The sequence below is a fragment of the Aquarana catesbeiana genome, linkage group LG03, assembly GCF_042186555.1.
Source record: "Aquarana catesbeiana isolate 2022-GZ linkage group LG03, ASM4218655v1, whole genome shotgun sequence".
NCBI classification, from domain to species: domain Eukaryota; kingdom Metazoa; phylum Chordata; class Amphibia; order Anura; family Ranidae; genus Aquarana; species Aquarana catesbeiana.
Genome location: NC_133326.1, coordinates 144,679,388 through 144,823,566, shown reverse-complemented (window position 1 = coordinate 144,823,566; position 144,179 = coordinate 144,679,388). Strand labels below are relative to the sequence as shown.

At 43.6% G+C, this 144,179-nt stretch overlaps 1 protein-coding gene across 1 annotated transcript; it reads right to left on the bottom strand.

The window, feature by feature from the left end:
- Nucleotides 1–86,442: 86,442 nt before the first annotated feature.
- On the bottom strand, nt 86,443–134,321 carry LOC141131756 (ankyrin repeat and SOCS box protein 13-like). The gene is made up of 6 exons (XM_073619404.1): nt 134,145–134,321; nt 130,223–130,410; nt 113,223–113,373; nt 104,571–104,705; nt 91,122–91,313; nt 86,443–87,926 (listed from the first exon to the last, which is right to left on the bottom strand). Exons 1-6 carry the CDS (start codon nt 134,209–134,211, stop codon nt 87,799–87,801), a joined length of 861 nt encoding a protein of 286 aa, XP_073475505.1. The 5' UTR covers nt 134,212–134,321; the 3' UTR covers nt 86,443–87,798.
- Between the last annotated feature and the right edge of the window lie 9,858 nt (nt 134,322–144,179).

Below are 144,179 nucleotides of genomic sequence, written 5' to 3'. Positions count from 1 at the left end.
AAAAAAAAAAGGCTAATAGAGCGTGATGCCAGGGCTGGCAGGAGTCAAGGAAACAATGAAAGAGATAAGAAGAGGAAAAGAGAAGAGAAAAGGAAATGGATCTGTCCGGGGATTCTGCATCAACTTACTCATACGATTAGATTTATTCAACCGGGACTTACAAGTAAGCAAGCCAAGGGGACCATTTTGTCAAAAATGGATTGTTTATCTCACAATTTTTTCCTTTAACATGATCCATGTGAGTTTTTGTTTTACTATCGCAATGTCTATGACAGGGCTTTTTCACGCTGTCGCTATAGCGATTTTGGCTGCTAGAAACATTTAAGTAAATTAAGGTCTGAGTATGACGCAGAACATTTTCAACAGTCTTATTTAGTAGGGCAATACTCGCATCTTTTGTGATGTTGACCATCGTGACTGAAAAAATAAATGAGTGAACCCTCATCCAAAAACGCCAAACGTTGGGGCACGACCACCACACATGCAACGTTGAGCCTATCTGGCTACAGCCCCTGAAACAGGTAGCGGAGGTGTCTAGGTACATTTTTGAGGCTCCTGCTGTTCTTAGTGAAGCCTGTGAGAAGACGAAGAGGGTAGAAAAGACCTGCAGCTGGGCACAGCTTTGGATTGATAGAGGATTCAGGTAAGTGTTTAGAAAGATGGGGGGGGGATAGTGGGGTGTTTTTTACCTTAATGCAGAGAATGCAAAGAATAAAGAGTTGCCCAGAGTTGCAACAGGAAGTTAGAGGAAATTTCTACAAAGTGAAGGTTGTTAGCTTCTTAGGCCTCAATCACACGGATGTATTTACTGTAACCATAGACCTATGTGAGGGCTGTGTTTTGACTGCACAGGATGCACAGGTGTCCCATGCATCTGCATGCAGGCAATCTCATTCACGTCAATTAGTCGCTACGACTAAGGCTATTGCCGAAATGCGTCAGCTTTATTGTCACTCTGTTGTACCAATAAACGACACTTCAAGGATTACAGTTTTGCCGGCTCTCCTTATTACAATTGCTCGCAATTTGACATCCCTGTGATTGAGTGCTGGTGCAGCCTTGGGGACTCGCACTCACACAGCTGTGGGAGATAATTGGGAGCACTGGCTGTTTTTTGTGTTGCCACTGCGTCCCAAATGACATGAATGGGACTCCTTGTACTCTGTGGCACTGAACACCTTTGCATCCTGTGCACAGAAAACATGGTACTCACACCGGTGTACACTTAAGTACTCTCATGTGAATGAAACGAGGCCTTAGACAGTTGTCACCAGAGTAAGTGTCCTAACTGGAAAATTACCCTCCGTTTTGGTGAAAATGTTTTTTTGAAAATTTTGGATTTCTTATCACTTTTTTGTCCTAGAGTTAATGGTGAGCAGAGCAAATAGAGAGGGTGAATATACTCAGCTAGGACCCATAGAAAAATACAGGCATGACAGGGGTGCTGATCCTGCATTACATACACATTTGCCATTGGAGTTTTGCAAAATTCTCAGATTGTAAAAAAATGTAATACGAGTGACTTGTGAAATACAGTTTATTGCATTACAAAAGTTTATATATGTGATCCTGACAAACACAAGCACATTAAACCCCCACCATATGTTTCCGGGTCTCTGCTAAGAATAGTGTCTTAAAACAGTCCAACTTCAAAGGAAACACTGATTATCTGAGTGTCCAAAAATAAAAGCATGCTTCAAAGAGTCTCAGAGTAAGGAACTGTTTGACAGGCCCTGCTGTATGTACAGATGACATGCATATATAGGTATGACTAATTCATTTGTACGGTTAGATGAATAAAACCATGTCACAGCATGAAGAAACTGAAATCATAGAAGAAATTTGAAACTTCATGCTTCAGCATAACCCCCTGAATCACCCCTGGTCAAGAATTAGCTGGCCTTGAATTTAGAACACTTGCAGGCACAGCAATGGTTAATATAGATTCAGAAAAACAAAAAACTCTGGCAGCGGTCTTTTGCTTATGTATAGCCATATATTTAAATGAGTTAGCCCCCTTTCAAACGATCGGCCCCCTCGGATCCACCTGTCCATCTTTCAGGTGGATCTGAGCATTGACTTCTATGGGTAGGCAGATGTCAACAGAGATGTGTCCGCTGACACCCGCCTGCCATCCAATCTGACAAAATCCGCTCAAAACAGATGGACGGCAATACATTCGCCATCCGTCCAGCGGATCGGATGAAAACGGATAGGTGGATCCGTTTTCATCCGATCTCCCATAGAGGGCAGCAGGGCTCTGACAGGTCTGTCCCTGCACAGTGAGCAGAGACGGACCTGTCATTGGTCTGCTCAGTGGAGACCAACAGAGCGATCCCCGCTGAGCTGGCCGAGTCCCACCAGCGGATCCGCCCCATGTGAAAGGGGCCTAACAGGCTAAAATCCAGCATTTAGAATATATGGTCTCAAAATAGGTATTCATAAGGCAATGAAGGGCCATTTTTAAGAACCGATGTTATTCACTACAAAAAAAGGAAAAGGGCAAGAAACCATTTTGCAGTAGTGTGAAGCCCATATGCGTCCAGCTCTATAAGCCAGCCCAGGAATGCTAACGTATACAGGTGTTTAGCATTATAATGCAGTTACAAGCTGCGTTCATTATCCCTTTCATGACTAAGCCTATTTTGATATGTGGTGTTTACAAGTTAAAATCCATATTTTTTGCTAGAAAATTACTTAGAACCCCCAAACATTATATATATATATATATATATATTTTTAGCAGAGAATCTAGAGAATAAAATGGTGATTGTTGCAATATTTTTTATCACACAGTATTTGTGCAGCGGTGTTTTAAACGCAACTTTTTGGGAAAAGGGACACTTTCGTGAATTAAAAAAAAAACAAATAGTAAAGTTAGCCCAATTTTTTTGTACAATGTGAAAGATGATGTTACGCCAAGTAAATAGATACCAGACATGTCACGCTTTATAATTGCACGCACTCGTGGAATGGCGACAAATTACGGTACCTAAAAATCTCCAATAATAAATTTTTTTACGGTTACCAGGTTAGAGTTACAGAGAAGGTCTAGTGCTAGAATTATTGCTCTCGCTCTGACGATCGCGGCGATACCTCACATGTGTGATTTGAACACCGTTTACATATGCGGGCGCGACTTCCGTATGCGTTTTCTTTGCTGCGCGAGCTCGTGGGGACGGGGGCGCTTTAAAAAAAAAATATTTTTCTCTTATTTATTTTTATATTTATAAATTGTGTTTAAAAAAAAAAAAATTGTGATCGCTTTTATTGCTGTCACAAGGAACGTAAACATCCCTTGTGACAGTAATAGGTGGTGACAGGTACTCTTTATGCACTTCACAGTATTCAGATCGCCAATTCTGAATTTATGGACAAAACATTTGTTTAGTGGTTTTGGATACAGTGGTGAATTAAGTTTTTTTTTTTGTTGTCTGTGTCTCCGGGGGAGAGTCACCCCCCCCCCCCCCCCCCATTTCTCTTGGTAAACATTGTCATTGGACTAAATGTGAGAGAAAATACAAAATATGGAGTTGCCAGAAGAATAGGATTATTCATGAAATATTATATTAATATAATATAAAATATTTTAATGGGGACACTTGTCCCAGTGAACACGCTCTAAGAGGGAAATTCTCCTCATTTTGTAGAAAGTTACTCTCCCTTCCTGTTGAATCTCTGTAACAGGAAGTAAAGGGAAATCTCCCCAAAAAACGCACACAGCAAAAAAAAAACTGCCAGGGGTTTTAAACGTACATTATCTTATCCAAAGCTAAAAATCAAAATTAACTCTAAGTGCACTTTAAGATGCATTCTTACCTTGTTGGGTACTGAATGTTTTTGGACTATCCTGCTTAAAGACGGGCAGGGAAAAATGATTTTGGAGAAGCCTAAGGCTGGCCATAGACATTTCAAATCTTGGCCGGTGCAGCAGAAACAGTGTATGGGCAGCCTGAAAGTACCAAGTTGATTGACTGATCAACTTGGGTACAACCAGATTGCTGGATTTACTTGCAGTTATTGCTAGCAGTGGCTATAGCCGCTAGCAATAATCACTGTCTTCTCCCAGTGGGGACAGCTTCCCCCACCCCCCCACTGGGAAAATACAATGTCTCGGCAGGAGGGATTCCCGTCAGCACTATCTGTGTTGATGGAGGAGTTGTGCAAATTTCTTTCCTGCAACTTGTGGTTGCAGGAAAAAGAAATTTGCCCCATCTGTGACCTGCCTAAATCTAAATGAGATCACTTTTTCCAGATATATAGTATAGAACAGGATCAGTCAGTGCATTGTGCTGTGTGAGTAACCATTACAGCTAAAAAGGGCCCCTCTACTAGTTCACATAGATTTCCCATTGTGGGCCCTAGGTACAGTACCCACTGGGAAATCTACAAAAGCTGTATTAATGATAATTTTTTCAAGGTGTTCTATTTCGCCAACAGTTCTCCAAAGCAAAACCCTTCTGACCCCTACAGCATTAACAGACCAACTCATGCCATAAAACTTTTGCTTTAATCCCGTAGTCTTCACATAATGGAACATCTGTTTTAGAGTCCAGCTGTTTAGTAAACTAAGGAGTGCAAGTACTGGCATTTAGAAAAACTGAGATTCTTTTTCTTATAATTACAGCAATATCACATGGTCTTATTAGGTCGATAATCAGCAACATCATACCTTACATAAACAGAAACAGAAGGTCGAACCATGACATCAACTTGTGGAACAATGGGTACTGCTATTTTCTTACAAATTATTCTAATAAATGTGTTTGCTGAAGTATCAAAAGCCATGAAATAGAAGTCATGCTTGCCTGGGGCTGAATAAAGAGCATGTTTGTGCAAGAAAAGCTTGGAGACATTGTTTCTGAACACTTCATCTTTACGTAAAGACTGTCCAAATAATCCTCCCAAGGTTTCCTTAGGCCTGGGCACCATGCCCACTGCCAGCCAAGCACAGGGAAATGTCATACAACAGTAATCGGTCCTGTTTTTTCCAGATTTTAGGGGAGGTTTGTTGTGGTGAATATAATGACTTTTAGGTGCTGTTTTTTATGGATACGTTTGATAGGCATTTCGATGCAAATAAGAATGTGACCAAACATTGTTTACATCCAAACCAATAGCTTATATTAACCACAAAGTAATGTTGGAAAAAAAAATTCTGGGAGGAAATGAAATCTGGCATCTCCTAGTTCTAACATTTACAGACAAATGGAAGAATTTTTAAAAAATTATAAACAGTGTGTGACCTCTCCATATCAGTGTGTGGCCAGTGGCCACTAAACTCCACATGTGGCCACTTGCCATCCACATATTGTAATGTAGTGTATACCCCCAAAGGAACTGTTGTTTCTCAGGTGCCCTGTTTGGGTCCCACAAATCTGAAAACAGCACCACACACTGACACAGCTGGCTGGGTGGGGAATATTTATTGCAGATATATACAGTATGTAGTATCCCAATGGCAAAAGAAATATGAGATAGCAACAATAGTAAGGTAAACAATTAAACCATAGCAAAGAATATACTGCAAATAGGCGAACAGTGTAAATAAATATACCATAAATCAAAGAATGATTTGGTGTAGAGAGCAACTCCTCGTAAACCCTTGTAATCCTAACTCTGGAGAACTATACCACTCTAACCATCCAACTGTCTTTAATATGCTCACTTCTGCTGGCCAGCTTGTTGGGGCTCAACTGTTATGTTACAGTACTTCGGATAATGTCCCTTTAAGCACTGATTATGTCACTGGCTCTGTGATACTCGCAGGCAACACTGTTGCTCTTTTGTCAAACTATAGTGTGGATTTGGCCAGTGGCCTCTCTCCAACTCCTGTGTTTGAAGGTGGTGTCCCTCTGTAAACTGGGTGGAACACAGCTGGTCTGTGTGTGCGATTTTTGTTCAACTTGGTCAGGCAGCACACCCTATCAGCATCCATGGCTCTCTCCAATGTCCGATAATGTGCCTCACTCCCTCTCTTGTGCAGCGTGAGTGCTCTGCAAGCAGCCTGATATTCCTTCAGTCCCTCTCTCTCAATAACCTCTACCTTCTTCTCCTCAGTCGGGGGAAAAGTAACAAGAAAAAAAAAATCAGCTGTCTTCTGAGCCCCATTGCCTTGTGGGATTTGTAGTTTCCTCTTTCCAGGCTATCAAACCAGCTCCGTCTGTATGAGGCTATGCCTCCCACAATCCTAGCAGTCCACATTCTGTGTGCATCCCTATTTTGTAGAGGGCAGGCTTGACACTGGCTGTGCCGTTTCACACAAAGAGCAGTCCACTCTTGCAGCTGTGTCTGTGTAAAAGTCATCTGTGAACACAAGCAAGGCCAGCAGCAGACACAGTTAAACTGCCGCTGCTTCTCTCCTTGTCAGCTGCTGCCCAGGACTACAATATCTACCAATAATGTGATCTTAAAGCAGGCCTGGTGCAGACATTTTATGTAATTCTAGTGTTTTGTTTCCATACCAGCAACCTTCCCAGTTCAGAAATTGATAAAATTGCTAAAGAATACCTCTACAAAGGAAAATGTGGACATTGCCACTGCTAACCACCTTCTGAAAATGCTTTTTGCTTGGCTTTTTATATAAATACTTTAAAGGTCAGTGATCATGAACAGACATGCAGCCAACGAGGTCCAAACTCCTGATCTCTAAACATAGGTCAGTTGGTCAAACTTTGAAGCCTACGGATGAACATCAAGGCATCTGGATAATGTTGTGCATTATAAATCCCCCGTTGCACCAGATGCTGAGGATTATACTCTGTTTTTCAGACTATATCAGGATTTTGACATTGCATGTTCTCTTGGTACATTATTCAACAAAATGTTCCATTTGTTATTTTAACAGAGGAAAGCACGCTGACTGAGACACCTATAACCTACTTTCATACTCTTAGAATCATTGCTTATAATTGGTGGTTGCTGACAGGTGTTGGTAACGATTCCCAGAAATTGTATTTGTTAATGAAGATAACATAATAAAGTTGATGTTTACATAACTTGTGGCCAGAAAGAAGCCTATTATTAATTGTAAGGATTGATAATCTTAGTCATCTGCCCTTCATCATAAATAAAGGTAAATGCCCTTAGGACTTGTATCACACATCATTTTTAGATGCTTCTAAAGGAGCATTCATTCTACATACAATGAATAAGCCAAACTTTGAATAACGATACAAACCAATCAGAAAAAAGTATATATCACAGGCCACTCTTATTTAGGTACACCTTGCTGGTACCGGGTTGGACACCCTTTTTCCTTCAGAACTGCCTTAATTCTTTGTGATATAGATTCAACAAGGTGTAGGAAACATTCCTCTGAGTTTTTGGTCCATACTGACATGATGGCATCACACAGTTGCTGCAGATCTGTCAGCTGCACATCCATGATGCAAATGTCCCATTCCACCACATCCCAAAGGTGCTCTATTGGATTGAGATCTGGTGACCATGGAGGCCATTGAAGTAAAGTGACCTCATTGTCATGATCTTTGTGACATGGTGAATTATCGTAGCCATCAGAAGATGGGTACACTGTAATCATAAAGGGATGGACATGGTCAGCAACAATACTCAGGTAGGCCGTGGCATTTAACTAATGCTCAATTGGTACTAAGGGGCCCAAAATGTGCCAAGAAAAAACCCCCCCACGCCATTTTACCACCACCACCAGTCTGAACCGTTGATGCATGGCAGGATGGATCCATGCTTTCATGTTGTTTACGACAAATTCTGACCCTTCCATCTGAATGTCACAGCTGAAATTTAGACTCTTCAGACCAAGCAACGTTTTTCCAATCTTCTATTGTCCAATTTTTGGTGAGCCTGGGCAAATTGTAGCCTCTGTTTCCTGTTCTTAGCTGACCGGAGTGGCACCCGGTGTGGTCTCCTGCTGCTGTAGCCCATCTGCTTCAAGGTCTGATGTATTGTGTGTTCAGAGATGTATTCTGCATACCTTGGTTGTAACAAGCGGTTAATTCAGTTACAAGGCATTTTCCTCCACACATCTTCCCCTCACTGGATATTTTCTCATTTCCAGACACTTTTTTACAGGGCATCAGAGTAGCCTAGGGGGCAATTGCCTCTCTGCCCCACCCACCCCCCTCAAGCCACTCTTATGCCCTGTAAAAAAAAGGCCACACCGCTTCTGCCAGAAGCGATCAGCCAAAAAACTGTCAGCCCAGTCTGCTCCTGCTCCACGCCTGCCCTCAGCTTATTTACACTCACCAAATGCAAGCAGGCGAGTGAAAATTTTGAGGGCTGGCCTATGAAACTCTTTAAAGGATAAGTTCATCTTTTAAGAAAAAATAGTAAAAATGTTTTTCTTTTAAATGTGCATTTATTATTTTTTGCTGCAGGAGCCTGGAAAGCATTGCACCAGTGATCAGCAGATCATCGTAGTTCATTTATTCACAGAACTCTGTGAATGAATGACGTGGCCTTGTGGGCAGAGCCCTACACGGCCATGCTCTTTTCAAAAAGCGACAGCTGGTACAGTGAACTTCCCTGGAACTGTCACACAGAGGCAGCGGATCCCTGAGCGGCTGTAGGAGCAGGAATATGTTACATGTTTCACTCTAAAAATGGGTGGAACGTGTAACATGTTCCCAAAGGTGAACTTATCATTTAAGGGGTTGGTTTACTAAATTTGGAAAGTGCAAAATCTGGTGCAGCTCTGCATAGAAACCAATCAGCTTCCATTTTTTTTTTGTCAAAGCTGAACAAGTTATTTTTGCAGATTTTGCATTCTCCAGTTTTAGTAAATGAACTCCTAAGTGTTTTTATAAGAGCATCTAAGCCCCTGGAAGTGCCCTGTGTGGAGAAGGATCACTGTGGAGTTGATCTTTAAAAAGTGATACCAGACCTTTTTATATTTTAGTGAGGTCCATCATAGGAAATGAGGGCACATCCTAATTGCACATTTGGGTGACGTGTGGAGAAGATATCACAGAACCTGCTGATTGGTTATGACATTTATGTTCACTGCATGGAAGTTCCCTTCAGATTCACTTAGAATGTGGGACTTTGTGGACTGACACATTTTTTTCTCTACTAAGCAATTAATTGTTTTCTTCTGTCAATGGGGATTAATGTTTTTTTACTCTGTATTTGTTTACAATGTAAATCATGTTATTTTTATGATTGGTAGACCACACATGCAAGATACTTATTGGAGCACTGTTTTAATATTTAATTTATAAAAACCAAGACACACATAGAGGAACTAACTACTTGATCAGATTATTTGAACCTCTTATAATTCAATACATTTTTAAAGTAAAATAAGGAAACTAGAACCCTGCAGAAAATACGCACTTAAAAATACATTCTCAAAATGTGAAAATAATCAATAAAACAGTGTATGAATTAAATCTGAACAAGGGCGATTTGCGTATTCACAAGATTTCTTCTGCACACCTGTACAATTTCTCCAAGTATAAGCATGGCCCTTTTCATAGGTTCCACCTATAAGATTCCAGCATCAGGCCATATAAATACAATGAAGTCTACTTGGTAACTTTAGAACTCTTATACCGCGGAATTTCCAACAACAAATGTTCGCTGTGAGCTTGCTGTCATAAATTCTGACCATGTGTAGGATCCATCGGACATTTTTTTGGCAAAATTTCCGACCAACAAATTTGAGAGCTGGTTTTCAAATTTTGCGACAACAAAAGCCATTGTCGTAAATTCAGATCGTGTGTATACAATTCCGACGCACAAAATTCCACGCATGCTCGGAATCAAGCAGAAGAGCCGCACTGGCTATTGAACTTCATTTCTCTCGGCTCGTCATACGTGTTGTACATCACCGCGTTCTTGACGTCATTTCCGACAACATTTGTGCGACCGTGTGTATGCAAGACAAGTTTCAGCCAACATCCGTCGGAAATAAATCCACGGTTTGGTTGTCGGAAATTCCAATCGTCTGTACACGACATAACCATTCACTAAAGTGAGCAGATTATCCATGTACCAAAACATTAAATGTATAATGGAAGCTTTAATTCCCTTGTTTTTTTATCCTGGCAAACAAGATTAGGACTACCCGTTGGGGTTGAAGTGATTCTGTGTTGGCTTCAAACATCCAGCCATGTGCAGAAGTTTATTTTCCTCTCTTTTTTCTATTCCCCTGTGCATGGTTGGACGTTCAAAGCAATAAAAGTTCACTTGATTTTAGTAAATTTACCCCAAAGTCTGTAACCACACTCATTTTGACAGATAAGCGGGTTATTTACTAAAACTGGAGCATGCAAAATCTGGCGCAGCTCTGCACAGAATCTAAAACTAAATTGAACAAGCTGAAGATAGAAGCTGATTGGCTACTAGTATTCACAGCGGCACCAGATTCTTTTCGTAAATCTCCCCCATAGAGTATTGCTACAGGTTGTGATGGAATCTAGATGAACAAGCTGAAATCTTTCAGTAGTAGATCAATGTTTTCTGTCAAGATTTAACCTTTGCAACCTCCAGTATATTCCTCCGTTACATAAGGGCTGTTGAAGACAGGCATCCACCAAAACACACATGAAAAGCAAGTCCTGCCTGTACTCGTCCTATTGATATAACAGATGACATAATTGTTGATTAGTCTTGTAAAGCAAATAAGGTGTTAAAAACCGGACAGGATGAAACTAGTTTTCTATAGACACCATCACAAGATTTCTATCTTCCTTCTCTTGGATTTACAGCTGAGTATACGTCTTTTTAGATAACCACAGATCTTACAACTTTTTGGTTACACCAAAAAGAGCACATAAACCTTTCTGTTCTTTATGTGGTATCTTGAATTATACAGCAGATATGTTAGCTCTGTTTTTGCCAACTAAAATAGCTAATAAAAGGTGCCATGTAACATGTATGCATACAAACATGATGTTTATAAGGTTCAGTTTTGATTTTAGGTTCAAAAAGGTAACCCTTTATTATCATGGTCACTGGACAGAGAACAGTGGAGTGCATAGAACATAAAGTATTTAAAGCAGCCATGTTTGTAGATTTCTTCAGACCAAGCCAACCCTGGTTCCTGTGCACAGATTTTATGTAGCTTAAATACCCAGAGCAAATTTAGCAGCACCAATAATGTGCATCATTTAAAGTAGTAACCCCTTCTGTGTGAGTGAGTGTTCACTCACACAAAGGCAAACAATGACATAAACTATTTTTTGCAGAAAATATCCTAATTGTTTGCCTTTCAGCATGTAAAAGGGCTTCTGATTGGCCAGTTGTTGGCGCCAAAATCTATCAAGCTCCCGCGCCACTTCTTATGGGATAGGACTACAACACACTGCCGGTAGTTCTTAGCCTTCACCATGTTGTGCCCTACCCCTTGCAATAGGCCTTCCCACAACATCCCCGGCCATTAGCCTCTATATTCACAAGAAAGAAATGTCCACAAAAAATTATAGTTTCCGGACTTTACTGGGGTTTTTTCAAAGATGGCAGTGACACATCACATAGACAAGCTGCATAGCTCCCAACTTTTTGAGATGGGAACGAGGGACACCTATTAGCAAAAGTATGTAGGCATAGGACACACCCTCTGCCACGCCCCTTAAAGGAGAATTATACAAAAAAAAAGATTAGTTAAACCCACAAGTTCTTTTTAATACCACTATTATTCCTTTATATTGGCTTTTGAAATTTACAAATGCAGCAATTTAGGAATCGGTTGAAAGGTTTAGCACTGGGAAACACTTTTTGACAGATAAAAAATTCATTTTATATACAACTATATAGATCAGACCAAAATGAGGGACACATGAGGAGGAAAGAGGGACAGAGGGACTTTGTTCCAAATCAGGGACAGTCCCTCGAAACCAGGGACAGTTGGGAGCTATGAAGCTATCCAGTGTTGTTTGGCATACTTCGCCAATCACATATAGTGGATGGTCCTCAGCAGTCAAATGTGAAAGCCGCACATTGCACATCACTGTTAAGCCATCTTCCCTCAGTATCTCTCTACATTCACTGGAAACACCACAATGTTAGGACCCAGCTTCCTGATTTTACCCTCTCACTCCCCAGCGTCATCACTATTCACTCAGAGGGCTCTGACTTGCCTATTAAGCTTTATGCATCCAGCTCATGACTCCCTTTATGTCAGTACAGGACTACTGCAGCTGCAGCTCTAGATTACGTATACTTTGCCCAGGTGTCACTAGAAGTGCCAGGGGGCATTAGTACACACACCAGAGAACAGTGGTCTACCCTAAAAGACCCTTTGCATCCACTCATAATCTAATTAGACTATATTTCAGGAGACAGGATGACTACAGCTGGCTTGGGTATTGGACTATCTCCCCGAGTGCCCAGAGGCCTTCTGCCCCATGCAGGGACTTGGCTGTGCTGACTACATCCACATAGGTGGGAGGTGTTTGCCTAGAACTTCTCCCATCCTGGCTTTTATATGGGCAATTACTCCACCCATGACATCACTACAGGAAGGCTCTGTCTAAAAGAGAACCTAGCACCCAATTACATAATTCCCTATTCTCACACTATTTTGAGATAGAGCCACCTAGTGGCAGAATAGCTAACTGTAAACCCCTCACTGTATAGGGCACATGACCACTCATGTAAGCAGTACACAGCGCATGCACACCTCTAACTCAGGCCGGCCCATGTCAGCTTTACAGCTGGTCCCTTCAACTATTGATTAAACTGCGCATGAGCCCCAGTGCATTATGCAGATGTTCACATGACCCTCGCATGATGGCCTACAATCCCCATCGCAATAACAACCAGATGCATGCGCACCCACCACAGACTGAAGTGTGCATGGGTCTTTAAAGAGCAGCAGAGCCATCCCCAATACAGAACTGGAGAAGAAGGAATAATCGCAGACAAGTGACAGTCTACAGAGAGAAAGCAAATACAGAACATGGTAAAGCCCGAAGTATGCTGCTGTGTATCACATTTCATAATGAAGTTTTAATAATACTTTTACTTAAAGTGGAACTTCACTCTTTCAGTCAACATTGGCTATTTTAAATCCTTATGCTATTAGCATTAGTAAAAAAAAATAAAAATAGGAAAGGATGTTATATTTACTTGTTTTAGACTTTTTTTTTAACATTTCTTTAGCAACTTCTTGGTTCTTTTGCCTAGGCAAATGATGTCATACATCTCAGGAGTCTTCAGGAGGGAAGGAGGAGTTTTCTCAGCTAAGCACACCCTCCTGCCTGCATGGCTAAGCTAAGGACAGATGGATTCCTGGAAGTAAATGCCCTTACTCAAGATCTCCACAGCCAGAAATGCTAAGGGGTGTTTTTCAAAGTGATTTCTCAGCAAAATAAAACATGGAGACATGAATGTATGGATGAGTTTGCTTTAAATATTAAAAATGAATTAAATAGAATTTTTGGTTTGTGGTGCTCAGATGCACTTTAGGTTTGCTTTAACAATAACCATATCTGTCTACCCGAAATCAATTTTTTTTTAACAGTTGTGTTTATTAAATGTGTTCAGCAGCATAAACCTAAATCATTTTTACATATGAAGGATGCAGGGTTTGATATACAAAAGACTAATAGGCAGGCTATACATATTGCAAGGGAATCCTCCCTTAGCTCTACAAGGAATACCCAACCATGTACAAGGGGAAAAAAATAGTTTTGCTTGCACGTGATTGGATATTTGCATTTAATAAATCAACCTAAAAAAGTCTTTATTGGGAAATGTTCTGACAAAATCTCTGCTTGTGGTTTAATTATAAAGCTGAAAATCTACAAAATTGTGTTTTCAGAATTTTACTTATAACAGTTCTGAATGAAATATTTGAACTAAATTACACTGATGGCTGCAGCCTATTTTAGCTGTCACTAAGCCACCCTCTGTGCAAAGCACAGTGACAGTAGCAACTGAATGGAACCATGCTGAATGGATACCAATCATTATTTGAAGTGGCTGTCAGTGACAATATGGTCTTAGTACTAGGAGAGCACATAGGTGCATGTTTCCTGTTCTAAAATGGAATATAAAGAAACGTTCCCCTTTCTACAGATTAGGATTGGGAAGGAGCTTTAAGTACAGAGCTGACACTGCAAGCCACCTTTTAAAAATGCTGTTTGACTGTGTTTGGTTTCAAAACTTCTGTGTCAAACACCTAGAATAAGTTCACAGAAAATTAAGGTTAGGAAAGTGCTAACTTGTTATCTTGTTTCAGATATTGCAAGCACCAGCATTAGAGCCACATAAGAAACATTTCTGTAAGAGAACAGCCCTTATATATCACTCAGGACAGGTTATCTGAGCGATAACCATTTGGCCAAGTCTTCCTTTAAAAACGGCACTGGTCTACAAGGAGAAAGCCTCGGAAATGAAAGTAGCTAAATTTTACCAGAAGTGGATCACTAATAAAGGAAAATTAAGTGTTGAGTATTAATTGGCTCCAGTCTCCAAGATACAGTTTTAGGCCAAAGTTCTGTCTCCCTCAATGAACCTTCATGTAACTTTATTGACAACGGACAGTCTGACAACAGAGAGGTAGCTGGCTTCTACTCAGGGGAGGTGACTTGGGTTGTGCAAAATGCAAAAAAGGTTATCATCTATATATTGGGACTACTTCTAAAACATTTGTTACAATAAACTGCACATTGTTTCTCTGATAGCAGGACAGCACTAAGAAACATACAAAGCTTTATGCATTGTATATTCTATAAAACCTGAAGAAGTGGGTAGATCTCTATCTCTATTATTAATATATATTAAATGTTATGTGAGTATTTTTTTTTTACCTAGGCAAAAGTATTTCTTCTTTTACAATAATTTTTATTGAAAATTGTACATATCAAATTCCAAGGCAAAATATTTTTTACATGAGATAGGTATGTCTGTATACAGAGTGATGTCTTAAGGTACTGGAGGTATGAGCAAAATTATATATTCCAACAAATGTACTGGTTGTATTTCTTATCTCTATATACTACAACATAATGAACTACAAGAGAAAGCCATAACAAATAAAAATAAAAAAAAGATGAGAAGGTTAGCACATTCTTGGATCCCTGTCATTCCTTTAGGCTTTATGAGGATGAAGAGGAGGGATCCATACCATGTAACCATGTGGCCCATGTCCTCTTATTGGTCACTCAAACAGGATGCAGGGGGAAGAAAAGAAAAGCCTGCAAAAAGAAGGAAGTAAGAAAGGGGAGAGAAGAAGGGAGGGGAAGGTAAAAGGGGTGAATGTGCACCCCTGTCATTCCAGGCATAATTGTACGGATATCTCATAAGCCTTCGGACAGATATTTTATACATGGTTCCCAGGCTCTATCAAAGACTGGGTGCTTATTGAGTAATATCGCTGAAAGGCGTTCATTGGTCATGATCCACGACAACTTAGTGCTCATCAAATCGAAGGGGATCATGGGCGCCCTCCAAGATCTAGCTACCGCTATCCTGGATGCAGTAATGATGAATGATATAAGTTTCTTCAGGTGTCCTGGCACTCCCTCCACTGGGCATCCTAGTAGCATCTGCTGCGGTGATTTGATTAACTTCACCTGGGTTAGTGAAAAGATAAAATTGTAGATGCGAATCCAAAATCGCCACTCTTACTGGTACCATGTACCATTGCAGCAAAACTTTGTAGTTCGCCTCGATCAGTGAGGTATTAATGTATGATTTTGAGGTGAATTGTGCCATTTTAAGCCATTTATCAATTTCCAACATTTCCTCTATATCCTGTTTCCACTTGTTCATATAACAATTTTTCCGACTTAGAGGACCAGATGCTATATATTTTAGAGATATTACCGGTATGCTTATCAAAAGACCCACATAGATATTCCATTGGGGTGGAAGTTGTTAAATCATTTGTACTTTGTAGAGTCTTCATATAATGCACTGGGAGTAATGGTACATTTCTGAGTTAGGAAGTTGGTATCTATCTAGTAGGGTTTGTTTCAATAAGATACCTTTATGATCGCACATGTCAGCAATAGGGATGAGCCGAACACCCCCCGGTTCGGTTCGCACCAGAACCCGCGAACGGACCGAAAGTTCGCACGAACGTTAGAACCCCATTGACGTCTATGGGACTCGAACGTTCGAAATCAAAAGTGCTCATTTTAAAGGCTAATTTGCATGGTATTGTCCTAAAAAGGGTTTGGGGACCCGGGTCCTACCCCAGGGGACATGTATCAATGCAAAAAAAACTTTTAAAAACGGCCGTTTTTTCGGGAGCAGTGATTTTAATGATGCTTAAAGTAAAAAAAAAAAAGTGAAATATTCCTTTAAATATCGTACCTGGGGGGTGTCTATAGTATGCCTGTAAAGTGACGCGTGTTTCCCATGTTTAGAACAGTCCCTGCACCAAATGTCATTTTTAAAGGAAAAAATCTCATTTAAAACTGCTTGCGGGTTTAATGTCATGTCGGGTCATGGCAATATGGATGAAAATCAGTGAGACAAACGGCATGGGTACCCCCCAGTCCATTACCAGTCCCTTTGGGTCTTGTATGGATATTAAGGGGAACCCCGCACCCAAATTAAAATAAGGAAAGGTGTGGGGCCACCAGGCCCTATATACTCTGAACAGCAGTATACAGGCGGTGCAAACAAGACAGGGACTGTAGGTTTGTTGTTAAGTAGAATCTGTTTGTAATTTTGAACATTTTTAACGTGTTTAGCTCCAGCCAAAAAATCTTTTCTAAGCTTTTTGGAAAACATAGGGAAGGGTTATCACCCCTGTGACATTTGTTTTGCTGTCTTTCCTCCTCTTCAGAAGATTTCACCTCACTTTTTTGTCCCAATGAAAAATGTTTTTTGAAAATTTGGGTTTTTTTGTGGAACAAGGATTGGAAAGCATCAGTGGAAAGGAGAACTTGTTTTCCCATATTAACTCTTACAGGAGAGAATTTCCCTTCCTAGGGGTAGATTTCATCTCACTTCCTGTTGTCTCCTTCCGTTTGCAAGTAGGAGTCGTTTGTAAGTTAGATGTTTGAAAGTAGGGTCCTGCCCTATATACTCAGCAGAAATTTGGGCCTTAGGTGTTGCTGTGGCCACAACACTGTAAGCCCTCACAGGGCCCTGCTGTGAAATATTAGATCAAGAATTGTAATTACATGCCCCTGTTGAACAGGAGCTGAAAAATTAGGCCTTAGGCACTGGTGCTGGTGCCACAACACTGCAACCCCTCACAGACACTCTAGTTGGAACGCAGGAACGAGCCCTGCTGCAAATTATTGCTTCAAAAATTGTAATTACACGCCCCTGTTAGACAGGGGCAGAAAAATTGGGCCTTAGGCACTGGTGCTGGTGCCACAACACTGCAACCCCTCACAGACACTCTAGTTGGAATGCAGGAACGAGCCCTGCTGCAAAGTATTACATCAAAAATTGTAATTACACGCCCCTGTTAAACAGGGGCTGAAAAATTGTGCCTTAGGCACTGGTGGTGGCGCCCAGAACCAAAAATGTTCTTACAAGCTATCAGCGTGATGATTGAGGAGGAAGAGGATAATTACTCAGGGATAGTCACTCAGCATCAGCATAGGCAGTCTTTGAAGGGATCTGAGATTTCAAAAAAAATTATTCGGTTACATCAGCATCAGGTGCTTGGTAGCTGGTGGTGATCCAAGACTCATTCATTTTTATGAAGGTCAGCCGATCGACCGAGTCGGTGGACAGACGCACCCTGTGATCGGTTACCACGCCTCCAGCAGCACTGAATGTGCGTTCCGAAAGAACGCTGGATGCAGGACAGGCCAGTAGCTCAATTGCATACTGTGCAAGCTCTGGCCAGTGATCCATCCTCAAGACCCAGTAACCCAGAGGATTTTCGGTGGGAAAGGTGTCCAAGTCTGATCTTGCCCCTAGGTATTCCTGCACCATGTAAAACAGACGCTGGCGATGGTTGCTGGAACCGATCATACCTTGGGGCTGCGGACCAAAAAATTGTCTGAACGCATCGGTCAGACGGCCACCTTCTCCACCGCTCCTTCTTTGACTGACCGAAGCCTCAGCAACACGTTGTCCAGAAACAGGAGTTTGTAACCTCCCAGTCTCTGGGAACGCGTTGCACAGACCTTTCTGCAAGGCCTCCCGAAGATGTTTCATCCTCTGCTCCCTCTGCGATGGCAAGATAAGGTCCGCAACCTTACCCTTGTAACGTGGATCAAGGAGGGTTGCCAGCCAGTATTGGTCCTTCTCCTTGATACCACGAATACGAGGATCCTTACGCAGGCTTTGCAGGATCAGGGAGGCCATGCAGCGTAGGTTTGCTGAGGCATTCGGTCCGGAGTCCTCTGGGTCACTAAGAACGACATGGTCCGCAGCCACCTCCTCCCAGCCACGTACAAGTCCATGTGTTTCTTGGGACTGATCCCTTAAAGACTGCTGCTGATGCTGAGTGCCAGGCTCCACCTCCATACTGACACAATCTTCCTCCTCCTCCTCTTCCTCCTCGTCCTCTTCCTGTGTGATCGGCGGGCACGCAGGAACACTGTCTGGATAAAGGGGGCCTTGAGAGCTAAGGAAGTCCTCCTCTTCCTGCCTCTGTTCTGCCTCAAGTGCCCTGTCCATTATTCCACGCAGCGTGTGCTCCAACAGGTGGACAAGGGGGACAGTGTCACTGATGCATGCACTGTCACTGCTCACCATCCTCGTGGCCTCCTCGAATGGTGACAGGACAGTGCATGCATCCCTGATCATGGCCCACTGGCGTGGGGAAAAAAAACCAAGCTCCCCTGACCCTGTCCTGGTGCCATAGTCGCACAGGTACTCATTGATGGCCCTCTGCTGCGTGTGCAGCCGCTGCAGCATGGCCAACGTTGAGTTCCACCTGGTGGGCATGTCACAGATTAGGCGGTTCTTGGGCAGGTTAAACTCCTTTTGGAGGTCCGTCAGCCGAGCACTGGCATTATATGACCGGCGGAAATGCACACAGACTTTCCTGGCCTGCCTCAGGACATCCTGTAAGCCCGGGTACCTGCCCAAGAACCGCTGCACCACCAAGTTAAGGACGTGAGCCAAACAGGGCACATGGGTCATTTGTCCCTGTCGGAGGGCAGAGAGGAGGTTGGTGCCATTGTCGCAAACCACCATTCCTGCCTTAAGTTGGCGTGGCGTCAACCACCTCTGAACCTGCCCCTGCAGAGCTGACAGAACCTCTGCCCCAGTGTGGCTCCTGTCCCCCAAGCACACCAGCTCAAGCACCGCATGGCATCTTTTGGCCTGCGTACTTGCGTAGCCCCTTGAACGCCTACGGAGCACCGCTGGTTCCGAGGAAGAGGCCATGGAGGAAGAAGAAGAGGAGGGGGTGGAGGAGAGAGGTGTGTCACAATCAGCATTTTGGAGGCGTGGTGGCGGAACAACCTCCAACACTACTGCACCTTGTCCTGCATCCTTCCCAGCTGCCAGCAGAGTCACCCAATGCGCCGTGAAACTTAGGTAACGTCCCTGTCCATGCCTGCTGGACCATGAGTCAGCGGTAATATGCACCTTACCGCTGACCGCCCTGTCCAGCGAGGCATGGACATTGCCTTCCACATGCCGGTAGAGAGCCGGAATCGCCTTCCGTGAGAAAAAGTGGCGTTTGGGTACCTGCCACTGAGGAACCGCACATTCCACAAACTCACGGAAGGGGGCAGAGTCTACCAACTGAAAAGGCAGCAGTTGAAGTGCTAGCAATTTTGCCAAGCTAGCATTCAACCGCTGGGCATGTGGATGGCTGGGAGCAAACTTCTTTCGGCGGTGCAGCAGCTGGGGCAGGGAAATTTGCCTGGTACAATCTGACGTCGGTGTACCAAAAGCAGATTGCCCACAAGTACTTGGCTGTGACACACCTAATTCTACACCTTCATTCCTCTCACTGCAGGTCTCAGAGAGGACTGAAGGTCTAGTGGGGTTGGAAATCTCAGCTGATGAGGAGCAAGGAGAGATCCTCTTTGTTCTTTGGTGTGGGTCTTTTAGATACGCTTGCCAACGAACTGCATGGCAGGTCAACATATGTCTGGTCAAGCATGTGGTACCCAAGCGGGAGATATTTTGGCCACGCGAGATACGCTTGAGACATATGTTGCAAATAGCAGCGGTGCGATCTGATGCACTCGTCTCAAAAAAGGCCCACACCAAAGAACTTTTTGAATAACGCGCAGAGACTGCAGCGCCCTGCACATGTGGAGCTTTGGGGTGTGATGCAGTCAATGTGCTGCCCTTAGGCTGGCCCCTGGAGGGCATCCTGCCTCGTTGGTGATGTGCTGCCGCCTCCTCCTCCTCCTCCTCCTCCTCCTCCTCCTCCTCCTCTCTCCTATCAGGCACCCACGTTGAGTCAGTGACCTCATCATCCCCTCCCTCCTCATCACTGGAGCAAACCTGGCAGTATGCTGCAGCAGGGGGAGCATGACTGCCAGATTGCTGTCCTTCTTGGGCACCCCCTCTGTCCGCGCTCATGTTACTGCCTTCATCGAGCTCAGTATCGTCATCAGAGCCTTCCAAACGCTGGGCATCCTCCTGGAGCATGTACCCAACACTGTGGTCAAACAGTTCGAGGGAATCCTCATGAGGACATGGTGGAGCTAGGGAAGGAGTCACTGATGACATTGAGCTGAGGGAAGAGGCCGCTGCTTTGCCAGACAAAGCACCCTGGGCATGGGTGAGAGAGGATGAGGAGGATGAGGACGGCTTGGTCATCCACTCGACCAAGTCTTCCGCATGTTGCGGCTCAACATGGCCAGCTGCCGAAAAAAAGGCCAAGCGTGTCCCATGGCCACGTGCTGATGAGGATGCACCGTCTCCACGACCAGCACTAGACACAGAGCCTGCTTGCCCTCTCTTATTGGCTTGTGACTGTCTGCCTCTCCTTCTTGGCCTTCCAGACATACTAATGGCCTGTAGCTGCACTAAGCTGGGATAGAACACCTGTAATTTTCTTCAAGTAGCTTTATATACTGTAACCAGACAAGCCTGCCTGTCAGTAGGAAGATAACAGGAACGGATCTAGCTGAACACTGTGAGCAGGACGCACTGTACTAAATGTAAATAGTCTAGCTGCCTGACCGTGGTACTAATAGGATCAAATAGAACACCTGTAATTTTCTTCAGGTAGCTTTATATACTGTAACCAGACAAGCCTGCCTGTCAGTAGGAAGATAACAGGAACGGATCTAGCTGAACACTGTGAGCAGGACGCACTGTACTAAATGTAAATAGTCTAGCTGCCTGACCGTGGTACTAATAGGATCAAATAGAACACCTGTAATTTTCTTCAGGTAGCTTTATATACTGTAACCAGACAAGCCTGCCTGTCAGTAGGAAGATAACAGGAACGGATCTAGCTGTACACTGTGAGCAGGACGCACTGTACTAAATGTAAATAGTCTAGCTGCCTGACCGTGGTACTAATAGGATCAAATAGAACACCTGTAATTTTCTTCAGGTAGCTTTATATACTGTAACCAGACAAGCCTGCCTGTCAGTAGGAAGATAACAGGAACGGATCTAGCTGAACACTGTGAGCAGGACACACTGTACTAAATGTAAATAGTCTAGCTGCCTGACCGTGGTACTAATAGGATCAAATAGAACACCTGTAATTTTCTTCAGGTAGCTTTATATACTGTAACCAGACAAGCCTGCCGGTCAGTAGGAATTTAACAGGAACGGATCTAGCTGAACACTGTGAGCAGGACGCACTGCACTAAATGTAAATAGCAGGAACGGATCTAGCTGAACACTGTGAGCAGGACGCACTGCACTAAATGTAAATAGTCTAGAAGATAACAGGAACGGATCTAGCTGAACACTGTGAGCAGGACGCACTGCATTAAATGTAAATAGTCCAGATAGAAGATAACAGGAACGGATCTAGCTAAACTGAATACAGTGTATATATATATATGCAACACCTGGGATGCATATATATACACAATACACTGTAAGTGCAGCTAACTGACTGACTGTTCTGCCTAATCTATCTAACTCAAATCAAATGACACTGTCTCTCTCTCTCTCTATCTCTCAGCACACCGCACACCGGAACACACACTACACAGGGCCGCCGTGCAGGCGGCCTTATATAGTGTGGGGTGTGTACTAAATGCCCTGAGCCGTAATTGGCCAAAGCCACCCTGGCTTTGGCCAATTACAGCTCTCTCTACTGACAGCGCTGTGATTGGCCAAGCATGCGGGTCATAGTGCATGCTTGGCCAATCATCAGCCAGCAATGCACTGCGATGCCGCAGTGAATTATGGGCCGTGACGCGCCACACGAATTTAGCGCGAACGGCCCATAACGTTCGCAATTCGGCGAACGATCGAACAGCCGATGTTCGAGTCGAACATGGGTTCGACTCGAACACGAAGCTCATCCCTAGTCAGCAATATGTATCAAGCCCTTGTTAGTCCACCATGAGAGCCCTTGAGGATTAAGACCCGGGGTAAAATCAGGATTACCAGTCAATGGCGCCAAGGGAGAATGAGAAGATCTAAACGCATGAGGCTTCATCAATCTGTCCCATAGGCTTAGAGAAAAGGATAATGTGGTGCAAATTATGATTGGTCTATCTCTCGTTCGTAGCCACATCATATGACTAATCGGTTTGGTGGGATGGAGAGACGATTCAATTTTCATCCAGGATGGTTGAGCTTGCAAGGAATGGTAATAAATTAGATGAGCTAATTGCACGGCTTTAAAATATTTGGCCAGGTCTGGAGCTCCCAGGCCACCTCTCAGCATAGAAGATGTGCTGTTAGTTTCCTATATAAAGGAGGATAGTTGGCCTAATACAGGGTATGTAGGGAGGGAGTTAAAGAAATTCCCAAATACGGGAGAGCCTCTCTTTGCCACTTAATTTCACCGTGTCTACCTCCAATGTGAGGTAGAAAGCAACCGATTTTGAATGATCAATTGTGAGACCTGAGATAGCTGTAAATCGGCGCACGGTTTCATATAAGTTAGGTAGCAACGTTACTGGGGATGAGAGAAGCATCGATATGTCGTCAGCGAATAGGGCACATTTGTGCTCCCTATCTCCGCAATATATGCCTTTTATATCTGGGTGACCTCTTAGTTTGATGGCCAAGGGTTCCAGGGCCATTATAAATAAGATAGGAGATAAAGGGCAACCTTATCATGTCCCTCTGTGTATATCTATGTTATGCGAACTATACCCTTTTATCAGGAGTCTAGCAGTAGGTGCGCTATACAATGTCTGCAATATAGTTAAAAGATTAGGCTCAAATCCATATCATTTCAATAGAGTATATAATCCCATGATGCAGAGTCGAATGCCTTGCAAAGGTCTAACGACAACAGCATGCCCTTACGCTTGCCATGGTTGTCCCAGTTTGAATGAAGCTCTGCTATTACATTTATTACCCGCCGGGTTTGGTCAGGAGCCTGTTAATTGGGAACAAACCCTACCTGGTCTGGATGGATATAATTGGACAGAAAAGTATTCATTCTAGTCGCTAAAATTTTAGTCATCAATTTAATATCCACGTTAATGAGTGAGATCAGGTGATAGTTGTCACAGTCCCCATGGTCCTTCCCTGGTTTGAGGATGACCTGTATGAAAGCGGCATTTTCATGCATGGCTAAGGGGGAACCTCTTCTCAATTCATTGAAAAAGGAGCATAGATGAGGTGTCTATTTCTCTGTGTACTTTCAAGTTCAAGTTTAAACTTTTAATTGCTGCCTTGATTTCTGCCTCCTTAAAGTCACCCTTCATTAACAATATGTGGTCCAGTGCCACCTGTGGAAGGGTGATATTGTGGAAGAATTTATCCGCTTGAGCTGTGGGGAATGGGTTTGGTGTCGTATAAAGTTTAGAAAAAAAAAAATTGAACATTTTGCATTTTGGCTGAGTCAATGGACGGAAGCAGTGGTGACAGTGTAAATAACTATAGGTCTATTCGTGAATACGTTTTATGGACCTGAGAATAATGGGTATAATCTCTGGTCGTGGGGTGGAGGTCCCTTCAGATATCCATAAGGTCATGGGAGTGCAGTATCCGAGCTAGTTTGCAACCCTGTTTCGGAACGTGTTTCAAAATCAGTTTGTGTGCATTAGTTTTATCCAAGGCTTGGTCCAAAGACACATTACTATCTCCTCCTATTATAACGTGGCCCAGCACATGAGGCATCAGTACTGTAAGCATAAGTGGGGGAAGATGGTAGTTGCGCTGTGATGAAGGGGTTGGGGGGAGGGAAGCTACAAAGATGACTAAAGTGGCAAAGTGAACTAAAAAAGCAGAAACGGGCCAATGCATGAATAGATCCTACAGGCTGAAAGAACATGGTGGGGATGCAGTGCAGTGCAACGTAGCTGATCAACATGACATGTTGCGGGCAGACAAAGCCTAATATATAAAGGTAATCGTGAAACAGTGACTGCTTGAATATAGCAAAACAAAAATGCATATACTAACACAAATAGGATGAATAATGACACAATGAAAAAAAAATAAAAATAAAAAAAAAAAAAAAAAATAATGCAAGAAAAATATATGTGGGCTAGTGCCCCATTAGCAAAAACGTGCCAGATCCTGGTGAACTACAAGTGACAAATCCCTAGGACAAACATGAATATTAGTTCTGTCATCCAGTCCAAAAAACAAAAACACGTGATGAGAAACACAAAACAAGTCCAATCGTGAAGGGAGGGGGGATCTTCAGTGAGGACACCTCCGTGTTTGCAAGCCGCTTACCTTACAGCTGTAAGGTGTACAGCCTGTGTTGCAAATGACCCGCAGGTGTAGACGTTCCGTGTATACAGGCAGTGACAATGATGAACATGCCAAGCGAAATATAAAAAATAAAAAGTATACCGCATGTAAAATAACTCTGCAACGACCACAGTGGAGGGGGGGGGCAAGACACACACAGGGGGAGGTTGCACTCACTTTCATGAAGTGAGTGTGGGCATCAATCCACGAGCGCCGAGCTCGTATGCCTCCAGGAGTGTCACCAATCTGGAATCTGTCCCCGTGCCTGGAAACTGGAATATGTCAGGTAGAGTAGTGATGTACAGTGTGATGGGGAAAGAGACGCACATAGCGTGATCCCATATAAAAAGTATATTTATTTAATAAAACAAGTCCAATCAACTTACATTTAAAACAATGCTGCAGTGTGTAGTAACTACGAGCGCCGAGCTCGTCTCCTGTTGTTTGTCTGTGGCAGCGTCCCGTGTTTTAAATGTAAGTTGATTGGACTTGTTTTATTAAATAAATATACCTTTTATATGGGATCACGCTATGTGCGTCTCTTTCCCCCTCACACTGTACATCACTACTCTACCTGACGAACACTGAGGAGAGAGGCACGGGGACATATTCCAGTTTCCAGGCACGGGGACAGATTCCAGATTGGTGACACTCCTGTAGACATACGAGCTCGGCGCTCGTGGATTGATGCCCACACTCACTTCATGAAAGTGAGTGCAACCTCCCCCTGTGTGTGTCTTGCCCCCCCTCCACTGTGGTCGTTGCAGAGTTATTTTACATGCTGTATACTTTTTATTTTTTATATTTCGCTTGGCATGTTCATCATTGTCACTGCCTGTATACACGGAACGTCTACACCTGCGGGTCATTTGCAACACAGGCTGTACACCTTACAGCTGTAAGGTAAGCGGCTTGCAAACACGGAGGTGTCCTCACTGAAGATCCCCCCTCCCTTCACGATTGGACTTGTTTTGTGTTTCTCATCACGTGTTTTTGTTTTTTGGACTGGATGGCAGAACTAATATTCATGTTTGTCCTAGGGATTTGTCACTTGTAGTTCACCAGGATCTGGCACGTTTTTGCTAATGGGGCACTAGCCCACATAAATGTTTCTTGCATTATTTTTTTTTTTTTCATTGTGTCATTATTCATCCTATTTGTGTTAGTATATGCATTTTTGTTTTGCTATATTCAAGCAGTCACTGTTTCACGATTACCTTTTTATATTAGGCTTTGTCTGCCCGCAACATGTCATGTTGATCAGCTACGTTGCACTGCACTGCATCCCCACCATGTTCTTTTAGCATGTAGGATCTATTCATGCATTGGCCCGTTTCTGCTTTTTTAGTTCACTTTGCCACTTTAGTCGTCTTTGTAGCTTCCCTCCCCCCAACCCCTTCATCACAGCGCAACTACCATCTTCCCCCACTTTTGTCCCATTTGTCCTGCCTTGGATCAGTACTTAGGTGTTGCAGCAGTGTCCTTTTAGCATAGCCCCCCCCCCCCCCCCCCGACAGCGCAGGAGTTTCCACTTTCACAGTACTGTAAGCATGTTCTCAAAAAATTTTACTTGACCCACATTGGGAGCATAGTATGAAATGAGGGTGATTGCGTGTTCATTGATTTTTCCCCACCACCATGATGTATCTCCCCTCTTTATCTTTGATTACCGTAGTAGGAGTGAATGGTACATTTTTCGCTATACAGATCGCTACACCTCCTTCCTTATCTGGGCCATTAGACAGATAGAATGTGGGGTATCCGGCATTTAAGTATTTGGGGGCTGAGGTACGAGAGAAGTGCATTTCTTGAAGGAGCAGTATGTCTATGCCCAATTTGTGATAAGTTTGGAAAGCCATTGTACTTTCCTTAGGGGAATTAAAACCCTGAACATTGTGAGTTAAAATTACAATTTTAGAGGAAAGGGTACTTAACATAAGGGTTCAGTAGACTGTACTCACCTGTTGTCGTTATCCATCATCTATTCCGAGGGTCTGGCGCTTACAATGGAAGCTTATGGCTTTGGAAGCAGGGGTGCACGTAAATATAGAAACATTAGGAAGAAAAAAAAAATAGAGAATTAGTGTTGTGGTACACTGGACCATCGCATACCAGCAAAATCAAAAACAAAGAAACTATGTCATCTGACAGATTAGTGAACAAATCACAGCAGTCCGGGAAATTAAAGTTCCAATCAGGTAGAGTGAGGTTTTCACTTCCCACTAGCTAAGGACAAGCTCACTAACGAGTGACAAGCCTTTCCGCCCTGGTCTCTTTCCGTTCAAAGGATAGTAAGGGAATTGGGGAGAACCAATAGAACCAATTGAACAGATAATATTTGTAAGTATGGGGAATAGCCAAAATTAACCTTACAGGCAAAACCCATAACTATAACATATTGCAGTCTCATATGATGGAGTCCACTCACACAATATAGTAAAGCCCCCCTCCCGCCAGAACTGAGGTAACTGCGTTGAGGGTATGTAAAACCATGAACGTAGAATAAATGATAACATCTGGGTATGTCCCAAAACCTTTGAGAAAGGCCTTTTACAGGCAATTGATGATTGTGATTATCACCGAGCGGACAACCCCCTCATATTACAGTCAACAGGGTCATCCATAGGATCGTGTGAGAGGGGGTAGTTTCTTGGAAGAAGATCGCTGTTGTTGAGCCCACAAAGATGAAACTGGGCGGCCTCCTGCTTGCTGTACTTTGGGGGATAGAGACTCCCTAGAGATCAGGCCCAGGCTTACGAGGACTGCTATCCATCCGGAAAGTTGGCAAAGGAGTGTGACGTGCCCTTATAGGTGAAAGACAAGCGGAATGGAAATGTGTCTCTTCTGTATCGCCAGTTGAGAAATGTCCGCAATAATTTGAATGATGTGGCCCAGGAGGGTAATGTCGCTCCTGGTGCGAGCTGTGGACATTATTTTTTCCTTGATTTTGTAGAAATGTTAACTATAACATCTCTAGGTAGGCCATCCTGTCTAGGAGCCGTCAGGGCGCGATGCACTCTATCTATTTCCAAATGGTGTGGTGAAATGTCTAGAATTAAGTTCTCCATTTCTCCATTTCGGGCATTCATCCAGTGATTCCACATCCACGCGGGAGGGACAGAATTGTGTCATCTAGGGCAAAACATTGGGACATTGGTCCCTAGGCTATTCAGCTTTATAACAGTGCCTTTGATGAACAATCTGGCCTTATCTCACATTGGCTCATAATTGGAGCACTCTTCGTGAGACTATGCGGGTACCACCCACTCAGACAACACACTAATTATTCACAATTCTCACTACCGTTGAGGTGTGCAGTGTCAATATAAACCCACTGGTCCTTCACACGGATCTTTGACACTGAATGACTACACCAGAATGTATTTTGAACACCAAACTTTCTGAACCCTGGGCCCCTGAAGAAGGTATTGGAACACCTGATACCGGAAACGCGTTGGGCATTTGGGCATTCATACTGTATGCGTTTTCACTTAATACATTGGTTTGTTTTACGTAGCACATGATGTGCATTCTATCATATATGCGATCTCTTGTATTTGTATTTTATTATATTTCATTAAAGAATAATTTTATTTAATCTTGGAGTTGGTGGTCCATTCAAAGTCCCAACTAGGGGGCATATATTTCTATTTCTAAGTTCTCCATCAGGACGTGTACGGCATTTTCCAGATCAGTTACCGCTTTGGGCAGGCCATGGATTCCAAAATTATACCGTCTGGACTTATTTTCCTGATCTTCTATTTTAGCGTTAGCCTGGTCCAGTTGATCTTGTAGAGAAGAGATCAAGGTAGAATTTTGATTAACCCTCCTCACTGTGCCATCCATCTTAGACTCAATGGTTTCTAATCATTCACCAATGCTGTGGAAATCATGCTTCATTTCAGAAGTGATAGACATGCATGCTTTTGATAGCTCCTGCTGGAGTAGGGCTAAAAAGCGAGCCAACAGAACAGAGTCCCCAGAGTAAGGAGCTGGAGGGGGGGGGGTGAAACTCCCTGTACCTTTCTGGCTCAAAGCTATCTCAGCCATTTCAGCCATATTTCTGTCCATGGATGAGGCCGGAGAATCTGCGTAGTCCATAGACCTCATATGCTGAAGAGGGAGAGAACTGTGGGGACTCACCCCTCCGTGGCTGGAGCATGTCTTCCTGTGACTGGGAGGAGAAGGGACCTGGAGCACGGTCGGCTGTACTGTGTGGAGAGGTGGCTGCTTGTGTGGGGGAAGCTGAGCCAAGTTGCGACTTGATCGCATGCGGGGCTGCACACGAGTCTGTCCTTCAGCCCGATGCCATCTTAGATGAGGGAGACTGATATGCCGCCGGAGCTGAGTTCCCCGAACGTATAGGTGGGTGGAGGAGGCTTCTTTTTTTTCTCCCCTCTGTTGCAGTCCCTGAGCTGCCAGCAGTGTTCCTGGTGCCCCAAGCGCTGATTATAGCAGGGAAAGTCCGGTGGCGAGCGGAGCAGGTCAGATCATGTTCGTGCCCCTGCGCAAAAGTATTTAAAACATACATTTTCATATTGTAAGGTTCTGGCTGCAGTCATCCTATCATTCTACAGATCTGCAGGCAAGAAAAAACTGGTCCGGGGAAAGGGGGGCAAGTGCCCCAGGGCCAGTACTAATAAGATTTGTTGGGTTTGGAAATACTTCACTATCCAAGCATTTAACACATTTTTATGCACAGTCAGTGACACGTGGCTGGAATTATATATTTACCTGCTCCCTGTTCAGATGTTTGATTACAGCATCTGGCAGATGCAATCTTCCAGCATGGATTTCTTTTGCAGTGCCAAGATATCACATGAGCTGATGCCAATAGGTGCAAAGGAAAATAATGTTGGCAGATGTGACTGTTTGAAGGTGGTTCCACAGCATGCAGTGGCCGATGCAGGCATCCAACTCTTCCATGCAGCTAAAGATACTAGCGTTTTTTTCTAGTTCTGCACGAGAACAAAGACTGGTTCACTGAAGGTGGTAGGGGTAAGTAGTAGACAGGTATTTTAAACAGACGATTAGGAGACATGTTTCCTAACATTGGTGTCTCTTTAAAGGAGATGTATTGGGTTATTAAGAAAACAAACATACTGTCAGGGAATTCCTGTTAGACATCTGATGCACAGGCATGTGCATGCGCATGGTATTACCCATAGAATGGTGACCAGGAGCATGCATGCACAAGAATTTGCACGCGCTAGCTCCTGCACAGTTCCTGCTGGCACCAGAAGGCCTATTTAAGGATGCTATTACCCATGCTCAAGTGCTAAATGGTCTTTCAGCTGTTCCTGTTGTTTTGCTTGCTACTGTTGTCCTGTGTTCATCTCTGTTGCTGACCTGACTTGTTACTGACCTGACTTTGGATCCTGCCTACACTTCTGCCTTCCTGTTCCTGACCTCGACTCTGTTCTTGACTACATCCCTGCCTCTGCTTCTGTACCTTGTTGCATGCTCGCTACTAACCCTGGCTACCCCTGTGACCACGCTTCTGTCTTTGATTAGGCTCCACATTGCTTCTGAGTGCCGGCCTCAGCTGTCTTCCACATCAGCTCCAGCCATTGCAGTGTGTTCTTGTCTCAAGCCTGCCTAGAGCACCAACATGTGTCACCTCTGAATCTGTGGTGCATGCTGTGGGCCCCTTTAACCTCAGCTGGACTATCTTGCACTGCTCTTGTTCCCGACCCAATATTCTACCAGTCCGTCCGAGCCTACGTTTTCTGCTGCAAGTTCTGCTATCAACAGCTGCCGACACTCCTCCTGTCCCTCGGCACCATCTGTTCCACCTTCCAGTGGTGCCTGGGGCTGGAGATGCAAGAGAGGCCAACCTCGTAATTTTGGACTCCTATCAGGTACGTCACACATACATAGCTATATACTGTAGCTGTTCCCCACGGGCTCTAAGACCGAGAACTGAGCGATCACAACTGCTGATTGCTCAGTTCTCAGTAAACTCTGAGCAGACTGTTAGTCACCACTCTCTGCTCTGCCCCTCCAGCACTCACTGGTTCGCCGGGCTAGAGAGTGGTGGGGGCAGATGGCTTCAGCTCTCAGCCGCACACTAAAAGCAGGAACCAATTGTCAATCAGGCAGCTGGGTGTATCCTAACAATATAGTCAGGATCCTTCCAGAGCCTTGAATGGCTCTGTGATGTCAGCTGACAGCAGGCTTTAACATTCTGACTCACAGGAGTGCAAAAGTAAGTGCACTTCTGTGACCCACAAAAGGAGTATGACCAAAAAAGCTTTGGCCATACTTCTCATTTAAATGTAAAAAAGACACATATGGAGCATTTCTAGACCTTGACACCCACGGCACAAGTCAGTGTCAATAGAAAGGCTGGAGATCATATACTATCCTTTATTGTTAAAATCATCGGTGGTACTGAACATTTATATCCACAACAGAAGGCTAACATGTTTCAGCCCAAACATAGCACAGCCAGTGTCCTCCACTGCACCAGTTGTTGCTGTCATCCTAATTAGGATCATCTATGCATACTAGCTTTTCTTATTCATCTATCTTCAGCTCCACTAGTATCTGAATCTTCCCCTCATAATTATTTTGAATCATATTGAGTAGAACATTTACTGAATTAGAGAATGGGATTTTAAAATAAATTATTGGGTTTCGGTTTGCCTGTACTTCACAATGCATTTCTGTTTCACTTAATAGTTTCATGACAATAAAATGATTCATTTTATCCATAATACTCCTTTGAACTTCATGTGATTTATCTAAATTGGAATTAAACATTTTTGTTTTAGCAATGATAATATGTTCTAACTTTTGATTTTAGTCATATAATCATTTTTATGAAATGAGTTAAAAATAGACTCAGTAAAAATTATTTCTGTTTTCTTTTTTATATGGAAGTGCAAGTTTTGAATTGCAAGTTTTGGTTTTCTTTTGCGTAATCTTATTTTTTAAGGCAAAACTGAGCACTAGTGGCTGGAAAGTTAAAATGTTACAAAACCCACAACAGTAAAATGAGTCTGTATATGCAGTAAAGCATGCTTGTTATACTCACTGTGGAAACTAAGGGGTTAATCTTCTGCATTGTGTAAAAAGGCTTTACGATCCTGTCTTCTATGATCCTCCCCTTATTTTACTGTCCCCAATCCATCTCCAGATAAAACAGAGTCCTAGGAGGCACTCTGCACATGCACAGTTAGATGTGGTGACTGCATTAGTTTTATTTTTTAAGCCTCTCTTACCCTTTATTTTCACCTGGTGACTTGACCAGTAAGGCTTCGTGCACACTGGGAGTTTGCCCAGCTCTTCTGAATGCCTTTTCTTCTGGCAGGAGAAAAGCAGTGCAAAAAGCGTGCCTAAAGCTGCGCTTTGCAATCCCTTTTAGGCACAAGAAGCGTTTTGGCATTCATGCATTCCATTGGCCAGAGTATTAAAGGGGTTGTATACCTTCGAAGTTTTTAACCTTAATGCATTCTATGCATTAAGGTGAAAACCTTCTGTAGTGCAGCAGCCCCCCAGAGCCCCCCAGGAACTCCAGCTGCTGTCTCAGATCCTCATTGGACAGATTGATAGCAGCAGAAGCCATTGGTTCCCACTGCTGTCAATCAAATCCAGTGACAAGGGAGCCGGGGGCGGGGTCGAATCCTGCTGTCTGTGTCAACGGACGCAGTTGCAGGACTTGGAAGCGTGCCTGCACGAGTGCCCCCTTGGAAAGTGGGTCTCCGAGGGGGCACTTGATGTGGGGAGGAGCCAGAAGCACTGTGGGGGACCCCAGAAAAGGAGAATCAGGGCCACTCTGTGCAAAACCCTTGCAGAGAGGAAGTAAGTATACCATGTTTGTTATTAAAAAAAAAACAGAAAGCTTTACAACCCCTTTATTTTATTCTGGCCATTGAAATGAATAAATGCTAAATAATTGCTAGATGCGCCTAGGGTTAATGCATGTTTAGACGCATTTGGGCATATTAAGGCACGTCAGGCATTTTTTTCTTCCAAAATACTCCTCTATTGAACAAGCAAATGATGACGCTCCTACCTCTAAATGCCTGTAAACTCCTATGTGTAAATGGACACATCGGCCTACATGGAGGGCCGTTTAGAGACAGAAAAAAAAATTAAACACCCTTAAAATCTATGTTTTTGATACCCAGTGTGCATGAGGCCTAGTCTGTTTTCATTTTCCTTTAGGGTTGAAAATGTTTTTATTGGTAAGATAACCAGAATATCAACAGAAAGGAAAAACACAGTTGACATATCGTTTACAGAGAAGCGGCAACCAGCGTGCCAAATGGCCCACAGCAGTGCTAGCGCCTGAAATTTTGTGTGTAGTCATACAATCATTTTACGTCAAACAATAAAAGAGTATGAGGAGAAAAGAAAAGAAAGGAGGAAGGAAGACAAAAGGAGAAGGGTCAAGAGAGGGGAGGGGTGGGGAGGGGGTCTGCTGGCAGAGACTGGAAGAGAAGGACACTGATTTATCAGTTGAGGTTCATCCTCTGAGTTTGGTTAGAGATCAAGGTAGAAGGGAAACTGAGCTCGGGGAAACAGGAAGCATTTCAGCCAGGGTATCTGAGGAGGAGAAGCACCGCCAGACCACCAGACTGTATATTTGTCATAAGTGTTATTGTCCAGCACCAACATCTCTTCCATTCGCATAATGTCATTCATCGTGGAGACCCAAAGAGATAACAGGGGGATAATAGTTGTTTTCCAAAAAAGGGGGATAGAAAAAAGTGTAATAGGCCCCGTTTTTCGGAGCGTATTGATCCTGGTAGTATGGAAAGAAGGGCTATTTCGGGGTTCAGTTGCAAGGATTCATCATATATCTTATCATATACCTGAAATGCCTGTTTCCAGAAGGGTCGAATCTGATCACACTCCCACCAGACATGAAGATAAGTGCCTGTGGCTGCATTGCATCACCAGCAGGTAGATGACTCCAGTTCTTCTCTTGAGTAGATGGAGGACTTGTGTGCGAAATGGAATGCAATCTGCCATTCCGCTCTGGAGTCTTTCCCAGGTCTGCCGACCATATCCTGGTGCAAGTGGGTAGGTCATTTTGTGTGAGGGCCTGAATCAGACTATAAATGTGGGAAAGTAAGTGTCTGGGCAGCTCCTGAAGGGAACCCAGATGTTCAAAGTCAGTGAGTGGACGATGGATCTGGAATGAAAGAAATAAGTGTTTTTTTGATAAAGGTTGTTAGGTGTAAGGCGGTGAGCCAGTCGCGTGTTCCCGTCGGGACGATCGGGGTTCCGTTTCCCAAGTGGATGAAGGTGTGTGCCTGAGGCCAGGAGGAGCGGTGGAATGAACCCAGGACATACAGTAAGCCCCTATGCCCTGTGGGAAGGCCGGGTTGTCAAATAGGGATGATAAAGGGGATGGACCTGAAGAAAGAATCTTGCATAGCCCTCTCCTATACCAGAGCACAAGGGCAGCTGTGGTCAGAGGTGAGGTGTTCATTTTCCTTTAAAATGTAACTGAAGATAAAACTTTTTTATTTTGGATACCGTAAGAGAGGGTTATAACCTCTATCAGTTTGTTTTTTGTTTTTTTACCATCTGTGTCCCATTTTGGAGAGTCCCCTTCACTTCCTGTCCCAAAGCCAAACAGGAAGTCCCTTCGAAGTGAGGGAATCTCGTGGTGTCACTAGGGTCCCCATTGGAAGGTTTCCCCTCTATTTATGTTCCGGTGTCAACCCAAAATTTTAGATTTTCCTTTACTTTCACTTTTGATAACAGTAAACAGGACAAATAGAGAGGGTGAATCTCACCAACCCGAACATAGACAGCATTAAAAACTAAGAGGTGTTTTAATCCTTCTCCACTCTTATCCAAAACTTTAAAAAAAAGAAAAAAAATGTTTTGCCTTTAGTTACTCTTTAACAGACCAAGCTGTCCAGCAAAAGTGCTAGTTAGAGACAAACCAACAACACTAACAAGAGTGTTACAATGGTCAGGTTATATTCAGTTATGTAAATCCTTTATAGAAAAAGAAATACAAACTATTGATGTAACTTCTTTAAAAGCGTTAGCTGGAGTTCAGCTTTACTTTGTTAGGGATATCTAAATCTGCTAGTCCAACACTACCCAGAATGACAATGCTGCCGTCTAAAGATGTCTATGTTGTTCCTCTATCCAGTGAAGACACCTTAAAGCGAAACTTCAGTCAATTTTTCAACTTTCCATCTATTAAATCTTCTTCCCTTGTTGTTTTAACGTTGGATGGTAAAACATTTTTTTTCTGCCAGTAAATATCTTATACAGCTCACTTCCTGTTTTTTGTCTGGTAAAAAGCCTATGCTTATCACATCATGCACAGCTCTCTCTCTCACTCTCATGAGAGTTTGCCAGGAAGAGAGAGGGGATGAGTCATAAGAGGGCTAATGAAATCTGCGGGGCTGCAGAGCTGGAGGTGTGTATGTGTAAATCCAGGAAGTGAACAGTGTTCTGTCTCAAGGAGCAGATAGCTAAACCCCCTTATCCCAATAACTGTAGATACCATATTTCTTTGATCTCAGTTTTATTAGAACAAGCCAGGTGAAACTACAAAATAACAGAAATAGACCTCAATAAGTATAATATTGCATACAATACAGCATACATTGCATAAACAACAATATACAGTACAAGATGGGATAGTAAAAACTTACTTTCTAAGTTCTCTAAGGGGTGATGGCGATAGATAGAGAAATACACGTGTTGTTTCCTGAATGTCTTCTCACAAAATGGTGGCTGTTTCACTTCCTGCTAAAATTCTACCCAGAATTCCCTGCTTGCTGACAACGTCCTTAGTTACACATACAAATAAACAAAGAAACAGAACTGCAGCAATACCAAAAAGGAACGCTATATGGAGCCTGCACACCACATATAATTGTCTTAAGTAAATTACACATTTTGCATGTAAATTTAACAACATGGGTGCAAATAAGGTACAAATAACCAGTATAAACCATCTGGTGGACAGAACACTCCCCGCCTGACATCAAGTGATGTCACTAACAGAGTCCTCCGTAGAAAGCAACAGAATAAGTTCGGTCACCGGTCTCAAGAATACGTTAGCCTCATTCTGTTGAAAGATCTTGACCTCGACCTTACGGACACGATTATCCTTGCTTGGCAGTACTTTGGTGATCAAACCTAAAGGCCACATATTCCTTAGTTCCTGGCAATCTTTCATGAGCACATCACCAGGTTTAAGATTAGGCTTTTCAGTGTGCCACTTTCTCCTTACTTGTAGAGTAGATATATATTGTTTACTCCACCGGTTCCAGGAGGTATTGGCAAGGGTTTGTACTTGTCTCCATTGACCTTTGTAAAGGTCCTTCTCACAAAACTCTACAGCTGGAGCACTGGCAAGACTAGTCTTTTGAGTAACATGGCAGGTGTGAGGACCACTGGATCCTCAGAGTCACTTGAAATGGATGTCAAAGGTCTGGCGTTAATGATAGCTGTAACTTCTGCCATAAATGTCACTAAACATTCATGAGTAAGCCTTGCAGTTCCTACTTGTAGGAAGATGGAGTGAAGAATTCTGCGGGCTATGCCTATCATCCTCTCCCAAACACCTCCCATGTGAGAAGAGTGAGGTGGGTTGAAGATCCACGTGCAGTCTTGCTTACTCAAGTCTCTTTCTACTCTGAGAACATCCAAATTAGAAGGAATTTGACGTTCTTTTACTGCTCCTACAAAGTTAGACCCTCTGTCAGAGTGAATGAGTCTCACTGGGCCTCTGATTGTAATGAGTTCAGCTAGCTCTGTGGCTAATACTACAGCACAAAGTTCCAGCCTGGGTATGGTGTGTTCGGGACGTGGTGCAAGTCTTGCTTTCCCTATTACGAACCCTATGTGGCATTGTCCTTTAGTGTCTATGGTTTTCAGGTAAGCTACAGCAGCAATTGCTTTAACAGAAGCATCCGAAAACACACAAAGTCTTTGCATCTGAACATTAGCAGATGAGAGAGGAGCATAAGGTCGTGGAATTTTAAGGTTGGATAGAGCTGTTAGTGAGTCCTTCCACTCTAGCCATAGGTTCTTCTTGTTGGTGGGAAGAGGGTGGTCCCAATCAAGCGACTCCCAGGTTAACTCTCAGTAGTGCTATACCCTGGATGGTAACAGGTGCTGCAAAGCCTAAGGGATCATACAGGCTGTTTATGGTAGACAGGACACCTCTGCGGGTAAAGAGTTTTTCTTCTGTGTTTACTTGGAAAGTAAACATGTCAGATCTTAAGTCCCAAAGCAAACCAAGGCTGCGTTGCATGGGAAGTGAGTCTCTGCCTAGATCTAAGTCCTTTAACTCGTTAGAACGATCTTGGACAGGAAAGGCTTCTAAAACTTCTCTACTATTGGAAGCAATTTTATGGAGTCTTAAGTTGGAACAAGCAAGCATTGCTTGAGTTCTTTTGAGGAGACTGATTGCGGCTTCATTTGTGGGTAGTGATTTCAAGCAATCGTCTACATAGAAATCCTTGTCCACAAACTGTCTGACATCTGACCCATACTCTGACTCTCCCACTCTAGCAGAATGTCTGAGGCCATATATAGCAACTGCAGGGGAAGGACTGTTGCCAAATATGTGCACCCTCATGCGGTATTCTGTGATGTCTCCAGAGGGGTTGTTGTTCCTGAACCAGAGAAACCTCAGAAAGTTACGGTGTTCTTCTTTAACAAGAAAGCAATAGAACATTTGTTGTATGTCTGCCAGGAATGCGACTGAATCCTTGCGAAAGCGAAGAAGTACTCCTAATAGTCTGTTGTTAAGGTCAGGGCCAGAGAGGAGGACATCATTTAGAGAGACACCTTCATGTTTGGCGCTGGAATCGAACACCACTCTAATCTGTCCTGGCTTCTTAGGGTGATAGACCCTAAATATAGGTAAGTACCAACATTCCTCTGAGTCTTTGAGGTTTGGGGCTATCTCAGCATGACCATTCTGGAATATTTTCTCCATGAAGGAAAAGAAATGTTCTTTCATCTCTGGTTTCCTTTGAAGATTGTGTCCTATATGCTAGTTCTCTGTTGTTAGGCAAACGTCGTCTTTGTGGTCTAAAAGGTAGAGGTGCAACCCAGCTATTAGTCCCGTCTTTCTCCAAACTCTTTTCCGTAACTTCTAAGAAGAGCCTATCCTCCATGGACATTGCTACCTGGTTGTCTTCCTTTGTTCTCCTGAACACTGTGCTTCCTAAGTCGCTTTGGTAGAGTCTTTGGTCTCCCCGCCTTGCTCCTTGTCCCTATGAACAGGTGGGAAAGTTCTTGGAGTAGGCCTTGGGTGTAGAGCTGTGTTGTGCTCTGTGCTGTCACATTCTGTACATTTGACACTGACCTTACAGCCCTTGGCGAAATGTGTGGACGAAGAGCAGCACTTGTAACAGATGTTGTTCTCTTTGAGGAAAGCTTTACGTTCCTTGATGGTCTTTGTCCTGAAGGCTCTGCATTCCAGAAGAGGATATGGCATCTTATGTAGAGAGCAGCACTTAGTAGGGTCGCTGTCTTGATCCTCTGGCTGAAAATCTGCAAATCTGTGGGAAGAAATGTTAGTTTTGTGCACTGCTACTGGAGCTCTGAGTTTAGTGCCAGAAGAAGTGGTATAAGACACTGGAAAAATTAAGCTGGAGTCAGGGCCGGATTTGCCACAAGGCCACCGAGGCCAGGCCTCGGGGCGGCAGTGGTGTAGGGGCGGCGCCGCTCCTGTAGCGACTTCGCGGCCGCCCCCCCTTTCGTGCTGCCTATTAAAGTCTATTATGGGCACCAGTGCCCATAGAAAACATGGCCGCGAGCCGACCACGCAACTGCGCATGCGCTGTTCCGAAGCCGGCCGGCCTCGGGAAAGCTTGTAAGCGCTCGGCCGGGCGGCGCATGCGCAGTAGCATGATTGCGCCGCCTGGCGCCATTTTTTAAAAAATCGAGAGTATCTAGTAATGTCAGCGGTGCGGCGGCGGTGGAGAGAGATGACATCTCTCATTGCCCGCACCGCTGTTCCGCCCTCCTCCTCCTTCTGATGGCAGGCAGCATGACAAGGGACATCCCAATCTGGTGGCAAGTGACATCCCCATCTGGTGGCAGGGAGCATGGCAAGTGACATCCCCATCTGGTGGCAGGCATGCATGGTGGCAAGTGACATCCCCATCTGGTGGCAGGCATGCATGGTGGCAAGTGACATCCCCATCTGGTGGCAGGCATGCATGGTGGCAAGTGACATGCCCATCTGGTGGCAGGCAGCGTAGCAAGTGACATGCCCATCTGGTGGCAGGCAGCGTGGCAAGTGACATCCCCATCTGGTGGCAGGCAGCGTAGCAAGTGACATGCCCATCTGGTGGCAGGCAGCGTGGCAAGTGACATCCCCATCTGGTGGCAGGCAGCGTAGCAAGTGACATGCCCATCTGGTGGCAGGCAGCGTGGCAAGTGACATCCCCATCTGGTGGCAGGCAGCGTAGCAAGTGACATCTCCATCTGGTGGCAGGCATGGTGGCAAGTGACAAGAGATGGTGGCAAATGACACGCTCAGGGCTCCCAATGATTCTGCATTATGGTGAGTTGAACTATTTCAGTTTATATTACAATGTAATGATAGAAATAATGTGTTTCAATTATTCTGACACCATAACAACCATGGTGCCGGGGATGATTGAAGCACTAACAGCAGCCATTGCCTTGAAAATTTGCCTGCGAAAAATCCTTACCCATCGCGCGCTAACCCTGAAGTATTTTTAGTCTATACAATTATAGCCAGTTATTTTCAGTGTTCTCGTGTGTGGAGATATGTTTTTAATTGATCTATTGTAGAAGTCATCGATAAAGGACATGGTATGTGTGTGTGTGTGTGGGGGGGGGGGCGGCATTGAAGGACCCGGCCTTGGGGCGGCAAAGGGAGTAAATCCGGGCCTGGCTGGAGTCATCTTTCATTCCTGCTTGTCTGTCTACAAAGTCCACAAACTCACTAAAGGGTGGAAAAGGCACATTGTGTTTTCGTTTGTAGTTACATCCATGAGTAATCCATCTTTCATGTAACTCATAAGGAAGTTTTTGTGCTAAGGAGTTAATACCTCTAGCAGAGTCAAGATAAGAAAGGCCAGGTAAGTCTCCTTCTGTTTTAGCAACTTGTAACTCCATACACAGGTCACTGAATTCTCTGAGTCTTTGGTAACCTCTGCTAGGTATTTTTGGGAAGTCTTCTATCCTTTTAAACAGTGTACTCTCTATAGCGGTGAGCCATAACATCTATCCAGTCTGTTCCAGATGTTTGCAAAGCCTATCTCAGGGTGGTTTATATTAATGTCTCTGATCCTTTTAGCATGTTCAGCAGAATCATTGCCAAGCCACTTTACGAGGAGTTCTATCTGTTCCCTGCAGGATAGATCTAGACCTTGAATGACACTCTGGAAAGCAGATCGCCATGCCCTGTAGAGTTGAGGGCGATCACTAAATTTGACAAGTCCTTGGGTAACTAACTCTCTTTAGTCCAAGAACTTGGCAAAGTCTACAGTAGCCTGATTGGCATTGGAGTAGGCTGCTGGTGTATTGTGGTGCGGTGTAAAGGAATACCTGGTAAAAGTCTCTAGGCGCGCTGGGTTCAAACGTGCTTAAGGTTGGCAGGTCATACTGGCTCGTTGCATACACCTTTGGAGTGAAGACTGGTGTTTGATGCTTGTATGAAGGCTGGGTACCTTGTGGAGAAGGTTTGGTTGGAACTTTTCTTGCTTATAGAACTGGGGTCCAAGGTTGTCTTGTTGCTGCTTTATTTTATGTGACTCACTGATATTATGTTTGATTTCTTGTTGTGGGATGCTGCTTGGGTCCCAGTGCTGGTAGACATAATCTGACGTGCGTTGTGAAGAATCTTGTTGGTCCTCTTCTAGACCTGGTATGCTGCTGCCTAGTCTTGGCTCATCATAGACGGCTGCTTCTAAAGCTTCTGCTTCTGCAATGGCAGCGGCAGCGTCTATTTCTACTGCCAGCTTCTCCATGTTAGCTTCTAAGATAGCGTGCTTCTTCCAGGCGTATTCTTTCTTTCTCTCTCTCTTGTTCTATGTGTACTCTTTCTTGCTCTCTCTCTTGTTCCATGCATACTCTTTCTTGCTCTCTCTCTTGTTCCAAGCGTACTCTTTCATTCTCTCTCTCTTGCTCCAAGTGTACTCTTTCCCTCTTTCTCTCTTGTTCCTGTCTCACCTTTTCTGCATCAAGGCGGGCCTATTCTTTTTTTATCTGCAACTCTTGGTCTGCGAATGCGGCCCTGGCTTTTGCTGCTTCAGCTTTTGAATGGGCGATAGCTGCTGCATGTGCGACAGATGACTTAGATGAGCTTGCTCATGAACGTGTTTTGTAAGAAGATGTCCCACTGTGAGACATGGCTGCGGGGAAGGAGCTGTATTTCTGTATAGAGACCGTTCTAATGTCATTGCTGCTTAACAGAGCGCGTTTCTGTGTAGTGTGGCTGCTTGCTTCGCCTGCCGCAGGCCTGTATCTTTAAGGCTTCTGACTGTATGGGTACTGCGTAGCCCCGGGCTGTACAGACTTCGAAGTCGGCTTATCTTCCCTTCAGAGGTCAGCTTAAAAATTTCACTGTTCTGTCTCAAGGAGCAGATAGCTAACCTACTTATCCCAATAACTGTAGATACCATATTTCTTTGATCTCAGTTTTTTTAGAACAAGCCAGGTTAAACTACAAAATAACAGAAATAGACCTCAATAAGTATAATATTGCATATTGGATGGTGGGTGGTGTGTCCTACCAGATACGGCACCTCATCCCGAGTCGAAGATCTCAAAAAATGGGGGAAACAGGGGATGATGGGATTATTGCGGTGCCACCAAAATTCAAAATTACTAGAATGATATTTTATATAAAATCATTTATTTTATTGATATCAAAAACATCTAAAATGTTTACATGAAGGAGTACAAAAAATATACAAAGCAAACATAGCGGTCAAATTGCCGCCCCCCATATCCCACAGTCTTCCCACCCCTCACACACCTAAAAACATACCATGCGGGCTCCAAAACGCAAGGGGGACACCACCAAGACACTGAGAATGGAAGTTGCACTCAGCCCAGTATTTGGCTACAGGGGAATTAAAGGGCGCCTAAAAAGAGAAGTATAGCATATAAGTATTGAAAATTCTTTTAATTTTGTTTAACAAAAGGGACCTAAGCCTCAATTACATACCCTAATTATATGCAAAACCAAGGCACTCAATGTTGCACAAGGGAGATTCACAGCACAGTCAGTTCATGCGATCAAAAAGACTGTAAAATAGATTCAAGAGAGGGGAAAAAAAAAAGGTATGGGAAAAATGATATTGATACACATAAATATATCAGTGAATTTCAGATTTGAAGGACATAGTGAAATATGTTGGATATAGTGAGTAGGGCTTACCGAATACGCATTAAGTTAGAAAAAATGCATCCTATGAATAAGGTTCCGCCAATATCTTGGCTAAACGTTGGAACCTCCACAATGAGTCTTTCTGGTAACACCGGTTATTATAGATGATCTGAAAGTTAATGCATATAACAAAGGGACTGTTAGCAAGAAAGTTCAGCCAGTATAGCCATATGTGGCAATATAATGACAAATGCTTGCTGTGATGAAAAAAAGGTTTGTTGGATCTATTACCTTTTACATATGTAGCCAGCTCCCCAGGATGGTCCCACAGCAAGCAGATAAAAAACACACTTAGAGCAAGGCTGCCTTTTAAAACCCCCACCTGATCAGCATGATATAAATCATCTGATCAGGCGGGCGGGGCACATGCGCAGTTGCCAGTATCATTTGCCTACATATCCCATAAGTCCGAGCGTCGGTCCGGTCACATGGCAGCTACTGCCTGCGACATGATCGACAGATGGGAAAGTGCAACGGAAGGCTCCAGAGGAAGAGGGGGGAGAACCCCACATCATCCAAGGGAGACAGAGGGGAGAGGAGGCATGAACAGGCGTTGGAACACCGCGATGGTCCCGGCCGAAGGGGCGGGCTGACAATAAAGCCAGCCCTTGGGCGTCCATGCAGCCAAAGGCTGTAGTGAAACAAGTTCCCAGATGAATGGGGGGTAAAAACACCCAGTGCATTGGGCCCACCATGGCAAGCCCCAGGAGGGGGGGAGGGCGGAAGAAACAAAGGGGAGTCTGATAATTCAGACAGATCGGGGTTATAGGTGGAGCGGCCCTGGCGGTGGACAGATGGTATCACCGCAATGGCCGCCATGCGATAACGGAGGAAAATGCCTGCAACAACACAAGTATAAGTTAGATAACAAAATTGCATTAATAAAATCGATATGGTGGTCCAAAATTAAACAATGCATTTGATTTATAACATGTCTCTACATGAACTTAGGTCACCATATTGTCAATAATTGTTTTTTTGTATTATATTTTATTATTTTTTGTTTTTTATATACATCAAACTAATCCAGATATTTTAATTATGTATTCAATAAAAACAGGTGATAGGAATTATCGTACATACAGTATGCAACTACATATAGTGACCACTGTATTAATTATTTCAACATACAGATATAAAATTAACCAGCAGTGGGTACAGGACGGGGGCAAGGAGTGAGGGCAGATGGAACACCGAACCAGCAGGGCCCAATGGGCATAAGATCGACCAGGCAGTGAGGAGACAATCGAAGAATAGACTAGCTAGATAATAAGAATATTTGTATATATACACATAAATGTTATTCTAAAGAAAAGATTTGAAGCTAATATACTCATTGAGGCCAGGATATTTGACCGCATTCAATAAATATATCCATCTGGTCTCCATCTGAAGCAAGGAGTTGTCAATATTACCTCCCCTGGCATGAGAAGGGATATGCCCAAGGGCCGCAAACTTAACAACATGAGGGTCAAAGTTATGCTCTGTGGCCACATGCCTGTTCAGGGCTGTGGTGGTTAAGTGTTTATATAGAGGTGCAATGTGATCCTTAATACGTTTAAGGAATGGATGCTTAGTCTTCCCTACATAGAAACAGCCACACTGGCAAAGAGCCAGATACACGACACCAATTGTTTTACACGTAACTCTATGTTTCAAACGGTGTATCCTACCATTTGGAAGGGGAATATTCTTAGAGTTAAAGATAAATGGGCAGAAATCGCATGTACCGCATGAAAAAGTGCCAGCATTTGAATAATCAAGGGGGCTTCGTATCTCATGATGACTGTGAACAAGCATGTCTCTCATAGATGGGGCCCATCTGTAAGTGATTTCTGGGTATGATTTGAGAAATTTTTTAATGGTATTATCAGCCATCAGAAGTGGCCAATATTTTTGAAAGATCCCTCTCATTTGGCCATGCTGTTTTGAGACTTGGGTAATAATCCTAACAGAGTTATTGATTTTTGAGGATTTAGTAGAATGAATGAGATCATGTCTATTCCGTTTGATGACTCTGTTGAAGGACCTCCTCAGCAGGGAGCAACTGTATCCACGCCGACGAAGCCTCTCATACAGGTCATTAGCTGCCAGGTGAAAATCTGAATCCAAGGTACAATTCCTCCTAAGTCTAAGAAATTGACTATAGGGTATACTGTCTAATAAAGGCTGGGGATGTGCACTAGCTGCATGTAGGATCGTATTGCCCGATGAGGGCTTACGATATAATGATGAATGTAAAGTTCCATCACAATCTAAATGTATTTGTAAATCCAAAAAATGTATCTTAGTTTGGCTGCATTCCATTGTAAAACTCAGGTTAAAGGTATTCACAGCCAGCAAATCCATCAGCCGTGAAAGATCCTCTCGACTACCTGACCATAAAATGAAAACATCATCTATATACCTGTACCAGGCTATAATTTGAGAAAGCAAGTCTGACATGGATTCTTGAGAAAACAAATCCCTCTCCCACCCCCCCAGGTACAGGTTGGCATATGAGGGGGTGCATTTGGTCCCCATAGCCACACCCTGCACCTGGAGGAAGTGGGAGGAACCAAACATGAAAACATTTCTAGTCAAGATAAACTCAAGTAACCGAAGGACAAACTGGCTGTAACCATCAAAAGATGGTCCTCGCTCCAGGAGATGGGTACGGATCACGTCCATACCTTTAACATGTGGAATTGAGTTGTATAAACATTCAACGTCTAAGGCAACTAGCCACGTATTGGCAAAAAATAATAAAATATAATACAAAAAAACAATTATTGACAATATGGTGACCTAAGTTCATGTAGAGACATGTTATAAATCAAATGCATTGTTTAATTTTGGACCACCATATCGATTTTATTAATGCAATTTTGTCATCTAACTTATACTTGTGTTGTTGCAGGCATTTTCCTCCGTTATCGCATGGTGGCCATTGCGGTGATACCATCTGTCCACCGCCAGGGCCGCTCCATCTATGTCCCCGATCTGTCTGAATTATCAGACTTCCCTTTGTTCCTTCTGCCCTCCCCCCCTCCTGGGGCTTGCCATGGTGGGCCCAATGCAATGGGTGTTTTTACCCCCCATTCATCTGGGAACTTGTTTCACTACAGCCTTTGGCTGCATGGACGCCCAAGGGCTGGCTTTATTGTCAGCCCGCCCCTTCGGCCGGGACCATCGCGGTGTTCCAACGCCTGTTCATGCCTCCTCTCCCCTCTGTCTCCCTTGGATGATGTGGGGTTCTCCCCCCTCTTCCTCTGGAGCCTTCCGTTGCACTTTCCCATCTGTCGATCATGTCGCAGGCAGTAGCTGCCATGTGACCGGACCGACGCTCGGACTTATGGGATATGTAGGCAAATGATACTGGCAACTGCGCATGTGCCCCGCCCGCCTGTTGTCCGCTCCTGATCAGCTGATTTATATCACGCTGATCAGGTGGGGGTTTTAAAAGGCAGCCTTGCTCTCAGTGTGTTTTTTATCTCCTTGCTGTGGGACCATCCTGGGGAGCTGGCTACATATGTAAAAGGTAATAGATCCAACAAACCTTTTTTTCATCACAGCAAGCATTTGTCATTATATTGCCACATATGGCTATACTGGCTGAACTTTCTTGCTAACAGTCCCTTTGTTATATGCATTGACTTTCAGATCATCTATAATAACCGGTGTTACCAGAAAGACTCATTGTGGAGGTTCCAATGTTTAGCCAAGATATTGGCGGAACCTTATTCATAGGATGCATTTTTTCTAACTTAATGCGTATTCGGTAAGCCCTACTCACTATATCCAACATATTTCACTATGTCCTTCAAATCTGAAATTCACTGATATATTTATGTGTATCAATATCATTTTTCCCATACCTCTTTTTTTTTTTTTTTTCCCCTCTCTTGAATCTATTTTACAGTCTTTTTGATCGCATTCATGCGATTTTTTACATGAACTGACTGCGCTGTGAATCTCCCTTGTGCAACATTGAGTGCCTTGGTTTTGCATATAATTAGGGTATGTAATTGAGGCTTAGGTCCCTTTTGTTAAACAAAATTAAAAGAATTTTCAATACTTATATGCTATACTTCTCTTTTTAGGCGCCCTTTAATTCCCCTGTAGCCAAATACTGGGCTGAGTGCAACTTCCATTCTCAGTGTCTTGGTGGTGTCCCCCTTGCGTTTTGGAGCCCGCATGGTATGTTTTAGGTGTGTGAGGGGTGGGAAGACCGTGGGATATGGGGGGGCGGCAATTTGACCGCTATGCGATGCGATTGGCTTGCCTCCAGCATTACAAGATTATGTTGATCCAATAATGCATTTTTTCTTTATTATAGTGGTTTTACTCTCTGCAGTACATCTCTACATTCCCCTGATGAAGCCAATGTTTTGGCGAAACTAGTTGGGAACATAAGACTATGATCACCCCTCAACATCTTTGGTGACGGTCATTTATTTGCACTGTATTTCTGTTTTTGTTTTTGCTTTGTATATTTTTTGTACTCCTTCATGTAAACATTTTAGATGTTTTTGATATCAATAAAATAAATGATTTTATATAAAATATCATTCTAGTAATTTTGAATTTTGGTGGCACCGCAATAATCCCATCATCCCCTGTTTCCCCCATTTTATAATATTGCATACAATACAGCATACATTGCATAAACAACAATATACAGTACAAGATGGGATAGTAAAAACTTACTTTTTAAGTTCTCTAAGGGGTGATGGTGATAGAGAGAGAAATACATGTGTTGTTTCCTGAATGTCTCTCACAAAATGGTGGCTGTTTCACTTCCTGCTAAGATTCTACCCAGAATTCCCTGATTGCTGACAACGTCCTTAGTTACACATACAAATAAACAAAGAAACAGAACTGCAGCAATACCAAAAAGGAACGCTAGATGGAGCCTGCACACCACATATGATTGTCTTAAGTAAATTACACATTTTGCATGTAAATTTAACAACACAGTTACAAATAAGGTACAAATAACCAGTATAAAACATCTGGTGGACAGAACAAACAGGCAGCAGCTTCAGCTGCCCACAGTTAAAACGGATGCAGCCAGACTTAGTGGAGGGAGATTTCTGCAGCATATTTGGCAAGTACAGAATCGCAGTATAGATAAAATAGTATGCAAAGTGGTTGGAGGGAAGCTTCAGAATGGCAAAGATGTTTTTATTACAAATTATGTGAGCATCTCCTCTCTAAGATGGAAAGTGTGTCACTGTCTGGAGCACCAGGTGAAAATAAAGGGGAAAAAAGTCTTACAAAAAAAAGTTCAATAATGCAACCCTTACATGTAAGAATCGGTAAGTTACAATATATAAAATCTTTGCTTTTGGGTTTATTACCACTTTAAAGTAAATTATACCCTTGGGTTATCTGACTGTACAGGCACTCCTTATAGCCGTGTGCCAACAAACTGAAAGGGGAAGTAGATGTGTGACTAAAGACAAGGTTAAACTACACTTAAATAAACAGTGAATATTTACTTGGAAATAGCATGCAATCTTGCACTATGATTCACAGTCTCTGATTCATTGATCCTGCAATAAAATCCTATTACAAACAAATTTACTATATGTATTTAGTTAATCCGGAAATTAATAAACTGATGTGAGATGTTCATATGACGTTGAGCCATTAATTACAGCAAGATATTTAATTTATGTAAGATTCCCAATATTTTTCTTATAGTGAGTTTGAATGTGAGAAGTAAAGATGAGTGAATCTACTAGTATTTGCTGCACTATCAGTCTTAAGAATACAAACCTGCAATCTGATTTGCAGATTATATTACCCCCTTAAATATTTTCAATCCCTTTGGACCACTTATCAGGTTTCTTAAAATGTAACGAACTGATTGCTTTATTCAATGTAGTGACTTGCTGGTCCCCAGAATGTTTGTAACTCTTACATACTGACCAGATATTCTGCCAACCATCAATCTGCAGCCAAATTGTGATAACACCTACGTTATATCTGTTACATGTAGGCTTTCACATTGCATTACCTAAAAAAACCTACCTTTTTTATTTGCTATTTTGTTTGTGTTTGCCATAATTTACCCTGTGTGTGTGTGTGTGTATCGGTACTGTGCGTGGAGATCTTTATTATCAATAGAAACTAGATCTGAACACTGTGGGGGAGAATTACTAAAACGGGTGAACACAGAATCTGGTGCAGCTATGCATAGTAACCAATCAGCTCCTAGGTTTTATTGTCAAAGCTTACATGAACAAGCTGAAGTTAGAAGCTGATTGGTTACTATGCATTGTTGTACCAGATTCTGTGTGTAACAGTTTTAGGTCTTCTTCTCTTCCTCATTCTGTCCTAACAAAGATTTAGAGGTTTAAATGTCAACCTTCTTTCATTGTAAGTTAATGAGGACAGACTTAGGACAGACTCAGTCTGACATTGTTCAAAAATCCTTGAAGTCAGGCAAGACACATCCCCCTGAGAATCATCTGAAAGGTAAGAAATATTTTGTACCTTTTTTTTTGTTTTAAGGTATTCTGAATAAATGAGAACACATAATAAACATACAGTGGAGTTTTCCCAAATTTGAATTTTTGCAAAAGTGCAAATACGCAAGTAGGATCTAAAATATATTATTTAACTCTTCAGAAACTGATTTTCACAGAATTTAGTTTTCTGATTCACAGAACCTTGTGAATAGATGACGCGTCCAGGTGGGCGCGTTTTTTGCAGATTGTGACAGCTAGCGGGAGGGAGAAGATCAGCTGTCAGACTGGGGGTTCGGGGGGAGCGGGGCCAATGCACCTGTAACATGTTGCATGTTACACCCTGAATATGGGTGTAAAATGTAACATGTTACAAAAGGTGAACATATCCTTTACGTTCATTTGTGAGATCAAATAAACTTAAGGTACTTGTAGCCATAATAGTATACAATTTAGCACTGTCCATGAGACTTTATTATGTGTGCTAGCAGTTCATTTTTCAGAGAAATCTTTTGGGGTTCTACCCTCTTCTTCTAGGTCCAAATAGTGTTGATACACAAGGGTTTAGTAGAATAAAGGTATCATAGACAGTACACAACAGTGAGGTCAAGTAAAAATGCTGTATGAGAAGACATCATCCAAGGTGTACAGGTGTGCTCAAGTACTTCCACATCAAACTCATCAAACCATGACCTTACAGAGCTGACTTTGTACACCTAAGCTAAATAATTTGGAAGGTTGTCTTCATACTTTTGGCCATTTAGTGTATGGGAGAAGACAATTGTCTCTTTAAATACAGCTCAGATTAGGTGAGATGGGTGTACTTCCTGGCCTTAGTCAATTTAAAGGGTTTCCTAGACAGCAATGACTTTACTAGCTTGCTGATTTCACTTCTTTCTGAGAGAGCTATCTTTTAAGTCCATAACCCGCATAATTGTGTGCTTAGTAAAGTATACAAAATTGTTTCTTTGCCATATTTTTTTAATCACAGGGTTATAACTTGTTTTAAAGCTTCATCTGGCAAAGGTATTTTAGAAGCATGCGTGTAATGGTGGCACACTGCCAGAAACTGCTTAGTGCTTTTTTTTTTAGACTAAATTGTTTAGTATTGTTAAGAATTTATTTTAAAAGAGCTATTTTAAAAGGTCAATATTCACTGCCTGTCTGCTAACTTTATGTTTTTAATCTATTAGCTACTCATACAAAAACAATGGAATCCAAAAGCCAGTTTTTGCAATGACTAATATGCATTCTGGCAGGAAAAATGCAACTAGTGACACTTGGATAAGAAATCAAGAATACGGTTAGGTATGCTTCAAGATTTCATGTAAATATTAATAGAGTGCAACAAAAGAATGATGCAATGGAACAGTTAGTTGGCACAACCATGGTACAAAACAAGATAACTACTGCCACTACAATTTATAAAGTTGGGGTTAGTTTGGTTTAAAGTGTTGTATTAGGCACCCACAAGACAGACCTATTCATTTTTAATATCTTTTAATATCTTTCAGCAAGGTACATTTTGTAGGAGATAAAAGGACCTGATGGGAGGAGTCAATGAGGTTCTTGGGAAGGGAGATGTAGAAGAGAAAAGATCATGTAGAGAACTGTGTTCCAACATGCTTCTCTCTTTGCAGGGACACCCCTAGGATGAGATAAAATGGAAATGGCAGTAATGCAATTTTGGTCTCCTGTATCTTTTGAAAATTGTGAGTGTCAACATGTTTCCCTTTTGTGAAAGTGATTCCACTTGCTTGACAGGTAGGAAAACTTCCTCTGGGTGCACATGCCTGGTAACCTGAGCCCCAATGTGTCATGGGCCTCAGGTGTTTGGTGGGACCCCATGCAAACTAGACCTGAAACCACTGAAAAAAGAGAGGCCTCTCATAATGTGTGTTTCCCAACATGACCTGAGGCTCAAAATGAGTGTGGAATCTGAAAATATAATGAACCAGAGGGTTTCGTACCCACCATCACTGAAAGTTTAACTGTAGGCCTCAGTGCAGGCCTAACAGCAAGGGGGTGCTATGGATATACTTTAGCAATGCTGTTGCCCACACCCAGGTCTTTGAGACTTGCTTATAAATACATTACCAAGGTAAGAAACCCAAACTGCATACTTTGTGCAGAAAATGCTACTTTAGATTTTCTAGAAATACAGAACCTTATCAGCAGGGGTACAAAACAGTAATGAAAACTGGACAGAAGTTCTAAAAATTCCCCACTCTATCCAAATCTAAAAAAAAGGCTATTATTATTATGTAATTAAAGTGATTGTAAAGGCTAAAGGTTTTTTACCTTAATGCATTCTCTGCCTTATAGGAGCTGCCAGACTGTGTGAGTCAATAGACAAACAGTGCAGCTTTGGATTGAGCCTGCGGGAGTGCACCCCTAGCAAGTGGCTTGCTTGGGGGGTACTCAGCAGGGGGGGAGCCAGGATCACCGGCAGGGGACCCCGGGCTTATCTGTGCAAAACCATTGCACAGAGCAGGTAAGTATAACTTTTTATTTTATTTATATAATAAAGATCATTTACAATCACTCCTTTGTTGTAAGTGTGTGTGTGTGTGGGGGGGGGGGGGGGGAATTATTACCTTTTATGTGCAAAAAGTGTCTGGTATGTGCATCATTTTACTGACATGAAAAATATAATATTTGAGATAACTTTCAAACATCTAAGACAGCTTTGTTTTGTTGATAGGGCTTAAAGAATGCTTTGTCTCTAAGTCAAGGTAAGGTGTCAGGAAGATAGAACAGTGATGCAGAAAGGGAATTGACAATGACAATGTATTGTCTATGAATAGAGACTTTATTGAAAATGTCATTCAGTCATTCAGTGGCTGATAGGATCTAAGTTTCATGTACATGATGGTTTCAATGAAATCATAACAGAAACACCATAGTTCACTGTACCAGTTTAGTGAATTCTCTTGTAAAAGTTTTTTTTTCTCTTAAATACCAACTACAATAAGTATACCATGAATGGCTTATAATTCACCCTGATTGACATTTTATTTTCCATAACCTGATACTAGAAAAAAGACACCCAAACTGATAAAGAAGTGTCAGTTTGTTATGACACTTCCTTCACCCACACCTAGTAGACACCTTTCACCTACATTGGGAGAATTTCTAGGTGTAAGTTTATAGAATCTCACAATGAGCAGGGCATGGTCAGTATACTAAGCGTAGGTTATGGCATAGCTGATAGAAGAGTTGTAAAGCAACTGCAGCACACTTTCAAACATAAAGCCATAAAAAAAACAATCATTAACAGCATATAAGCTGTAACTTAAAGTGATTGTAAATAATCACCTTGTAAATCAACCCATTCAGTTTAAAATATAAATTAAAGGCAAAACACTTTTGTATAGATATTATTTTTTGCGCACTTTTGTATAGATATGGAAACAAAATTATAAATACCTTTTTCCCTTTTTTATAAGTGATCACATGCCATCTGTTCTCAGCTTCATAAGAGCTAGGGGGATGAGAAGCAGCTGCACACTGCGCTACCCAGTAAATGGTTGTTTAGCAGGGGCGTGTCAGGACAAGTCTGATCATTGGAGGAGAGTACACTGGGTTCCCAGCATAGCTAGAGAACTGACCACAGTGTGTTCTCCTGCTTAGTGTGGTCAGTTTTTAATAGGAAAGCAGAGGGACTGTCAGGAACACCCGGGATTTCACATAAAGGAAGCAATACAAAGAGAACAGGATACTTCCTCATACAAGTACATGGTACATCAGGCAAATATCAGGAATATGATGTGTTGGGGTAGCAAACGCTGTAATGTAATTTAAATGTTGTTTTCAATCTTTTTAAATATGTAACTTTTATTAAAGTGACACTAAAGATTTGTTTTTCTTTTTGTTTTTTTTAAATAACAAACATATCATATTTACCTCCACTGTGCAGCTCGTGCAGCCCGAACATTCTCTTCTGGGGTCCCTCGACGGCTCTCGCCGCTCCTACCCGCATTAGATAATCCCCTAGGAGAAGTGCTCTCCCGAGGGGGTTACCTTGCGTGCACGCTCCCAAGTCATTAATTCGGCATCCATAGAAGCCGAATGTATGACTCGGCCCCGCCCCCGGCGCCCAGGTCATTGGATTTGATTGACAGCAGCGGGAGCCAATGGCTGCACTGCTATCAATCCATCCAATCAGGACCCGTATTGAGGATTTGTAGCATGGCAGTGTGTGTATGGCCTGGTCTGGCCAATCCAGCAGACAAACAAGAAAAAGGCCTAGTGTACAAGGCACAGCACAACCCCTCAGGATTGTGAGGACAGACCAGGAAAGTATTTAAAAATGAATAACTATTATTGAGAAAGTAATTATCAATAGAAACATTAAAATCAATGTCAGTACAAAATTGTATACATAGTAGTAAATGCCCTCTTAATTACTGAGGAGTTGATACACGCAGCTGTTATGGATGACGCCTGACATGTTTCAGACTCAAATGTCCTTCTTCATAGGCTTTTTGTCATCAAGAGCATACATGTTGTATGATGTAATCATATTTAGGCATTAATACAATAGTATAATTGCATGAAGATCGTTTTTAAAGAGGAATAGGGTGGTCATTAAACAAAATAAACATGGCAAAAAAGAAGACAGTATACTCACATGGCAGTCATGTTTCACAGCAGGGCCCGTTCCTGCGCCCAACACGAGTATCTGTGAGGGGTTACAGTGTTGTGGCACCACCACCACCACCCAAGGCCCAATTTTTCTGCCCCTGTTTAACAGGGGCATGTAATTACACTTTTTGATATAATATTTCACAGCAGGGCCCGTTCCTGCACCCAACAAGAGTAACTGTGAGGACTTACAGTGTTCTGGTACCACCAACACTTAAGGCCCAATTTTCTGCACAGTATATAGGGCAGGCTGTATAGTATAGTATAGTATAGTATATATACAGCTGTTCAGAGTATATAGTGCCTGGGGGCCCCCCACGCCATTTTTAAAAAAATGTTAGTGTGGGGTTCCCCTTAATATCCATACCAGACCTGAAGGGCCTGGTATGGATTTTGGGGGGACATCCACGCCATTTTTTGGGGTGAATTTTTGGTATTTGTATCTATATTGCCAGGATCCGACAATACATTACAGCCGCGAGCAGTTTTACATGACATTTTTTCCTTTACAAATGTCATTTTGCTGTGGCGCTGTTATAAACATGGTGTCAGGTCACCTGAGACCAGGTGATAGATGCACTCCGCATGATTCGGAAGTGCACCACTAAGATAGTGGACCCTAGGACTGACTGCTGCGGACTGTACCCAGGGAGGTTCAGGAAGCAGGTTTACTGAATCACTAACACAGATCCCAGTGAGAGCTAGAGCATAGATTCCCCAGGACGCGGAGTCTAAGAGCCAGCAGGTGTTCACCAGAGCCTCTAGTGGTGAGGATGGACTGCACTGCAGTCTGGCTCCAGGTCGCGGCCCCTAGGGTCTCACAGCTCATGCTCACGGTAGACTACAGGAGAAGGAAGCAGCAGGCTGGAACAACAAGCATAGTAAGGGGATAAGGCAGAGGTCAGGGCGACTAGCAGACAGGAACAACAGAGTACATGCCAAAGGTTCAGGGTCACAGGCAAACACGGATAGTCAGGGACACGCCAAAAGGTCAGGGTCACGAGCAGACAGGAATAGTCGGGAACACGCCAGGGTTGGTAACAGAGACAAACGAAGAGCACACGGCAAGCAGGAAACAGGAAGCCAAACACCCAATGAATACACAATGGTTGATCAGCACCACTGGCTTGCAGTGCACAAGTTAATATAGGGTTCCCTGATAGGGCCTGGGGTGGAGCCATGCTTAGAGGAGAGGTTATAAAAACAGCCAGGTGAGAGTGCCTGGCCTCTTAGTCTGAACACATGATAGAGCAGATAGAGAAAGATTATTGTATAACCATGACACATGGGAAAGATGCGCTACTTTACAGGCATACTAAGGACACCCTCCAGGCATGATATTCAAAGGAATATTTCTTTTTTATTGTTTCACTTTAAGCATTAATAAAATCACTGCTCCTGAAAAAAACATTTTCAAAACTTTTTTTTTGCATTGATACATGTCCCCTGGGGCAGGATCCGGGTCCCCAAACACTTTTTATGGCAATAACTTGCATAAAGCCCTTTAAAATGAGCACTTTTGATTTTTCACGTTCACGTCCCATAGACTTTAACGGTATTCGTGTGTTTAAAAAAATGTTTTGCCTGTTCGCATGTTCTGCTGTGAACTGAAACGGGGGTGTTCGGCTCATCCCTACTCACCGGTGACCCCCTAGCACATGGCTTGCTAAGGAGGCATGCGGAGGAAGAAGGAGCAAACAGTGTCTGTGGGGGACTGCCAAAGAGGAGGTAAGGGACCACGCTGTGCAATATTGTTGCACACAGTAGGTAAGCACAGCCTCTTTTTTTAATTTTAACAAGAATTAAAACCTTTAATATCACTTTAATGCACTGAGATAAAGATAATAGCATTTTGTTTAATATTTACCATTTATGATTTGTTTTTATATACTGTTACACCATTAAAATAGCCTTGTTTGGCAATTGTAGGGCAATTTTATTTATTTTTTTTAGTTTTAATCAGAGCAGAGAGCGATAAGAACATTGGTCAGGTTTTTATTGCTGTCTGTGTCCCTATTAGGGAGATTCACCCTCTCTATTTGTCCTGGCAATCCTTATCACCGAGAGTGAAAAATAATCCCTAGTTTTGAGTGGTGACCAAAACAGGAGTAGAGAGGAAGACTTCCAATGAAGACACTAGGTCTGGTGACCCTGGTGACAACCAAGGATTTTCCTCACTTTGGAGTCATTTCCTTTCACTTCCTGTAATAGCTATGGAATAGGAAGTGAAGGGAAATCTCCCCAATGGGATACAGATGGCTAAAAAACTCACAGGGGTTATAAACACTCCCCCCCCCCCCCCAAACCATGTTCAGAAGGTCTTAGTTAAGGTCCTAGAGTGAAATGTTATGCAATTATTTAGCCAGATGGTACATAGCCTGTATGAGAATCCAATCACCAATATGAGCTACCTGAAAATGGGGCAGCATACAGAATGTGCCGAACAAGCTACTTTTCAGTGAAATTTCAGGAAATTGGCAACTTAAGTGAGCAGACCCTGCTTCAAAGCCAGCGATTTTACCGACATCACAGTAAATCTATTCACAGGTTTCATGAAACTTTTAATAACCTCAGAGTAGAGGCTGGAGTGGGTATTCAAATCCCCAGTCTGTGGGCAAGCCAAGACTTTTGCTCTTGAATATTGGATTTCAGCTTCATCGGCACAGCATCTGAAAGAGCCTTTGTTCTTCCTAAGAAAACAAGCTGCACTGCTGCACTGTACTAACTGGAGAGTGAAGGCAAACAAGGAACATGTGCTGATGGAAATTAAGAAAACATAAGCCTGTAACTGCTATCAAGCTCTTTTGAATTGACCCTGATTACAAACATGTGCAGACCTGATCTAGCAACACTTGGTCTAAAGTGTACAATTCAGGTTTATTGCCTGCCTACAGGAGCCTATTCTTGGTGTGGTCAGTGCATTATTACAAGTGTAATGCTGGCTATACACTAGTGGAATTTTGTTAGGAATATTCCCAGATAGCAAGAAATTGTGCTGCACGTTTGAAAATGACTTGCTAAGCTATTGCTAGACTTGCCAGCTTCACAAGTTTGTTGCACAATTGAAGCAAGTCCGCATTGCATGACTCCAGATCAACTTTCTTTGCAAACATTCTGCAAATCTGCTGCAAGTTCTGGTTCAGTTATGTTGTACAATAGTCACCCCACCACAGAGGTCACTGTGGCTGAATTTTCATGCTGTAGACTTCCAAAGCTCTTGCTGTAGACTCACCACTACAACTTTGCTCTTGCTAGAGACTTGCTACAATTTGCTACAAATTGGAAAAGTGTCAACTAGAACTTGTGCTTCAAGTGCTCTGCCAGTGTACAACTTGCCAGTGATAATGTGCAGCAAGTTAACAGACTAATGCCACGTACACACAACCGGTTTTGCCGTCGGAATAAACTCCGAAGGTTTCTCCGACGGAACTCCGACGGAATTCCATTCAAGCGGTCTTGCCTATACACGGTCAAACCAAAGTCCGACCAAAGTTGAGGTGACGTACAGCACGTACGACGGGACTAGAAAAAGGAAGTTAAATAGCCAGTAGCCAATAGCTTCCGTCTCGTACTTGCTTCAGAGCATGCGTCGTTTTTGGTCCGTCGGAACAGCATACAGACGAGCGGTTTTCCAGATAGGAATTGGTTCCGTCGGAAATATTTAGAACATGTTCCATTTCTAGGTCCGTCAGAATTTTCGAAAGAAAAAGTCCGATGAGGCATACACACGATCGGAATATACGATGAAAAGCTTTCGTCTGACTTTTTCTGTCGGACATTCCGCTCGTGTGTATGCGGCTTTATACTTCAACACTGCCACAAATGTGTGGCAAGTTATCCTTGCTATCTGGGTTTCATTTTAAAAACTTTCATTCCATTTTCTAATCCTTTAGTGAGGTCAAATCGGCATTTGTTTTTGAATTTTGACCAGTGTGGGGCTGTCCCTGCTCAACAAAAGTTGATGCAAAGAAACCAATGAGCTTCCAGGTTTTATTAACAAAGCTTAATTGAACAAGCTGGGGTTAGAAGCTCATTGGTTTCTATGCAGAAGTGAGCCTGATTTTGCACTTTCCAGCTTTAGTAAATAAACCCCATTGTGTACTTAAAAGTGGGGTATGACTGTACTGCCTCATGCCTTCCTAGTACAATCACTGCCTTATACCTTACTGATACATACAATGCTGCATGCCTCACTATTATATACAAAGGCTCTTCTACATGTCTTCTTGTGCCATTTACACACAGCGCCTGACGGTACCTTACACCCTTCTTCTACATGCAGTACCTTTATGCCCCTCAACTAGAGGTATGTACATTAAAACCTATGGGCGGGGCCACTTGCCCTGCACATGACGGTACCTTTCGCCATGAATGCACCCATTAATACTCGGGACCAGGTGGGGACTGCCGTCATGTGAGGATCAAACATTAAGACAGTTCCCTGACTTAGAGATGAGCCGTGTCACTGTGTGCAGTAATAAAAGTACAGAATTCCTCTGAAAAGTGCTGTCCCCGCCACTACACACCTTAGCTTGGTAGTTGTTACATTTAGGAGAGACACCACTGTCCACTCCACAAGTCCAGTGTACCTCTGCAACCTCACTCCCAGTCACAGAATGGGTTCCTGTTGTGCACATGTCACGGACCTCATGCGTGCCCTTGTTAATTTCTTCTCTTCCGTACCATTTGGCAAAGTCATGGGTCTCTGTAACGCAGGTTCAGTCCCAGTTGCTACAGGAGACCAATCATTGGGGAGGGAGCCAGATCACTGACCCCCCCCACTACAAGAGGACCCATCACCTGCCCCAGGTGCCACGCTTTATGACCGGCTGCATTTGGCTACCCATAGCAACTGCATTATTTCTCCTGTTTGGTTTGTCAAGTAGTCCATTTGTAGTGGCTTTGCTTCATACCCCACATATACTTTACTGACCCTATTTTTTTGGATACGTCAGGAACCATCATGCACCCCTTTAAAGAACTTCAGACCAGGCTTAGAACAGTTGATGAAACTTTACTTAAAAGTCTTGACTGCTGATTAAAATAGGCTCATTTATGTCCAACTAACAAAACAATACTTTGCCCCTCAAAAAAGCATGGAAGCTGATTAAGTTGGAAATAGGGCAAGGCCACAGCTTTATTGAACTTTCCAAATCTAACAACTTTCCAAATGTACCAAAGAACAATGCCAGTCACAGTTATACTGTAAACACCCAAAAACATAAACCCACATAGAGAACTGTCCTTACCATCAGTACCAGACAGGCATTAGACTGACAGAGAATTTAACTTGAGGGCATAGCCCACAAAGCAACGTCAATTGCTGGCAAGGTCAAAACCGCCAATAAAGCTGTGACAAAGCATCACAACAGGCGGGAGGGTGGGCAACTCTTGGGACAGTCTGAATCTCCTCAGAGCAGTGAGACGTGCCCCAGTGTAGCCTCTTCCTAGAGTTTGGGCTCCACCCAATCACCTCAGGTCTTTGTAGCCAATCCTAAGGGAGTCACTTAACTTCCCTTTTAGGTTCACGCCCACAGTGATGCTTACAGCAGTAAAGGCTCCCTTTCCCTAAAGGAGGTTCAAAGGGCCTTTATTAGCAATACAGTTCAGTGTGAATGATAACCTTAAAATATCCCCTGACTATCTCTACTTGGCTGCCCAAGCATACCTCCAAATGGTAGTAGTCCATGATAGGTGTTTTTCAAGTCTTGGGCCCCCTGTGCTTCTGCCAGACTGCAAGACGCAGTCCTCCACAGCAATCATGTCATCCCCTCTTGAGCAGGCCACCAAACAACTCCCTCCAGACCCAGCCTTCCCATATATATATATATATATATTATATATATATATATATATATATATATATATATATATATATATATATATATATATAAAAGGAGGGGGGTAGGCTGGATCCAAAAAGCCCAGAAACAGCAGCACACACGTTAACTCTTTCCCCCAGCCTTGGCCAGCCATTGGCTAAACAAACATTTCTGTAGGCAACCTGCCTACATACCTGTCTTCTACACGTCCCATACCTCTATGCTACACATAAAGTGCCTCATACCCAAATATAAGGCATAGCAGGTTTTCAAGGTAGTATGTCAAGACTTTACTACATACAGTGCCTCAAGCCTTTTTATTATATGCAGTGACTCACATCACTCTAGAACACACATTTCCATTGCCTACTGAATTTATTGACTCATGCCTTTTTTTATCATGCAGTGCCTCATGCCTCTGTATTAAACACAGAGCCTCTTACCTTTCTATTACATGCCTTCTCTAATACCTCTCTAATGAACAATTCTCATGCAGTTTCTCATATGTCTTATGCTAGCAGTGCCTCATACCTCTGTTACATGCAGTTTGCCATGCCGCTCTCTTACATAGAAATATTCTCATGCCTCTCTTTTACACTCAAAACTTCAATTAAACCAATCTTTGATCTCTTGCAGATTTAGAAGTACCTTTAGGGTTTTCAACACCTGACACTGCCCGGTGTATTGGACACCTGTGCAGCCCTGGTGCTCTGCTGCTCTCTGTGATTTCACTCATCGGGCATGTGACAGACCTAACCAGGCCAGGGGCTTTTGGAGGGGGCTTGCGTCCTACCCACTGATTATGGCCCATGGAGAGAGCAGATCATCCTCTAATGATGGACAATAACGTGATGAACGCTGAGAGCGAGGCTTGGATTAATTCTCTGAAGAAGGACAATAAAGCTTTCCTTCTGGAGTGGATGGAAATATTAATCTTGTACATGTTAATGGTCAGAGGGAATATGGTGGCCCTCCTGCAGACTGGGTTGGAGAAGCTTCTTTACTTGGGACAGAAATATTTATCAACAATATACCTCAAGAAATCTATAAAGATAAATTAATTCCACTTTATCAGATTGCTGGTACACTGTTTGTCTTCTAATGACTTGTCTAGTGGACAGAATACACAAGTTTGTGTCTCTCCCATTGCGTGCCTCCTAGGTGTGAATTTCCATTGTTAATTGAGTCACCTATATATATTTCTGTCTGTTGGCTAATTTGGTTAAGGCTGGCTATACATTACACAATTCTCTTGTACAATTTTCCTTTAGATTCACCAAAACCATATAATATGGAGGTCAAACCTAAACACTTTCAATTTGTATGCAATCAGGCAGGCTATTGCACTACATAGCTGAAGGTAAATCTAAAGGAAATTGACTATGAAAATTGTATAATGTATAGCCAGCTTAACTCTTGGAGGTCCTTATGATGGGAGTAGCCTTGTGTCAACTTTAGCTCGTTATCTAACTATTGTGTGATATTTTGGGTAAATATTTGGTTTTCGTGTTCATGTGGTGACTGACCTACTTTTGAAGTGTTTAAAAACCTGTATTTCTGTTCAATAAACAGTTATTCCTTTGGTTATACCTCAACATCTTGTCTGTGTACGATGCTTGGAGTAAAATGGCTGGTATTAGCTCTCGGTCTGCTGGAAAGGTTTGGAGAGCAGGAGGCACTATTTGGTGGAAGCACCTAAGCGGGGTGCCAAGCGTTCCATCACAAGGCACTACATCCTTGCAGCTCTGCCTGTGCAGTTAGTGAGGCAATTTCATATTGCCACCTCACTGCCTGCTTTAACCCTTTAAATCCCGCACTAGTTCACCACAACCACATGCATTTCATGCAGTTTCAGAACGTTTGCAAGGCTGTCCCCTTTCACTGTAATAGGTTGTATTCGGTGGGAGCTACACAAAAGCGACAGGAAGCATAATTCCTGCCACAGAATATGTACACCTGGCTGCTGCCTCTGCAGCTACAGGGGGTAGCATCTGAAGGGAGGGGGAGGTAAAAGCACAGCTCATCCACGTAATGCTACTGCTTTCCAACCTCATGTGCAAATGATGAGCCCTGAGAGGCTTAAAAATAAAAGTTTGCTAACAAGAGAATGCACTGAGACCCACAACAACTGATAAAAAGATTAATTTTTAATTGTGCATTGCAAAGTCATAGAAGCTGACTGGTTCCTAAGGGTAGCAAGAAATTACCTTCTATTAAGTATTTTATACATAGCCAACGTAATTGTATTTTCTTTAGTATCATAAATGAAATAATGTGATATACTTAGAAATATTATACTGCACTTAGAAATATCAACATGGTGCAGTAAAGTACTGCATGTATTGTTTTAGTGAAAATCTAAAATGAAAGTCCAAAATAAACAAGCTGATTGAATATGTATTCTGCTGTAGTATTGTTCAGCAGTGATCTCATGTAGCACATCTCAGAACATAGCCTAGACAGGACAGGAAATATGGTCTCCAGAACAATAGGAGTCACGTGACTACCAGTCTCTGCTCAGTAGACGTGATAGGAATAGAATAAATATCACTTTAACCTTCAGGATTTCCTACCCACCCAGAATCAATGTTTTGGTAATGTCTGTTCTCTGTTCTGAATTTCCAGTGTCCAGTCAGTGAAGTTAAGTCCGTTGTATGACATTTAGTTATCCTGCAAGGGAAATATATGCAGTGTAGAGATTTCAATAAAGGGATCTCCATTGTAGTCACCTGACTATTGTAGCATAGTAATCACTATAAGAAAAATATCAGGCAACATATTAAACCAATCAGAGAGCAAGAGATATTATACAAGAAATACTGCAACTGTGTTAAAGTCAGATTGCTCACTAGGGTTCCTTAAAGTATAACTAAAGGTAATTTTCTCTGTTTTGAATAGAGTGGAGAACACCTGTCAGATTTGTATTGCTGTGTCCCTATTAGTGAGATTCACCTTTTCTTTTTGTCATGTTTACAGTTATCACCGAAGTGAAGGAAAATCCCAAATTTTGTGTTGTCATCAGAACAGGAGTAGAGAGGAAATCTTTCAAAATGGACGCTAGTTCTGGAGACCCAGGTGACAACCAGGGATCCCCCTCACTTTGGAGGGATATCCTCTCACTTCATGTTTTGACTCTTGAACAGAAAGTGAAGGGAAATCTTCCCAATGGGACACAGATGGCAAAAAAAGTCTGACAAGGGTTATAACCCTAGCTTAGGCTGTCCATACACGGTTGAACCAGCCAAGATTTGACCATTAATGGGTAGGCTGAATGTACCAGGTTGATCGAACAATTTGGGCACAACCAGCCTGCTAGATTTGCTTGCGATTATCACAAGTGGCTGCTATGGCCACTAGTGATAATCGCTGTCTTCCCCCAGTGGGGGTGGCTTCCTCCGCCGGGAGAAGACAATGGCCCAGCAGGAGGGGTTCTCGCATCATCACTGTCTGGGTTGATGCGTGAATCAAGCAAATTTGGTTACAGGAAAGAAATTCCCTCTGTGTATGGCCAGCCATAGTATACCTTAAAAGCAAACCTATGGGGAGGTTAATCCTTCTCAACTCTTATTTGGCATTTTTGGTTGGAATTACCTTTCTTGTATATTCTTTCTTTATTGGAGAGAAAGCTGTACACTGGATACATGAAAACGATTACTTGGAAAACTGAGTATATGACTGCAACAGGTAAAACAATATGGCAGAATACAGCAATGTAGTAACATAACATCAATAAACCTTCAAGTTTTGTCATTGTCATTACTGCAGAGTATATCTCTGGTGTGGATGGAGATGAAACATGTCTAGAAGGAATCTTCTATTCAGTGGATGCGTTTTATGTGTTATTGGGGAGGAAGAGATAAATAGGAGAGGCAGGAAGGTATGTGCTTGAGTAGGGTTGAAGCACTGGGGGGGGGGGCAGAGGGAGACAGAGAGGTATGGAGTAGGTGGGATGAAGGGAGGGTGTGGCTGGCAGGTGAATGCCTTTCTTTCACCCAAACTCCCTTATCTATACACAGCTGTCCTAGGTGAGAGAGGTCGTTACATAGATTGCAAAAAGTCATTTAGCAAGAGTGATTCATGCTAGGGTGATGGCAGAGAATTTGGTGCTATAATGTCAAGTCCACCAAAATCTATTGTGGGTGCCTCTGCTGCAAGAATTGAGATCTTCCATAGGTTTGATATTATTTATTTTAGCGATCCACAGGGTAATGGAGGGAGGACTGCGTTGTCGATCAATGGATTGCGGGTGTAATGCCAGGCTCCTGCACACATTGCCTGCAGCCACAGGAAACGGGGAGAAACAAAGTTACAGGGGGCAGGTCTGGAGCATATTACACATTACATCCTAAATATGGGTGTAACGTGTAATATAATCCAAAAGGTGAACTTATTCTTTGAGACATTTCCTGAGAGATTTTCTTGCAGGTACAGTGCCTTGAAAAAGTATTCATACCTCTTGAAGTTTTCCACATTTTGTCATGTTACAACCAAAAATGTAAACTTATTTTATTGGGATTTGACATATGACAAGCATGTGGATAATAGCGGTTTTGGAATTTGAGGATTTTGTCATCTTTGAAATGTGCTTTCTATATGACACACACCTTGGCCTCCAGGTGTTTCAAATTATTCAAAATGATAGTTCTCTTATTGGGGATGGTAAGCATTACTCTGTTGCCCCTTTGGAAGATGTCCCATCATACATAGGCATAGGGCGGAGCCTAGTGGTGATGTAATCACACCAGTCCGGAGAGCCAGTGGGCGCTTTCTGTCATGGTTTTGTCCTTTGTATGTATGTAAATATATATCATTACCTTTACAAAAACAGTTTTAGAAAGTACTTCACTATTGGTATCTCCTTGCTCATTCCATGTGGTTTAAATGACACCTGATGTATGAGGAAACGTCTTTAGAGAGGCTCCTATGATTAAATTCCGATGGGCAGAGCGAAAGGGGCGTGACTTTGGCCAATATTCATGGGCTGAGGCTGTTTTCAAGTCTACACTAGGTTGACTGGAAGGGAGTGCAGCGCTTCTTTAATTCAATAATGTTCTCATTAGCAAAGAGGGGTTGAATAGAGGAGAGGGGGGATCCAACCTCTGTCTCTAGTATACAGTCTGCAGGATCTGCAACACAGTTAAAAAAGTGTCAACCAGCTGTTCCAAGGGGAGGTCTACACTAACCTGAGCAGATGACATCACTCCAGCAGCTCCCCTGCTAGTAGCTCATGTATAGAGGGGGAGCTCAGAATTTGCACACTGACCCCATCAACTTTCCCCAGCCCCAAGCACAGGCCTTCCTCATAGTGTGCTTTTGGGTGTAGTATTGGACCCTACATATGACATCCCATGGCCTAGCAGAATCTAAGGGTTTCGGGCCCAGAGTTCTATGGAATCGGTCCAGATCTATTTTAGTAAATAAGGGAATGTCCATTAGCTTAATAAGGATGGCTATGGAAGTGTCCCAGATATTTTTTGCTTTTGTGGCTTCTGGGAGACCCCAGAGCTGAAAATTGTTTTGGCTGCTCTGATCCCCACCCCACTGGAATTACACTTATAAGTAAATCAGTGGTGGTTCTCTGCAGATAAATTGACCTCCTGTCCATAGAGAAGGCACCTCCAGGATACCTATTTGCAACCTAAGGTTACATCAGAGTTTCAGGAACCCCTAAACTAAAGGGCTTCATTAAGCTAATAGCAGGCACAACTTACATAGTCACCCTCTGGGCTGCCTGCTCCAGTTTTCTGCACCTTTCTATTGGCCAATGAAACCTCCTATTTCATTTGGTGGCCATCTGAAAATACTGGTTGCCTTGCTGTCATGTTAATTACCTGGATTCACTGATTATTAAGTTACTGACCCAAAACAGGAACATAACTGTTTTCTATTATTTACTATTTTCAATTCAGTGATCCACTAGTAGTGCATTTTTTGAAGAGTTAAAATAACAATAGAAGTAATTCTTTCACAACAGGTTACATTTAAATAGCAGCTGAGTCATTTATTTTGTACTACAGTTAAAGATTACATTTCAATAGAACTGTTGAAATTTATTTTTGGTTGTTTGGGCAACTCTGCCCATGCAAGTTGTGCATTTCAAGACAGCTACTTTTAAGTTGCATTCACCAGGATGTCCGCAGGGATACCTGCGATCATCTCACGTAGCTGAAGAAAGGGGAAATGCTAATGTAAACAAGCATTTCCCTGTTCTGCCTAGTGACACTGTCACTGATCACAGCTCCCTGTAATCGGGAGCGGTGATCAGTGTAGTGTTACACGTAGCCCATCCCCCCACAGTTAGAATCACTCCCTAGGACACACTTAAACCCTGCAGCGCCGCGTCCTGGTTAACCCCTTCACTGCCAGTCACATTTACACAGTAATCAATGCATTTTTAATCGCACTGATCGCTGTATAAATGTGAATGGTCCCAAAAGTGTCCAATCTGTCCGCCATAATGTCGCAGTCACGATAAAAATTGCTGTTCGCCGCCATTACTAGTAAAAAAAATTATTAATAAAAATGGCATAAAACTATCCCCTATTTTGTAGACACTATAACTTTTGCGCAAACCAATCAATAAATGCTTATTGCAATTTTTTTTACCAAAAATATGTAGAAGAATACGTATCGGCCTAAACTGAGGAAAAACTTTTTTTTATATATTTTTTAGGGATATTTATTATCGCAAAAAGTAAAAAATATTGCTTTTCAAATACCACCAAAAGAAAGCTCTATTTATGGGGGGAAAAAAGGATGTCAATTTTGTTTGGGAGCCACATCCCACGACTGCGCAATTGTCAGTTAAAGCGACGCAGTGCCGAATCGCAAAAAGTGCTTTGGTCTTTGGGCAGCAAAATGGTCCGGGGTTTAAGTGGTTAAAGACCAGTAAAGGATGGAGAAATGTTCTCATTCAAGCTGACATAAAGGTAAAGGAATAAAAAAAGGCTCCATATGGTGCAGGTCAAAAAATGGATTTTTTTAATCTTAAAAAAAATACAAACATCAAAGCAGATGAGTGCAAAAAATTGTGATCACAGAATAAAAAGTTTAAAAGCAATGTGGGGAGCAAGTGAAGCAGGTCTGATGCGTTTCGTCCCAACGGACTTCAACTGGGGCATTTTTTTACACAATATGTAAATGGACATTTGCACTCATTACTGACCAAAAATGTCGATTTTTCCGTTTTTTTTTTACTGAAGAATGCACGGCTCTTGTTTGCGCACCTGTGCTACAATTAATGGGCTGTATTTTAGCTCAGTAAAAAAAAAAGCTGTGCTGAGGTTTTTCAAGCTTCAGTGTGCAAGAGGCCTAAGAGCATATGCCTGTAAACTCCTGAAAAAAGCCATAGTGTGCATGGACACATTGGCTAACATGGAGGGGTGTTTCCAGGCAAAAGAAATTAGAGCTCATAAAAGCTCAAAAGCCTCTAGGAGCTGCTTCATTGAGCTCCTTTGAGATGCAGTGTAATGAACCCTATGTGTATCAACCATGTCTTAAAATGAAAGTACAAGCTGCAGCTACAGTCTCCACCAGTTGGCCACATAGAGTGTGTCCCAGAACGTTGGATCACCATGGGTGGACAGAGTGGGATGTGCTCCTCAAGGGACCAGCACCTGGAGCAGAGAGGGAGACAGCGGGATGGTTGCAGGTGACATACCTGTCAAGTATGGTAATGGTGGCATTCAGTGTTTTTAATGCCTAGCTGTGGATAGATCTGCATTAATCCCTCTCTTGAGCAAGTGCTGTCTTATTAGTTACAAAATGTAGTACAAAAATGTCTATAAAAAATGACCAAAGGATCAATATTAGGTCAAATTATTTTACAGCCTACTTGTATTTCATATAATTTACAACATTACTAATATTCCGTGCTAAAAGACAAAGTAATAAGGCAACTGGGTTCAATATAAAATTAAGGCTGTACTTAGAATAAAATGTAAGGATGATGAATTAATTTATGAATAAACACAGAAGAGGCATTCATCTAGGACATGCAAAAATGCAGTGTACATATCTTTTTCATGCGGCAGATGCTAAATACATCATCTGATGTATTATGTGCCTTGGCTGATGTCATGCTTTATACACATTCATACTTCAAGACTTGTGTTCTTTCCTTTCATTCCAATTACCACCTGTTCTCCAAGCTTGAGCTAAAATTACCTGAACACTCTAGGCTGTGCAAACATCTCCAATATACTTTGTTCAGCATATTTTCTAGAGCTGGATGTCACTGGAACTCCATGTACAAAAAAGAAATGTGCCCCAGGCTGTGTCTTGTCATTTAAAGCCAAAAAGAAGGGGCCATAGCCACCTGTTTACTTTAAAGCCTCGTACACGCGATCAAATTTTCCGCAGACAAAGCATCAGACTTTTGTCCGAAGGGCATGTGCCGTGAACTTGTCTTGCATACAAACGGTGCACAATTGTCGACCAACAAACACGAACATAGTAACGTACTACGTGGAATTTGAGCTCTTGAGCGCCACCCCTTGGGCACCTTCTGCTAATGTCGTGTTTGGTGAGCATTGATTCCGAGCATGCGTGTTTGTACTTTGAACTTTTGTGTGATGGACTTGTGCACACACGATAGGAAAATCTGACAATAGACCGTTGTCCGCTGAAAGTTTACTAGCCTGCCATCCAACATTTAATTGGTGGAAGGTGGTCAACAATTGCCTGATAGAGCGTACTAACGGCCAGATTTTAGGCAGTCTGTCTTCACACAATTCTAATTTCTTCATCAATTTAGGCAAATATGTATTCTGCTACATATTGTTGGTAAAAAAAATCCCAATAATAATCCCAATAATAATAATATTGATTGGTTTACGCATAAGTTATAGCGTCTACAAACTATGAGTTTTTTTTCAATTTCTTTTTCTTTTTTTTTTACTAGTAATGGCGGCGATCAGCGATTAATAGCGGGACTGCGATATTGTGGCAGAGAAATCGGACACCTAACTGACACTATATGGGGACCAGCGACAACAAAAATATGCACTGTCACTGTACTAATTACACTGGCAGGGAAGGGGTTAACATATGGTTCCTCATTAGTAGCAATAGGTTACTCTACACATATTAAGCTGACCATATGCTAGTAGAATTTACTGTAGAGCAAACATTTTGGTTTTAAAAATGTCCCTTCGATTTAAACCACTTCACGCAAAACGATGTACACGTATGTCAGTACTTTGACGCTAAATACCGGGGTTATGGCAGCAGCTAGCTGCCATAACCCCAGTATTTTTGGGAACGCCGTGCATTTCTCTTTGAGATAAAAGTGGTCTCTGCGACGGATTCGCCGCAAGATCACGTTTATCGGCGTCAGGAGAGGTGCCCACCCCCCTCCCACCGCGCTCCGGTCATCTCCGCTGCTTACTGGACCTGCCATCCTCTCCTGTGGATGCCTGGCTGCCGACTGAGGGGAAGATGGCCCCTGCTTGGCTCCATGGCATGGAAGGGCGGAAGCGACGTCAAACGTCACTTCCGTCCATAGCTCTTAAAGGAGAAAAAAAAAATATTTTTTTTTCAAGTGACTTTTTTTTTATTACATTTTAATATAAATATGAGATCTGAGGTCTTTTTGACTCCAGAACTTATATTTAAGAGGTCCTGTCATGCTTTTCTCTATTACAAGGGATGTTTACATTCCTTGTAATAGGAATAAAAGTGACCCAATTTTTTTAAAAAAAAGGACAGTGTGAAAATAAAAAATGAAGTTAAATAAGAAAACAAAATTTTTTTAAAGCACCCCGTCCCGATAAGCTCGCACACAGAGGCGAACGCATACTTGAGTAGCACCATATGAAAATGGTGTTCAAACCACACATATGAGGTATCGTCGCGATCATTAGAGCGGGAGCAATAATTCTAGCCCATTCCATGAGGGGGCGCAATTTTGAAGCGTGAAATTTTAGGTATCAATTTACTCGGTGTAGCATTATCTTTCACAGTATAAAAAAAATTGGGCTAACTTTACTGTTTTTTTTTTATTAAAAAAGTGTATTTTTTTCAAAAAAAGTGCGCTTGTAAGACTGCTGCGCAAATACGGTGTGACAGAAAGTATTGCAACAACTGCCATTTTAATCTCTAGGGTGTTAGAAAAAAAAAAAAATATATATATATATATATATATATATATATATATATATATATATATATATATATATATATAATGTTTGGGGTTCTAGCAAAAAAAAAAAAAAAATGATTTTAACTTGTAAACAACAAGTGTAAAAAAAGAGCCTCGGGGGTGAAGTGGTTAAAATTGCAGGTGGGGTAAAATCAGAATTTGAAGGTGCAGGATGCAATTTTTATTTCTTAAATGAACAAATTTCTAATAGTGAATGCGTTTTTCCATTCTGGAAAATCCATTCACTCCAAAATCAAGTGTTTTCTGAAGTACTTTCCAATAACATTCCTCATTTTATTGAATGTTCTGAGGAGTATTTTTGCATGGATGGTTAAAAATCTACTAGTGTTACTTTTTCCCCCTGAGAGAGGGGTAGAGAAGGAAGCGCCACCTGAGTGTAGTATTAACAAATGATGTTTAATGACACCAGGTAAAAACACACTTACAGGATACAAACATATAAAAGGCTCATCTGTATAGGTATGTGGTCCTCGGTGTTCCCTCTGATCCTGTGGTGGTGACGCTGCAGGGATGCTGGGCTGCAGAAGGTGGATTACCATCCGGGAGCTCCTTCTGTGGCTATCAGAAAGAGACTAGGGGCTGGCGTGGAGCGCACGTGGAGTGTGCGTGACGTCACAGGTCGTCCGTCCGCTTCTGGGTTCGGTATCCAGGGGAGGGATCGTCCAGGGAGGAGGGCTTGCAGGGAGGTTGATAGAAGGCTCCTACTGTAGTAATAGAATGGAAGATCCTATGTCTCAACCATGGGAGCTGAACTCCACTATGTGGGAGAACTGAAGGAGATGCATCCAATGCACTCATGGCCACTAAATAAGAGGTAATGAGGAGGGGGAGGGGTGCTCCAGTCCAAAAAACCTGGTCAAGGTCTATTACAATATACAAAAACATATTTGGGGGGCACACCCTCCAATGCGTTTAAATTCAAGATGGTGCAGCTATAAGACCTACAAACAGTACAAAATATTTTACAGCGCACACATTCAAGAATGACATTTCCTGCAAAAACACCTGAACATATTCAAAAAATACGGGGGTTTGGTCACACTATATGGTCATATAGTGCTAAGCCCACTTACTGCGACAAAGTATCCCGAATTAGTGGGTACCCCTGTATTTTTTGAATATGTTCAGGTGTTTTTTTTACTTGGTCGGCTGGGCGGCGCATTCGCAGTAACTTAATAGTTCCACCCGGAGCCATTTTTGAATAGATTCCAGAGTACACTTGTTCCTGGCTAAGACACGGCAGCCACGTTTTGTGCACTCGCCTCGTCGTAGGCGGAGGAGTCGGGGGGTAAGTGAGGAGAAGAGTGTGACACTGGGGCAGAGGATGACATTACTGGGGACAGCAGCTGACACTACTGGGTCTGGGGACAGGCGACAGAGGATGACATGGCATTACTGGGGGGAGGGGGGTGAAGCCGTGGCATGCAGGGGGACAGTGAAGGACACTGAAGTGCTGCCCTGTGGACTGTGGAGAGGTGAAAGGGAAGCAGCACATACTGGTGTGGAGACTGTAATATGATGGTGGACAGAAGAGGAGGCTACTGTGAGGGGGTGAGGAGGACACTATCATGTCCGCAGCCTCTGTCCTCCTCCTGTAGTATGTCCGCAGTCTCTGTCCCCCTCCTGTAGTATGTCCGCAGCCTCTGTCCCCCTCCTGTAGTATGTCAGCAGCCTCTGTCCCCCTCCTGTAGTATGTCAGCAGCCTCTGTCCCCCTCCTGTAGTATGTCTGCAGCCTCTGTCCCCCTCCTGTAGTATGTCCGCAGTCTCTGTCCCCCTCCTGTAGTATGTCCGCAGCCTCTGTCCCCCTCCTGTAGTATGTCCGCAGCCTCTGCTCCCCTCCTGTAGTATGTCCGCAGCCTCTGTCCCCCTCCTGTAGTATGTCCGCAGTCTCTGTCACCCTCCTGTAGTATGTCCGCAGCCTCTGTCCCCCTCCTGTAGTATGTCCGCAGTCTCTGTCCCCCTCCTGTAGTATGTCCGCAGTCTCTGTCCCCCTCCTGTAGTATGTCTGCAGCCTCTGTCCCCTTCCTGTAGTATGTCCGCAGCCTCTGTCCCCCTCCTGTAGTATGTCCGCAGTCTCTGTCACCCTCCTGTAGTATGTCCGCAGCCTCTGTCCCCCTCCTGTAGTATGTCCGCAGTCTCTGTCCCCCTCCTGTAGTATGTCCGCAGTCTCTGTCCCCCTCCTGTAGTATGTCCGCAGTCTCTGTCCCCCTCCTGTAGTATGTCCGCAGCCTCTGTCCCCTTCCTGTAGTATGTCCGCAGCCTCTGTCCCCCTCCTGTAGTATGTCCGCAGTCTCTGTCACCCTCCTGTAGTATGTCCGCAGCCTCTGTCCCCCTCCTGTAGTATGTCCGCAGTCTCTGTCCCCCTCCTGTAGTATGTCCGCAGTCTCTGTCCCCCTCCTGTAGTATGTCTGCAGCCTCTGTCCCCTTCCTGTAGTATGTCCGCAGCCTCTGTCCCCCTCCTGTAGTATGTCCGCAGTCTCTGTCACCCTCCTGTAGTATGTCCGCAGCCTCTGTCCCCCTCCTGTAGTATGTCCGCAGTCTCTGTCCCCCTCCTGTAGTATGTCTGCAGTCTCTGTCCCCCTCCTGTAGTATGTCCGCAGTCTCTGTCCCCCTCCTGTAGTATGTCCGCAGCCTCTGTCCCCTTCCTGTAGTATGTCCGCAGCCTCTGTCCCCCTCCTGTAGTATGTCCGCAGCCTCTGTCCCCCTCCTGTAGTATGTTCGCAGCCTCTGTCCCCCTCCTGTAGTATGTCTGCAGCCTCTGTCCCTCTCCTGTAGTATGTCCACAGCCTCTGTTCCCCTCCTGTAGTATGTTCACAGCCTCTGTCCCCCTCCTGTATTATGTCCGCAGGCAGCCTCTGTCCCCCTCCTGTAGTATGTCCACAGTCTCTGTCCCCCTCCTGTAGTATGTCCGCAGCCTCTGATCCCCCTCCCTCCCCTTCAATTGTTGAAAATGTTAAAATTTTATGCACATTATATGCAACAGCAGTATTTGCACTGTAAACCTTTTTTATTTATATAAAGTGTTGGTGAACTTAAACTGTATTGCTATGCTGTGATTCCTGTAGGATTTGCATGCGTGCGGGGGGGGGGGGGGGGGGGGGGGAGGTTCAATAAACAATCTACTAGTGTATGTCCAGGTCCAGCTTTACTCATCATGTGCATCTCCTCCTCTCTATGTTTCACCACATGACAGCAGTGAAGGTTATTGGCAAATGGCATGCAACCCATTATAAATAAGTCCAAAATGCAATGTAAACCTTTACAACATTCACATTGTGGATGTTCTCAGATTCACAAGATTATTGAAACGATGTGTCATTTGTAAATTACAAGTGACATTACAATGATTTAGGAAACCTTTGGTGTCACACTACAAAGAAGATATGTGTAGCTAATTAGACTGCTCCCTTCCTTGTGCCACACTGCCATCTACAGGCAGGATAAATATTAGAAAATAAATTTGTTTTTGTTCAAACATTTTTTTCATCTAGTCAAATGCCAACCTGAAATGAAAGTCTTGCTTAAATGGCAAAACATATAAACCACTGCACAAGACTTTATTTTTATTATAACATGACCTTTGCTCTTTAATGCTATTATTATATTAAATGCTCAAGTTTATTTGTTGTTTTTTTCCCATCCAGTTTCCCCCCTATTCCATCAGTTTTGGTTAAAGGCTAGGTTTACATTTAGGGTCACTTCACGTATTTATCCTTCTAATGTGTTTCACTGCTCTGTGGACGCTGGATACTTTATAAAAAGAATTTGCAAAAAAAAAAGAGGAACTTCACTGAAGTTTCCAAAAATTAAAAGTCAGTAGCTACAAAAACTGTATCTGAATGGTCCCGCAGCCTCTTGGGACACGTCCATAACGTCCAACTGTCTCTGATTTCGAGGGACTGTCCCTGATTTGTCCCGCTTTCCTATTCATTTGTCCCTTATTTTGGTCCGATCTATATAGTTATATATAAAATGCACTATTTATCTTTCAAAAAGTGTTTTATAGTGCTAAACCTTTCATCCAACTTACAAATTGCTGCATTTATAGATGTGAAAAGCCAGGAATAGTAGTGGTAAAAAAGCACTTGCGGGTTTACCTAATCTGTTTTTTTTTTTTTTTATAATTCTCCTTTAACCACTTAAGGACCGAGCCTCTTTTTGAGATTTGTTTACGAGTTAAAAACTGTTTTTTTTGCTATAAAATTACTTAGAACCCCCATACATTATACTTTTTTTTTCTAACACCCTAGAGAATAAAATGGCGGTCATTGCAATACTTTCTGTCACACCGTATTTGTGCAGCGGTCTTACAAACGCACTTTTTTTAATTTAAAAATAAGACAACAGTAAAGTTATCCCAATTTTGTTTTTATATTGTGAAAGATAATGTTACGCAGAGTAAATTGATACCCAACATGTCACGCTTCAAAATTGCACCCGCTCGTGGAATGGCGACAAACTTTTACCCTTAAAAATCTCCATAGGCGATGTTTAAAAAATTCTACAGGTTACGTTTTGAGTTACAGAGGAGGTCTAGGGCTAAAATTATTGTTCTCGCTCTATCGATCGCGGCCATACCTCACATGTGTGGTTTGAATACTGTTTTCATATGCAGGCGCTACTCACGTATGCGTTCGATTCTGCACGCGAGCTTGGCAGGACAGGGCATGTTTTAAAAAAAAAAATTTACATTTATTTTATGTTTCAATTTTTATTTTTACACTGTTCTTTAAAAAAAAAATCTGTTACTTTTATTCCTATTACAAGGAATCCACCTAAAATCATTAGGCATTTTAAAGCAGTAGTAAAGGTAAAAAAGCAGTAGTAAAGGTAAAAAAAAGCACAAAAAACCCTGCAAGGTAAAGGCACAATGTGCAAGTATGAATTGCATACTAGCACATGATGAAAGACTTACCTTGAAACAAAGCCCTCCAGCAGAGTTGCAGAGGCTTTCATCTTCACCTGGTCTTCTTTCTGGAATCGCGGGCTGTGGCCACTTGAATGGCCGAGCCGTGATGACGTCACTCCTGCGAATGTGTGCAGAATCCATGGCCACAGCACAAGGCTCTGAAGGAAAGGTACGGGTATGCCGTTCCTTCAGAGAGCATGCGCCAATGACGTCACTGGCTGCTGCTCCCTAGAATATCTCCTAAACGGTGCAGGTTTAGGAAATATTAATTTAAATTACGGTTAAGCTTTATTATAAGACTACTGCATTTACTACCACTTTAAAACAGGGGTGCTCAACCTTCTAAAAAATGAGGGCCACCTAAGTGATTTGGTAACCGGTTACAGGCCACAATGAAATGAAAGGGTCCAGAATTAAAATTTTGTATTTTGAACAACGTAATGAACATTTTACTCTTAGCACTCCTGAATTCCGTCAGGAGGGAGGGGAGGAGAAGCCAGCTTTCAGCGATTGCAGGAGGAAAATGGAGAAGATAGGTATCCTGCAGCCAGTGCTAGAGGAAGCATCAGCTTATGTGGCTTCTATTCCCTCTGTGGCTGCCTGCTGCTGGATTCAGCTCAATGTACTCTGATGCTCTAGGATGGCAAGTTGGCAAGCTCAGATCGCGATGAACGGGTTGCCGACCCCGGGCATGGGCTTCTCTAGTTTGAAGTTGAGGGCAACATCAGAGGTCTCTGAGGGCCATGAGCCAAGGGTTAAAACCCTTGTGTTAAAACCAATAACTACTGTGTATCTTTTTAGTTCAAATGTAGCACAGTATGTGCAAAACGTATGAAAAGTAATGATTAAAAATAGCTGAGCAAAAGTATTATGCCAGATATGTACTTTACACTTGTTATTGTTAATGTTCTAGAGAATTTTAAGAACATTGTGCTGATAAGAGAACCCTAAGGACCCATTCACACCAGAACGCGGTGCAGGAAACCCACGTTCCATGTGTGTTACCTGCACCACGTTCAAAGCGCACTGCAGTTGCAATCTGCAGCGGGTGTCAATAATAATTCATGACACCCCAAACTCAGGTCGCAAACGCATTGTGTTTGCCCACACTGGATTGCATGGTACAGTAGTACCATGCGATCTGCTTGCAGTGAGTTTCCAGAAGTAGCGCCGTGTGATTTTTTCCCATTCTGTGTGATTGCCATTAAATGTGTTTGCTGTTTAACATAAGATATGAACAGTACCCATTTTTTTCACAGGTAAATAACTAAGTGGGAGAAGTAGTTGTGTTGCAATATACTTATGTTTAGTTTATTCATGTGTTGCAAGACACAGCATGCTTACACATAATCTGGAAAGAACATGAGTCAGGAATGTCATGAGGACAGACTGTGCTCTGCTGAAATTCATACAGCAGGAATATAGATAGCTCTCTAATATAATCCAGTCTAATGTGGTCCCATAAACGTATTTATAACTGGAAATGACATAACTTAGAACTGAGTAAAATTAATAACAACATAGTAATAAATGTTTTGGAAACAAAAAAGACTAAACTGTTCAGTTAAAATTGTATAGACCACACTTATGCCGCATACACACGGTCGGATTTTCCGCCAGGAAATGTTCGATGGGAGCTTGTTGTCGGAGATTCCGACCATGTGCAGGCTCCGTCGGATATTTTCCATAGGAATTTCCAACAAATAAAATTTGAGATCTGGATCTCAAATTTTCTGACAACAAAATACGATTTCGTAAATTCCGATAGTGTGTACACAATTCCGACGCACAAAGTTCCACGCATGCTCGGAATCAAGCAGAAGAGCCGCACTGGCTATTGAACTTAATTTTTCTCGGCTCGTCGTACGTGTTGTATGTCACCTCGTTCTTGGCGATCGGAATTTCCGACAAGATTTTTGTGACCGTGTGTATGCAAGACAAGTTTGAGCCAACATCCGTCGGAAAAAAAACATGGATTTTGTTGTCAGAATGTGCGATCGTGTGTACGTGGCATAACTTTAAAACTGAGGGTGTCTGAGCCTGCTAATAAAACCATAATGATTCTCTGCCACCACTGCTGAAGAATAATTGTGCTCCATGCACACTGGACTATTGCTTTAAAATGTTGCTTTTAAACCTGAACACCCAACACAGGAGGCCACGTCAAATCCAAAATTCACAAACACATGATCCTTCTGACAAACATTAGTAGGCCATTTATAAAAAAAAAAAAAGAAATTGCTGGGCAAGTGTCTAAACCAGCCGTTCTCAACCAGGGGTCCCTCCAGAGTTTTCTATGGGTTCCTTGAGCTGTAGATGATTGATCTCTCATTTGATGGAGACTGCATAGTTCCATGTCCATTGCCGCTTTGCATAACACCAATGGTCTTTATAGCTATTCGTAAGGGGGACATTCTTCCTAACGATGACCAATGCAAGGGGCATTTTTCCCACTGACTTTCAATGGACTGGTTTTAGTAGGGGTACCCCAACCTAAAAATTATTTTAAGGGTTCCTCTAGGGTAAAAGGGTTGACATAGGCTGGTGTAAACCATTTCCACAGCCATCACAAATAATCCCTGTAATTGGTCTAATATATTAAGCTATTTCAGAAAAATATTGCATTATGGCCACTAGATAGACTAGCTGATCATAGAAAATAAACAAAGTAGGAAAAATTCAGGCATTATTTGTGATGTTTGTGCGAATGCTTGAGACATTCGTACAGCAATTTTTATTTATAAAAAGACCCCTAGGTGTAAGGTTATCCCATAATCTCAAATAATTCTTTGCACACTGTTATACATTCTAAACCCCACACACAGGCACATTTATCAATAAGCTTACCAGATTTTCCTATTGAAATCTGGGGACACCCTACTTACCACATCCACAAAAGTACACCCTTATTTGTAAATAATGATATTTGAAGCGCTTCACAATGTGCATGAAAATGAATATATAAGAATAAATATAAATAGTCAAATAAATCCAGCGGTGAGTAAAAATTCCTATAAAATCCAGCAATCAAAATAGTGTAAAATTATAAAAAATTAGTGACACCAAATGTGTAAAAAATTCACATAAAAAATCCACATAAAAATAAATATATAGGGATGTATTCAGAAGGTTCAATTATACAGGTGTAGAATCCTGATTGGTATAGAGCTTTTGATCACTAGCAAAGCTGTTTAAAAACACTTGCTTAATTAAGGTGCTCATTGATAGTACCAATGTGTTTTTTGCTTCTATTCACAACCAATGTGAGAATCATAAACAGGCAGATAAGAGAAAAAAACAATCATTGTGCAATAGTTAGGATACCAAGGTACACAGGCAAACTTCAATCCACTCACGTGTGCCTTATAATGATAAGGCATATGCAGGTTTCACTATAGCAGTCAGCCGCCTTAGACAGGAGCAGATTCAGTGCAGTACACTGTGTGAAACTGCTGATCTGCACAGAGCTTCCTTGGCTCCTCCCACGCGTTACATCACAGTCACGTGACTTTTTGTAACCACACCGACAAATTCACACTCCCATTTTTTAACATGCCTTCAAACAAGCAATAATGCAGTGTGTGTAGCTCAATGTGGCAAAATGTAGGCGGGGCCACATTGCTTAATAGTTGATGGGTATAGTTAAATATAACTTGAACCTATGTTGCTATGGGTCAACAGTGAAAAGTATAGGGTGCAGGGGTCAGGATTAAGTTACAGTGTTTAAGGGTCAGCAGTAAGTATCACTCATATTTAAGGGGACAGGATTAATTAACACAGAGAGTTTAGGGGCCAGGCATAAATAACAGAGTTCAGGGGTCAGGATTAGGTAATGTACAGAGTTCAGGGGTCAGGAGTAAGTACCACAGAGAGTTCAGGGGTTAGGAGTAAATAACATAGTACAAGTGTCAAGATTAGGTCAAGCACAGAGTTCAGGGGTCAGTGGTAGGTAACAGGGAGGTACAGGGGTCAGGATTAGGTAACATGGAGAGTTCATGGGTTAGGTATTTTTTTCACAATAAAAGTTTGGGTTAGGATTAAGTAACACACAGAGTTTGGGGTCAGGAAGAAGATTTCGGGGATCATGCAATTACTCACAGGTAGTGGCTTGTGTCTGTCTTCCCTAGAACCTGGCATCAGTGTGAGGAGCCAAGTAAAGTGTGAACTTTGCTGTGCACAGGCTCCAACTTATCAAACTGTGCAAGCGTTAGTTCAAAACAGCACAACTGGAGCAGTCTGAGCGTGCACCAAAGGATGAATGACCATGCATGCGCAGAGCACTTTACTGGCCCCGTTTGTGAACTGATCCATGCACAGTGTAATGGGTGTCAGCTCTTGGGGACACCTGTTTCCTATGGTCAGACCCCTCACGATGGGGGCTGTCCCTGGGAAATAGAGACAGATGGTGTGGTAGCATTAATTTATCAAGAAAGTTTGTGACAAATAAAGAAGCAAATCAAGCTGCTTTTAATTTAGCAAAGTCTATGGGGGGGATTTACTAAAACTGGAGCACTCAGAATCTGGTGCATGTGTACATGGTAGCCAATCAGCTTCTAACTTCAGGTTGTTCAAATAAGCTTTGACAATAAAACCAGATTTTGCACCATGCAGTTTTAGTAAATCAACCCCTATGTGAAAGATTTGTATTTATTTGTAATGTCTACATCTATAATACTGGGCAGCAAACTAAGACAGATTTGCAACACATTTACCATTGGAGATAAGACAAATTTCTACCGAGATAGATTTTTCACTCAAAACAGAAACAGAATCAATAAGTGGTCAGGACAGGTTTTATTGTCACAGTGCTACTTTAGACTAGCTGAGGGAAGATTTATGAAAAGCTGCCTAGGTCCTCTAGAGATATACAGTATATTGCAATAAATGTTCAAGCTGACCATAATATCTACAACCCCACTCCTCTGAGATCTTCACTATACAGTATGACCTGACTGGTGCCACTAAGGAAAATCTTCAGAATGGTACCCACACATGCGCCAAAGCATGTGTGCGTACCATTGCCCATTCCCTGTTGACAGGGTGTCCATTGAAGCGAGGCCAAGGTGTATATGCCAGGTACTGCTCTGGGAAATTCAGACAGTGGCTGGGCAGGACAGGCCACACATTGCATATGCTAAAGAGCCAAGTTCTAAAAAAAGTATGACCTATTATAAATGTTCTTGAGGAGGAGAGGAAAAGGGCAGAAAATAAGTGCCCCAACATGCACGTATTCTTTAAAGCTGAACTCCTGCTACATATATATTATTCACCTGCCAGCACTGTAACCCTGATCAGTTACACAGCATAGATATGCGAATGACCTCACAGCAGCTTGGCCACCTCTCCAGCCTGCATATTACAGAACCAAGCAACAATGATGCTGTGCAGTGATGAAGCTCTCAATGTCTATAAAATGTTAGATTTACAGCATAATGTCTGGCTGCCTTTTCGGAACCTGTCAGCCAGGGTTTTGGTGTGCAGGGTATTATGGCAAGATCATATATAACAATATATTTCATACTATGTGTCCTCATTAGGTAGATTCACTCTCTCTTTTTGTCCTGATCATCAATGTCACTGGAATGAAATTTATCATTTTGAGTTGCCACAAGAACAGGAATGATAATGGTATATATGGAGCGCTCGGTGCACAGCTGAAGATGTATGACTGGTAAAATGGAGATGGGCTGAGGGGAGAAGGTGAGTCCACAAAGTTCACCAATTATCCTGGGGAAAAGCAATGTCCATATGCCGCTGTGGCCAGACCTAGTAATAAGTCTGGATTAGCATCAGTAGGCAGCCAGCTGTCAGAGTAGAGATTGCTCTGTGTGCAGTGAAAGAGGAAGAAAGAGCGACACCACTCTGAGTGTAGCATAGGGTTAAATTCTGAATGTTTTATTAAAATTAGTTCAACTCACATTTGAGTAAATAAAAGAAGGCACATAGGAGGTGAGGTCAGGGCAGTCCCTTCCGCACAGCTGGGCATGAAGCGGTCGTTAATCACTGCCACTCCAGTGGCATCCGAGGCTCTGAGATTGGAGGATTCCGCTGGGCACACAGTCAGTGCATCAGCCCTGATGGCCAAGGGGGCGTGTCAGCACTCGTGTTCGGAGCATGCATGCTCCTTCATCAGCCATGGACCTGACGTAGAGAACGACCTCAGGGACCACTAAAAGTTTTGAATCCCTCGGACCAATAACATGAACTTTACATGCCCTATACACACACAATGTTCTGGCTCTCTGCCCCCCCCTCTGCATCACACTGCTGCCTTACACAGATTCATCATTGGATCTCACCTCCTTTTCCAACCATGTGCTCAAGCTCCCTCCCACAGTCTGTGATCAGCGCCGCCATTGGAAGTCCTCTCCTTCACCTCCCGCTCTCTGTACTAGTTCACAGGAGCCAGAACTACAGAAGAGGCATCGGGTATCATCGCCGGTCAATACTGTCGGCACGCATTGAGAACAACACTAAGGAGACAACATTGGGCGGTAAACATTCACCACAATATTCATTTGCGGCAAAACCCCTGGCGACCACTGGTCTAGAGCACAGGACATGAAGGCCATACTCCCTAAAGACAAAAAAAATATAAAAAACCGTGGTTTTATCCCTTTCCTACCCTATGCAAAATGAAAGAAAAAGTTTTGGCTTTACATGCAGTATAAAAAATAAAAATCTGCGCTCAGTGAGTCAGAGAATATAAATGGGAATCACCCAAAAGCTGCACTCATGTGTATGTACACACCATAAACAGAAAAATAAACAAAATGTTGTGTTGTCATACATTGAATATAAATAAACAAATATCTATATATAATAAGTCCATAAAAATAATCCACAAAAATAATGATAATTAAGGTGAAAATCCAAGACACCAAAAAAGTGAATATTTTACAGTAAATAGGTTTTTATTTAAAAGTATTAAAGTTGACAATGACACAGTATATGGACATTACATTGTACATAAGGTCACAATAGATCAAATCAAGTGTAAAAAGTGAATATTTAAATGTGATATAAATCCATAAAAATAATCAACAAAACTTGATATTAACTGGAGTGAAAAGAGAAAAGATACATATTGGCGTTCCCCTATAACAGGTGAAAAGCTGAGCTGAATTTACCCGGAGTTAGGGCTTATAACTCACTGATGCACCTATTGGCCTTGAAAGAGGATATCTTTACTTCAATTACCTTCTGGGGTGCACAGGGTCTAATGTTCACAGCTGATTTGGAAGGAGATCACTATTTTTTTTTCACTACAAGAACTCTGGTGTTTTGAATTTTTCTCTTTTCCCTCCAGTTAATATCGAGTTTTGTGGATTATTTTTATGGACTTATATCACATTTAAATATTCACTTTTTTGGTGTTTTGGATTTTCACCTCAATTATCATTATTTTGTGGATTATTTTTATGGCCTTATTATATATAGATATTTGTTTATTTAGATTCAATGTATGACAACGCAACATTTTGTTTTAATTTAACCGGCTTTATTGGTACATTCAATAAAATATACATTAAGAACATTATAACAGTAAATGCCAGGAAGGGTGACAATAATTTCAGCATGAGGGAAGAGAAAGGCATCCCATATAGAAAGGAGATTACAATTAGAAATAACAGGGGGTTTACAGTATAGGGTAATACAGCAGAAAGCATGGAAACATATTGTGCATAGCACAGCAAACAATCATCATCATCATATAATTCCCACTCCACTGAGACTATTATTGGGGGACACAGCTACCTATATACAAAAAACAAGTATGGAGGCGGGGCATCATCATAGAGTCTCTGGGGTTTGTAACCACTTATCCCAAATTTTACCATATTTTGAAGGGCAACCTCCATGCGAATAAATACGTTTTTTGTATTTTAAAACGTTGTTTACTTCCATTAGCCACATCTTAAACTCTGGTGTGGTAGACCTCATCCATTGTCGCGCTATTGTTTTCCTAGCAGAAAACAACGTTTCATTTAGGAATATCTTAATGAATTTGTTGACGTCTGGTTCTGGGTATATGCCTAGTAGGCACAATTTAGGGTTTAGTGTGATGGGGAGCCCATGGTGTCATGGAGGAATTGGACTACTTGTGCCCAAAAGCCCAGTATCTTAGGACACTCCCTGATCAGGTGGTAGAACGTACCAAAGGCCTGAATGCACATAGGACAGTTGGCGGTTTGGTCATGTTTGTACCTCGACACTCTAGTTGGGATAAGGTATGCCCGATGGGTGATGTATATCTGTGTAAGGCGATCTGAGAGTTTGGGGGATACCAGTTTACAATGGTCTAGAGCTTCACTCCATTCCTCATCCTCGAGTGCCCCAACATTTTCCTCCCACCTAGCCTTCAGTGCAAAATTTGACCTACTCGCCGAAGGCGTGAGCAACATTTTATAGAATGTAGATATCAGTTTTTTGGGATCCGAGCTACATATTACAGCCACAAAGGGGTTCACTTCAAGTGGGGTAAAACCTGCTGAAAATTGTGTTCTAAAAGCGTGACGAAGCTGAAGATAGCGGAAAAATAGTTGGGCCGGAAGTTCAAATTCATCTCTCAGCGTATTGAATAGCTTCAGATTGCCATTGGAGATCAAATGGCATAGGTAGTATACGCCCCTGGATCTCTATAGTTCCGAGTCTTGTAGGAAGTGAAATTCTGACAGGTCAAGGTTATGCAACATTTTGTTTATTTACATACAGTATATTATAACATTTTGAAATTAATATGTGACTATATACAATAGTGTTCTTTTATATTTGAATGGAGTTTAGCATAAACTAGTTCAGCATTAGAGCATTTATTTAGTATTTTTTGCACATATATAAAAATCTTAATTTTTGCCATAAAATTACTTAAAGCGGAAGTAAACCCATCCATAAAACTGTTTCATTTCCGGCATGTGCCGGAAATGTAACGCTCCCATTGGTTGTGCTCTCAACTAAACTGTCAAGCCATCCAATGGCTGGTGTCATAACTGATCACATGTGCAGCATCATGGCAGTTGTAGATTAAACAGAGGCAAAGATGGCAGCTTCCTTGGCAGAAAACGATAGGAGGGTTTACTTACACTTTAAACCCCCAGAACATGATTTTTTTTCTGAAAACAGAGACCCTGTAGAATAAAAAGATGTTAGTTGCAATTTCGCATGATATTTGCACAACTGTTTATCAATCGCAAATTTTCAGGAAAAAATATAATACAATTAATCTTAGTGCAAAGACACAATATAATTTTGTCAAATATAAAGGATGTGGTTTTGTTGAGTAAATAGATGCCAAACGTGTCAAGTCTTAAAACTGTATGTACCTGTGATATCACACAAAAACGACAGTACCCACAAATCTCCATGGGTGGTAATTTAAAAGCCTTTACAGCTCATGAGTTTAGGGTTAACTGTGAGCCCTGGTGCTAGAATTATTGCTATCATACTGACGTTCCTGGCAATACCTCACGTGTAGTGCGACCGTGGTTTACATACACGTGCACACCCTGTGTATATGTTTGCATTTGCAGGTGAGCAACGGGGGTTAATTGTTTAATCACATTTTTTACTTTATTGCAAACGCAATAAACCCCTATAACTGCTACTGCAGTGTGGTCCTGGGTTTCTGGTAGGAGTGGGAGAGCCTGGGAACCATTCGGGCAGGCTCGTAGCCTCCTGCACTATGAAAGTGATCATTACAGCTGCTGCATCACTTTCAATAAAACCAGTAAAGGCTGAATAAAACCAGCACAGGCTGTCAGCTGCTACTGCAGGAATAGATAGATTTGGATGTCATCAGCATTGAGATGGTATTGGAAGCCATTCAAGGCTATCAACTGATCTAGGGAGGAGGTGTAGATACAGAATAGTAGAGGTTCAAGGATAGAGCCTTATAGAATAGGAGACCCCTAAAAAAAAAAAATAAAAAAATAAATTAAAAAAAGGAAAAAGGAAGAGAGGAGGCAATAGAGTTGTAGGTGACACTGAAAGTTTTTTTGAGGAGAAGCAGGTGGTCAACTGTATTGGAAATTGCCAGTACTCAAAGTATCAATGTAATCCACCTCGTTTCTAGTATGGTGGATTATTCCATGTGGAGGGTGTGGAAACATAAAACCCACCATATTTGCTGATGGTGTTTAAAGTGGTTGTAAGGTTAAAAATGTTTTTTTACTAAAATATAAAAACATGTTATACTTACCTGCTCTGTGCAAGGGTATTCCACAGAGCGGCCCCAAACCTCCTCCTCTGGAGTCCCTTGCCGGTACTCTTGGCTCCTCCTATTCTCTGTGTGACACCATAATAAGCCGCTTCCTATGGTGGTACATGTGCAGGCTTGCTTCCGAGCTGGACTGTGTGTGTCCATTGGCATGCACAGCATGGCTCAGCCCTGCTCACAGGATTAGGCTGTGAGAGAGGAGAGAGGATAATTGAAGTTGGGGACAGAGCTGGATCTTTATGCCTTTCCACAAAAACATTTTTAGTTTTTTTATAAATAAAAAAAATAATAAACAGGGGTGGGAATGAACACAAAAAAGGGGGGGGGGTCACCAGGAGGGAAAGGAACTGAGGCCAGTGGACTATACTTAAATGATCCAATATAGGCTGAGTTAAAATGCTCTAGGTCGAACTCTGTTGGTCAGGATAAGGTGGGAGGTCAGGACTGCCCAGAGGGAGACCTATATCTGAAGGATACATCAATTCCTGATAAGAGATAGCGCATGAAAAAGGTCAACCATGGTTACATGTCACAAAACTTCCCTCTATAAGATATTCCATGCGTTTAATATCATTGACTTTGGACAACCACAAAGAGATGGGAGGAGCGACAGGTTGTTTCCAAAGACACGGGACGCAAGCCCGGTTACATTCAACATATGTATCGTGAGAGAAGATTTGTGTCAAGAAAGCGGGAGACTATCAGTATGAAGCAAGTAACTCATAGGGTGTCTGCCCAAATACACTGACGTAAGCTTGAACACTTACTAGCGTACTCAGTCCCAAAAAGGGTGGATTTTGGGGCAGTTCCAAAAGATGTGCAAATAAAAACCTTCTTCCTGGCCACATCTCCAGCAGAAATTAGACATGTGCGAGAATATGTTGTGCAGAGTCTTGAGACCCTATACCAGTGGCACAGAATCTTGTAGCCCTGCTCCTGAAATTTATTAGCCATGGAAGACTTGTGTGCAAACAAGATAGCACATTCCACTTTGGCTGGGGAGAAAGTCAAGTGCAGGTCTTCCTCCCACTTACATATATATGATGGAACAAAACCTTACCGGGGGCCTAAAGTTTATACAACTGAGATAAGAGATGGGAAACACAAGACATGTCCAAACACAAGTCTTCAAACAGAGTAGGGTTGTGCAAGACACCATATTTGGCAATGCTGAATTTCCAGAAGTGATAAATCTGATAGGCCGGCCAGCTGTCCATGGACGCCGGATATAGTAAATGCTGAATGTGCACCAAGGGAGGACAACAAGAGGACAGAGCCAGATGTAGAAGACGGAATTTGCCCACAACCAAAAGATGGTCAAGGTGCTTATTGGTATTACCCAACTTGAATTCTGGGTCTATAAATATAGGGAATATGGTGGATGGGTGTGGTGAGATGACCGGAAGATTACATTTAGAGTAAATAATCTTAAAACGTGGCTCTGATGGTTGGGTGTACTAACAGAGATGAAGTAATCTTTTTCTAAGAAAATGACTCATGCCCTGTAATCCTAAACACTCACTAGGTGCTTGTGTTTTAGTGGTCTAAATTAAGCAATAACCATACACGCAGACAACCCTACCCAGGACTGAATGCCAGGAACCCCAAAATTGCCACCACCTAACCACCCAGAGCTCTTCTGCTACTAATGAGTACACATCGTTGGAACTAAAAGCAAACTTCCTTAATCCCCCATACTGATAATTGACCACATCCTCTAAATCAGGGGTCTCAAACTGGTGGCCCTCCAGCTGTTGTGAAACTACGAGTCCCATCATTCCTTTGCCTGTGAGAGTCATGCTTGTAACTGTCAGCCTTGCAATGCCTCATGGAACTTATAGTTTTGCAACAGCTGGATCGCCACCAGTTTGAGACCCCTGCTAAATATTACCAACATGAGTATACTTTGTAGAAGTGACTTTTAGGCAAACCCTGTTTGCAGCCCCAAATAATGAAGCTACTTACACCACTGTAATGCAATGTAGCTAGGACACCCCGACCCCTTCCCCAAAATGATACATTACACCTTGCCCCCAAATGATTGCCAAGTACCACATCTCAATGTTTAATCTTTTATTCTGGTTGTAACTATAAAGGTTTTGTCCTCAAAGAGCTACTGAATAAGAGCATTTCTGATGGGTCCTTTTATTCCCAAATATTTTAATTTAAATTATACTAGACAATGGAAAGTCATCATAATGTATTTTCATCTTTATTGTACATATTGACAACAGTGCACTTGACATGATTTGGCGTTTTAAATCTTTAATACACATTAATAAAAAAAATGCATATATAAGTTATGTTACTCAGAAATTCAGTGGTGGGTCCAAGCGGCTATGACAAAGTACATACTGCTTTCTTTCCCCAAGGGCTCCAGAACCAAGATTGTTGAGTCATGCAAACTCCTGTTTCTCCTTTTGGATAACCACAGCACTCAATCATACTAAACATATTCTCCATATAAGTTACCACGACAGCCTTATTGCATTTATGGAGAAGGTGTACCAAAATTAACAAAAGGATGCAAATATCAGTCAAGCCCTGCAGATAAGCAAGTGGTATGTACTTTTGGCTAGCACATAATTTTGTAATTTCATGAGCCTAAAAAACAAACAGCTAATTACACAGAGGAAAGATGCATATGTGAACTGTAATCTGCAAAAATGTTTGTTATACTGCCAAGCACCTCTCTGATTCATATACAGTATAGTACCTCTATTAGACATAACAGGCAAGGCCCCCGTTAGTTAAAAAATACAGTAAGGCAACCTCCCCACCTGCTGATTGGACAATGAAAAAAGCAGCAGCACACTGATATGTCATTGGTTCTGCTCCATTCTCCTGTCAGCATAGGTGTGCGCAGTCTCTTGCAGTAGGGTGTGCACCCCAAAGCTCAAACACACATGCATGTGTGTGTGTGTCTACATATATATGATCCCAGAACATTGATCCCCCTGCCACCGCAGTGAAAAAGAGAAGTGTGTAAGCACTTCCCTTATGGCAGAGCTAATAAGAGGGAGATCTTTACCATCTCCCTGCCTGCACACAGAGTGATAGTGCTAATGCGCACGAGATGATTGGGGTGTACCCAGGCACCCCCAGCACACCTTGTACGCACGCCTATGCCCGTCAGCATTTTTCCATGCATGACAGGAGGCACATATGAAGATTCAAATAAATATGCCAGTTGTATGTAAAATACATGTATTCATTTTAAAGGAATGAACAACTGCAATAAACTGTGTTTGTACATCTACTTGAAGATTTAAATATGCTGTTCCAGTGATTTATTTACTCTGCTTTCTATGTCTATAACTATTTCACATGTCACAAATCTGTTTTACAAATATAAAATTAAATCAATAATATTAATTTAAGATAAAAAATATAAGTGCAAACAGGATGACATGGATTTTTTGATGAGCACCTATACCATGCAAAAAGAACGTAGACTACTGCTTCTGTTCCACATGAAGAAACATGAATATGATGCCTTCACAAATGAGCCCATTAAGTTCTTACGTCAATTTGCACACGGTCCTTTCAGTTATAAGCAAGATATTCCATAAGTCTTTGGGGTATATTTAATTTATAAACTTTTTTTACTACTCCCTGACCAAGGGTTTCTCTGAGTTTGAGTCTACACAACTGAGATAAACTTCTGGGCATCTCTGTAATAGAACAGAAAGATAAGAATTATCTTAAGATAAGAAAAAAAAAAAAAAGAAAAGAAAAAAAAGGTAATTTAGTACTAACTATATATATTATACAAAGAACAAGCACTGTTTTCTGTCAACAGTATTGGAAGCTTTTGCCCTTACAGCTTCAGTAAGCATACATAGAAAGTATAGACACACAGTCAGACAATACATACACAGAGCGCAGACACTGCACGTGCATTTAAAGCGGAGTTCTGCCGGCGAAAAAAAAAAATTAAAAGTCCACAGCTACAAATACTGTAGCTGCTGACTTTTAATACAAGGACACTTACTTGTCCAGGGAGCCCGTAATGTCGGCACTCCAGTCGATCTTCGGATCGACTCCCGGGTGCTGCCGTCGCCATTTCTGGTAAGGAATGTTAAGACTTTTGGCTTCACTCCTGGTTCCCTACTGCGCATGCGCGAGCCACACTGCGCGTTCTGATTGGTCCCTGCTGTCTTCTGGGACTTGTGCCTTGTGTGTCTCCCAGAAGACAGGGGGGGGGGGGGGGGGATTTGCCGGACATTGCGTAGATTGCTGCACAATGTGCAGCGATTTTCCCTGGAAGTGGGAGCAGATACCTGCATTTGACAGGTATCTGCTGCCCCCTGAAAGGTGCCAAATGTGACACCGGAGGGGGGGAGGAATCCGAACAGCAGAAGTTCCATTTCTGGGTGGAACTCCACTTTAAGGCACAGACACTGCACGTGCAGTCAAAGCACACACTGAGAGCACAGACACTGCACTGAGTACAAACACTACAACAACAGTCTGAGCACAGACAGTGCAGGCATAGATAGAACACAGACATTGCACATGCAATTAGAACAAAGACACTGTTCAACGCAGTCAGAGCACAGACTCTGCTCCAGTAGTTAGGCTAGATTCACACCTATGAGATTTGCAGTGCGTTTTCAGTTTTGCAGAAACGCACTACAATCCATTTAACATGATTTCCTATGGGTCACGTTCACATCTGTGTGTTTTCAACCAATGCATTTTTTGGAAAGGGTAAGGAACGTTTCTGCCTGCAGCAGGTTGTGTTTTTTACTCCATAGACCTGAATGGAAATGCAGCAGAAAGGCATCAAAAACACAGTGCTTGCTGGTTTCTCCCGCACGGCAACAGACACCTCCCAAAAATGCTAAACGCATTAAAAACGCATTAAAATGTGTGTCAAAAAATGCAAAATGCACCAGGAAAACGCATCAACTGCAACCTGCATAGTTGTGAACCTAGCCTTAGAGCTCAGACAGTCAGTGCAAATGTAACAGATGGAGCATGAGCACACTTGGTACACACAGAGAACATGCAGACAGAGTACATGCAGTAAAAGAGTATGCAAGCAGAGCATACAGAATATGCACATCCTAAGGACACATAATGAACACAGGGGACACAGCCTGAGAACAGTCTGAGTACTCATCCAGGGCATGCAAAGATTGTTTGGCACAATCTGAGATCACAAATGTTAAAGTGGAAATGCACAGCCTGAGACCTCACACAATGCATAGGGAACGCCACCACAACACACAAAACACGCACAGCCTGAGAACACACATATGAAGCATGCACAGTCTAAAGCTAGGCATAGACGAATCAAAATTCAGAGTTTGAATTTCGATCAGTGTGTAGCCATCCCTGTTTGACAGAAGTTGATTGACTGAATTCTGTTGAATGGACATTAGAAAACTTCTCAAGTTTCTGTTTGTCAGAATACAATGTCCTGGCCAGATAGAGGGGTAGGAATTCCTCCATCCACTATCCTTGTGTATAAATGGAGAAACCTGACATTGCATTCAGCACACTGGCTGAATGCAAAAAAAAAAAAAAAAAAAGCCATGTATAGCCAACTTAAAACCATACATAGTGCACACACAGCCTGAGACTACACATAGAACACATAAAGCACACAGGATATGCGCAGTCTGAGACCACGCAGTGCACAGGATAGGCAGTCTAGAACCACATAATGTACATAGGGCACACACAGCCTCTAAATCCTCTAAATGTGAATTTGAATAGAGGATATTCATATGTAGCTTGCTGTGTACCAAATATTGACTTAATATTCAGACGACTGCTAACATTTTTTGACTGTGCTACATCCAATGCATGCAAATTAGGGAATATGGTTTACAAACATAGGTATGCGCAGGGGGTGTGCCGGATGTGCCTGGGCACACCCTAATCACCCCATGTGCAGTGTCATATAATCCAGTGTGCGGGACATTTCATCAGCAATGCTGCTTACTGCATCATTTCCCTGTCATTGCCAGAGCGGGGCATTTCTAACTTTCAGCTGGGGGTCCACTGTACCGATCCTGTGTTATCTCACTCACAGGAATCCTATGAGTGAGATATTGAAACAGATGATCAGCAGTGCCCGGAACAGCGTGCTACATGAACAGGAGAGAGAACACTGAATCTGCACCCCCCCCACCCCTCCACCCACTGCTGTGATGGGGCTCGCTATGGAGGTGGCAGATTTAATTATAGGGCACACAGCAGCTCTAGAACCTAGCTGCCTGAGCCCAGGGGAGACCAACCTGCGACCATAATTGGTGAGAGCAGCTAAGATAAAGACCCCCTCTCTTTCTCACACCCTCTTTCTCTCTCACCCCCTCTCTCTCTTGCTCCCCTCTCACCCCCCCCTCTTGTTCCCCTCTCTTTTTCATCCCCTCTCTCTTGCCCCCCCCACCCCACCCCTCTCTCACTCCCCCCTGCTCTCTCACCTCCCCTCTCTCGTTACCCTCTCTTTCTCCTCCCCTCTTTCTCTCACCTTCTCTCTCTCACCCCCCCCCCCCTCCCCACTTACCCTTGTTGAAGTTAGTGTGTATGTGTAAATCTATATAGTTGAATATATATTTTATTAAGAGCTTTCAAATCAATACAAATATTTAGAGGCATAAACACAAAATTTGCAGGGGTATATATATCTATATAGATATAGATATATATATATACACACTTTTTTTTTTTTTTTTTTAATATACACACCCATGTGTGTTTGAACTTTGGGGTGCACACTCTAATGCAATAGACTGCACACACCTATGTTTACAACTTTCATTATTGTTCACCATGTAAAATTTTGATGTATCCCATGATCTGAAGTGTTTTATGACCTGTAACACATACCGTTACTCCAAACTATATCAACTTACTTTCATAGTATTCAAAGCATTTAGCTGTAGGGCTGTTTGGCCAGCTGTAATCTGAAGGCCTTTTTCCACGATTGTCTCTTGCATAAACATTTCCTCCAAACTCGACCAGCATCTCAATCAGATCCTTGTTTTTCACCTTTGCAGCATGATGTAGTGCTGTCTCGTGAAGCTTTGCTGCATTTACCTTTGCTCCTTGAGTTAAAAAAACAAAAAAACAACAGAAACAAATGTTAATTAAAAACACTTTGAGAAACACTAATGGAACATAAACAAAATGACTTAGGGGTTTAGCTTTCTTTCTTTGCTATAAAAAAGGTCAAACAAAAAATGAACTTAAAATCCAGTTTTACATTTCTTTAATGTCTCCTAATAAGTGGTATTTTACAGTTTTGTGATCCACCAAAATGAAACAATTTTGTCAAGGAGCAATTCCTGGGATTAAATGAACCATTCAAAATTAAAGCAGAGTTTCAGCTATTTTTTTTGCAATGTTCACAAGTAGTACAATACATTATGGAATAGTTAATACTAGTAGGTTTTCTAATTCATTTTCTTTTTTTTTTTAAACTCTGCTCTCCCCAGTGGGTGTGCTCCCATCTTCAGTATGGGCATCTGAGAGCCACAAGTTGTTCCTTTCCGGGATGCGGTGCTGCTGCTACCCAGCATGCACCTCCTGATCTCGCTCATGCGCATATCGTACTAAGCGGGGCGCACTCATTGTGTTGCAGATTGCCTGCCTTTGTGTCATTTATGGCTTGAAAATGCCACAATGCTACAAGAGGAGGATGCCCATTAACTCCTGGGATTGATGACACTCATATCCTGGTAACCAATGGGCGGGCGTAAACAACATACCTCGCCGCAGCAAGGAGGAACTTTATGCTTGCCAAATAAGGTGAAAAACTTTTAAAAAAATTAAAAAGGCTCGCTACGATGTGTAATTTTTATGTGATCACGAACGCGCGTGCGGGGGGGGGGTATAGGCAAACTTTAAAAAGTGGGTGGAACTCCCCTTTAACTGCTGTTATCCAGTGAACACTGCAAAATTGTAAAAGTCAGACATACCACTTAATTTGCATTAATCAGAGTCTAGTTCACTGCAGTCTAATTCACACAGCTACTCACATGTAGGGTGGATGGGTCCAATTTCTGTATTCTGTGCAGGGTAACTTTCTCTCTGCTTGATTTAACACCAAATTTAAAATTCCAAGTAGGTTTAAATCTGATTGGTGGTTCTAAGAAAATTAAAGCTGGCCAAACACTAGTAGAATTTTTCATTTTAAGAACATTTGTTTGGTTTGCTAATCATTAGTGGGGTCAAATCAATGTTAATTTTCGACCGTAGTGACAAGTAAATTCAAAGCGGGATGAAAATATTTTTCGTGAATGAATACGTACAGTGTATGCCATTTCTGTTTGGGAAAGTTCTGAAATCAAGTAGAAAACGTGAAAAAAAATTGCGCTGTCTGTTGACAGAAAATTAATTCCCATCCAACTGTGCCTTGTGATAAATCACTTCAAAAAGGACAATATAAATAAAACATGTGAATGTATCTAGTTCTCATAAACACAAAACTTGTATCAACAGGTGTGCATTAATACCGGTTCACACTTGGGTGGCTTCAAAGTCGCCCGACTCTGAAGCCGCCCCCTACAGACTTCTGTAATAGATGTCAATGCAAGTCGCTCTGAAGTTTCCCCGAAAAAGGTACAGGAACCCTTTTCTAAGTCTAATTAGAATGGTTCCATTGCACTGCATGGAGCACGACTTGTAAGGCGGCTAAGTCACCTGACACGTCGCCTCAGTGTGAACCACGCCTAATAAGTGTCCTGCATTAGTGATCCATGGCAGTGTTAATTAACCCATTAATGCTGCAATACAAAGGGGTTAACACTGTCATGGATCACTAATGCAATAGTGGCCAGTGGCAATGCAATTAACCCCTATGTGCTGTATTAGTGGCCAGTGTCAGTGTTATTTAACCCCTTTGTATTGTAGCATGAATGGGTTAATTAACACTGACACTGGCCACTAATGGATCACAAAGGGGTTCCACTCAAATTTTCACATGCCCACAAGCAAGATGGAAACAGCCAGCATCACATTTTTTAAGTTATTCTTCAGTATGAAAACAGGCAGAGGCAGAAATATTACACCCAAACTGTGAGTATTATTTTGGGAATAGCAAAGTGTCTCAATGACCTAAAAAAAAAAAAAAAAAAAAAAGATTGGTCGCCAGACTCCCGCTTTAACACTGTCAAAGATCACTAATGCATCAGTGACCAGCATAAGTACATTAACCCCTCCAAGCTGCACATTACTGGGTAATGACAGTGTTAGTTAATTAACCCCTTCACCCTCAATTACAAAACCCACCACACGCCCTAAAGAGTTAACTAGTCCATTGCACTGCAAAAGCCTTATGGCTGGGTCACTGCAACATAACACTGTCAAGCAATATACAGTATATTCTCTGCTCACTTATGTTATCTGAGCATCATGCACTCTTGGACTCTCCCTCGCAGCGCCTCTCTCACTTCCTGTCCTGGCCTCAGAATGTCAGAGGCGGGGACTAGAAATGATCTGCCAGTCAGAGTGGAAGTGCAATCATGGATGTTTACTAGTGCTGAGTGCAGGAGCATGGGGAGCGTTCCAGCACTCGGGACCCCGCTGCAGCTCTGCAAGGGCCCTGTGCAGGGTCTCTTCTCCTGGACTTCGGTGGTGATCTGTGCAACGCTGTGCATGCTCAACCACCAACAGGCAGACTTTAGCCAGAGCCAGCACTGCCTGCACTCAGTTATCCCCCCCGTCCCGGCTCTAGTGTCACCCGGGTGCAGCTTGCACCCCCATAGCGACGCCACTGGAAATATGGTCTGAGGCACAGTTTACTCACCAGTGACTCATGACTTATCCCTGGCTGCAACCAAACAGGAAAAAAAGAAAGAAGGAAAAAAAGAAGGAAAGAAAGAAGGAAAGAAAGAAAGAAGGAAAGAAAGAAAGAAGGAAAGAAAGAAAGAAAGAAAGAAAGAAAGAAAGAAAGAAAGAAAGAAAGAAAGAAAGAAAGAAAGAAAGAAAGAAAGAAAGAAAGAAAGAAAGAAAGAAAGAAAGAAAGAAAGAAAGAAAGAAAGAAAGAAAAGTGCACAGGCTCCTAGTACAGCAACCTTTTATTGTGTGGTAAAACAATTAAAAGCTACACTCACAAGTCTACTTGTGACAGTCACATCATCCACTGCCTGTGTATATCGCCGTCGCTAAACTCCTCTGTATGCCGCTGTAGAGATGACACTTGGAGAGGTTGAAAAGGCAGAAGATTTTTTTATCTTATCTTAATGCATCCCATGCATTAGGATAAAAAACTTGTCTGCCGCAGCCCACCTCAGCCCCCCTAATACTTACCCGAGCCCCCTTTCTATCCAGCGATGTCCACGAATGCATCAGCCGTCTAGGACTCTCTCTCCTGATTGGCTGAGACACAGCAGCGGTGCCATTGGCTCTGCTTCTGTCAATCAAATGAAGTTAGCCAATCAGGAGAGAGAGGGACGTGGCCAAATTGTAGCTCCGTGTCTGAATTGACACACGGAGCAGCAGCTCATCTCGGGTGCCCCCATAGCAAGCTGCTTGCTGTGGGGGCAATCAACAGGAAGGAGGGGCCAGGAGCTCCAGCCAGGGACCTGAGAAGAGGAGGATCCAGGTTGCTCTGTGCAAATCCACCGCACAGAGCAGGTAAGTATAACATGTTTATTATTATTTTTTTTTTTTTAAAACAAGACTTTACAATCACTTTCAGGCTCCAATTGCAGCTCCTCTTGCCGATCACACGCTCTCCTAGCAGAGACTAGCTGCCGCTGTCCTCTCCTTGTATGTAGCGCAGTGCATGGAGCCAGCTCTGCTGACAGCTGAGAGAGCCCGCCCACACTGCGGGCCTGGATACCTGTCAAACAAGAAAGACACCACCGCTCCAGGTAGATCCACCAAGATGAGTCCTTCGCCTCCAGAGAAAAAAGAGCCCCAGGTGCTGGCTAATGCATATGCAGATAGAAATGGGCGGAAAAACTCTGGACAGCCACAATCCGAGAAAAGTTTCTTTATGCCTTTTTTTGTAAACCAGGACCGCAAAGTACAAAGTACAAACCACAGCAGAGTGATACAGGAAAGAAGCTGATGCATTTCACACTTAGTATAAGTGTAAAAGCTATAAGTTAGCTATAGCTATGAGTAAACACTTAGTATAAGTGTAAAAGTGTCAGCTTCTTTCCTGTATCACTCTGCTGTGGTTTGTACTTTGTGGTCCTGGTTTACAATAAAACGCATAAAGAAACTTTTCTCGGAGTGCTGTCCAGAGTTTTTCCGCCCAATTCTACCTGGATACCAGTCAGCCTGGGATGAGTGTGTGCTAGGAGAACGTGTGATCAACTAAAAGAGCTGCAATTGGAGCCATCTCCATCTCTATGGTGGCATACAGAGGAGCCCAGCGATGGCGATATACACAGGCAGTGAATGATGTGACTGTCACAAGTGGACTTTTTAAATATTTTACCACACAATAAAAGGTTGCTGTACTAGGAGCCTGTGTGCTCTCTTTCCTTTTGTCTATGGCACTTTTTTCCTATTTGGTTGCAGCCAGGGATGAGTCGCCGGTGAGTAAACCGGCACCTGATGACGTTCTAAAACCTGAATACTTGGAGGAAGAAATTATTTATCTAGCCTTTGAGGCTGAGGAATGTGGGGCTTAAATTGCTGTACAAGTGGGAGAGTACATAGGCAACATTTTGGGGCTCAGTGTGCCCACATTCACTACAATTCCCTTTGCATTATGTTTAGAGTGAGAGTGGAGGATGTGACATGTCCCTGCATTTACACCATCCCCTTGGCAGAATATATGATGCATTTTTTGAATTACAGATGACTTCCTGAAAATTCAATTGGACTTTTCTCTTCAATGGTAAGGAATTTCACAAATGTATTAACTATTTAGTGTTTTCTGTAGGGGTGTGTACTAATAGGGGAATTTTTTGCCAATCCCGGAGTTCTGCTTTAAACACTGCAATAATAATTCTAAATATTTGCTTAATACACTAATGCCTTGTTTCCACTGAGCAGAACGGTTCGGGTCGGTACAGTTTGGGAGGGTTAGAATGGTCCGGCCTATTCAGGTTCCACTGCAAGTCGGACCACCAGGTGACATACGGGGTTTAGAAAAAATGCCTTTGACGTGAGCATTGATGTTTTTTCTGTCCGCCAATCAGTGGAATGTATCGTGTGATGCCAGTAGCTCCGCCCTAACCGTACCATTTTCTATGGCCCCACATCTGAAGCAGGACCATGAATGGTGCGGTATGGTTCGGTTGTATGGGCTGCTTTCATAATGGAAACACTCAAAATAGCGTACCGTACCGAACCAACCCAAACCGATCCGCTCAGTCGAGATGAGGCATAAGTGGTCCCCACACTGAGCTCTAAAAATTACTATCATAAAAGACTGAAATAAGTAAATTATTCAATCTGGTATAAGAAAGAGCCTCCTTCATTCAAAAATGGAATTCTATATGCAACCTACTATGGAGCACAATGTAGAAAACTAGACATTTCTGGTGCTTTTTGTGGAAAAGGCTTTAGTGGAGCTGGACAGAAAATTCACTTGTGGGTCTGTCTCAGTGGTGTATTTAGGTTTTGTGCTGCCCTAGGCCTGACTAAACTTGTGCACTCCCTAATTTAAATATGACCCACCCCTTCCTGTCAAGGCCACACCCTTTGCTGTTTAAGACCCGCCCTGATATTTTCGAGTGGGTTCTGAGGGCCTGGGGGGGGGGGCAATGGATTATCTTAATTTGCATAGATTTCTTCTCACTTCCTGTGTGGCTATAGGGCAGGAAGTAAAGGGAAATCTCTGCAATGGGACGGGAATGGTAAAAAATAAACTGACAGGGGCTATAACCCTCCCTTATTCTATCCAAAATGAAAAAAAAAAAATGGTTGCCTATAGTTCTACTTTTAAGCAAAAATTTCTGATAATTTTATGGAGAGGACTAAGAAGATATAACCATGCCAATGGTGCAGCAGAAAACATATAGCACAGTGAGGAAGGTTTGTGGTCCAGGATGATAGGATAGTCAAAATTAGAACCGGCGCCCCCCCCTTGCGGAATGCCGGCCGTCCGCATTCCAGAAGCAGTGCGGCCGCTCTATGGGGGCGCTAGACTAATTTGCCTCTCAGCCCAGACTGCCCCTTAAGACTGGCAGTGTAGCGCAAGCCGGTAGGGACTCTTTCCGTGCTGCCCCCCTGCAAAGTGCTATCCTAGGCCTGGGCCTTGTCTAGGCCAGGATAGAGTGTTGGTCTGACTACCTTGCTTGGCCTGTAACCAGATTGGATAGCAGCGCCCAAAAGGGGTCATTTGATGCAGACAATCCCAGTGTAGAGATATTAAAGTTGGTGTTTTGCACAGGTGGATGCTTCTGGTGCCCAATCAAATGCAAAGGCACACCCCAATCAAAATTGAAATGAAGCCTTGAGATACATGCAGGAAACACAGCCTAGATGCTCCGCACATCATTTTTTATCCAGGCATTGCTGTACTGCACCGGTACATAATACTCCTTTCTGCCAATAATCCAGGGATCCTGGAACACATCTGCTTGTGATGCTGGAACACTATTCTTGCTGCCTCTTTCAAACAGAAAACCTGAAGCCTTCTGTCCTTCTACTGACCATTCAAGGTGGTCTGTGTTTGCTGTGAATGCTAAGGATTACAGAGAAAAGAGACTAAAGTAAATTCAGTGAGATTTCTGATTTTATCACAGCTGTAGTTTGATGGAATTAATTCCTTTCTTTAAACATCTATGGGTTATCAGTTATTGCCTCAATTTTTTTTGGTAAAATATCAAATTTTAGGTGACAAAGGGTAGCACTTTTTACTACACATTAAAATCGTAAAAGTCGTAAACAATCGCTAAACACATAGAACAAGTAGCTTTTTATTGTGGAAGCTACAAGCAGCATTTAGCATCCTCCTGTATTGAATTGTATTGTAACTGTACTGTTTGCCCTCATGTTGTAAAGCGCTGCGCAAACTGTTGGGGCTATATAAATCCTGTACAATAATAATATAATAATAATTATTCAGACACAATTTTGCAAAGTTTTGTGTAAGATTACTACCTACTATGTTACTTACATAGCTTACACCATTGGAAGCCTTTTGTTTCATCTGATTAGCAAACCTCAGCAAGTAATTGCTAGTGCTTTTAGTAATATGGCTGAGCTACTAAAAATTGTCCAGGTAGTTTTGGTTTTAGATTTTAATACCTCCAATGCAATGCACTTTACGTCACCACGGAAAGAGTCATTATTACAATGTGATGCCCTTAAAGTGTAATAAGTGTAAGTGTAAGAAATAGTATATGGATTAGTAACATCAGCTATGATACAGAGGTGGAGGCAGTGGAGGCCGAATCCTTTGGACATAGCTGCCCTACAACTCAGTTAATGATCAGATGCTGGAAGACGGTAAAGGCTGTATTGGGATACTCGGGGTTCTCTGAGTTTTCTCCGCTATGGAACAACAAAAATTTGAAGGAGCTCAGTGTGATGGGGAAAATAGAAGAATGGGATAGGAAGGGTATCCACTGTTTGATGCAACTGTATAGGGCAGGGAGGTTGAAATTGTTTCAAGAGATAAGAGAGGAGTTCGCAAGTGCCCAATAGACTGTTTTTTGGCTACTTGCAAGTGAGGCACGCCCTGGAGGTACAATTTAAAGGCAAGAAGATAGAGTGGAGCGAAATGCCCTTGTTAAGGAAATTGGTAAATAGCAAGGGATCTAGAGGGCTGATCTCAGAAATGTACAGGAGTATAACCAAGGCGGGGCAGGAAAGGGAGGTGGAGCCCAGGAGGAGAATCAAATGGGGGGAAGAGATCGGCACAATAACGGAGGAGCAATGGAAGTTTAATCTAGCATTGGGCCCAAGGGTATCTCTATCACCATCACAAGGGGTCTCCCATTTGTATTTGATTTATAGACTTTATTATACACCAGAAAAATTATTTAGGTTTGGAAAGAGGCAGGATGCGAAATGTCAGCGTTGTGGAGATGGGAGAGGCGACCTGATACATATGTTCTGGCGATGCCCCAAGCTATATAGGTACTGGGAAAAATTAGTGGAGGACATTAAAGCAGTATTCGGATCTTCATTGGTAATGGAGGCTCGAACCTGCCTTCTGAGTTTATTTGAGAAGAACGATATGCTGAAGGATACTCAGACTGCAATTATAAGATGCTTGTTCCAGGGTAGGAGAATTATAGCGCGGAAGTGGCAGGCGAAAGAACCCCCAACGGTAGGAGAATGGAGAAGAGAGGTCAAGAATACGATCATCAAGGAGGAATTTTGGTATAGAAGGAGAGGCAGCTTAAAGAAATATAAGAGTATATGGAAGCTATGGCTGGAGTATGAATGGGTTAGATAGTATAAGAGTATTGGGTTGAATGTGTGGTGTGTATTTGGGGGGAGAGGAGGGTGGAGGTGGACGGAGTGATGGGGGGGGGGGGGAGGGTTGAGGGAAAGTGGAGGGAGAAAAAGAAATGTTTACAGATACCACTGTAGATTGTATAAGTACGTTTTTTTTTTGAATTAATAAAGATAAGTTGAATATCAGCCACAATGATGTGAAAAAAAGAGATGGGATAAATTTTGATTTTCAAAGTTGAAACAACATCTCTTAGAATAAATTTCGCTGAAGTGGTTAAAAAAAAAACTAAAATGGCATTTTAGTCAAAAGACTAAAATGGGACTAAAACTAAAATGCCATTTTAGTCATAAGACTAAAACTAAATTGAAATTTGACTTCAAAATTAACACTGGTCTGTAGTGTAGATTTTTCACTCCAGTAGTATATAATGAGTTTGGAAATCGTAGAGAAATTTTAATTGATGCATTACAATTGAATTACACCCATTAGATTCTAGACGACTAAAATGAGTTTTAGTCGACTAAAATGTACTGAAGATTTAGGCGACTAAAACTAAAACAATTGCAGAAGACTAAAATGGGACTAAAACTAAAATGCCATTTTAGTCCTAAGACTAAAACTAAATCGAAATTTGCAGCCAAAATTAACACTGGCAACAGGTCTGTTACCTTAATGCATTCTCTGCATTAACCACTTGCCCTCCAGAAGGTTTTACCCCTTTCAAGACCAGGCCATTTTTTGCTATTCAGAACTGCGCTACTTTAAACTGACAATTGCGCAGTTAAAAATGTTGACAAAAAAAAAACAATATATTTTTATTTTCTGCTATTAAACATAACCAATAAAAAATTTAAATAAAATCAAATTTCTTCCAAAAGTTTAGGCCAAAATGTATTCTGCTACATGTCTTTGTTAAAACAAAATGTATTTATTAAATTATATTAGTAAAGGCAGTGATCAGTTATAGTGGGACTGTGATGGCTACACTAACTGACTGACACTGACATCAATAGTGACACTAATACAGTGCTAATACTATGCACTGTCACTGTACTAATGACACTGACTGGGAAGGGGTTAAAAGAGAAGTATGGGAATCAGGGTTACTGCAGATTCATACTTAAGGTACCTAGGTGGATGCAGCATCGGCCCTATGCTGCATCTGTGCCCCGGCGCCTCTTCACTGAGAACCGAGCGATCGAACATCGCCGATGGCTCGGTTCTCTCAGCTCCCCGAGCGGAGTGCTGCTGACTGTCAATCGGTAGCTCTCCCGCTCTGCTCCTCCACGCTCACTGGAGAGCTAAACTGTGGAGGGGGTGGGAAGCCATCTCAGTGGCTCGCTGAGAGTCTAAGACGACTATCAGCCCAGGCACCTGGCGGATCCAGACTCCCAGAGTTGGGATGACGCGGTGCCTGGACTGATATTGATGATCTCAGCAGACTTCAGTCCGCTCTTTGCTGAAAACGGGTCACAGGAGTGCAAAACGAATTGCACTCCTGTGACCCATAGGGGAAGCCCAGCCGAATGAGTTCAGGCTGGACTTCTCCTTTAACATCTAGGGGCAATCAAGGGGTTAACTGTATGCCTAACAATGTGTAATTTGTGCTGCTTTTACTAAGTGATCTTTTTTACTAAGGCTGCTTTTTACTAAGGGAATAAAAAAACAGCAAGATCGTCTGTCAGTATACAGAGCTCTGTGTTGTTTACAACACAGAGCTCTCTTCTGTGAATGATAGAGCTGATCAGCAGGTCCCGGCAATCAATCATTGGCCAGGACCTGCTGATCAGCTTGTGCTGTAACAGATTACAGCACAGCCGGGTGGCAGGCAGCTTGCTATGGGGGCACACAGAGAAGAGGAGAAGACAAGAGAACCGGTGGGAGGACCCCAGAAGAAGAGGTTCGGGGCCACTCTGTGCAAAACCACTGCACAGAGAAGATAAGTGTAACATATTTATTTAACCACTTGCCGACCAGCGCACGACGATATACGTCAGCACAATGGCACGGCTGTGCAAATGGGCATACAGGTACATCCCCTTTAAGACACGGCATTGTGGGCATGCATGCCCCCCGCATTCTCCGTGACCTTGCCTGCGGGACCTGCAGACTCCATGTCCTCCGGTGTCCCACGTGTCGTGGAGCAGCAGAACGGGGAGATGCTTATGTAAACAAGGCATTTCCCATTCTGCCTAGTGACATGACAGAGATCTACTGCTCCCTGTCATTGGGAGTAGTGATCTCTGTCATGTCCTAGGTAGCCCATCCCCCCCCACAGTTAGAATCACTCCCTAGGACACACTTAACCCCTTCCCTGTCAGTGTCATTTATAGAGTAATCAGTGCATTTTTATAGCACTGATCGCTGTATAAATGACAATGGTCCCAAAATAGTGTCAAAAGTGTCCGATCTGTCCACGATAATGTCGCAGTCACGATCAAAATCGCAGCCATTACTAATAAAAAATAAATTAATAATAAAAATGCCATAAATATATCCACCTATTTTGTAGACGCTAGAACTTTTGCACAAACTACTCAATAAACGCTTATTGCAATTTTTTTTTTTTTTTACCAAAAATATGTAGAAGAATGCATATCGGCCTAAACTGAGGGAAAAAATTGTTTTTTTATATATTTTTGGGGAATATTTATTATAGCAAAAAGTAAAAAAAAATGCTTTTTTTTCAAAAGTAAACCTTTCACAGCACTGGATAATTCTATTCAATCCAGCTACCGGTGTGTGTATATTTCATTAAAGCAGAACTCCGACAATTTTTTAAAAAATGTTTTCCCCATGCAGTGGGGCTGTGACCTGCTTGTTTTATCCAGGGGCACACAGAAAGGCTATACTTACCCGATCCTTCGATCTTCCAGAAAACAGTGCTCCCCCACGTACAGCGGTGGAGTGTTCCTGCCATCCTCACGTCCAGAGGCGGTTTATGGGTGTGATGACGCCAGGAAGGAACAGTCCATGCACAAGACCACTGGCGTGCGGGGGGGGGGGGGGGGGGTTGGTAGGAGTGGCAGGGAACGGTCTTGCACTTAGAAGATTGGTAAATTAGGCAAGTATATCTCCGCTCTCCTCACCCCTAGACAAAATGAGCAGTTAACCCATGCAGTGCGGGCACAGCCCCACTGCATGGGAAAACAAGATTCCTGGAATTCTACTTCAATTGGCTGCCACATGGTGAAAGGTGGTGAACTGGGCACATAGGAGACCAGGCATTTTCCCTTGACTCGCGGTGGGACTGTGCCGAAATAGCCACACAACAAAGTCCAACGTGCCTGGTGCAAATGTACCCTCAGAAAGCACATAATGAAAAAAAAAAAAAAGCATAAACAGAGGAAACCTTCATATACAAAAATATCAGTAGATCCAAAATCCATACCCGCTCAACACGTCTCCCTATTAATCAAAGAGGCTTGCATCACATTAATGAACCTACAGAGAAGCTTTGGTGAGGCAGTGGCCAAACTAAGCTCAAATAGAAAAAATTGAGATTCACATACTGTATAAATTTTGGCTGTCCATATCTATGGATCTACCAATCATTTTGATATCTGCCTTTCCTTGAAGATGACCTCTAATTGTGCAGAATCAAAAATATTCATTTTGCATTTTGCAGATCTGTATCAGGTTCCCTTACAATGCTGTCTTACAAAGAACTTAACTGCCATACGTGGTATACAGATTGAAACATTTGCAGTTAATTCTCTTTACAACTTGGAACTACCTGACACTACATCCCATAAATCAGGGGTGTCTAACTTAATTTCATTGTGGGCCGCATCAGTAATATGACTGCCCTCAAAGGGCTGGTGGTATCTGTAAGACTATATGACCCCCTCCCCCTTCCTTTGCAAAACCGCATCAAACAACAGGAATGGCCAATTGCACTGGGGGACAGTGGGAGGGGAGGATCCTAAAGGGTCAATAAATAACAGGAGATCTTATGTGTGTGGAGTTCAGAGTTAAGGGGTGTGCTACATGCAGAGTGCAGGGTTGAGGAGTGTGCTGCATGCACAGTTTAGGAATGTGCAGGATTCAGCTCACTTTTACAGGCTGTCCACCTCTCACTTCCAACCCCCCTCAGCTCGGACTTCTGCCCACTCTCTCCATCCTCCATCTCTGCACACATCTCCCCACCCCAAAAAGCTATCTCGCATCTCACCTACTCAACCCAGCTCTATTCCCTCCCAGCAGTGTAGGCGGCTCCGCCTCTCACTTGCAGTGTCGCTCTATTTTAGTTTATAGCGCAAAAAACAAAAACCGCAGAGGTGATCAAATACCACCAAAAGAAAGCTCTATTTGTGGGAAAAAAAGGACGTCAATTTTGTTTAGGTGCAACATCGCACGACCGCGCAATTGTCAGTTAAAGCGACGCAGTGCTGTATCGCAAAAAGTGCTCTGGTCAAGAAGGGGGTAAATTCTTCTGCAGTGGTTAAAAAAAACATTTAAAAATAAAGCTTTTACGACCACTTTATTTGTTAAAAAGACCCTGTCACAAGACTGCTCATTTCAACAAAAATCGCCCCTTAATATTACATGTGCACCATATTTTATGCCTTTTATTTACCTGGAAAAACCTCACTTGTGTAGAAAACAAAAAGTCCTGAGACTGCCCAGCAGCGCCACCCTGAATGTGATTTCAGCAGCCTCAGCAAAGTCAGAGCTGTCAGTCAAGGGGTGTTACCTTCCGCTTTTCACCCAGCAGCCGCATGCAGAGAGGTGGGGGGGGGGGGATGCTGGGCCAGCACAGGCAGTAATCAGACACTCCCAAAAGAAGAGACTGCTAGAAATAGTCCATTTTTCTAGCAAGTTCAAAGGCACTTTGAAAATGAATAAAAAAATAATGTATTGAAAGGAAAAACGCTGCAAGTAGGCATTTAAAATATGTCATTTTCTGTGCAGTAACGTCCAATATTACATTTTGGTAACCGGGTATTTTTAGTATTAACACAAACAAAAAGATTCCGGCACATACCTGCAAGAAGTAAACCTCTGGCACATTCCAAGTGCTCCCTTGCACAAGCTACATGTAAAGGGGTTCCAAAATGACAATCGTGGGCTTCCAGATTTGCTCCCATTTCAATTAAAAGCTTCACACAGTCAGCACTGCCTGGAAAATATATTCACATCTCCGTATTACAAAGATATAGGATTCGGATATTGCAAAACAGATTCACAGATATTCTTACCTACTTCATCCGTCCCTTTCAGTGATCTGTCCCTAATAATTGCTTTTGGAATAAACGGAGTTGACTGTGATATTACAGATATCAGTGGCCTGCAGTATGTAATATACAGAACAATGTTCAAAGTAAAGTAGTTCAGAGTGTGTGATGTACACTACAGCACACAGAGTGGAGTGGTCTGTTACAGGGTATGTAACACAAAGCACAGTATATAGACTGTCCTGAGTATGTAATGTACAGCATACCTTGAATTTAACTGTTTCGGGAAACCAATAAATTGATAGGTTTAGTTCTTCTTTAGGCTCCAATCACACCAATGCATTTTATCATGCTTTTTGCAGAAATGCAGGACATTTTATTTTAACATGGGTTCCTATGGAACACGTTCCCATTAAAGCATTTTTGTGCCTTTTTGTGTTTTTGGAAAGGGTTGGGGACTTTTTTAAATGCAAAATGGTGCTTTTTTTTTCTTGTTCTTTTTGGTTTAATAGACTTCATTGGAGAAGTGGCAGAAAAGCTGAGTTAGACTTACTGGTAACTCCTTTTCTGAGAGTCTTCCAGGACAGCCCATGAGACCTTGGGCTCCTCCTACCAGGACAGGAAACACGTCACCCCCACCAGATAAAAGGGCGGTCCTCCAGGCCCATGTCAGTATTCTCAAGAACCGTAGGACCCTGCAAAACATATGCATAATACACATAACTTCAGACAATACCGGGTGGGAATCTGGCTGTCCTGAAAGACTCTCAGAAAAGGAGTTACCGGTAAGTCTAACTCAGCTTTTCTCCAATCGTCTTCCAGGACAGCCCATGAGACGATGAGCCAGAACTTACCAGTCTAGGGAGGGACAACTGCCTGAAGGACCTTAAGACCAAACGCCTGCTCCTGAGCTGATAGGAGATCCAGGCGATAATGTTTAATGAAGGTCGAGTAACTGGACCAAGTGGCAGCCCTGCAAATTTGTTCCGGTGAGGCACCAGCCCTCTCAGCCCAAGACGTAGACAAGGCTCTAGTTGAGTGCGCAGTAAAAAAAGGTGTAGAGGCCTCCCGAATTTTGTAAGCTTCCAAGATGGCTTGCTTTATCCATCTAGCCAATGTGGCTTTAGATGCACTATTCCCCTTGTGAACTCCAGAAAAGAGGACAAACAAGGCATCAGTTTTCCTAAAGGTCTTCGTGACCTCAAGATAGACCAAGAGAATCCTTCTTACATCTAGAAAACTAAATTTTCTTTCTAAGTCGCCCTGTGGCGAACTACAAAAGGTTGGCAATACAATGTTCTGAGATCGGTGGAATGTACTTGCCACCTTGGGCAAAAAACCTGGATCGGTTCGTAACACAACTCGATCCTCAAAAATCGTGAGGAAGGGCTCCCTTACTGATAGGGCCTGCAACTCACTTACCCTACGAGCTGAGCTAACAGCTATAAGGAACACAGTTTTTAATGTAAGTAACTTAACTGACATACTTTCCAGAGGTTCAAACGGAAATTCTACCAGAGTTTGAAGTACTAGGGACAGATCCCACGTTGGACAACTTCTCACTACTACTGGTCTGGCCCTAGAGATAGATTTGAAAAATCTGGCTATAGTGGGATTTTCCAGGAGAGAAAACTGGAGGAACACACTAATAGCTGCCACCTGTACTTTTAAGGTACTGACAGAAAGACCTTTGTCGACACCCTCTTGGAAAAATTCCAAAATAGACGGAATATCATGAGTTAATCTATCATTTTCAGAAAGCCATGAGTTAAACCTTTTCCAAACTTTGGAATATATGGCTCTAGTAACCGGCTTCCTGCAATTAACGAGAGTCCTGACTACTTTGTCAGAGAACCCTTGGGCGCTCAGTATCTTTTCTTCAGATACCAGGCCGTCAATTTTAAGGAAACCACCTGAGGGTGTGATACTGGACCCTGCAATAATAGGTCTTCCCTTTTCGGAAGACTCCACGGAGGCTCTGAAAACAGAGACTGTATCAGGGAAAACCATGGCCTCTTGGGCCAAAACGGGGCAATTAGAATCAGATCTGTCTCTTCCAGCCGAAACTTCCGGAGGACTTCTGGAATCAGTCTGATTGGCGGAAAGGCATAACATAGGCCTGGAGGCCACGGGTTTGCCAGAGCATCGATCCCCAAGGCTTGGTCTGCCGGGTTCATGGAAAAGAATATCTCCGTCTTGCGGTTGTTTCGGTTTGCGAATAAATCCGCTACGGGATAACCCCATCTCTTGGTGAGGTCTGCAAAGACTTCGGGATGACCAGTTGTCTCGGTCTATCCTGTGACGGCTGAGATAATCTGCCAGGCAATTGTTTGTCCCCTTCAGGTGTACAGCAGAAATAGAGGCTAGATTCCCCTCTGCCCATGAAAGGATCTCCTGGGCAATGGACTGAAGCCTCCGGCTTCTCGTGCCTTCCTGCTTGTTGATATACGTGACTGTCACTATATTGTCTGACAGAATTTGGAGGTTGTGACCCCTGATCTCCATCTGAAAAGACTGGAGGGCTCTCTGGACTGCAAGCAGCTCTCTTTGATTGGATGAGGCCCTTGCCTCCTCTGGGGACCACTCTCCTTGTGCTACAGCATTGCTGAGGTGGGCCCCCCATCCCCAGGAACTCGCATCCGTGGTAATCCTTCGGGAAATGGGAAAGGACCATGGGAGACCTCCTGCTAGGTGCTGACCAGCTCTCCACCACCACAGGCTTCTTTTTATCCTGTCGGGAAGCCAGATCCTTGACTCCAGGGACCTTACGTCCCCGTCCCAGTTTCTTAAAAGAAACCTTTGTAACGGACGCTGACGGAGTCTCGCCCATGGTACTGCGGGAAAACATGAGGTCATAAGACCCACTGCCCTCGACACCTGTCTCAGAGAGACCGACTGGTTGGTCTGCAATGCTGACATAGTCTGGAACACTTTGGTAATCTTCTCCTGAGGAAGGAAAACTCTTTGGTTCACTGAGCAAAAATCGTAACCCAGATAAGTTACTTTCTGGGCCGGAATCAAGGATGATTTTTCTTTGTTTATTAGCCAGCCTAGGGACTGTAAGAAGTCCTGTACAGCCTGGAGATCCTCCAACAGCCTTTGGTATGATTTTGCCACTATCAGGAGGTCGTCTAAGTAAGGGATAACCGTTATTGCTTTTAATCCTAGTGGAGCCAACGCTTCCCCCAACACCTTCGTAAAGATGCGTGGGGCTGAGGAAAGACCGAAGGGGAGGGCCTGAAATTGAAAATGTCGGGTCCCCATACCCGTCTTCACTGCCAATCTCAAAAACTTTTGGAAGGCTGGATGGATAGGGATGTGAAGATAAGCATCCCTTAAGTCCAACGTGGCCATAAAGCAGTTTGGGTATAGTAGGTTTTTGATTGTATATTGCATATGTTAATGCTTGTATCTGATGGACTTGTTTAAGGTCCAGAGATTCAGGATAAGTCGAAACTTTCCTGCCGGCTTTCTGACCACAAATACATGGGAATAGAATCCCTTGCCCTGCTCCGATCGAGGAACAGGAATCAGTACTTTTTGATCTAATAAGTCTCCGATCTGGAGACCCAGAGCCCTCGCTTTCTCCCGATCTTGTGGAGGAAATGTGACCAACAAACGTTCTGGTGGTTGGTGAACAAACTCCAGCCTGTACCCGTTGGTCACTAGGTCCAGGACGAAGGGGCTCAGAGTGACTGCTGCCCACTGTGGGATGAAGGCCCTCAATCTCCCTCCCACCGGGGAACACAAGTCACTGCGGCTTGGCGGGCTGTTGAGGAGGGTTAAACAGCACTCCCCCTTTACCTCTGCCTTTGTGCCCAGTCCAATGCTTTTTCGGCCTGCTGTCCTTTTCTCTAGGACTCTGTTGCCTGCTTTGGCCACGAAAAAATTTTCTGGCTGTCTGAACTCTCTTTTTCTCTGGAAACGCCTTTTTCTTATCAGCCGTGCATTCCAGTGCCTCCTGTAGACCCGGGCCAAATAAATGATCGCCAGTTAAAGGAAGGCCACAAAGGCGCAACTTGGAGGCCGAGTCCCCTGACCAGGTCTTAAGCCAAAGGCTTCTCCTGGCCGAGTTCACTAGAGCCGAAGTCCTGGCTGACATTCTTACCGACTCAGCGGAAGAATCTGCCAAAAAACCCACTGCCTGAAATAGGAGAGGAAAAGACTTTAAAATTTGCTCTCTGGAGGTATCTGCTGACAGATGTGACTGAATCTGAGTCAACCAAACCTCCAGATTTCTGGCCACACAAGTGGAAGCCAGAGCTGGTTTCAGGTTTCCAACTGCTGAGTTCCAGGCTCTGTGGAGAAGGATATCCCCCCTCTTGTCCATCGGATCCTTAAGCGTACCCATATCATCGAACGCCAGGTCCGAGTTTTTTGAAACCTTTGAAAGAGGTGCGTCTAACCTGGGATTCTTATTCCATGGCTGCGCAGTGTCCTCATCAAAAGAAAACCTCCTTTTTAGGTTACTAGAGAAGAATGGTTTTCTCTCAGGATTATCCCATTCCAGTTTAATAGTATCAACCAAAGAACTATGAACTGGAAAAATTCTCGATTTTCTCTTATGCAATCCTTTATACATAAGATCATGTTTGGATAACTGAACCTCTTCCTCTTTTAATTCAAGGGTAGTATAGATAGCCTTTAATAAGTCATCTACATCCTCAACAGATAACTTAAATCTTGAGCCTCGAGTGGATTCTCTATCTCTGGGCTCTGTATCTGACCCTGATTCTTCCAGAGAAGAACGGGTAGATCTGACCCAGCCTCAGAGTCCTCACTCTCTGCCTGCTGCGGAGTGCTTACTGACGCCTTCAGTGAAGACGGACTCTCTGCTGGAGTCTGGAGCTTGTCAATAAGCGTTCTAAAGAAACTGAAGGTGGACGCAAGCTCATCTCTAACAGAAGTAAGCATCTTCTGGCAAGAGGCAACCGGGTCATCCTTTACTAGGCCTTCTATACAGGAGCGACAAACTGCTTTGCTCCATGAGGAGCTCAATTTGTTTGCGCAAACCGCACATTTCCTTTTAAGTGGCTGCGCTTGGGCCTTGTCCTGAGTCTTGGTCTGCAAGACAAAAATAAATGACCCACAATGTAATTAAAGCCACCCAATCACTCCATAACACCACGTGCAGGAGGGAGGAAATGTGTCCCCTTACACCCACTACTACAGAGGGGGGAGGGGGAGGGAACACTCACAGGGATAGCAAGGTGGTGACAGAACACCCCAGGCTTACCTGTGAGGTGCTGGTGTTGGGAACTGCATCCGCTGCCTGTGCAGGTAGTGCAGGAGGATCCATTCTGCCCCTCTTGGTTATCCACAGCCTGGCTGCTTAATACCAAGAAACACCAGCCGCCAGCGTTCTCTGTTCGCGCCGTTTATGAAGACTGGAACCTCATCTCCGACGCCCGATGATGAGGTCATATGCCCCAGAAGTAACCCTCTCCAGGCACTTCCTGTGGGCCAGCTTGGAGCGCAATAGCTCCGCCCCCTCGAGCGCTGCTGCTTCCTCCATTCCCTTCTCAGATCAGCCACGCTGTTGGCAGGGAAGGACAACCGAAGCTCAGCTGAGCTATAGTGTAATGCACTGCGCTAGGGGCATGACCTCACACCGGTCCTGGCCCTCTCCAGGCACTGAGGACAGGGAACAGCAGCACAGCCAACCTCCCCAGCGGTGTGCTGCTTCTGGCAGAGGAAGACATAAGTGATATGCCCCAGAAAATAGCCATACAAAGCCCCTGCTTATAAGGCCTATGGGAGCAGGTTCCATGAACATGTTACCCCCCGTCCGGAGGAAACACAAATAACTGACATGGGCCTGGAGGACCGCCCTTTTATCTGGTGGGGGTGACGTGTTTCCTGTCCTGGTAGGAGGAGCCCAAGGTCTCATGGGCTGTCCTGGAAGACGCTTGGAGAAAAGCATGTAGTGTGTTTTGACCGCATTTTTACAGTGATTTTGCCGCGATTAGCATTTTTAAATCTGCCTAACAACAAATTTTCCCAAAAAAAACAAAAAAACAAACAAAAAATAACACAAAATGCAAATCGCTGTAAAAAAGATACGGAGGACACAGCAAAAAGCACTGCAGAGACACTCAAAAACAAACTGCATAGGTGTGAATGGAGCCTTGAAGTGGTTATAAACCCCACATATACTCAGTGAAGTGACTAGCCTAAGCCTGGGTTTACACTTGTGCGAACACAGACATCGCATGTGATTCGCACCCACACAGCGGTGCCGATCACATGCGATATCTGTGTAATGCGAGTTCAACCATACAGTTGTATGGCTGAACTCGCATTGGGTTTGCAGGAAAATAGTGCAGGGACATTTTTTTCCCCCCACACTGAAATCGAATCACATGGGGGTTCTCACCTATGCGATCTGATTCCTGTGTGAGTTCACATTTTGCACTGCGATCTGCGAACCGATCTGGGGGTGTCATTAACATTGTATTGACGCCCACAGCAGTTCGCAGAGGGCAGTGTAAACTGCCTGTGGGAAAGATGCGATGCGGGAACCGATGCTGTAATCGTGCTGATTCCCGCATCGCTACAGTGTGAACCTAGGCTAAGGTGATACACAGCGATGAAACAAATCCTCCTATACAAGTTGTACCTGCTTACCTGCAGTCTTCTCTTCTCTACATCCGTTCAAAGTGCTAAATTTCAACGTTTGTCTGAGAGTAGAGAAAGCAGGAGGCAGAGATCTGAAGGTACACTCTCAGCAGATCTCAGTGAGGAGAGCTCTGAGAGCTGATTGGAGGGAAGAGACACACCCCCTTCACACAGCACACAGGAACAGAGTTGAGGCTGTCAGTCAGCTGGAGATCCCTCCCCTGTCACATTTTTAATCTTGGTGTCAGAAAAACTTGTCAGAAGTGATTCATGCTGATATCAGAGGAAGAAAAATAATAATAAGGTCTCATGTCACCCCTATAACACCTCCATCCATGATACAATACATGAAAACATAGAAAATCGCACTGGGACTTTGAGTGAGGTAAGAGAAGTTAGCCAATATTCATAACAAGAGTAAAAGAATTACAATTTATTGCAAAATATCATGCATTATATAAGCAACAGCAATAAATATAAATTTGCCAAGCCGATAGATGTACATACACAGTAAAAGAATAACAATCCACATACAGTTGTACAGAAATGTCAAAAAAGCAAGATACAAGCATCAATGATACCCTACGCGTTTCGCAAGACCACGCTCACTTCTTCAGGGGTGGATGCATAATTAGAGTATCTGCAATATAGGTAATAAGATCAATAAGTATATGTTAACAGTGGTGGCATATGGGGTGAATGGTCAGAGAGGTCTACAAAAAAGACCTCATACTCACCAATGGGCTGAGCCAAATCGCCAGTCGCTGAGTATCCAGACAGCGGTAGCAACAAACATCCAGCACGGGAGCTGAGGAGGCGGAGCAAACAAAGGCCACAACAGGGGGACATTCGGGGGACCAACATGGCATGGGTGGTAGTGTATGTCCCTATGGTCTCAACTTGTCCACATTGAATGACTACTACAAAATATATGTAAATATGTATATTTGTACATCTCGGATGGTCGGTGGTCACTGCGCATACATGACGTTGGGGGCGGACACCTATTGGCTTGGCAAATTTATATGTATTGCTGTTGCTTATATATGCATGATAATTTTGCAATAAATTGAGATTCTTTTACTCTTGTTATGAATATTGGCTAACCTCTCTTACCTCACTCAAAGCCCCAGGGCGATTTCTATGTTTTCTGATATCAGAGGAACGAAGCGGCGACAGAAATGACACTTACAAGTACACACTATAGAGGGATATGCTTTGTTCATATTTCATGTCTGAATTTACAACCACTTTAAGGCCCATTCTTTGCATTTATGTGCGTTCAGATACATTCATATTTAAAAAAAAAAAGTTCAGCATGCTGCATTTTTTTGAACGCATATGAAAGCGCTGCAATGGTGTAATGGTGTAAAGTTGGCTGATTGCAATACATTCATTTTTTGCAGATGGGTTTGTACAGTGTTTAAAAATGCATTTGACTGTATCAAGCCCTCAATCTGCAAGTTAAAACACTAAACAATGACCGAAGCAAAATTTCTCTGTCTATCACATTTATTTGAGGCAAAACTATTTTTAATATAGCTTAGTGTTTAAATGCAAAGCTGGTTCATGGCTTTTACTAGATGACTTCTCTTTCACATTGTCTGCATCTGGAATAAGCAGTATGACATTTTTCTGAGCGTGTTTCCTGCCACAGCTACTAAATTACAGGAGCCTGGTCTAAAGAAAGAAAACACCCTCATCACCTGCACCCCATCAGATATCAGACACTGCCACAAAACGACCTCTCCTATGAGCTTGGCTACAGTGTTTTTATTAAGGGGTAGCAGAAAAGACAAAGAATCACTTTTGTTGCAGACAGGGAGCAGCTGCAGCACACTCACCACTCATACATGCTTCGTGAAGGGGCGATGCTGTAAAAAGTGGAGGATTCACTTTAGCACCATATTCCAAGAGCAACTTTATACATTCCAAACTGCCTGCAGCAGAGGCATCGCATAGGGGTGTACTGCCATCAATATTCCTGGCATCAACCTACAGGAGACAGAAAGTATTTTATTAGTAACAGATTTGCTTAAAGAGGAGCTCCAGTCTCCTATATAAAAATGAAAAGTCAGCAGCTACAAAAACTGTACAGGCAGTGGCGTAACTAAAACCTTCAGGGCCCCGATGCAAGAAATTATGAAGGGCCCCCCTGACCCCTGGACAGCACTTTACCTAGGGGGATGTCTGATAAGAGGAGCCGCGAGAGCCGCCGAGGGACCCCAGAAGTCGGTGTTTGGGGCCACTCTGTGCAAAACTAACTGCACAATGAAGGTATGACATGTTTGTTATTTAAAAAAAAAAAAAACCTTTACAATCACTTTAAGGGGTTAAAACAGGTGGTCAGGAGGCAACATATTGCCTCTTTACAGGCTGTCAAATGCCTCTGAAAAGTGATCTGAGCATGGATCGCTTTTCAGAGGAACAGCATTTTGTTGCTGGTACTTTGAACGAGCAAGAAATAAAAAATCAGTCCTGATTGTACACATATAGGGTGTCAGGATTAAACGTGCATACATAAAATGTGCATACATATATCTAAACAGTGGCGGCTGGTGCTCAAAATTTTTTTGGGGGCGCAAACATTTTTTGAAAAAAAATCATCAAATGCAGCCACTGTGCCACTTAAATGCTGCCAGTGTGCCATCAAACGCAGCCACTGTGCCAAACACTGCCACTGTGCCCATCAAACACAGCCACTGTGCCCATCAAATGCTGCCAGTGTGCCCAAACGCTGCCACTGTGCCACTTAAATGCTGCCAGTGTGCCAAACGCAGCCACTGTGCCATCAATTGCAGCCACTGTGCCAAACGCTGCCAGTGTGCCCATCAAACGCTGCCAGTGTGCCCATCAAATGCTGCCACTGTGCCAAATGCTGCCAGTGTGCCCATTAAATGCTGCCAGTGTTCCATCAAACGCAGCCACTGTGCCAAACGCTGCCACTGTGCCCATCAAACGCAGCCAGTGTGCCCATCAAACGCTGCCCATGTGCCCATCAAACGCTGCCCGTGTGCCCATCAAACGCTGCCCATGTGCCCATCAAATGCTGCCAGTGTGCCCTTGAATGCCCCCAGTGTGACCCCCGACCGCTCATCGGCACTTACCCTGTCTTGGTGGGGCAGCGGGTGACTGCGACGAGTGGGGTCCTCCATGCGTCTCCTGCTGTCCACATCTCCTGTCCTCTCCTCCTGATAGGCTTCCAATAGCGGCGCCTGTCGTTTCAGCCAATCAGGTGACGGGTAACAGACCCGAGCACCTGATTGGTGGAGAGGCAGTTTAGTGTTAGGAAAGCGAATAGTCATTCGCTTTTCTAACACAGCTGAGTGGCCTGCAAGGTCACCTTTTTTGATGCCTATTAGAGCCTATGGCTCTAATCCGGTGCTTCAAAAACACCCCCCGCCGCTGTAATTCAGGTTCCCTGTGCCCAAAAAGGGGCTGGGCGCCTGAATAGGGGGTGGCAGTGGTGGCCATAGATAGATTCATGCAATGCATGAATCTATCTATTGGTAATAGAGGGGTGGCTGGAGAGAGGGGGCGGCGCCCATGCGCCCTTAATGCATGGGCCACCACTGCATCTAAACACACACATAGATAAACAAACACATAAATATACACACATAAACACATGCAAACACATACACATACATGAACACACATATAAGAACACACACATACAGAAAGCCTGTTAAAAAACGGCAGTGCTTTACCTCACCTCTTCCTGCCGGGTACTGCACTGTAGGGGGAGACAAAGAGCACACCACACACTGCTTTCACTGATCAGTGTGACAAGCTCCCTGCACAGTGCCGATTACAGTTCGACTGACGATGGGGAGATCGATCTCAGCCGCTCCTCCTACCAAGATAAACAGGGGGGCCCAGTTGCCATGGCGACCTCAGCGATCCCTATACTTCCGCCACTGTGTACAGGGCATCCCGAAATTATTCACAGCGCTCTACTTTCTCCACATTTTGTTATGTTACAGCCTTATTCCAATATGGATTAAACTCATTATTTTCAAAATTCTACAAACAATACCCCATAATGACAATGTGAAAGAAGTTTGAAATCTTTGCAAATGTATTAAAAATAAAAAACAAAAAAAATCACATGTACATAAGTATTCACAGCCTTTGCCATGACACTCAAAATTGAGCTCAGGTGCATCCTGTTTCCACTGATCATCCTTGAGATGTTTCTACAACTTGATTGGAGTCCATCTGTGGTAAATTCAGTTGATTGAACATGATTTGGAAAGGCACACAGCTGTCTATATAAGGTCCCACAGTTAACAGTGCATGTCAGAGCTCAAACCAAGCCATGAAGTCCAAGGAATTGTCTTTAGACCTTCCACACAGGATTGTATCAAGGCACAGATCTGGGGAAGGGTACAGAAAAATTTCTGCAGCATTGAATTTCCCAATAAGTGGCCTCCATCATCCATAAATGGAAGAAGTTTGGAATCATCAGTACTCTTCTTAGAGCGGACCGCCTGGCCAAACTGAGCGATCGGGGGAGAAGTGCCTTAGTCAGGGAGGTGACAAAGAACCCGATAGTCACTCTGACAGAGCTCCAGTGTTTCTCTGTGGAGAGAAGAGAACCTTTCAGAAGAACAACCATCTCTGCAACACTCCACCAAACAGGCCTGTATGGTAGAGTGGTCAGACGGAAGCCACTCCTCAGTAAAAAGGCACATGACAGCTCGTCTGGAGTTTGCCAAAAGGCACCTAAAGGACCAGACCATGAGAAACAAAATTCTCTGGTCTGATGAAACAAAGATTGAACTCTTTGGCCTGAATGGAAAGTATCATGTCTGGAGGAAACCAGGCGCTGCTCATCACCTGGCCAATACCACCATTACAGTGAAGCATGGTGGTGGCAGCATCATGCTGTGGGGATGTTTTTAAGCAGCAGGAACTGGGAGACTAGTTGGGATCGAGGAGAAAGATGAATGCAGCAATGTACAGAGACATCCTTGGTTAAAACCTGCTCCAGAGCGCTCTGGACCTCAGACTGTGTTGAATATTCATCTTCCAACTGGACTGTAGAATTTTGAGGAAAATAATTAATTTAATCCATTTTGGAATAAGGCTGTAACTTAAAATGTGGAAAAAGTGAAGTGCTGTAAATACTTTCCAGATGCACTGTAGCTGCTGACTTTTAACAGTCACTCACCTGTCCCACGATCCAGCGCTGTGCTCGGCCCAGGTGTTTTCATCCTGTGTCCTCTCTCCCCGTAGCCAACATCTTTACTATAGGCACCCGGCTGTGACAGCTGTGAATGGTCCCGCAGTCTTCTAGGACCTATCATGTGTCCCAGAAGACTGCGGGATTGAGGGGGGAAAGAGAACTTCCACTTCCGAATGCCGAGCAGAAGTGGCAACGGGTACCTGTCAAAATCGAGTACCCCCCCCCCCCACTCCTCAAAAAAAAAAGCTCTATTTCACAAACAGGAGTGGGGGCGGAGGCCTTAAAGCGGAACATCCCCTTTTGGGGAAGCTCCACTTTAATTTTAAAATACGGCAATTGCATAAAAAGCAGTACTGGAAATGTCAGATTCACAAACTTTTACACCTCCCATCTTATTTTTGGACAATCTGCATATACCTCGCCATATTTCATGACTCAGGGGTGACTGTTACCTGTACAGCTACAGTTTAACTGCTAAGGTGCATTCCCAACACTCATTTAACCACTTGACCTCCGGAAGATTTACCCCCCTTCATGACCAGGCCATTTTTTGTGATAAGGCACTAAAGTAGCAGAATATCGGTAATGACTGCTGGACAATGAACTCTGGTATGAGAGATTTTATTCCATCTTTCTGGCCAGAAAAGAATGGAAGCTCCTGACCCGACTAGCGTATACATGCCAAGAGTCCCAGATACAGTGAATACAGTGTAGATATAATTTTTAGCATATTACGTCACAAGCGAACAGGCGGTACACTTCTTTATACCAGACATTCTAACCTTTTAAAAATCAACGTATGCATCCTAAAATCAGACAAGTTCTGCAAAAATATATGTTTTTAGCTTTTTTTACTAAACTTTTGTTTCTCTGCAGTATGCTCTTGCAGGTTCCTTCATCTGTCATAAATGATGTCAGCAAGCAAGCTTTTTGCACAGAAAGAGGAATGTAGCAAATTGATGGGGAAGTCACAAGTAGCTTCAACATAAAATACAAGAAATATGATTCTTAGCTGAAATTCTAAATCAGTCTTACTACACACATAACTATGGCCATATAAACTGACACCTGTTCCTACTTCATTCCCCCCTTTGATCATAATCATAGCGATTAATATGAGCGAGATTAAGCATCACTAAATAGCATACAGTTTTGTTTTGTTTTTTTCTATGATGACCTCACTAGCAGGTACAAAACATTCTTCTACTGAGATTATTCCCCATTGTCGGCTCCAGCCGGGTCTCTCATTAACTTATAAAACACTGGAATAGTGACCCTTGGCCCATGGTAACAATAAGAATGCAAAAAGAGTAAAAATATTAGCACTCCATACACTATAGGGAGAATCAGAAAATAATTAAAACTTGTCTCTACAATACTTGAGTTGGTGATCAGGGTATGGTTTACCAGCTTACCGGTGGAGCTAAAGCTCCGAATGGTTAGCCAAGTTTTATAGGGAGCATAAGTAGGGTTATAACAGGTTATCTGATTTTCAACGGAGCACATTGAATAGGTAGTCCCATTATGTATGCAAGTACCAGTCTCTGTGCCCTTGCATTGATAATGAGAGTGCCACAGTAACATCTTGGTAGCTATGGATCCTACTCTGGTGGTCCTTATACAAGGGTCACATGAATTACCCTCCCCCCTTTTTAGCTCAGCCAGTATCATTGCTATGACTATCAACAGTCTCGTTATAAAGATTTTAGTAAACATTACACCGATGAATATCCTCAGGCTTCAGCTTGTGCGTAGACCAACCAGCGTCCAGGCTGTGGTTGGAGCAGAGCTAGGGTAGATATCCTTTATCTTCTGCCGTGCGTTGAGCCAGCAGCTTCCAGGAGTGTGTTGAACACAGGGCTGGAGTTCTTCCTTCTGATTTCTCTGGTCAATCTCAATCTCAAAGGATCTTGGGGATCTACTGTACTGTGCCAGGAGTCTGTGAGGTCAGCAGCTCATTTTACCCTGGAGTGGTGTATCCAGGGTGTCACCTCAGCTACCTTAATGGCTGTTGGGGTAGATAGCAGAACAGTGTAAGGACCTCTCCAATTTGGCCCTAGTGGGGTTAAGTTCCACTCCTTTACCCACACTGTGTCTCCTGGTTTGAAGGGGTGTACTGGGTTCGACAAGCTTACAGGAAGTTTCTCTTGAACCCATTTCCCTATGTCTTGCTTACTCTCCCCAAGCCCCTGTATCAGTTCACGGTTAACTACCCCTCCTATCTGATGCAAGTCTCCTCTTATCCCTCTAATGATGGGTGGGGGCCTACCATACAGTACCTTAAAGGGGACAGATTTGTCCTCTTTGTTGGGGTACTCCGAATTCTCAGTAAAGCAATGGGCAACATCAAGGTCCATTTCATTTGGGTTTCCTGACAGAGCTTGGCCAGTTGTGCTTGAGCGTACAGTTCATTCGTTCAACTTTTCCAGAGCTTTGGGTCCTATATGCAGTGTGTAGTTTCCAAGTAAACTTAAGTGCTGTTGCTAATTCCTGGAGGCACTTGTGGACAAAGGCAGGGCCATTGTCTGAGCCTATATCTGGGGATAAACATCTTTTACAAAACTGCTTCCGTCAGTAAAGTACGCAACGTTTGGATTTTCCAAGGGGCTATCTTTCAAGTCTGGTCGGCTTACATATCCATTACCTGGAGACTGTCATGAGTTAGGGGTTCTTGTGAGGTGGGGAGCAGAGTGGCTGGGTTTAAAGTGTTTACAGTCTCTAAGTGGATACGAGGATTTTAACACAGCATAGCTTGATATTTAACCATTTGACTGTTAGTAAACCAGTGATTCCCCTTGTAATCCATTAATGCCTGTACTTGGTGTGGGACTCGGACATAAGTCTCCTGACCTAATGACAACTTGTCAGCTTCGGCCACAAGGAGGGCTGTTGCTGCGATGGCTCGCAGGCAGGATGGCCATCCCTGAGCTAGTGTCCAGTTGTTTTGAAAGGTATGCTACAGGGCGCTGCCAAGACCCAGAGTATTGTGTCAGGACTCCTACTGCTATTCCTTGTTTTTTTACTGACATACAAATAGAAGACTTTTTGGCTATCTGGCAAGCCTAGCGCAGGAGCCTGCATTAGGGAGACCTTAATGTCTTGGAATGCTCTGTTTTGTTGTTCTCCCCATTGAAAGGGTTCCTTTTCTCCCCCCTTTGTGGATTCATAGAGGGGTCTGGCTTTTGTGGCAAAGTCCGGTATCCAGATTCAGCAGAATCCTGCCACCCCCAGGAATTCACGTACTTGCCGTCTGGTAGTCGGGGTGGGAATCTGACAAACAGCTTCTTTCCTGCCTTCTCCCAATTGTCTCTGTCCTTGTGATACTCTGAATCCCAGGTACTTTACAGTCTCTTGTCAAAATTGCACCCTTCTCTGGGACACTTTATAACCTGCCTCCCACAGTAATTGTAACAGTTCATTAGTGACCGCTGGGTGCATGGTCATTACAGCCTGATTGACCGCTCTGAGATCTTGAACAGGACGACAGTGAGCTGTTTCGGGTTTCTGTACTGGGAGTAGAGGTGTATTCCAGGGAGACTGACAGGGTTTTAGAATTCCATAGTGTAGGAATTTGTTTAAGTACTTTTGTATTCCTAATAGGGCTTTTAGAGGGACTGGGTACTGTTTCAGGCTGACTGGAGTGGCTCCTGATTTTAATTTAATAAGGATTGGGGAAAGGTGTCTGGCTAATCCTGGTGGGTTGTCTTCTGCCCATAGACCCGGGATGTCTTGCAGTATGCGGGCTTCAAAGGGATGGGGCAATTTTAGGATAGCCTCTCTGTCAGATTGGAAGTATATGTATGCTCTGAGTTTAGCAAGTAAGTCTCTGCCCAGCAAGGGAATAGGGGAATCCGGAATGTACAGGAACTGATGTTGGACTTGATGCCCCCCCCCCAAAACTACAAAGTCTTTCTAATAGGAAGGGTCTTTTGCCTTTATACTTCTGCACTGCTTGCTTAATTCTGTGTCTCTCCTCAGTATTAAAAAGGGTCAATAAAAGTTGCTGGCATTCCGACCAAGTGGGGTTATGGGTCTGAGTTATTGACCGGAGCAAATCTGTGATGGCTTGGGGCTTCTCAGAGTAGTCAGGGTTATGAATCTTCCAGTTCAGTAAATCTGTTGTGGTAAAAAGGGGTGTAAACTAGAGTCCGATGTTCCTCCACCGCCTGTTTTCTTAGGGGCATTTGCAGAGGTATGTTGAAAGACGGGGCAAGGGTCCGGCTGTTTGCATCAGGATTTCTCGGAGTGGAAGTGGACACTTGATTGGGGAGCCCATTGACTACTACTGAGTTCCCTATTTCTGTCCTGCCTATACCCAGAGTGTTACGGTTCGGAGTATATTTACTGAGATTTGGCATTGACAAACTTGCTGAATCTGATGTAGGTGGACAACAACTTGAGTCCCCTTGTTTACTGGATGGGGCATTTGGACATGGCTCTGACCTGTCTCTATCTGAGGTCCGTTCATCTACATACGGGGAAGGCTGATCTGTCTCTTCGGGTTGAGAATATATGTGTTTTGTTTGTTTTGTCAGTGGTACTACTCTTGTCATAACTATAATTCTACACTTTTTTTTTTTTTTTTTCTTTTTTTTTGGCTTCTATCCACTGCAGGTCTTTATCTCCCATTTGTCCAAAGGATGCACAATCATCCAGACGGACGTTTTCTCCTAGCTGACTGACTGAGGATTTGTCCGAAAGATGCACAATCATCTGGACGAACATTCCTCCTGACTGACTGGCTGAGGATTTATCCGAGAGATGCACAATCATCTGGACGGATATTCCTCCTGACTGGCTGGCTGAGGATTTATCCGAGAGATGCACAATCATCTGGACGGATATTCCTCCTGACTGGCTGAGGATTTATTTGAGGGATGCACAATCATCCGAACGAACAGTCCTCCTGACTGGCTGAGGATTTATTCGAGGGATGCACAATCACCCGAACGAACAGTCCTCCTGGAAGGTGCGTCTTGGTCATGTTTCTGTGAGTCTGACATAATAGTCTCAAATAATCAGTCAATTGTCTCTGAGTCAAGGGTTCCCTGTGGGGGCCACCGCGCTCCATAGCGGGGCCAATCTTTCTCACACAATGTTATCAATTTCTCAGGGCTAAGTTTTAAATTGCAGTTCTTAGCAAATCCCTTCCTAAAGTTGGAGATCATGGATTGTAGGGGAGATTCAACACTATATTTCCCACCCATACTTATAACCTAACATACACCAAGACAGACACAGAGGGTAGGGTAAATGATGAGAATTCAGTAAGGGGTCTGAATCCTCGACACAAGTAGGGACAATAGACAACGCTTCCCTCGGTCAGTGGCCTGGGCGCGGTCTCCCGGCCAGGAGCCGCACTTAGAAGAGGACCACGGTCACCTCACCACAAAGTGATGTCTCATACACACATCAATCATACCAGACACTCCCACCCAAAAATTACTGACTGACTGAGGATTCGACCGAAAGATGCACAATCATCTGAACGGATGTCTCTCTCGGAAGGTGATCAGGCTTCCCTTCTCTCGATCCGTCAAGAGGCTGGCTGGCTGTCTGACTGTTATCCAAAAACAGAAGTAAAAAGACTCTCACCTGTTCCCGTTGGAGCTCCAGCTATCTTTTTCTCAGATTCCCAGGTCCTTTTGACGCTACCAAGGTCGTCCACAGCAGGCCACCAAATGGGACACAGCGCAGTCTCCTAGATAACAGTTCTAGAAGGCGCCTTTTGAGACTACGATATAGCCCGCAGGGCTGGCCTCTCGGACCACTCCTTGTAGGTCTGGTGGAAAACAGTGCCACCTGCCTCAACAGGTCACACCGATATTCCCCCCTCATGGCCAAATGCACCAAATAAAGTAGCAGAATATCAATGAACTCTGGTATGAGAGATTTTATTCCATCTTTCTGGCCAGAAAAGAATGGAAGCTCCTGACCCGACTAGCGTCTACATGCCAAGAGTCCCAGATACAGTGAATACAGTGTAGATATAATTTTTAGCATATTACGTCACAAGCGAACAGGCGGTACACTTCTTTATACCAGACATTCTAACCTTTTAAAAATCAACGTATGCATCCTAAAATCAGACAAGTTCTTCAAAAATATATATTTTTAGCTTTTTTTACTAAACTTTCGTTTCTCTGCAGTATGTTCTTGCAGGTTCCTTCATCTGTCTTAAATGATGTCAGCAAGCAAGCTTTTTGCACAGAAAGAGGAATGTAGCAAATTGATGGGGAAGTCACAAGTAGCTTCAACATAAAATACAAGAAATATGATTCTTAGCTGAAATTCTAAATCAGTCTTACTACACACATAACTATGGCCATATAAACTGACCCCTGTTCCTACTTCAGCACTGCATTACTTTAACTGACAATTGCACGGTCATGCAACTCTGTTCCCAAATAAAGTTTGTGTCATTTTTTTCCCCACAAATAGAGCTTTCTTTTGGTGGTATTCGTTCACCACTTCGTTTTTAATTTGTTGCTCTATAAATAAAAAAAAAAATACTGATACATTTGAAAAAAAAAACAACAACATTTTTTACTTTCCTCCGTCCATCATGGAGAAGTCTTGGACTGAGGCCTTGGATACAATGCTGCCATCGATGATTTCAGCCAGGGACAAATTATTGCAATTTAACTACCTACACAGAATATATTACACGCCACAGCGGTTACATAAAATGGGAAGGCTGGAATCGCCGGAATGTTATAGATGTAAGGGAACAGTAGGAGACTTTTACTTTTTTCATATGGTCTGGCAGTGTCTTATGATAGTTCGATTTTGGAAGGCAATACTTAATTATTTAGAAGATGCCTTGGCTCTTCCCAATATTTACTCCATGGCCAGATGCCTGTTGGGTTATCTGGAGAAGGAAAGAATATCCACATCGCAGAAAATACTACTAAGAATACTCTTCTGTTATGCTAAGAAAGCAGTGGCTCTCAGATGGAAGGACCCGGTCCTTCCATCTCTACAAAACTGGATAGACCTCGTTAACAATGCACTCCCGATGTATAAACTGACTTATGAGGCCAGAGGCAGCTCCAAGAAATTTGATAAACTATGGGCAGGATGGCTTAAGTATACCACAGGAGATGGAATGACAGAATAAGGGAAGGGAGAGGGTGGTAGGTCAGAGACGACTGGAAACACACTTTAGAGACTAACTTAGACACCGATAAAGATGTCTTAGGATGTATATGAGATTGTTAGGGAAAAAACACCTCTTGAAATATAAAAATTTGTGATGGTTTCATTTTATTGATCAGACGTAACAAACACGAATGATAAACGTACATACAATGTATATATGATATGCAGTTTGAAAGTTAAGCTTATAACATTTATGTACTTATATTGGAGAAATGTGGATGTATATTATCTGTGAAAATCTAAATAAAATTTACCCTTTAACCACTTGCTTACTGGGCACTTAAACCCCCCTCCTGCCCAGACCAATTTTCAGCTTTCAGCGCTGTCGCACTTTGAATGACAATTGCGCGGTCATACAACACTGTACCCAAATGAAATTTTTATCATTTTTTTCCCACAAATAGAGCTTTCTATTGGTGGTATTTGATCACAGCTGGGATTTTTAGCTAAACAAAAAAAGATGGAAAATTTTGAAAAAAAAAAAAAAAATCATGTTTCATAGTTTGTTATAAAATTTTGCAAACAGGTAATTTTTCTCCTTCATTGATATGCGCTGATAAGGCGGCACTGGTGGGCACTGATAGGCTGCACTGATGGGCACAGTTAAGGCGGCACTGATAGGCACAGTTAAGGCGGCACTGATGGGGACAGATAAGGCGGTACTGATGGCCACTGATGGGCGCTGATGGGTGGCACAGATGGGTGGCATGGATAGGTGGCACGGTTAGGTACCACTGATGGGGGGCACTGATGGGCGGCACTGATAGGCGGCACTGATGGGCACTGGTAGGTGGCACTGATGTGCAGCACTGTTGTGGCACTGATGTGGGCGCTGATGGGTGGCACTGTGGGCGCTGATGGGTGGCACTGTGGGCGCTGATGGGTGGCACTGTGGGCACTGATGGGTGACGTTGGTGGGCACTGGTAGGCGGCACTGCTCCCTTTTGCTAGGTGTCACTGGCAGGGGGCAGGTGATCGCCGTGATTGAGACTGATGTCCCTCTCACGGCCGCCGGTGATCGGCTTTTTTTTTCCTCCTCACGCTGTCAGCGCGAGGAGAAAAAATAGCCGATTACCGGCTCTGTTTACATCACATGATCAGCTGTCATTGGCTGACAGCTGATCATGTGGTAAGGGGTCGGGACCGACCCCTTACTCTGATCTGTGATCAGGCGAGTCTCATAGACTCGCTGAGCACCGAGCGCGCCCTGCAGGGGGTAATAGACGTCGTCCCGGCAATGTAGGTCCGCGCTGTTGCCGTCATTTGGCAATAGCGCGGATCTTAAGTGGTTAAAGAAAAAAAAAAGAAAATCCCATAAACATATATAAATGGACATCTACACACATTACATACACTAAAAATAAACTTCACAATTTTTAAAAGGCACATTAAATATTATTATTATTATGAAATCAGAACTATACTAATACCAGGGCTCAAAAAGTCCTGAGCTACTAGCCAGGCCTCAAGGGTTACTCGCCACCAGTTGCCCCACCCAACCCCTACCCTGCCCCGCCCCTAAACACGCCCTCATAAATTATCTCATGAAATGACACTTAAATGTTTTATGAAGAATTAAGCTTTAAAAATAAATATTAACAACAACTTTATCAGTGCCCATCAATGCTGCTTCACCTGTGCCCAACAATGCAGCCTACCTGTGTCCATCAATGCTGCTTCACCTGTGCCCAACAATGCAGCCTACCTATGTTTATCAATGCTGCTTTACCTGTGTCCATCAATGCAGCCTGACCTGTGCCCAACAATACAGCCTACCTGTTTCCATCAATGCAGCTTCACCTATGCACAAAATGCAGCCTACCTGTGCCCATCAATGCTGCTTCACCTCTGCCCAACAACGCAGTCTACCTGTGTCCATCAATGCAGCCTCACCTGTGTCCAACAATGCAGCCTACCTGTGTCCATCAACGCTGCTTCACCTGTGTCCATCAATGCAGCCTACCTGTGCAGGGGAAGAGAGGAGAGGAAGAAGATTGCGGACCAGATCATCAGAGTGCCAAGGAACATCACTGTAACAGCTTTAATTTCAATTTCCGTGTGTTCCCCACGCTAGCTGTCACATAAAGACCTGTTTCCTGGCCCGGCGACTTTGATATACGTCATACGTCCTGTGATTGGACGGGTGTTCTTTCTATCAAAGTACAGGGGATAGGAGGCGGGGGCAGGGCCGTCTTAATGAGCGGGCACACCTGGGCACTGCCCGGGTGCCCCTGCACTTTCCCCAAAGCAGCTGCTCTTTGAGCCCACGCTGCCCGGAAATTGGGGGCCCCATGATGACACTGAGAGTGATGGATAAACAGGGGGGGCAGGCTGGCAGCGGTGCGCTCTGCTGTGCAGAATGATACCTATTATTTTACAGCCAGCAGGGAGGGGCGGGGCCTTAGCGCCAGTGATGCTCTGACCCCACCCCATACAGCTTGAATGCTCAGGACTCGGAGGCCGCAGGGTAGGAGCTGGAGTGGGAGCTGCTGAGTCGGCAGCACTGAGAGCCCACCTGCGGAAGTGGCATTGTGGATGGTGTCATGGGGAGCTCAGCTGTCCAGCACTGTTTGCACTGAGGGGCTTGGAATGCCGGGAGGGATGCTCCCTCCTCCGCCCCTCCTTCTGCCTGCATGACTTGATTAGTATAGGTCAGTCCTTGTCACAGTCCTGGAGGTGGGCACATGTGTAGCCAAAAGTTCACATGCACTGTATCTTCACTGGAAATGGGGGTACTACATGGATGGAATAATGGTGGTGGGGCATATCAACGGTGTATGGGGGAAAACAACGCTGAGGGGGGATCTGGAGTGTATAGGGGGTAGTAATGCTTGGGGTATCTTGGGTGGCTATAGTGCTAGAGGTATCAGGGATGTAGAGAGGCCACAGTGTAGGGGGTATCAGGGATGTAGTCGGGTCACAATACAAGGGGTATCTTATGGTACATGGTAACAGTGCTGGGGGGAATATCTAGGGTGCAGAGAGGGATCAGAGTGCTGGGCAGATATCTGGGGTATAGTGGGGTCAGAGTGCTGGGGGGGATATCTGGGATGTAGAGGGGTCAGAGTGGTGGGGGGGATATCTGGGATGTAGAGGGGTCAGAGTGGTGGGGGGATATCTGGGATGTAGAGGGGTCAGAGTGCTGGGGGGATATCTGGGATGTAGAGGGGTCAGAGTGCTGGGGGGATATCTGGGGTGTAGAGGGGTCAGAGTGCTGGGGGGATATCTGGGGTGTAGAGGGGTCAGAGTGCTGGGGGGATATCTGGAGTGTAGAGGGGTCAGAGTGCTGGGGAGATATCTGGGGTGTGAACGGGTCACAGTGCTGGGGGGATATCTGGGGTGTGAACGGGTCACAGTGCTGGGGGGATATCTGGGGTGTGAACGGGTCACAGTGCTGGGGGGATATCTGGGGTGTAAAGGGGTCAGAGTTCTGGGGGGATATCTGGGGTGTAGATGGGTCAGAGTGCTGGGGGGATATCTAGGGTGTAGAGGGGTCAGAGTACTGTATATGGGGTGTAGAGGGGTCAGAGTACTGTATCTGGGGTGTAGATGGGTCAGAGTGCTGGGGGGATATCTGGGGTGTAGAGGGGTCAGAGTACTGTATCTGGGGTGTAGAGGGGTCAGAGTACAGTATCTGGGGTGTAGATGGGTCAGAGTGCTGGGGGGATATCTGGGGTGTAGAGGGGTCAGAGTACTGTATCTGGGGTGTAGAGGGGTCAGAGTACTGTATCTGGGGTGTAGAGTGGTCAGAGAGCTGGTGGGGATATCTGGGGTTTAGAGGGGTCACAGTGCTGGGGGGGGGTATCTGAGGTGTAGAGAGGCCACAGTGTAGGGGGTATCAAGGATGTAGTGGGGTCACAATACAAGGGGTATCTTATGGTACATGGTAACAGTGCTGGGGGGAATATCTAGGGTGCAGAGAGGGATCAGAGTGCTGGGCGGATATCTGGGGTATAGTGGGGTCAGAGTGCTGGGGGGGATATCTGGGATGTAGAGGGGTCAGAGTGCTGGGGGGGATATCTGGGATGTAGAGGGGTCAGAGTGCTGGGGGGATATCTGGGATGTAGAGGGGTCAGAGTGCTGGGAGGATATCTGGGGTGTAGAGGGGTCAGAGTGCTGGGGGGATATCTGGGGCGTAGAGGGGTCAGAGTGCTGGGGGGGATATCTGGGGTGTAGAGGGGTCAGAGTGCTGGGGGGATATCTGGGGTGTAGAGGGGTCAGAGTGCTGGGGGGATATCTGGGGTGTAGAGGGGTCAGAGTGCTGGGGGGATATCTGGGGTGTAGAGGGGTCACAGTGCTGGAGGGATATCTGGGGTGTAGAGGGGTCACAGTGCTGGAGGGATATCTGGGGTGTGAAGGGGTCAAAGTGCTGGGGGGGATATCTGGGGTGTAGAGGGGTCAGAGTACTGTATCTGGGGTGTAGAGGGGTCAGAGTGCTGGTGGGATATCTGGGGTGTAGAGGGGTCACAGTGCTGGGGGGGATATCTGGGATGTAGAGGGGTCAGAGTGCTGGGGGGGATATCTGGGGTGTAGAGGGTTCAGAGTGCTGGGGGGGATATCTGGGGTGTAGAGGGGTCAGAGTGCTGGGGGGATATCTGGGATGTAGAGGGGTCAGAGTGCTGGGGGGATATCTGGGATGTAGAGGGGTCAGAGTGCTGGGGGATATCTGGGGTGTAGAGGGGTCAGAGTGCTGGGGGGATATCTGGGATGTAAAGGGGTCTGAGTGCTGGGGGATATCTGGGGTGTAGAGGGGTCAGAGTGCTGGGGGGATATCTGGGATGTAGAGGGGTCAGAGTGCTGGGGGGGATATCTGGGGTGTAGAGGGGTCAGAGTGCTGGGGGGATATCTGGGATGTAGAGGGGTCAGATGGCTGGGGGGGGGTAACTGGGGTGTAGAGGGGTCAGAGTGCTGGGGGGATATCTGGGATGTAGAGGGGTCAGATGGCTGGGGGGGATATCTGGGGTGTAGAGGGGTCAAAGTGCTGGGGGGATATCTGGGATGTAGAGGGGTCAGATGGCTGGGGGGGATATCTGGGGTGTAGAGGGGTCAAAGTGCTGGGGGGATATCTGGGATGTAGAGGGGTCAGATGGCTGGGGGGGATATCTGGGGTGTAGAGGGGTCAGAGTGCTGGGGGGGATATCTGGGGTGTACAGGGGTCAGAGTGCTGGGGGGGATATCTGGGGTGTAGAGGGGTCAGAGTGCTGGGGGGATATCTGGGGTGTAGAGGGGTCAGAGTGCGGGGGGATATCTGGGGTGTAGAGGGGTCAGATGGCTGGGGGGGATATCTGGGGTGTAGAGGGGTCAAAGTGCTGGGGGGATATCTGGGGTGTAGAGGGGTCAGAGTGCTGGGGGGATATCTGGAATGTAGAGGGGTCTGAGTGCTGGGGGGATATCTGAGGTGTAGAGGGGTCAGAGTACTGGGGGGATATCTGGGGTGTAGAGGGGTCAGAGTGCTGGGGGGGATATCTGGGGTGTAGAGGGGTCAGATGGCTGGGGGGGATATCTGGGGTGTAGAGGGGTCAAAGTGCTGGGGGGATATCTGGGGTGTAGAGGGGTCAGAGTGCTGGGGGGATATCTGGAATGTAGAGGGGTCTGAGTGCTGGGGGGATATCTGAGGTGTAGAGGGGTCAGAGTACTGGGGGGATATCTGGGGTGTAGAGGGGTCAGAGTGCTGGGGGGGATATCTGGGGTGTAGAGGGGTCAGAGTGCTGGGGAGGTATTTGGGGATGAGGATTCAGGAGGTGTGGAGGTGGTAACAGGATAACAATGGTAGTGGGAAACCTGTTGTGTGTGTGGGTTGTGCGGAGTTAGGAGTGCCGGATGTATATAAGATGTAGAGGGATTACAATGTTGGGGGTATCTGAGGCCCTGTCAGGCTGGATGGTGCCTCATGATTTTTATTGGCGACGTGTCTATACTTGTTTCAACTGTCCTGAGCATCAATCTAGCAGATATATTATATGCACAGGACAGCTTTGTTACTTTATATATGTAGTATTTTCCCATTGTTTCTTTGCTGTACAGAATGATTGTTCATGTAGTTAAAGCGGAGCTCCACCCAAAAGGAGAAGCTCCGCTTGTCTGCCTCCTACCTACTTGATGTCTGTTTACCTGCGCTGTCTCCATTGTAGGGGCCCCAGAACATTACTCTGCCCAGGGGCTCATGATGTTATTAAGATGGCCCTGGGCAGGGGTGTATATGACAGTGAGTGCGGGGAACACACGGCGATTGAAATGAAAGCTGTTACAGCAATGTTACGCTCTCTGATGATCCGGCTGCCTGCTCTCTTCTCTCTTCCTCTGGGTGATCACTAGGAGAAGAGCTTCCATTCAACCCCACTTGCCGGAGGTGCTCACCCCCCTCCCCCCCCCCCCGCCCGCTCCATGGCAGCCCACGCTCGTCAGCCCTCATTTTCCACTCACAAAAGGCGAGTAGGCAAGTGGAAAGTTATAGTTATATTTTGTGTTGATGAAGCATACTGGATTTCTTACCTGTGCTCCAGCAGTAAGCAGCAAATTGACACACTGAAGGTGGCCGTTAAGACAAGCTTCATGAAGAGGGGTGATAGAGTCCACAGTAACCAAGTTCACACAAACACCGCTGTCAATCAATTGCTTCAACTGGGGTACCTCGCCATTTCTGGAAGCATCATGAACTGGTGTCCTGTCTGCCCAATTACCTGAATGAGGAATCCATAATAATATCAATAAAACAAAAATGACAAAAACACACCAGAAACTTCAGCTAAATCATTTCCATCTGGTTTGTAAAACCCCTTTCGCACATGAGCATTTTTTTCAGTTCGAAGCTCGCTCAACAAGTAAAATCTCATTCAATGGCCCCTGTTCACATCTGAGTGCTTTGTCACCTGTAGCAAAACGCCTGTCACTCAAAAAAAGTACAAGAGCTACTTTTCTGGCAGATTTGAGTGTTTTTGTCCCCATAGGCTTCAATGGAAAACGCCTGAACAGTGACAAATAAGCGTTTTGGTTTTTTTCCGGACGTTTTCTGCTCAAACAGCAGCTTCCCTCTCCTTTTCCAGCATCACTCCACACCTTACACAGGTTTCTATTGGTTACAGAAAAAATGGCTAAATGAAAAATGCCTGAAAAAACGCTTATATTTGCAAATCTGCCCAAAAAAATCCTCAAAAATGACTGAAAAAAAAAAAAAAACACCACTTGAAAAAATGTCTGAAAACACCAGCTCAAGTGTGAATGTAGCCTGAGACGAAAGTGAAAAATAAGACAGGAGGTAAGGGTAAGGCATTAGTCTTTTTTTTTTTTTTTATTACCTGATTACCCCACACACACATTTAATGTGGATGGAGGAATCACTCCCCCTGAGCTATTGTGTTCCCACAGCGGGGAGACCTTCCCACTATTAGAATACTGCGATCATGTAAAAATTTTCCAACAGGCCAGTTGTACAGACGTCAACCTCTGCACAGCCAGCCTGCCCATACATGGATCGAATGTTCCTGCTAAACTGGATCGATTTCATGTATGGCAGGCTTAAAGTGATTTTAAAGGCATTTTTTTTTTTTAAATAACAAATGTGTCATAGTTACCTGATCTGCACAGAGCAGACCTGATTCTCTTCTACTCGGGTCCCATGCTGCCACTCCTGGCCCCTCCCTCCTGTCAAGTTCCCCCAGAACAATTAGCTTGCCATGGGGGCACCCAAACAGGCACGCTCCTGAGCCGCTGCTCTGCCTGTCCATTCAGACACAGAGCCGTGGCTCGGTCCCACCCCATCTCTCTTCTCATTGGCTGCCTCAGCCTATGAGCAGGGAGTGTCCCCAGAGAGCCGATGTTCTCATGCACACCATTGGATCGAGGGGGGGGCTCAAGTAAGTATTAGAGGGACAGGGGGTCTGCTGCACACAAAATGCATGAAGGTAAAAAACCTTCAGCCTTTAGAACACAGGTGTCAAACTGGCGGTCCTTCAGCTGTTGTGGAACTACAAGTCCCACGAGGCATTGCAGGGCTGACCGTTATGAGCATGACTCCCACAGGCAGAGGCATGATGGAACTTGTAGCTTTGCAACAGCTGGAGGGCCACCGGTTTGAGATCCCTGATTTAGAACAACTTCAGCCTTTCACACAGAGCAGAGTCCGCTCAGATCAGCAGGGGATCTGTGAACACTGCATGTCTCTCCTGCAATATTAGCTTGCCTGCTCAAAGTCTTGGAGTTCCAAGCTTTTTTTTTTTATTAAAAGTCAGCACATACAAGAAGTTTAGCTGCTGGCTTTTAATAAACAGACACTTACCTGTTCCACGGTCCAGCGATGCAGCCGCACAGAGCCCCGCTCCTCTCCTCAGTGCATCCATTGGAACCGTGGGCACCCGACCATGACAGCTTGCTGCTTCACGGCCGGGCGCACACTGCGCATGCTTAAGTGGCGCTGCGCTCTCCCAGTGGACAGGCAATCTTCTGGGACATGTCACATGTCCCAGAAGATTGCCGAGAGGGAGGAACCGCCCAGGGGAGAAGAGGAGTCGCCTAGGCGGCCCGTGGGCAGAAGGAGGAAGTGGGACAGGAAGTCCCTCTCTAAATTAGTTACCCCCCCCCCCAAAAAAAAAAATTACATGCCAAATGTGGCATGTAAGGGGGGAGGAGTGCTTAAACTTTTGGGTGGAACTCTGCTTTAAATTCCTTCAGTTCTGATAATAAAGGGTGCCTAGGTATGATCTGCTTATTCCTAGACTTGTAGGTTCTGCTTAATTTAAAGCAGAAGTAAACCCACTGATTTAACAGTTTTTCAAAAAACAGTTACATTCCCGGCATGCTGGAACTGTCACATTGGTTGTGCTCTCAATCAAACTGTCAAACTATCCAATGGCTGGTGTCATAACTGATCACATGTTCAGAACCATGGCAGTTGAAGCTTAAACAGAGGCCAAGATGGCAGCTTGCTTGGCTGAAAACGATTGGAGGGTTTACTTCTAAAGTATAACTAAAGGAATTCTTTTTTTAGTTTTGGATAGAGCAGAGAGGGATTAGAATAGCCAGTTTTTTATAGCTGTCTTTGCTCCCGTTAGGCACAGTTATTCACCTTCTCTATTTGTCCTGTTTACTGTTATCTCTCAGAGTGAAAATGAAAGACAAACCCAAATTATTGTGTGGTCACCAGAACATTTTTAGAGGTGAAATCTTCCATTGGGGACACCCGTTCTGTTGACAACCAGGGAATCCCTCTGTTTGGAAGGATTTCTTCTTACTTCCTGTTTGGCTATGTGACAAGAAATGAAGAGAAATCTCCCAAATGGGAAAAATGGCCAGAAAAAACAACTGATACAGGTTATACCCCCCCCCCAGTGGTTCTACACACTTCAAATTATTATTATTATTATTATACAGGATTTATATAGCATCCAACAGTCTGCGCATCACTTTACAACATGAGGGCAGACAGTACACTTACAATACAAATCAATACAGGAGGAATCAGAGAGCCCTGCTCGTTAGAGCTTACAATCTAGATAAATGATCGATTTATTTTCTGATGAACAATAACTGATCTATAGTCAACAGATTTGTTCAATATGCCACAAGAAGGGATCAGCTTAGATGTCTTTGGATATGAGTTGGAACCTGCCTGGAGGAAGCTCCCAAAGCCAACAGCCAATCATAGTCAGGGGAGGCACTCCCCACCCCGCAGCTGCACGTAGGCAAGGGGTATGTATACATGCCGCTGAAAGCGGGGAATACCCCTGCGGACTCCGATTGGCTGTCAGCGATGACAGCTCCCCGGTTAGTTGGCTCATGCTGGTTTTCTCTCGGATAGTGCCTGGGCTGAAGGGCGCATGCGCAACGCATGCACCGTACATAACAGCACAACATCTGATTTCTCGAAAGAACACCGGTACTGACTTTTTATACCTGAGCCCATGCAATGTATGATGGTAGCTGTGTTTCTACCATGTCATTTCCATCATATTTATAAATCAGTGCTGGAAATCAATGCAAAACAATCAATAATTTTATACCCTGGCTGAACGACTCAATTTGATCAAATCTGATCTAAATCGGTCGAAAGGGAAGTTATGGTTCTTCAATTGTTTGCAGAGTCGATTTTTGATGGAATCACACATTGATCAGATAATAAAAGGGTGTGTGCCCACCATTACTCATCCAAAAAAAAAAAAAAGTTTTTCTGTTCGCTTTCACATAAAGATTGCCAGTGTCCCTATAAATAAAAAATCACAGATAAAACGGTAATATATTAGGATCTGACAACAGAGAGATACACATGGAGATGAATGTCACATTCTGTAGATCTCCCTATACATGATCGCGGTGATGACATGTGTCAGATGGTCTGGTAAACATCCAGCATGCTCTTCTAGGAACATGATGGCCTCCAGGTCACACATATCCAATCACCGTACAAGGAAAAAGCTCCTACCGATGTCTCCGATCAGAGGGCTCCTGAGAGCAGTCGGGGCGGTGAAGGGCGCTGCGCCGGTTTCCATGACAACATCGAAATTCACAGATCTGTCTCCCGCGGCCCCCTGATCTGTATCTGACGTCAATCGATGTGCAAAGGCTGCTGGACAATGTAGTTTAGGCTTCCCTGCAGCGTCACGTGACGTCTCTCCCACGTGGTGCGTGTTGTGTACAGGGGGGGGGGGGGTGTACAGGCTGTGCTGCATACGAGCCCTGACCATCAATCATTACAGAGGGACATCCTACAGAAAACCCATATGTGTTTAACCCCTTCATTCCTAAGCCATTTTCTGACACATGTTTACAATTTAAAATCATTACTTTTTGCTAGAAAATTACTTAGATTCCCCCAAACATTATATATATATATATATTTTTTAAGTAGAGAGCCTGCAGAATAAAATAGTGGTCGTTGCAATATTTTATGTCACACTGTATTTGCGCAGCAGTCTTTCAAATGCAATTTTCTTGGAAGAAATACGCTTTCATGAATTAAAAACAAAACAGTAAAGTTAGCCCAATTTTTTTGTATAATGTGAAAGATGATGTCACACCAAGCAGATAGATACCTAACATGTCATGCTTTAACCACTTAAGGACCAGAAAGGTTTTACCCTCTTCCTGACCAGGCCATTATTTGTGATACGGCACTCTGTTACTTTAACCGACAATTGCGCGGGCATGCAAAGCTGTGCCCAAATAAAATTGATGTCCTTTTTTTCCACACAAATAGAGCTTTCTTTTGGTGGTATTTGATCACCTCTGTGGTTTTTATTTTTTTGTGCTATACACAAAAAAAGACAGATAATTTTGAAAAAAAAAAAAAAACTATATTTTTTACTTTCTGCTATAAAACATATTCAAAAAGATATGTAAAAAATGTATTCATCAGTTTAGGCCAATATGTATTCTGCTACATATTTTTGGTAAAAAAAAATGTAAAAAAAATCGCAATAAGCGTATATTGATTGGTTTGTGCAAACGTTATAGCGCCTACAAAATAGGGGATAGGATTATGGCATTTTTATTATTAATTTTTTTTTTTTTTTACTAGTAATGGCGACGATCATCGATTTTTAGGGGGACTGCGACATTGCGGTGGACAGATCGGACACTTTTGACACTTTTTTGGGACCAGCGACATTATTACAATGATCAGAGCTAAAAAATATCCACTGATTACTGTAAAAATGACACTGGCAGGGAAGGGGTTAACATTAGAGGGCGATCAAAGGGTTAAGTGTGTCCTAGGGAGGTGTGTCTAACTGTGGGGAGAGTGGACTGACTGGGAGTACAGAGAGATTGCTGTTACTGATCACTAGGAACAGATGATCACACTGTATTCCCCTGTGAGAATGGGGATCTGCATTGCTTACATTGCAGATCCCCGTTCTGCTTCTCTGAGGAGCGATCGCAGGTGGACCCGCGCATCAGCTCCCCCAATGTGCAGTGGGCGTGGTTTTGGAATTGCTGCACATTTTCACTGGCAAGTTGTACACTTGCAGATTCTTTGCATTGCAATTTGAGCCCATTAATTTTGAATAACAAAGGTATCAGTTTCGGGTATCCGGAGCATGAATATGAGTACTTGTGCAAGTATTCGGTATTAGCATCGGTGCAACCCTAGTAAATACAGTATATATCATATTTTCCCTTTTTTTTACATTTCTTCAGTTATTTCCTGTTTCTTGGCTAGGCAAATAATGTCATACATTCCAAGAGGGGAGGAGATGTTTTGTTACCTAAGCACACCCTCCTGCATGCATGTTTGAGACAGGTGGATTCCAGGAAGTAAATGCTGCATGAATCATTAGCCCTTAGTCAAGATGGCCACGGCCAGAAATGCTAGGGGGTGTTTTTCAAAGTGATTTCTCAGAATATTTCTCAAAAATAAAGCATGGAGACGGGTGAATGGAGGAGTTGCCTTTGATTATTAAACTGAATTAAATAGTGTTTTTGCTGTTATGATGCATTGACGATCCACTTTAGTGGACTAGTGGGAGGAATATTGGAGCACAGTAGGAGGTGGGCAATGGCATTGTTGCTCATTGAAGTTGGGTGGGAGAAAATACTGGCACTCAGTGGGGGGTGGGGAGGAGATTGGTGTGGGGAGGGGGAGGTTGGTGCCCCAGGTCCATGGGAAAAGGGATTTTGTTGAAATCCTTCAAAAGTCCCACAGGATCCAAGAGTATGCAACAAAAGTATTGCGTGATGTAAAGTAAACCTAGCATATAGAAATTACAATGTTAAATGTAGTCATATTTGAAATCAATGGACATTTCCAGAGATAAGAATTTATAGCCTTTACGTTTTAAAACCCTGACCCCCAACTCTTATGGGGCGTACACACGGTCGGACTTTTCAGCTACAAAAGTCCGACAGCCTGTCCGACAGACTTTCGACGGACTTTCAACGGACTTGCGGCGGACTTTCTAACGAACAGACTTGCCTACACATGATCACACAAAAGTCCGTCGAATTCTTACGTGATGACGTACACCGGACTAAAATAAGGAAGTTGATAGCCAGTAGCCAATAGCTGCCCTAGCGTGGGTTTTTGTCCGTCGGACTAGCATACAGACGAGCGGATTTTTCGACCGGACTCGAGTCCGTCGGAAAGATTTGAAGCATGTTTCAAATCTAAAGTCCGTCGGATTTGAGGCTGAAAAAGTCCGTTGAAAGTCCGGAGAAGCCCACACACGATCGGATTACCAGCCAGCTTTAGTCCGTCAGCGTCCGTTGGACTTTTGTAGACGAAAAGTCCGACCGTGTGTACGCGGCATTAGGTGTGTGGGCCATAAGCTGAAGTGTTCATGTGAGGTCAGGCTGAAGAGACTGAAATCCTTCTGTTTCATACCAGACTTCTCAAAAAATCTACACACTATCTTTTGGTCTGTCACTTGCAAGCATTATATAGTCCAATACAAGTCTATGCAGAAGAAGCATCTGTCATAGCTTATTATTTATGTGCCCTTCATCTTGGCTGTATTGGTAATATGGGAAATAGAGCAGAACTCTGTAAATGGTTATAATTGTCTGCCAGCAAACTGTGTGTAAAAGACTTATCTTTGAGCTACAGTTCATATTAAAAAGGCAGCCTGCAATGAGGAAATGTTCTGTTAACTTGGTGTTTGCATGTTTTTCCAGTGGACCAAAATGGAGCAATGATAGTTGTATGCTAAACTGGAAGATGCTGAGGCTGGTACTTGCCTTTTTGAAGCAACTGCGTGTTAATAGTCCCCATACCTGCACAAAAGATAGAATATCTGTTGTTATTTGCATAACCTTACTATAATGCCAATTATTATATGTTATTCTTTGCTGATGACATCAAGCATGCTGATAATGGTGGACAGCAGCTTACTAGTCATAAGCCTCGTACACACAATTGGATTGTTGGCCAACAAAAACGTGGAATTTTATCCAAAGGGCATTGGCCCAAACTTGTCTTGCAAACACACGACACACAATTGTTGGCCAACAAATACGAACATAGTGATGTAATAGGTTGTTTTTCAGCTCTTTAGCGCCATCCTTTGGGCTCCTTCTGCTAATTTTGTGTTAGTAGAAGTTTGGTGAGTGTTGATTCGCACTTTTCATTTCGCGCTTTTCAGTTCGTGCTTTTCAGTTCGTTTCTGAACGGCCGTTCGTCAACCAGCCATGTTGCGGAATCGGAGGAGATAACGTGTTATTTATTATTGGCCTTGGAGTTATCGCTTTGACATTATTTTTTTGGTTGAATAATGATTTGATTTGGTATATTTTCTATATTTTTGGATGCATAGAATGCACTTTTTGGTTAAGTTCTATTGGCAGATAGCATGTATAATTTTATTTGTTTTCTTTTTTTAGTGCACATTAAAAAAATTGTGGAGAATACTACTTGGATATGTGTTTTACTTCAAATGACAGTTTGGGAGTAGGCAGTTACGTTTAAAAAAATACAATGTAAAATTGACAAGGGACACCAACATAGTTGTATCTTTGTTCTTTAAAACTATGGGATGATGGTGTTATGGTAACTTGCCCAAATAAATAAAAAAAAAAAAAAAGCATAATAATATTATTCTTGATATCACTAGAAAAAAAAAAGACTTTGAAAATTTGTTTGCAATAACTCCATCAGTATCACCAGCAAAGCAGCTTCATTATTATCCCATTTAAGAAGAAGAGAATGTGCGCTGCATTTCGAGATTTTATAATTTGCCACATCACAAATGTTAATTCTCCATTACGAGCGCTAGTTTACAAGACCGACCGCTTCTGGCTCGTCCTTGCTTCTGAGCATGCGTGTTTGTGCTTTGGACTTTTGTCCGACGGACTTGTGTACACACGCTCGGAAAATCCGACAACACACATTTGTCCGCGTAAAATTTGAGAACCTTCTAGCCAACATTTGTCTGCGGAAAGTCAGACAACAGTTGTCCGATGGAGCATACACACAGTTGGATTTTTCGCCAACAGCCAGTCATCCAACATTTCCCGTCGGAAAGTCCGATCATGTGTACGCGCCTCAAGTCATCTGCTACTGCAGAGGTGCATACAAGGGCTAGATTAAACTGTCACTAAACCCACATAATAAAAAAAAAACTATCAATAAATGGTGTATTACATGCTGCTCTTACTCACTCAGTCATTATGGGATTCATTTTCTGTATTTTGCAAAAACCTGGTTGATCCTGCTGTTCTCTGTCTCCCCCTTTGAGTCCCCGATGCAGCTATGGATTTTACAGAGCAGTGTTTGCAACTTTGCACATGCTCAGTTTTCAGTGAGTTTCTATGCTGAGCATTTCCTCCCTCTTACATCTGAGCAGCCCATGTGACTATAGAGTCACACATGTGGTCATATACACATAGGTAAATGACAACCCACTCCCTCCTTCCTCCTCCATGCCCACTAACCAGCTAAACATAATGTGGGTAGGATATTACATGTAGATTGATGTAGGCTCTTATTTTAAGACACAAAAAAGGAAGATATCCCCACATTGGGGTTTTTAGGCAGCACAAAAACAAATGTAGTCAATGTTGTATGAAAAAATATAACACTTTTATTGGATAATAATATATATCATCAGAGTTAAAAACAATGAGCTCCGGTGGGATTTATTTAAAAGAATAATTAGCTGAACATACAAGAGCAGACATTAGTTCATAGCAATACTTTATGTCATGAACATTAAACCTCACGCGTTTCAACCCCTATAATTCGGGTCTTCTTCAGAGGATCAGTCTGCTGGGGAGAACATGAAAATGAAGTTGATATACATATACATGTTCCATTCATATAAGTATAATATGAGCTGCATTGATTGTGCAATACATCGGTACAGTATAATATAGTTACCAAGTCAGAGTATGTCCAACGAAAAACACAAATTCCCACATGGAGATCCCTTTAAAAATTATATTGCTTTGTCCTCTTCTCCAGAGGGGGATTCCGGCCTCCTCTACCGCTGCCACAGCCTAGACCAGGGTAGTGAGAAACAACGTGGGTTACGAGAGGTCACACTTTTGAGCACCGCCCGCTAGAGCAGACAACCAGCCGGAAGGCACCAAATTACCTGTGATAGAGATTTGCAAGGAAAAAATAACAATAACTAACAAAACCTATATGTGGGTAATTAGATTTGATCTTTGGGCTAACAAAGCCTCTAAGAAGACAAGGGCATTATAGGTATGATATAAATGGCCCAAACCAATAGGGGAGTTCTGAACCATATTTTTCTGGTGTATGTTTGAAAAGGATTACCATATAAGAAACACCAAATATGGTAAGAGCAATAGATATTGTATCTGTGCTGGAAAAGAAATAATAGTGGCAAAGTAAGGGGAGTAGGAAAAAGTGAGATAAAGTATACAATCTAGGTGTGGTAGGATGTGAACAAGAGCATATAAGGTGCAAGCTAATGCCAGTGAATGGAAGGGTGAAGGAAAGGATGGGGGAAGGGTGGGGGGAAAGGGGAGGAGGGAAAAAGGGGAGAGGGGAGAGAAGGGGAAGGAAAGGAAGACCATGGGGGGAATGGTGATATAACAGGGTAATAGGTTATTAATACCTCAAACGGATGCCTTCTCTCCCCTCTCCCCTTTTTCCCTCCTCCCCTTTCCCCCCACCCTTCCCCCATCCTTTCCTTCCCCCTTCCATTCACTGGCATTAGCTTGCACCTTATATGCTCTTGTTCACATCCTACCACACCTAGATTGTATACTTTATCTCACTTTTTCCTACTCCCCTTACTTTGCCACTATTATTTCTTTTCCAGCACAGATACAATATCTATTGCTCTTACCATATTTGGTGTTTCTTATATGGTAATCCTTTTCAAACATACACCAGAAAAATATGGTTCAGAACTCCCCTATTGGTTTGGGCCATTTATATCATACCTATAATGCCCTTGTCTTCTTAGAGGCTTTGCTAGCCCAAAGATCAAATCTAATTACCCACATATAGGTTTTTTTAGTTATTATTATTTTTTCCTTGCAAATCTCTATCACAGGTAATTTGGTGCCTTCCGGCTGGTTGTCTGCTCTAGCGGGCGGTGCTCAAAAGTGTGACCTCTCGTAAGCCACGTTGTTTCTCACTACCCTGGTCTAGGCTGTGGCGGCGGTAGAGGAGGCCGGAATCCCCCTCTGGAGAAGAGGACAAAGCAATATAATTTTTAAAGGGATCTCCATGTGGGAATTTGTGTTTTTCGTTGGACATACTCTGACTTGGTAACTATACTATACTGTACCGATGTATTGCACAATCAATGTAGCTCATATTATACTTATATGAATGGAACATGTATATGTATATCAACTTCATTTTCATGTTCTCCCCAGCAGACTGATCCTCTGAAGAAGACCCGAATTATAGGGGTTGAAACGCGTCAGCTTTAATGTTCATGACATAAAGTATTGCTATGAACTAATGTCTGCTCTTGTATGTTCAGCTAATTATTCTTTTAAATAAATCCCACTGGAGCTCATTGTTTTTAACTCTGATGATATATATTATTATCCAATAAAAGTGTTATATTTTTTCATACAACATTGACTACATTTGTTTTTGTGCTGCCTAAAAACCCCAATGTGGGGAAATCTTCCTTTTTTGTTCTAATTTTTAAGGGGTGAGCAGCAATTTTCTTGTCCCCTCCCTATTGTCCCCTCCATTTTTCCTTATTTTAAGACACAGACTGAAGGGACATGACACAGCCTGTGACTGGCAGAAATACACCCACGCCAAATTCAAATCAGGTCATTGCCAAAAATAATAAAGATTTTATTTCAAATATATATTTCTATGACAATTTAAAACAGTTTATTGATATTCATTATTTATTTTTACTCTGTATTCCAAAAACTGTATTTTTTTTTTTATTATTTTGAACATGTGACCAGCAGCAGAGGACTAGAAGCTCCTCCTGCTCATCTTTACCTGCAGATAGGCTGGGAAAGATCTGCTTCATGTGACAGCTGTATATCGATTAGGAAAAAGGTACTTAGATTTTTTTTTTAAATAAAATAATTACATAGTTGCCAACATTGTAAAAAAAAAATGTGGGACACTTTTGTGGCTGTAGGCGGAGCTGTCCAATAATTAGGGGGTGGGGCATTTGTTGGCAGGCGTGGCCTATCAAAAATAGACACGTGCGGCGAAAAATGGGTGTGGTTTACGTGAAATTGTGGGCCTGGCTTAAATGGCCGTGGCTCTAGATGGTGTGGTTAGAGTCTGAAATGAATGAGGGATGGAGAGGGGGAGAGAGAGGGAAATGACGGGACAGCAGCCCCAGATCCTACACAATAGAAATATGTGTATTCTAGAAAGTTTAACAATCAGCAGATAAAGATACTCCAAACACCTGGTGTTAGCACTTCAATCATCCCAGCACCATGGTTGTTATGGTGTCAGGATGATTGAAGCGCATTATTTCTATTATTATATTGTAATATAAAATGAAATCATTCAACTCACCATAATGCAGAATCAGTGGGATCCCTGAGCGTGTCACCAGCCACGTCGCCTGCCACCAGCCGTCCGTCCTTGCTTCAGATGTCCGAGCAGAGTCCGTCCTTGCATCAGATGTCCCCAGTGGAGCCCCCCCTCACACCAGGAGTCCCCGGCGGAGCCCCCCCTCACACCAGGAGTCCCCGGCGGAGCCCCCCCTCACACCAGGAGTCCCCGGCGGAGCCCCCCCTCACATCAGGAGTCCCCGGCGGAGCCCCCCCTCACATCAGGAGTCCCCGGCGGAGCCCCCCCTCACATCAGGAGTCCCCGGCGGAGCCCCCCTCACATCAGGAGTCCCCGGCGGAGCCCCCCCTCACATCAGGAGTCCCCGGCGGAGCCCCCCCCTCACATCAGGAGTCCCCGGCGGAGCTCCCCCTCACATCAGGTGTCCCCGGCGGAGCCCCCCCTCACATCAGGAGTCCCCGGTGGAGCCCCCCCTCACATCAGGAGTCCCCGGCGGAGCCCCCCCTCACATCAGGAGTCCCCGGCTGAGCTCCCCCTCACATCAGGTGTCCCCGGCGGAGCCCCCCTTCACATCAGGAGTCCCCGGCGGAGCCCCCCCTCACATCAGGAGTCCCCGGCGGAGCCCCCCCTCACAATCAGGAGTCCCCGGCGGAGCTCCCCCTCACATCAGGAGTCCCCGGCGGAGCCCCCCCTCACATCAGGTGTCCCCGGCGGAGCTCCCCCTCACATTAGGAGTCCCCAGTGCCCCCCCTCACATCAGGTGTCCCCAGTGCCCCCCCCTCACATCAGGTGTCCCCAGTGCCCCCCCCTCACATCAGGTGTCCCCAGTGCCCCCCCCACTCACATCAGGAGTCCCCAGTGCCCCCCCCACTCACATCAGGTGTCCCCAGTGCCCCCCCCCACTCACATCAGTTGTCCCCAGTGCCCCCCCTCACATCAGGTGTCCCCAGTGCCCCCCCTCACATCAGGTGTCCCCAGTCCCCCCCCACTCACATCAGGAGTCCCCAGTGCCCCCCCACTCACATCAGGTGTCCCCAGTGCCCCCCCACTCACATCAGGTGTCCCCAGTGCCCCCCCCACTCACATCAGGTGTCCCACAGCGGTGCGCGCGCCCCCCCCCCACCTAGAACCCCCGCCCCTTTCCATATCAGACTGGCATCGGGGCGGGGGGTAGGCGGGCCGAGGCGGAGCGGGGCGAGGCGGAGCGGGGCGGGCCGAGGCGGAGCGAGGCAGGGGGTGGGCGGCGACGCAGAAGCTTCGTCTAGCCCCCCCAGCCGTCTTCCTGAACTTCCACAAAATGGCGGCCGGCGGAGACAATGTCTCCGCCGGCCGCCGACCTCTAGCGGCGGCGGCGGCAGTTTCAAAAACGGGAACCGGATTTTTCGGGACATTTCCCGGGACACCACAAATCCGGGAATGAAGTCCAAGTCCCGGGAATGTCCCGGGAAATCCGGGACAGTTGGCAGCTATGTAATTACAGTGCCATCATCCATATACAGAAATAGAAGGGACAGTGTGAATTAAACAGTGTGTGTTTAGTATCACTTTAAGTCTTTCTAAAGTTGATTGATTCAGATCCCCCAGGATGAAAATGAATGTAAATTCATCTCCCTATTATTCTCTATCTCTCAAGCAGACAACAGATTCTCTTTCATGACTTTGGGATTTACTGTATAGGTGTCAAACCTTAAAAAATAGTTCTTGTGCACACGCTGCCCGTGCAAACCTAACTTGGTCATATCCTAATGTATATCCTAATGTATCACTAACAATTTGTGTAAACAGATACTTTTTGGTTGTATACGACACAGTGAAAAGGAAAACTCTTTAAATAAACATTCAACTTTGACTTTGAGCTTTACCATTCTACTAAGTTATATAAAAATTGCACTTTGTCAAAAGCCTTTGTCAGTTAAATTTTGTGATTAATATCCAGGACAGTGACTCGAAATGATAGGGCCTAGGGGCTGCAGCCCAGATCAGTTACAATTGTTTTTAGAAGGCCATAGAGACCATACAATCAGTAGTGCTTTTTGG

Excerpts from the sequence above, each read along its gene's own strand:
- LOC141131756 (XM_073619404.1), bottom strand. The coding sequence starts at position 134,211 with ATGGAAACCGGCGCAGCGCCCTTCACCGCCCCGACTGCTCTCAGGAGC. Across the intron at positions 130,411-134,144 it reads CCCTCTGATCGGAGACATCG|GTAATTGGGCAGACAGGACA; the intron begins GTAGGAGCTTTT and ends TTCCTCATTCAG. Across the intron at positions 104,706-113,222 it reads TCACGAAGCATGTATGAGTG|GCAGTGCTGACTGTGTGAAG; the intron begins GTGAGTGTGCTG and ends TATATTTTCCAG.